Source organism: Mastacembelus armatus, chromosome 17 (genome assembly GCF_900324485.2).
Source record: "Mastacembelus armatus chromosome 17, fMasArm1.2, whole genome shotgun sequence".
Taxonomy (NCBI): domain Eukaryota; kingdom Metazoa; phylum Chordata; class Actinopteri; order Synbranchiformes; family Mastacembelidae; genus Mastacembelus; species Mastacembelus armatus.
The window spans coordinates 332859-477037 of record NC_046649.1 but is presented as its reverse complement, the minus strand read 5'-3'; the positions used below and the strand labels follow the sequence as shown (position 1 = coordinate 477037).

Sequence of the window (144179 nt, the reverse complement as noted above, 5' to 3'; positions counted from 1 at the left end):
CAGAAGCTGGCTGGTGCTTAGTCCCATGTGCAGTCATGATTGTCCGAATTGTAAGACCTGCAACAGGATTTGTACATCGTGATATTCCCATAAACTGCCCTGTGCCATTTGAACACAAACACACTGAATGTGAAATATTTGTAGGTTGCATAGGTACTTCTACAGGGTCAGCTAGAGTAGAATTCAATGGAAATGGTGCAGGCAACATGTGATCACAAAACCAATCTACACATGATAAATAAATAGATTTCTGTTCCTGTGTATGTCCATATGCATATGCGGTTGCACCATACCACATTCGATGGGAATATTTACAGTATTGCCTGCTGTGTTCGCTTACAGATGTATATTTTGTAAAAGACTGTACTAAACTAATAACAGGGTCCAAACAAGGGCAATGCTGTGTTTCTAATTGAAAAAGAGAATGCCAACTTTCTGGAGGACCTTGAATAGCTAGAATGTTAGAATAAGGTCCGTAAAGGTTGTTTTTATGCCACTGAATGTAGGAATATCAACTATTAACATGAACAGAGGGTTGAGATAGCACTTCTTCTGCATCAAACCCCCAAGGTTTCCACTCAGACTGTTCAAACAACTGTCTTTTGCGTCTTTTTAAGAGTTCTTTGTTTGCCTGTAAGACATCATCTTCTGGGAGTCTGGGTGACATGTCTTTGCTTCTTCCTTTCGTGGTTTCGTGTGTTCTGAATGCAGACTGAATTATGGCTGCAGTGGTGATCACTCCAGTGATGAAAACTGCTAACAGCACCCAAAGTCTGTGCATCTTCTCAGCTCCTCGTTGTCGTCTCATCGTTGACACCCTGTGGGAAGGGTTTTCAGTGGGATGCATGAATCCACGTATCCTTCTCTGCAATCCGGACAGCCGTTGGGGTCATCAGTAGCACCTGGTATGGTCCTGTCCAACGGGGCTGGTTCCAATGCTTCCTCCTAAGGTCTTTAACCACTATTCAGTCTCCTGGCTGGATGGCATGGAGTTGTCCTACCACAGGTTCAGGAAGGGCAGCTTTTACCTTAGGGAAAATGAGCTTGAGAGTCTGGTTAAGTGCACAATAGTATGGTAATATCTCATCATCCATTCCTGTTAAAGTTAATTTATTCTGGGGGAAAGGCGTATTTGTCATTCGCATGGGTCGTCCAGTGAGTATCTCATAAGGAGAGAGTCCAGTTGTTTTATGTGGGCGGCCTCTCATAAACATTAGAGCTAAAGGTAAGATTTTTACCCATGACAGTTGTGTTTCAGCCATTAATTTTGTAAGTTTGGTTTTCAGTGTCTAATTAGCTCTTTCAACTGCACCTGGATGGCAGCTGGATGGTATGCACAGTGTCTCTTCAAATTAATCTGAAGACTTACTGATAGACTCTGTATCACATTATTTACAAAATGTGAGCCATTATCGCTACTTAGTTTCGAAGGGAGTCCCCATCGTGGAATGATTTCTTTCAGTAATGTCTTTGCCACTGAAACAGCAGTAGCATTTCTGCATGGAAAACAATCCATTTTGAAAACATGCATGGTCAGGCCCATGAGTCAATTTCACCAGGAAGGGAAATATGGATCTAGGGAGCACTGGGAGTCCAGTAGGGCTAACCCAGATACCCGAGGGACGTTGTGTGCACCCTTTTCTTTTCCAGGCAGTTTGCTCACCCATATCAGCTCCCGTCTGTAATAAGGAGACATCATCAAGGGAGAAAACATTTTCCTGAATAGACAGAGGCATTTGTAGAACTGGGGAGACAGGTGAATTTGCTGCTGACTTAGCTGCTCCATCCGCAGTTGCATTCCCCTGCGAGACGTGATCAGTAGCACCAGTGTGGGCCTGGCATTTGCACACTGAAGTAGGGAGCAATAAGGCATTCAGAAGATTAATAATGAGAATTCTGTGGGCAATAGGTTTGCCTGTTGAGGTGAGGAAACCTCTGTTCTTCCACAAAGCATGGAAGTTGTGACAAACATTAAATGCATATTGAGAGTCAGTGTAGACGGTGATGCGTTTTCCGGTTCCCAAAATGAAAGCTCTGGTTAGGGCAAACAACTCTGCAGCCTGAGCTGATAAGTGAGAAGGCAATCTAGCATCCATCCATCCATCTCCTATACCTGCTTTTTCCTGAAAGCCAGGGTCACTGGGATCTGCTGGAGCCTATCCCAGCTCTCTCTCGGGTGAAAGGCAGGGGTACACCCTGGACAGGTCACCAGTGCATCACAGGGCCACATAGAGACACACAAAGACAGACAACATCACACACTCACACTCACTCCTATGGGCAATTTAGATTCACCAATCAACCTAACATGCATGTTTTTTGACTGTGGGAAGAAACCGGAGTACCTGGAGAAAACCCAGGCAAACTCCACACAGAAAGGCTGGGTTGCGAACCGGCAATCTAGCAATTATATCATATTCAGTACAGACTGTATAAGCAACACATGGTGACCCATTTGATGGATTCCTCATTGAAGACCCATAAAACAAAGAATACAGCTTCAGCATTAACCAAAGGTGTGTCAAATAAATCATTGCGTGGATTAGCTGTAGCTTCTACAAGCTCTAAGCATGAATGAGGCTCTCTGTCTTCAGCTGTAGGGAGCAAGGGTTAAGAACAGTGCAGCATTTGAGAGTAACATGTGACATTGTCAATAAAATATTCTGCCAGTGCATCTGTCTAGCTGGTGTAAGATGAGCTGTTTTTGAGAGAGTGGACTGCATGGGGGACATGTACTGTAAGAGAACTCATGGCAACAATATCAGTTGTAGCTAAGACAGCTTCAGTAGTAGCTGCTACTGCTCTCAAACATGGTACCATACCTCTCTCTGTTATAGAAAGATATTTTGAATAATAACCTATGGGTCGTTGCTTGTCACCATGTTGGGTGAGGACAGCAGACATGAAGCCATTTCGTTCAGATACAAATAAATTAAATGGTTTAGTGTGGTCCGGAAGTCCTAAACAGGGTGTGCTTGACAAGGCCTGTTTTAGTTCTGTGAAAGCAGTCTCTGCAGTCGAAGTCCAAGTCAAATCGTCAGTCATGGCCAGATGTTTTCCCCCATGTGTGATGTCATTAAGGGGTTGGGAAATCTCCGCATAGTTACAAATACATGGACGGCAATAGCCTGCTAATCCTAAAAATGACATCATTTGTTTTTTATTTTGCGGTTTTGGTACATCCAGAATTGCTTGGATGCGTTCAGGACCCAATTTGTGACCTTCCGGAGTTAAAATATGGCCAAGATAGTGCACAGATTGTGAGAGAAGTGGTAATTTGTCTTTTGAAACCTTGTGGCCGTTTTCTGCCAGAAAACTTAGTAGAGACACTGTGTCTGTTTGGCATGCTAGCTTTGTTGGGGAACATATTAACAAATCATCAACATACTGAACTAGTGTGCTACCACGTGGACTCTCCCAATGCGAGAGGTTTTCAGCCACTGCCACTGTAAACAGAGTAGGACTTGAAGAAAACCCTTGGGACATGCGAGTCCATGTGTAGCATTTACCATTGAAAGTGAATGCAAACCAGAACTGTGAGTCAGGATGAACAGGAATGCTAAAATATGCATTTGCTAAATCAATAACAGAATACCAACGAGCATCCACTGGAATTTGGGACACTAGTGTTATTACATTTGGAACTGTAGGAGCCACTTGGTGAACAGCTGCATTCACAGCTCTGAGATCCTGAAGTGGCTTCGAACTACCATTTGGTTTTTTTACAGGAAAGATGGGGGTGTTGCAGGGTGACTGAGGACATTCCACAAAAGCACCTTTATCTATTAGTGACTGAATGATAGGAGCAATGCCTTCAGCAGCTTCAGGACTTAGTGTATACTGTTTTTTACAAGGCCTAAAATTAGACTTTGGCTGTACAACAACAGGAGTTGCACCTTTTATTTCCCCAAAATCAAATTTACTTGTAGCCCACAATTTGCTAGGCACTGTTGAAAGTAATGCTTCCTCGTCAGCCATCAGAGGCATGAGGAGTAACGTTTCTTTATGCTACAACCTATGAACAGATCGTATAACTGGTACTTGGATATGTAAGGAGCAGAATGTAATGTTCAATAATTTGCAATATAATCTACCATCACACTGTGGTTGCCACTCTGTAACCTCTAGGGCTGTTTTAACCCACAAACCTATATCTTCCCAGGACTGATATGATTGCTTTGTCAATGCAATGTGTGGAACAAAACCCCTTTCTGTAAACACAGCTAATTGTGACTTAGAGAGGCTTACTACAGCTGCTGCACAGTTGTGTCCAATTAATACTGAGTTTATTTCCAGTGTGTCTTTGTCAGTTGTAGTCCAAGTTTCTTCATATGTGATATCTCTGTTTTCTGCCGAAACATGAGAAATACATTGTAGGATTGCAGGTGCCTGTGTTATCTGTGGCACCACTGAATACAATTTATCTATGTCAGGGAACTGTATGAGATCCCATGAGTAATAACAGGCAGTTTGTAACAAAGAGAAGGGATATAGACCGGCTGTTGCACAAGTTATGTTAATGCCTGTGGGCTCACATTTAACATCAACCCTTAGTGCACACATGAGGTCTCTGCCCATTAAATTTACAGGACATACATCTGACAAAAGGAACACACTGTCACCTCTGTAATCACACTGTCAGTGGCTCTGATAGTGGTTCAAGACCAGGAATGCCTGATGCTCCTATTGTCTTTAGGTATTGTGTTGTTTTCTGTGCATTTGGGAGCAATTTAGATTGAATGACAGAATCCTCTGCCCCTGAATCTACTAAGAATGTTACATTTACTCCTTGTATCTTAAGAGTTAATCTAGGTAGTGTTTTTGAGTCTGATGTGAGTTATATGTATTGATGGTATGTAACAGCTGGTCTATTAGTGTGTGGCTGTAGAACTGTACATGTGTCTCCGTGTAGTGCGATGTTCTGACCTGCCTCCCCTTTCTCCTATGCTTGAGGAGCCTGGAACCCTGGTGAATGCACAGCAAGTCCCTGGGGCAGAGCATGTGGCCAGGGTTTCTCTTGCACTTCTGTCTCCTGTGAAGTCCTCCTCCTGTTTGTAGGACAGTTACGGGAGATGTGTCCATATCCGTCACAAGTGTAACACCGTACTTCCGTGTTAGGCTGTCCTTTTTGACGCTGATCCTGCAGAAATCTTTGGCCTTTTGGAGTGTGTTGTCATGACCTCAGGCCCCTTCTGAGGGTTTGCGTTCCCTGTTGGTAATACATCAACTGAGCAGTTTAAAGAGTCTTTACCTGGTTCATGTTAGCCTCCACTCGGTTTCTCTCTGCGTGTAAGACATGTGTCCATACATCTGGCAAAGTCTCTGTTTCCCAGCCTACACATGATGTCATCACGCTGCTCCTTAAGCCAGGATAAAGACCATTTACTAATGCAGTTTTCAACAGGTGAGTGTGCAGCGAATACCGTTTCCATGCGGGTGCGATAATCAGCTGCTGACTCCCCCTCTTTTTGTCTGGTATTGTGAATCTCAGGCCAGCAGACTCTCAACGGAAACGCAGCTCGCACAGTGTCATACAGGGTGTCCATCATGGTGGTGAACTGTCGGAACCCTACTGTTGCCGTGGTTGACCATGTTGTGGGTCTGATGTTTGCCCACCGGAGTTTGAAGAACCTGCAGCACACAGCTTCTACTTCCTGTAACGTAGGGTTATACATAGTGAGTAATTGCTGCATTGCTGTTACCCATTTCTCACCGCCAGTTTTTTGGGGGTCCGGTAGTTCATCCGCAACCTCCTTCAGTTCATCTGACTGCCATGGTCTGTAGACGAGCACTTCTGGATTCCAGTTGGCCTGTGCCTGTGCGTCTTGTGGCATAGGCTGAGGGTTAGGGAACGTCATCATGGGCATCTGGTGTATTTCCCCTTTGTTGGTCTGGCTCCTCAGCCAGTAGTCGAACGTAGCTGCTAGGGGAGACTTTGTTCTGCTCAAAGGATCAGGTGAATTTTGAGTTTTTTTCTCAGTCTGGGTTTTCGCTGGTTTAGGGGTTATGTAAAGAGAAGACAGGTCAGGATAGAGTTGCTCAGATTCTGCAGTGGATTTCTTTTCTTTCACCTCTGCCTCCCTTTCCCATTTCTGGAAAGAGTGCCAATTAATTTTCTTCCCTTTTCTTTTCTTTGTCACTTCCGCTTCTCTTTCTTGCAACAATATTTTACAACGCTTCAAACGGTCTGTGCTAAGTGTGCCTTGCAATGGAAACACCCCTTCAGTGATGGCGTGCCATAGTGGAATCTCCTCAACCGCACATTTACCCCATTTCTCTGCCATTATTTTAGCAGGGCCTGTCAGAGGGTCAGACAGGATTTCTAATTTCCCCGGATTATTCCCCATGTTCCTAGACTCACTGGGACTGGTTCTTACACTTTCATTGGGCTTATAACATACACACACAATAAGTTCTCATTCACACTGATCTTCCCATCTCATCGTATGGTCGGATCTTATCAGACAAACGCTAACTTTGGGTAACTTTCTTCAGCCAGGTAGTTTGTATGACACATTCGTTCTGAGCAACGTACCCTTATTGTACACACGTTGTGCATACAAGACACTGAAGGAATCACCACAAAACTTATGAAATTATCATCACATTCACACACCCAATTTATTTTGTGGGATGATTTCTAAGACCAATCTAATAGACAATAATACACTCACTCCTCATAAACAATAATAGCTTACTTCTCATTACTTACTTTTCATTAACAACATTAACAATAGACCAATAGACCAAAAACAGACTAAAAATATAATTCATAACATGGTACTCACTCAGTAACTGAATGGATCATCCACTGTCCGCCACCTGTTCTGACCTCAGGCGGGATTTCCAGGCCCTCCGTTTGTCAGAGCGGAATTTTCCTTTAATCTTTAAATTTTACCACCGGTGGTTCCTTCGGTCCAGAACAGGCGCTGGTCAGTGGCATGTCCATCCCATCCTCGTTGCCAAATTGTGGTAGAAATTTCTTTACGTTTGAGAGTTGCTAATTCTCAGAAACAACCACAAGTATGATGAATCATCTCAGGTTTAATCACGTCGGAGAGGACGTCCTTGCAGATATCCTCTGCCTCTGTGTTACAACACCAGGTTTATATGCAGTACTGTGGACTAATCCTGAACAGACCCCCACATTGTTTGTTCAGGTATCTATGTTCAGTCTTCTTACCATCAAAGAAACAAATTGTTGGCAGTTATTTACAACCCTCTACCCTAAAACACTAAACTAATAAAACAGACAGAACCACATACCATCAAGAGGTCAAGCAAACATTCAAGTCACCCCTTGACATCTTGTAAAACTCCCACAAATACATACATCAGATATATTTGAGTGTCTTTGTGCTAACTTTACATTCATCAAATGCACTCTGTAGAGCACTTCGCACTGCATTATCAAAACCTTCATTGTATTATAAAGTTATCTGAAATTTGATGTATCCCAGTGATAACCTGGGAGCAGACCACAGAATATAGAGAGTACAAGGTCATTGCAGTTTTGGCTTGGAACTGTCAGGATTACTCACCAGAAAAAAGAATTAAGTTTGAACTCAGAAAAGGTGCTGAACTGAGAGGAATGAGTTTTACAATGTTGTATTTTAAAGTACAAAATAAAATAATGAACATGACAGGTCTAGGTTTGAACAAGTAATATTGAATACTAACTCAGGAATCTTCAAGACTGTAAGGCATACAAAAACTAACTTAATTTACTAGGGAGAATCAAAATAGAAATCAACTTAGAACAGAGAACTAAGACAGTAACAGAACCCTATACTACAGTAAACCCTATACTAGACTTCATAACAATGAGAGATCAAGCCAGCAAAATAAATTCCCTTTAGGTCCAGGTTAGAAACTTGAAGATCAAATACTATTTAGTTTCTAGAACCAAAGTATTTCTTAAGGTCATGTCAAGGTATAAAGAGTCAAATGAGCATTACAGGGTACATGTCAGGCAGTCACAGATCAGCTTATTGATACAGAGTCTGATACGCCTTCAGAGTCCAATAAGCTCTTCAGAAGTCCAATAGTTCGCATCAAGCAATCCGGTAACCACCAAGTTCCAGTCCAGATAACAAACTTAGTCCTCAAGGTACACGTGGGAACAGTTGGAATCCAGACAGGCCCTCAGCAATCCAATCAAACCCTCAACAATCCCAAATAGGTCCTTGTGAGACAAATCAGGTTAGGTTCTCATATGACATTAATCCAGTAATCACCAACCTCCGGTCCAGAAAACAAGTTATATCTTCCAGGTTCAAGTTGGAACAATCATGCCCTCAGCAATCCAAATATGTCCATGCAAGTCAAATCAGATTAGGTTGTCATATGACAAATATTGCCTTTTAACAGTTAAGTTCTGCCTTCAAAAGTTCACGTTCTGCCTTTAAGGGTCCTTTGAACTGCCAGGTAACAAGTCTGGCATTCAATAAACCAATAAGGCATTTAAGGATCAAGTTTGGCCTTCCAAAAAACAGACTTGGCCTCCAAGGTTCAGGAATCAAATGTCAAGGTTCAAATAATGCCTTCGAATATCCAAGTCGAGAGTCGAATAATCAAGAGTCAAGTAATACCTTCGAAAGTTCAAGTTACATCTCCAGGAACAAGAAAGGCATTTCCAGGCGCAGGTTAAGTGGGCTCAAGTGTCAAATCATGGTTTAGCAGAAATCAAGTCAGGCAGAGCTGGAGGGTGAGTACCATGTGGCAACATCACAAACTAGCATGCAAGACATGTGGCTGCTGCTCTGCTTTTATGCAGCCAGTCACAGGTGTAGCAGATTCAGGTGATTACAATTCAATTCAATTAAACTAGGGGAGAGAGAGAGCACAAGGTTAGTAAGATTCAATGGTGGAATATACATGAGGTGGGAGGAGAGAAGAGAATGGAGGGGAAGGGGGGGGTTAGGGTAGGAGAGCTCAGTGAACCGATGGTCCTCGGGCAGTCTAGGCCTATAGCAGCATAACTAAGGGATGGTTCAGGGTTGCCTGAAGCCAGCCCTAACTATACGCTTTGTCAAAGAGGAAGGTTTTAAGTCTAGCCTTAAAAGTATAGAGAGTGTCTGCCTCCTGAACCCAGGCTGGGAGCTGGTTCCATAGGAGAGGAGCTTGATAACTAAAGGCTCTGCCTCCCATTCTGCTTTTGGAAACTCTGGGAACCACAAGTAGACCTGCACTCTGAGAGCGAAGTGGTCTATTGGGATAATATGGTACTATGAGGTCTTTGAGGTATGAAGGAGCTTGATTATGAAGGGATTTGTATGTGAGAAGAAGGATTTTAAATTCTATTCTATATTTTACAGGGAGCCAATGAAGAGAAGCCAATATAGGAGAAATATGATCTCTCTTGCAAGTTCCTATCAGGACTCTGGCTCCGGCATTCTGGATTAATTGGAGGCTTTTTATGGAGATATTGGGACATCCAGATAGTAATGAGTTACAGTAATCTAGCCTTGAGGTAACAAATGCATGGACTAGTTTTTCTGCATCATTTTGAGACAGGATGTTCCTAATTTTGGAAATGTTGCGCAGGTGAAAGAATGCAGTTCTAGAGATTTGTTTTATGTGTGAGTTAAAGGACATGTCCTGGTCAAAAATAACTCCAAGGTTTTTTACAGTAGTGCTAGAGGCCGGGGTTATGCCATCTAGAGTAGCTATAATTTGAGAAAAGTTATTTCTGAGATTTTTTGGCCCAAATATAATGACTTCTGTTTTCTCCGAGTTTAAAAGTAAAAAGTTACTGGTCATCCAGGCCTTTATGTCAGTTAGACATGCTTGAAGTCTGGTTAACTGGTTTGTGTTAACAGGTTTAATAGATAGATATAACTGAGTGTCATCTGCATAGCAGTGGTAATTAATAGAGTGCTTCCTAATGACATATCCTAAAGGAAGCATGTACAGGGTGAACAGAATCGGTCCTAGCACAGAGCCTTGTGGAACTCCATAACTAACTTTTGTTCGAGTGGAAGGTTCATCATGGACATGAACAAACTGGAATCTGTCTGATAAATAGGATTGGAACCACTTTAATGCTGTTCCTCTGACACCAATCACATGCTCCAGTCTCTGTAATAAGATGTTGTGGTCAATGGTGTCGAATGCTGCACTAAGGTCTAGGAGGACAAGTATTGAAACAAGTCCATTATCTGAGGCTAAGAGAAGATCGTTGGTGACTTTCAACAGTGCTGTTTCTGTACTATTATGTGCTCCAAATCCTGATTGAAAATCTTCAAATAGTTCATTCCTGTGTAAGTGGTCTGATAGCTGCTTAGCAACAGCTTTTTCTAGGATTTTAGAAATAAATGGCAGGTTGGATATTGGTCTATAATTAGCCAAGACTCCTGGATCAAGACTAGGCTTTTTGAGTAAAGGTTTGATTACTGCAGTCTTAAAGGCCTGTGGTACGTAGCCTGATACTAGAGATAAATTTACCAAGTCCAATAAAGATGAGTTCATTAATGACAGGGTGCCTTTAAGCAGTCTAGTCGGGATGGGGTCTAAGAGACACGTTGATGATTTCGATGAAGCAACTACTGATGTAAATTCAGAGAGATCTATGGGAGAGAAGCAGTCTAAACATAACTGAGGTCCTACAGATGATTCAAGAGCTACTGTAGTAGAAGATTCATTTATTGCAGGTATAGGAAGCATCTGCTGAATTTTATCTCTAATAGTTGTGATTTTATTTGTAAAGAAACTCATAAATTCATCACTGCTGAGAGCTAAGGGAACACTGGGCTCAACAGAGCTGTGACTTTTTGTTAGCCTGGCTACAGTGCTGAAATGAAACCTGGGATTGTTCTTATTTTCCTCTATTAGTGATGAATAGTATGCAGTTCTGGCTTTGCGGAGAGCTTTTTTATATGTTAGTAGACTGTTTTTCCAGGCTAGAAAAATTTCCTCTAAGTTTGTGGAACGCCACTTCCTTTCCAGCCTTCGTGATGCCTGCTTTAAGGTATGAAGATGTAAATTATACCATGGGGCTAGTCTTCTCTGATTCACTAACTTCTTTTTCAGAGGGGCTACAGAATCAAGCATTTCATGCAGTGAGGTTACAGCGCTGTCAACAACATGATCAATTTGGTAGGGAGTGGGATTGAAGCAACTGCCCTCCACTATGTTTATACTTGGCATAGATGTAAATAAAGATGGAATCATTTTCTTAAATTTATTAACAGCGTAGTCAGATGCTGTAGTGGAATTTTCTTCCAAATGCTGCATGATCCATCATCTTACGTTCAAAAGTTATTAAAGAATGATCTGACAAAACAGGATTTGGGGGAAAAACTATTAGATGTTCAATTTCGATGCCATAGGTCAGAACAAGATCAAGGGTGTGATTGAAACAGTGGGTGGGTTTATTAACATTTTGAATGAAACCAATTGAATCTAATATAGAATTAAATGCAATGCTGAGGCCGTTATTTTCAACATCTACATGAATGTTAAAATCTCCCACTATAATGACTTTATCTGATCTAAGCACTAAATCAGACAGAAAGTCAGGGAATTCAGTTAAAAACTCTGAGTAAGGGACAGGTGGACGGTACACAATGACAAGTAGAACTGGTTTTTGTGTTTTCCAGTTTGGATGTGAGAGACTAAGAGTGAGGCTCTCAAATGAGATATAACTGATCTGAGAATTAAAGTTTAATAATAAGTTTGATTGGAAGATTGCAGCTACTCCTCCACCTCTACCTGTGCTTCGAGGAACATGATAATTTTTATGACTGAGGGGGGTTGATTCATTCAGACTGACATATTCATCCTGCTGTAACCAGGTTTCAGTAAGATAAAGTAGGTCAATTTGGTGATCAGTTATCAAATCATTTACTAACAAAGATTTAGATGAAAGGGACCTAATATTTAATAGTCCACATTTGACAGTTCTGTTTTTCTGTTCAATAAGAGGAGTGGTCTTAATTTTTATTAAGTTTTTATGAATAACTCCTCTTCTGTTAACTTCTGATTTATTTGATTTATATGTTCGAGGGGCAGACACAGTCTCTATGTGGTTTGAGGGGGGCGGCGGCTCTAAGGAAACTGCAGAGAGGCGTTTTAGACTGGGTCTCTGCATCCCGGTCCCCACCCTTATTGTCAGGCTTTTTTAAGTAAGGATTTGATTACTGCAGTCTTAAAGGCCTGTGGTACGCAGCCTGATACTAGAGATAAATTTACTAAGTCTAATAAAGATGAGTTACCAGTACCAGTTGAATCTAATATAGAATTAAATGCAGTGCTTAGACTGTTATTTTCAACATCTAAATGAATGTTAAAATCTCCCACTATAATGACTTTATCTGAACTAAGCACTAAATCAGACAGGAAGTCTGGAAATTCAGTTAAAAACTCTGTAAGAGTAAGGGACAGGTCACTATCATCTCTGGTCATCATAGGACAGCCGACAGAAGCTCTTTCCGTCTACAGTGATCTCCTTCGGTCTCTACTGGATCATTACCAACTCTGATTTATGAGCTCCCAATAATGAGACACACCTTGTCTCCTGTTTTTACAAGACCTAGCGGTGTCTGCTGTATTGACTAGGAAAAACAGACATTATAGTGTAACACATGCTGTGCTGCTAAGGCTGCTCAATTATGGAAAAAATCATAATCACGATTATTTTGGACATTATTGAAATCAGGATTATTTTACACGATCACTCATTGACTTTGGAAATAGGTTGCATTTATCGAACAAAACAATGAATTCTCCTTAAAACAAATGATTTAAAATGTATTCAAATGTATAAAAAGTGGCGCCGACACCACTTCACAAATCTTGCACATATGTTTTTGATCCATGTCCGCTTCTTCGAATCAAAACTGTTCTCAAACAACGGAATTGCTTCTTCTTCTTTTGCTGACCAAAGACTTTTGTGGCTGCGCTCTTTCTGGTGTCTTCACCCGCACTGATTTTTAAATGCCATCAGATACCACGTACGTGACTTACTCTGCTGACTGTATAAGCTGAGAGAATTTTGGCTTCCGGAGGGGCAAAAGTGTCGAATAATTGTTTTTTCTTGATTACATAGTTTTTGTGATTGTTGAGACCCGAAATTAAAATCAAAATTCAATTAATTGCACAGCCCTACGTGCTGCCATACAAATGACGTCATGGCGAAAGTGGTAGAGTGGCATTTTGAACAGCTACCACTGCCCTTCATTCAGTACTCTTGCTGCAGACTAGCCCATTATTTAACCATTAGCCAAAGCTTATTTACTTCTTAAGAAATCAGTGGTTAATAATGTGAATCAGGTCAACTGATGTGTGTGTAATTTAATGTGTTCTTCTCAGAGTGGCAGTGTAAGAGTTGCACCATGGTGAATACAGCCAGCAGTATTCTGTGTGAAGTGTGTGAAAGACCTCGTTTGGCCACACGTCCTCTATTAACCCCATCAAACCCACCCATCACCCCTCCCAGACCACCAGCACCAGTACTGGGCATGCCTGGAGACCCTGACAGCCAGGTCAGTTAACTGTATGTGTGTGTGTAATAATAATAAAATCATCATCATCAACAATAATAATAATCATCATAATAATACTTAATACAATAGTAATAAATAAAGTAAAATATGTATAAGCATATGACAATAGAATGTTAGGTCTAAGTTTGATCATAGCTCGAGATGTGCTGCTAGCACAGAAACCTGCAGAAAATTTTCTGATATTTGTATAATTTATGTGTCTCTCTGTGTCTCTGTAAACAGTGGGTCTGTCAGTTCTGTACCTATCTGAACTACTCTCCTGCTACAGTGTGTGAAATGTGTGACCTAGCTCGTCCAGAGCCTGCACCCCTCCCTGTAAAGCTTCATCCTCCATCTCCCGTCAGACGGGTCCCTGCCCTGTCAATGAAACCCAAAGAGCCTTCCCCTGAAGACCTGGAATCATTGAGGCAGAAGTTGATGAAAGAGGAGGGACTGAAGCTGATTCAGCTAATTAGAGCAAGTCAACTTCCTGGCCTGTCATTATCCTGGTATTCTGACTAAATTTAGTGTCTGTATTTTAGTCTATCCTTTATGTCTGTGCCAGGATGGGGAGAAGAAAGGAGTGAGTCCAGAAGAGGTATACACATGCATGAGTGTAGCCAGTGACAGAAGCATTGTGCCCTGCAAGTGGTTAAAGATGGAGCTTCCTCTCCTGTTAGACCAGATCCGGAAGTTGGTGGCAACATCCTCCCTTCAGTCTGTTTCTGATGAGACCACAGCAGATCACACAGTCAGTATGCCTTGTAGAACGGTTTAATCCTAAAAAATTTCACTGTCACTGTCAATGTGACTGACTGTCCTCTCACACAGACCAGGTCCTGTGACGCTTCAGTGAAGGATGGTGAGAAACAGCCGGACCCTGCAGAAACAGAAAGCATGTTCCAGCTGTCCAGAACAGAGACCAAGCAAGCATTGCTAACAGCAGGGGGTGACACTGAGAAAGCTGCCAGACAAGCTCTGAAAGACAGACTTGCCAAGGTGGCCAATATGTCCTATATATCCACCAGTCTTCATTTTGTGTGTATTATGTATGATTTTTTTTAATTCCTCCTGTCAGGTTAAGGAACTGTGTGCACTGGGCTTCAGTGATAAGGCTCGCTGTCATGAGGTTTTAAGGCAGAGTGGTGGGGAGATGAGAGGGGCTCTGACCCTGCTGCAGCGACCCCTTCTGGAGCCCTTCCACAAGCGTATTTGGAGTGACAAGCCTGACCCTCCTGTAGACATCCATCACCCTGATAAACAAGTGAGACCAATACGCTTCCTGTACAAAGAAATGAATCTATCTCAGTGTTTAGGGGAACATTTTGATCTATTCTTCTAAGGGTGTAGTCACACTAGGCGATTTGAACCGTGCCTGAGGTTCATTTGACTAGTGCGAGCGCTGCACTCAGGCGCAGTTCGTTTAGCCGCCCATGGCCCAGTTGGAAGAGGTGGGCCAGAGCACGTTTCGGTTGGGCTCGGGCACGGCATACATGTAGTGTGAGCGCTAACTGTGCCGGAGCACCGAAATGGAGACGTGACGTCACTTAAGCGACTGTTCCATTTTATGGTTTCTTGAAAATCGCAGAGCGACAAAAGCAACAGATCGGTTCAGCAACACATTGTGACAGGGCAGTGTGTCACTGCATCCCAAACGACTCAAGTAATAAACAACGTGAACACGGCAATGGACTCCATTATGCTGAGCGTGAGCGCTTCTCTTCCTGTTTATTTCAAAACAGGCGCATCATATTGACGTAAGTGTGCTCCAGCCCTGAACATAAAGTGCAATGTGAGCGCAGGCCAGCAGGGGAGTAGGGAGGGGGGACAATCGCGCTTGGGCTCGGTCCAAGCCAACTGTGCCTAGTGTGAGTACACCCTAAGAAGAATATTGGAGAATTCAATTCTGAATCTTTATCTTCAATTTAGGGATTCACCGATACATCGGCTTAGTATTGGTATCGGCCGATATGCACAAGATTGACTGACATTGGCCATCGGTAAATTTGGCCCCATGTGCCGATGTCAGTTGGCCGATGTTAATCTGTTGTGTTGTGTCCCTTTAAATTTGCGCTGGGTCTGTCACTTCCCCGCCTTTCTGCTGCTGCTCCTTTAACTCGCTCCATAGCAACGCCTTGTGTGTGCACGTGAAGTGCATCGCAGTTTGCACAAAGAAGAGAAAATGTCAGCTGTATGGGAATATTAAACCATCTCTGAAAAAGAGCAGCGATTTGCAGTTTGCAATATATGTTCAGCCGAGATTTCAAGAGCAGGAACATTACCTAAGACATTTAACACGGCAAATCTAATCACCCGTTTGAAAAAAGACACGACGACAAGAAAATAGAGGTAAATGCTTTATCTTTAATTAGTTTTGTACTTAAATTTATTGTAATTATTATTTTGGTAACACTTTTTAATAACTACACACATGCTGTAAATTCTTAATAGCTATGTAATTAACAATTTAATAAATTAATATTTTATTAATTTACATGAGCTTATCACACCTGAATTAAATAATAAGTTATCTCACTTTCTGTAGAAGACAGAAACTATCAGAGTTTGAAAGCTGCAATTTTGCGGGCATATGAGCTTGTGCCTGAAGCTTATCAGCAGCATTTTCAGGGCCTGAAACCGAGATCAAATCAATTCAGTTCAATTAAATTTATTTGTATAGCACCAAATCACAATGCAAATCATCTTGAGGCACTTTACAAAAACAAAAAACCCAACAAATCCCTTATGAGCAAGCACTGTGACAGTGGAGAGGAAAAACTTCCTTTAACGGAAGAAAAAACCTCCAGCAGAACCGGGCTCAGTTTGGGCGGCCATCTGCCTCGACCGGTTGGGGTGAGTGGATAGAGCAGAGAGAAAAGAACAGCAACAATAAACAACAAATAGACACTGCAGGTTGGTGGAGCCAGTAACTGCAAATCAGCAATGTACAGCTCCAGGACCAGGGACAGCTGCAGAAGGTACAGAGAGAGAGAACAGAGAGAGAGGGAGAGAGCACAAACTAGGGGAGAGAGAGAGCACAAGTTTAGTGACATTCAATGGTGGAATATACATGTGAGGGGGAAGGAGAGGGAGGGAGGGGAGGGGAGCTCAGTGGACCGATGGTCCTCGGGTAGTCTAGTCCTATAGCAGCATAACTAAGGGATGGTTCAGGGTTACCTGAAGCCGTCCCTAACTATACGCTTTGTCAAAGAGGTAGGTTTTAAGTCTAGCCTTAACAGTACAGAGAGTGTCTGCCTGCTGGTTCCACAGGAGAGGAACTTGATAGCTAAAGGCTCTGCCTCCTATTCTGCTTTTGGAAACTCTGGGAACCACAAGTAGACCTGCACTCTGAGAGCGAAGTGGTCTATTGGGATAAGATGATACTATAAGGTCTTTAAGGTATGAAGGAGCTTGATCATGAAGGGATTTATATGTGAGGAGAAGGATAAATGTTCAATTTCGATGCCATAGGTCAGAACAAGATCAAGGGTATGATTGAAACAGGGTGCGTTTGTTAACATTTTGAGTGAAACCAATTGAATCTAATATAGAATTAAATGCAGTGCTGATACTATTATTTTCAACATCTACATGAATGTTAAAATCTCACACTATAATGACTTTATCTGAACTAAGCACTAAATCAGATAAGAAGTCTGGAAATTCACTTAAAAACTCTGAGTAAGGGACAGGTGGACAAGTAGAACTGGTTTTTGCGTTTTCCAGTTTGGATGTGAGAGACTCAGAGTGAGGCTCTCAAATGACTTATAACTGTTCTGAGAATGAAAGTTTAATAATAAGTTTGAGTGGAAGATTGCAGCTACTCCTCCACCTCGACCGGTGCTTCGAGGAACATGACAATTTTTATGACTGAGGGGTGTTGATTCATTCAGACTGACATATTCATCCTGCTGTAGCCAGGTTTCAGTAAGACAGAGTAAGTCAATTTGGTGATCAGTTATCAAATCATTTACTAACAGAGATTTAGATGAAAGGGACCTAATATTTAATAGTCCACATTTGACAGTTCTGTTTTTCTGTTCAATAAGAGGAGTGGTCTTAATTTTTATTAAGTTTTTATGAATAACTCCTCTTCTGTTAACTTCTGATTTATTTCATTTATATGTTCGAGGGGCAGACACAATGTCTACGTTGTTTGAGGGGGGTGACGGCTCTAAGGAAACTGCAGAGAGGCATTTTAGGCTGAGTCTCTGCGTCCCAGTCCCCACTCTGGATTGTCAGGCTTTAGGTTGGCTAATAAACTCGGCCAAATTTCTAGAGATGAGAGGTGCACCATTCAAAGTGGGATGGATGCCGTCCCTTGCTACCAGACCGGGTTTTCCCCAGAAAGTGGCCCAATTGTCTATGAAACCCACATCGTTTGCTGGACACCACCTAGACAGCCAGCGATGGAACGACGACATGCGGCTAAACATGTCATCGCTGGTCAGATTGGGGAGGGGTCCAGAGAAAACTACGGAGTCCGACATTAATTTAGCAAAGTTACACACCGACTCAACATTAATTTTAATGACCTCCGATTGGCGTAATCGGGTGTCATTGCTGCCGACGTGAAAAACAATTTTTCCATATTTATGATTAGCTTTAGCCAGCAGCTTCAAATTTGACTCGATGTCGCCCGCTCTGGCCCCAGGAATACATTTGACTATGGTCGCTTGTGTCTCTAGTTTCACGTTTGTGACTATGGAATCGCCAATTATCAGAGTCGGTTTCTCAGTGGGTGTGTCGCTGAGCGGGGAAAATCTGTTAGAAACGTGAACAGGCAGGTGATGAGCCGAGGGCTTCTGCTTAGGAGTATGTTTCCGTCAGACCGCCACCCAGGCTAATTCCCCAGGCTGCTCCGGAGCTGCCCTCGGACCGCTAACAGATCGTGAGCCTGAGCTCGGTGGCTCCTCACCAGCTAACGGGGCTAGGCTAGCTGGCTTTTGTTCAAAGGTGCAGAGCCACGTTTCCAAATCAGTGATCCTCGCCTCCAAAGATAGCAGAACCTTACACTTATTACAGGTATCGTTATCACTAAAGGAGGCAGAGGAATAACTAAACATGTGGCACACCGAGCAGGAAAAAGAGAGGGAGAAGCCATGTTACTAGCTAGCTAAGCTAACTGGTAGGCTAATGAACGCTAAGTCTGGGAATAGCAATAAATGCTGGTCAAAATAGAAAGGTACTTGACTAGTACCGGAATGTAGCGGTTAATGAATTGTTTAGAGTTTTGTTGGTTTTTAGGTGTGTTAGACTAAGACGTGTCTGTTGTTAATCTGTAGACGCACTATACAACACACACAACACGACACGCTTGCAATAGAAAGTGATTCACTTACCCAGAAATAGAACCGTTTCTGACTACTGGTTGAGGAATGACTACAGACTGTGACCTGCAAACTACACTGTGACCTGCCAAATTAGCAAGAAGAGCATTGTCCTCGGTCAAATGACATAACAATGTTAAATAAAACACGCAATGACAAAACAAAAGTGTCACCAACTCAGCATTTATTTTCATCTCTCCACAGTTTTTTTTAGGACATTTTTGGTTTTCCAGGCCTGCAAACTTAATCATAGCCTTATTTTTACCCCTTTTTCAAATTGTCTTTTCATGTTGTTAGCTGTTTTGTGTGTAAAGTACATTAGTAAAACGGAATTGAATTAAATCCCAACACCACCTGTATTCAGTGGAAAAGCTTCCAAAATTCCACTGTTCATTACATGTTTAGCAGCAAACAGAACCTGTATGAACATAGATGGAGCATCTAGGAGCTGAAGAAACGTTGGTGAAGATAAAATTAGAGTGTAAAGGATTGGACAGAGAAATTATTTCAAACGGTCCTTCAAACAAACATTAAGTCATTCATTCCTTACTGATTCATACATTAAATCAGTAATGGTTCTCTGTCTATGTCAGCAGCAGGGATAAAACTGTTACACCTTTACAAAAACTTTATGGTAATATATTTTTTCGGCTGGCCCAAGTAACCCGTATGCTGGAAAATTACAATGAAACCGAACTTTAAGAGGGCATTTGTAGTACATAAGTTAGGCTGGTATCTCAGGAATAATATGTGACATCTGTTTTCTTCTACTTAATACCTTTCTTTCAGCGGATATGTCGGAGATTACTAGCAGTGTACAATCTTCCAAGCTGGGGCCGCTGTGAGCTGGCGCTGTCACTGCTTCTGGAGCACAGTGCCCCCTACTCACTGGAAGATGTAGTACAGGCAGTTCAAGAGTCTCATGACCGGGAGTTTATCAAACGAGTGCTGTCTAAAGAATGCCCCATCTGCCTCTCTGTTTTCCCCCACAGTAAGGTACTGAGACAGCGAATATTTCAGTGAGTTTTGCATCACTGAAACATATCTTAAGTAACTTTCTACTTTCTCACTCTGTCTTCTTCCTCAGATGCAGTCTTTGACATCATGCCAGTGTTCAGTGTGCAGTAGCTGTTTCCATCAGCACTTCACCATTGCTGTAAGGGACAAACACATCAAAGACATGGTGTGTCCAGTTTGTTGGGAGCCTGACATCAATGACCCTGAACGCCTTAACAGCTACTTCTCCATCCTAGACATCCAGGTAGGACAGCAGATGAACCAAGGAAGGAATGATTGAGAAAGGGAACATTAACAGTGTCAGAATGATGTCAGCTAATACTGGTGCCTGTTCATTTGAGGAATGACATCAAAATGCACTTTTGAGATGTTGTGCTGGGTGCTTGGTGACTGTCCATAAAAAATACAGTGTTAATTGACATAAATATATGTGTACTGCTCTCCCTGAACTGCCACCTTATCATGGCGGAGGAGTTTGAGTGCCTCAATGATCTTAGGTACGTATGTTGTCAGGGGCTATATGCCCCTAGTAGGGTCTCCCAAGGCAAACAGGTCCTAGGTGATGGACCAGACCAAGAGCAGTTCAATGGTCCCCTTATGAAGAAGAATAAAACGAGGACCGGGACATCGCCCGGTACGGTGGAGCCAAGGCCCCACCCTGGAGCCAGGCCTGGGGTTGGGGCACAAAGGCGAGCGCCTGGTGGCTGGGTCTCCCCCCATGGTGTCCAGCCTGGCAAATCCCTGGACGCTGAAACTGGCTCTAGGGGCATGGAATGTCACCTCGCTGGGGGGGAAGGAGCCTGAGGTTGTGCAGGAGGTTGAGTGGTACCGACTAGAGATAGTTAGGCTCACCTCCACGCACAGCCTTGAGAGGGGTTGGACACTCTTTTACCCCAAGAGGCGGCGGACTGGTGTGGGCTTGCTTATAGCTCCCCAGCTCAGCCGCCAGGTGTTGGAGATTTACCCGTTGAATGAAAGGTTCGCTTCCCTGCACCATCGGGTCGGGGACAGGTCTCTCACTGTTGATTCAGCCTATGGGCCGAACAGCAGTGCAGAATACGCAGCCTTTTTGTCATAAGGCGGCCAACGTGTGTACCCTCCTCACCAGGATTTCGGCTGGACCGTCACGAGAACTGTCACGAGAACCCTTCTCCATCCACAGCGATCACTCCTTTTATCCACAGGGTCATCACCGGCACGGAGTCCCGACTCCTGGATACATCTCATCACTCACCATTGCTTATTCCTTATTGTGAATAAAATAAACTTACTTTTCTTGATCTGCATTTGGGCCTTCCTTCCTCAACACGTAACAGAACGAACTGGCCATGATGGACCCAGCGGATCACAAACCTGAAGGTGCTCTCAACATGCCGGATCTTCGGGAGGCCCTTCTCGCCAAGGAGTTCTGCTGGGAGATCATGACCGTGCACTCCGAACCTTCAATTCAATTCAATTCAATTCAATTTTATTTGTATAGCGCCAAATCACAATACAAATCATCTCAAGGCACTTTACAAAAACTAAAACTAAAAACCCAACAATTCCCTTGTGAGCAAGCACTTGGTGACAGTGGAGAGGAAAAACTCCCTTAACGGACACAAACCACCAGGTGCTGTTCCAGGTCTCCCAACTCACAGAACAGATGTGGGTCCTCTCGGCTCGTTTCGCCCCCCTCAGATGCAACCACGCTGCCTCCTCCAGTTCCCAGTACAGTGGCGGTACACGCGCCTCAAGCACAACTGGAGTTTCATGTGCCAGATCCCCCGGCGTGTCAAGGTTTTTTATTAATGTGCACAAATATTTTTAAATCAGGACGAGCATAAGTTAACGTTTTTATTTGGACTACTAAGAGATAAGGCTTTGGCTTGGGCGCAAGCGATTTTTTTCTTCAAGACCATTAGAGGACTTTAAGTTTACATGTGAGGTGGGAGGAGAGTAAAAGGATGGGGGGGGGGGGGGGGGGCATCTGCCTCGACCGGTTGGGGTGAGTGGATAGAGCAGAGAGAAAAGAACAGCAACAATAAACATCAGGAGACACTGATGGTTGGTGGGGCCAGTAACTTAGGGTAGGGGTGCTCAGTGCACCTATGGTCCTCGGGCAGTCTAGGCCTATAGCAGCATCCCTAAGGGATGGTTCAGGGTTGCCTGAAGCCAGCCCTAGCTATACGCTTTGTCAAAGAGGAAGGTTTTAAGTCTAGCCTTAAAAATACAGAGTGTCTGCCTCCTGAACCCAGCTGGGAGCTGGTTCCACAGGAGAGGAGCTTGATAGCTAAGTCAGCTTTTGGAAACTCTGGGAACCACAAGTAGACCTGCATTCTGAGAGCAAAGTGGTCTATTGGGATAATATGGTACTATAAGGTCTTTAAGGACTCTGGCTGTGGCATTCTGGATTAACTGGAGGCGTTTTATTGAGATACTGACATCCAGATAGTAATGAGTTACAGTAATCTAGCCTTGAGATAACAAATGCATGGACTAGTTTTTCTGCATCATTTTGAGACAGGATGTTCCTAATTTTGGCAATGTTGCGCAGGTGAAAGAATGCAGTTCTAGAGATTTGGCTATGCCAGCTAAAGTAGATATAATTTTAGAAAAGTTATTTCTGAGGTTTTTAGGCCCAAATACAATAACTTCTGTTTTCTCTGAATTTAAAAGTAGAAAGTTACTGGTCATCCAGGCCTTTATCTCAGTTAGACACACTGGTTTGTGTTAACAGGTTTCATAGATAGATATAACTGAGTGTCATCGGCATAGCAGTGGTAATTAATAGAGTGCTTCCTAATGACATAGCCTAAAGGAAGCATGTACAGGGTGAACAGAATCGGTCCTAGCACAGAGCCTTGTGGAACTCCATAACTAACTTTTGTTCGAGTGGAAGGTTCCTCATGGACGTGAACAAACTGTCCGATAGATAGGATTGGAACCATTTTAACGCTGTTCCTCTGATACCAGTCACATCCTCCAGTCTCTGTAACAAGATGTTGTGGTCTAGGAGGACAAGTATAGAAACAAGTCTATTATCTGAGGCTAAGAGAAGATCATTGGTGACTTTTAACAGTGCTGAAAAGAAACCTGGGATTGTTCTTATTTTCCTCTATTAGTGATGAATAGTATGCAGTTCTGGCTTTACGGAGAGCTTTTTTATATGTTAATAGAAAAATTTCCTCTAAATTTGTGGAATGCCACTTGCCTTTGTGATGCCTGCTTTAAGGTACGAATATGTAAATTATACCATGGGGCTAATGTCCTCTGATTCACTAACTTCTTTTTCAGAGGGGCCACAGTATCAAGCGTCTCACACAGTGAGGCTGCAGCACTGTCAACAATATGATCAATTTGGTAGGGAGAGGGATTGAGGCAGTTGCCCTCCACTGTGTTCATACTTGGCATAGATGTAAATAAAGATGGAATAATTTTCTTAAATTTATTAACAGCGTAGTCAGATGCTGTAGTGGAATTTTCTTCCAAATGCTGCATGATCCATCATCTTAAGTTCAAAAGTTATTAAAGAATGATCTGACAAAACAGGATTTTGGGCAGAAACTATTAAATGTTCGATTTCGATACCATAGGTCAGAACAAGATCACGGGTGTGATTGAAACAGTGGGTGGGTTTATTAACATTTTGAGTGAAACCAATTGAATCTAATATAGAATTAAATGCAGTGCTGAGACTATTATTTTCAACATCTACATGAATGTTAAAATCTCACACTATAATGACTTTATCTGAACTAAGCACTAAATCAGACAGGAAGTCTGGAAATTCAGTTAAAAACTCTGAATAAGGGACAGGTGGACAGTACACATATCTGACCATGCTCTTCTCCGGTGGGTTCCGGTTTCTTTTTTGTGGCCAAAAAGGACAAGACCCTGAGGCCATGTTTATCCTGCACCTTTGAAACCCTACAGGAGGCTAGGGTTTTCACCAAATTAGACCTGCAAAACGCCTACCACTTAGTTCGGATCCGAGAAGGAGATGAGTGGAAAACGGCATTCAAAACCCCTGCCGTTCAGGCCCTAATAAACGACGTCTTAAGAGACTTCCTCCACCAATTCGTCTTTGTCTACCTGGATGATGTTCTAATCTATTCTTGCAACCTGGACGAACAGACCACTCATATTCGCCAAGTTCTCCAGAGGTTGCTAGAGAATAGGTTGTTCGTTAAGGTAGAAAAATGTGACTTCCATTGTCAACAAATATCCTTTCTAGGATTCTTTATTAAGGCTGGCCAAATTCAGCCAGATCCAGAAAAGGTGCGTGCCATCCTAGAATGGCCACGATCCACGACCTGTATGGGTTTACAACAATTCCTGGGTTTCACTAATTTCTATAGACATTTCATCCGAAACTATAGCAGTGTGGCTCAACTCCTAACTCGTCTCACCTCTATTAAACTCCCCTTCTGCTGCGACGCCCCAGCTGAACAGGCTTTTACGCACCTGAAGCAGCAGTTCACCTCAGGTCCCATCCTCATGCAGCCCAATCCTCAGTTTGTGGTAGAGGTCGATGCTTCAGATATCAGAGTGGGGGCAGTGTTATCGCAGCGTGCAGGTGATGATCACAAGCTCCATCAATGCGCCTTCTTCTCCCGACACCTGTCGGTAGTGGAGGTCAACTATGACGTCAGAAATTGGGAACTGCTGGCTATCAAGCTTGCCTTGGAGGAGTGGCGTCATTGGCTGGAGGGAATGGCACAACCCTTCATAGTATGGACGGACCAGAAGAACCTGGAATACATCAGGACAGCAAAAAGACTGAACTCCCGCCAGACCCGGTGGGCTCTTTTGTTTAGCCACTTTGAATTCGTAGTAACTTAATGCCCAGGGTCCAGGAACATCAAGCCAGACGCCCTTTCCCATCTGGAGTCTCACACAACACTGGACACTCCTTCCGAGCCCATTCTCCCTTCTCATCATGTCGTTGCAACGCTGACGTGGGAAATTGAGGACCAGTTCCGGGCAGCCCAAGGCCAGGAGCCTGATCCAGGGAGGGGGTGGGGGTACAAACACTCTCTTTGTTCCCTGTCCTTATGCGCTCGCAGGTGACCTGGTCCTGGAACATCGTACGATGACGGTTTTGGTGGCCGGCCATGGATGCAGACATTCGAACTTTTGTCTCTGCATGCCCTGTCTGCACCCAGGCAAAATCGTTGCATCGGCCGGTCACCGGGCTACTCCAGCCTTTGCCCGTACCATCCAGATCCTGGTCACACATAGCTCTGGACTTCATCACAGGACTTCTTCCTTCAGAAGGTCAGTCTCACCATCGTGGACTGCTTCTCCAAGTCGGCTCACTTTGTGGCACTGGCGAAGCTTCCCACGGCTATGAAGATGGCCCGATTTCTTACCGAACACGTCTTCCGCCTCCATGGGATTCCTCAGGACATGATGTCCAACCGAGGGTCCCAATTCACTTCACAGGTCTGTAAGGCTTGCATATGCCTGGGAGTAACAGTAAGCCTGTCCTCCGGCTTCCACCCACAGTCCAACAGCCAATGCGACCGGGCTAACCAAGACCTGGAAGCCGTGCTACAGTGCCTTACTGCCGCTAAACCGACTTTATGGAGCTCACAGCTTCCCTGGGCCGAATACACCCATTACACCCAAGTAATTGCAGCCACAGGTTTGACGCCTTTTGAAGCTTCTCTGGGGTACCTGCCGCCGCTGTTTCCAACCCAAGAACAGGAGGTGGCAGTGCCATCCGTCCATCATCATCTGCGTCGTTTCCGACGGATCTGGAATCAGACCAGAGCGGCTCTCAACCGCACCTCGGTGCAGAACAAGCGCCTGGCAGATCGCCACCGCACACCGGCCCCTACATACAAGGTGGGCCAAACAGTGTGGCTTTCCACTAACAACATTCTCCTAAAGATGGGAGTACAAAAAGCTGTCACCTCGCTTCATCTGTCCTTTCCCGATCTGCCACATTGTGAATCTGGTAGCGGTTCGGCTTACCTTACCGACTTCAATGAAGATCCATCCGGTCTTCCACGTGTCCCAGATCAAGCCGGTGGTCATGTCTCCACCACAAAAAAGACAACTACTTACTCTCCTTCTAATCGCAGGTGGCGTACACTCCAGTCATCTCTCTACCTCACTCCTCTGTCTCCTGCCTACCCACTGTCAGCGTCCAACGTGTACCCTCCTCGCCAGGATTTCGGCTGGACTGTCACGAGAACCCTTCTCCATCCACGGTGATCGCTCCTGGTGTCCACGAGGTCATCACCGGCACGGAGTCCCGACTCTTGGATACATCTCATCACTCACCATTGCTTATTCTTTATTGTGAATAAAATACATTTAACTTTCTTGATCTGCATTTGGGCCTTCCTTCCTCAACATATAACACTTTTTGGAGTCTCTGGAAGGGGTGCTGAAAGGTGCTCCAACTGGGGACTCCATCACTCTGCTGGGGTAGTTCAACGCTCACATGGGCGGTGACAGTGAAACCTGGAGGGGCATGATTGGGAGGAACAGCCCTCCCCGTTGACACCAAGTGGTGTTCTGTCATTGGACTTCTGTGCTAGTCACATCTTGTCCATAACGAACACCATGTTCAAGCATAAGGGCACCAGTGCACATAGCACCAGGACACCGAAGGCCGGAGGTCGATGATCGACTTTGTAGTCGTGTCATCTGACTTTTGGCCATATTTCTTGGACACTCGGGTGTAAGAGAGGGGCAGAGCTGTCAACTGATCACCACCTATACTGATTTTCACATCATTTTGAAGCAAACACTCCATATACTACAAGATCCAGTTCTCAAAGGTCTTGTGAACCTGTATGTTCTGTATGTGTTTTATGGCATTTTAGTTTGTTCAAATCAGTCTTCAGCTGCATTACAGTTTGTCTACATTTAAGGTGTGTAGGTAAATAATAGGCAACACAAGATAAAAATATTCATCCATACATTTTTTTATCTGTGGAAAAAGTAAACAGCTGAGAAATTAATGTAGGCTGTGTCTTGCTGTCAGTTCATTCATCTACGCATACATTTATTATGACTCAACTTGTATACTTAAATGTTCTGATTTCTTTGTATGAATTCAATATTTGGCTTGATGGCTACATCTGGTGGAAATTGTGTGTCAATAGCCCACTTAGAAATCCCCTTACTGATAAAAATGCTGATGTCTCAAATACTTATTTCCCTCGCTGTATACCCCCAGTCAGACCTTGTGGAAGAGGGACCTTGTGAAAGCTATAGACAGACTTAAAGGGGCTATTTTTTAGTATTGTAATTTATGTACTATATAATTTATAGTTACTCATTAGTAAACAATTAAAAAAGAAGGTGAAGATGCCAGAATGAAAGTATCAGAATATCCTGATTTTCAGTCCTCAGTATCCAACATTCTATGCTTACTAATGCACTTTGGTAGATCTGTAGATGGCTATACATAAACGTGTCAAACTCCACTTCTCCTCTGTGTAACACAGCCATTCTCTCATAAATACATTTTAAAAAGAGAACTAAGATAGTTATGATGATAAGGCCAGATAGACAACAATTATCTTCCCAGACTGAAATGAGTGGACTGCCCCTGTGAACAATCATGGTTGTGTTTTTTGCATGTCTCAGCCCATTTTCTACAAGCAATGTTTACCTTATTGTGCTGACTGGGTTCTTGCTACCTTTCAGACATTGATTTCTACATTGCATTTGTGTATTATGTGCAACAGCTGCGAGAGTGCCTGGAGCCAGACGTCTATGAGTTGTTTCATAAGAAACTGACAGAGCAAGCTTTAATCAAGGATCCCAAGTTTCTCTGGTGCTGCCATGTGAGTACATGATGGGTCATGCTCATCATTATCAGGATTCTTGGCTGTTCTAACCTGTATGAAAAGCATTTCCATCTATCCATCCTTAGAGTATCCCCTCCTTGGTACAACTTATCATCATGTTCTTCTAATGCATTATGATACACACACTGCTGTATCACAATTCACATTTTAAAAAGAATAAATAAACTGCTTCACCAAATTATTCTTTAGTTATGTATTTCTGTTATCACTGTGCCAAAAACATGCACAATCAACATGTTTGGTGTCAGCACTATGCAGCCAAGCCAACAGTAGAATTTCCTGAAGAATTTCATCTAAAATGCTTGTAGGTGTAAATCTAAGTGTGATTATTTGTCTGTCTCTATGTGTCAGCTCTGTGATGGACTGATGATCTGTTCAGGGTGTATCCTGCCCTCTCACCCAATATCAGCTAGAATTGGTTCCAGTGATAATTGATAATGTAGCTAATGGGTGGATTTCTTTAGTCATTGTCATATTTTACTATAAGTGTCTCAGCTTTTTGAGAGCTATGGCACCGGTGACAGCTAGTGTTTATGAATTATCACACCCTCTGATCTAGATTTACATGCACCCTCTCAAACATGTATCAAAATAGCAGGTGCAATTAGAGATGCCCGCTATTAGAGATACCACTTTGTACTTGTCATTGCACTGTTAAACTATACTGTAAGAGATTCAGTGATATTCATTTGTTATTCTCAGTGTCATTTCATTAGTATGGAATCAGCTTAATAAAGCTCTACATATATCATAATGTTATATGTTCATCTTGACTGTCTTTACACCAGCACCAGTTCACAGAACACAATGAGAAAATTTTCAGGCTTAAAATGTTGACAGTTCAATATTAACCATATTTTGCACATTTAAGTTTTATTTTCTATAATTAATTGCAGTTAAATTACGCCAATAACAATGTTATTTAAAGCCAGCATAGTCAGATGATAATACTCCTTTCTGCTTTCTCCCTCCTGTCCTCAGTGTTCATATGGGTTCATCTATGATGGAGACCAGCTGAAGGTTACCTGTTTTCAGTGTTGCAACAGTTTCTGTGCTCAGTGTAAAAAACCTGTAAGTATTTGTGTCTTTTATACTGGTCTTCTCTCTTCCTAGTTAGTAAAGGTATATCCTAACAAATATTTTAAATGTTGCAAAAATAAAATTGTGCTAGGGAGAACCTGGCCTTTTCCCAGTAATATTTGACTGTCTGATGACAAATGGGACACTTTTGACATATGGAGTATCCACACTGATGAAAGTAGAACACTAAATGAAGCTCCTTGTTAGTCCATTTATTTTACAGTGCAAAGGAAGTAGTGGAACATGCACTGTGTTTATGTTTCTGTGTTGCTCTGCAGTGGGAGTCTCAGCATATAGGTCTATCCTGTGAAAAGTACCAGTCATGGAAGAGAGAGAACGATCCAGAGTATCAGAGACAGGGTCTGGCTGGATACCTCAGAGACAACGGCATCAGTAAGGATACACACACACACACACACACACACACACACACACACACACACTTACACACTTGTCATTCCACAAGCTTAGCCAGACTTGCCTCCTCTGTTTTTTTTAGTGAGGCAAATTGACCTTCCCACAGGAATCACAAGGCTGAAGCACAGTATTATTATTAAACTATCTCTACGAGCGATCTGCTTATCTCCGCACTGGATTAATTTTCCTTAATATAATTGTACTGCCTCTTTCCATCTTCCATTCACATCCTGCCTTTCCTCCTCAGCCTGTCCAAATTGTCGCTTTCAGTATGCATTGTCTAAAGGAGGCTGCATGCATTTCTGCTGCTCACAGTGTCGGTACCAGTTCTGCAGTGGCTGCAACAACCCTTTTCACACTGTAAGTCTGACAAATATGTATGTATGTAGTCCTGGTCGTGGTGTATGGGAAATTGTAATGTAATTGCTCATATATGCCTGTTTAAAATCACTCTGCTTATGGAAAGTACTAATTGCATAAATACATTATCCAATTCGATTCAATTCAATTCAATTTTATTTGTATAGCACAAAATCACAATACAAGTCATCTCAAGGCACTTTACAAAAACTAAAACTAAAAACCCAACAAATCCCAAGCAAGTACTTGGCGACCGGATGGGGTGAATGGATAGAGCAGAGAGAAATTACAGCAACAATAAACAACAAATAGACACTGCAGGTTGGTGGGGCCAGCACATCAGCGATGTACAGCTCCAGGACCAGGGACACCTGCAGAAGGTACAGAGAGAGAGAGAACAGAGACAGAGGGAGAGAGCACAAACTAGGGGAGAGAGAGAGAGCACAAGGTTAGTGACATTCAGAATATACATGTGAGGTGGGAGGAGAGGAGGAGAGGGGAAGGGAAGAGAAGGGGGTGGGGGGCTCAGTGCACCGATGGTCCTCGGGCAGTCTAGGCCTATAGCAGCATAACTAAGGGATGGTTCAGGGTTGCCTGAAGCCAGCCCTAACTATACGCTTGGTTAAAGATGAAGGTCTAGCCTTAAAAGTACAGAGAGTGTCTGCCTCCTGAACCCAGGCTGTGGGAGCTGGTTCCACAGGAGAGGAGCTTGATAGCTAAAGGCTCTGCCCCCTATTCTGCTTTTGGAAACTCTGGGAACCACAAGTATAGACCTGCACTCTGAGAGCGAAGTGGTCTATTGGGATAATATGGTACTATGAGGTCTTTAAGGTATGAAGGAGCTTGATCATGAAGGGATTTGTATGTGAGGAGAAGGATTTTAAATTCTCTTCTGGATTTTACAGGGAGCCAATGAAGAGAAGCTAATATAGGAGAAATATGATCTCTCTTGCTAGTTCCTGTCAGGACTCTGGCTGCGGCATTCTGGATTAACTGGAGACTTTTTATGGAGATACTGGGACATCCAGATAGTAATGAGTTACAGTAATCTAGCCTTGAGGTAACAAGGACTAGTTTTTCTGCATCATTTTGAGACAGGATGTTCCTAATTTTGGAAATGTTGCACAGGTGAAAGAATGCAGTTCTAGAGATTTGTTTTATGTGTAAGTTAAAGGACATGTCCTGGTCAAAAATAACTCCAAGGTTTTTCACAGTAGTGCTGGAGGCCAGGGCTATGCCAGCTAGAGTAGCTATAATTTTAGAAAAGTTATTTCTGAGATTTTTAGGCCTAAATACAATAACTTCTGTTTTGTCTGAATTTAAAAGTAGAAAGTTACTGGTCATCCAGGCCTTTATGTCAGTAAGACACGCTTGAAGTCTGGTTAACTGGTTTGTGTTAACAGGTTTAATAGATAGATACAACTAAGTGTCATCTGCATAGCAGTGGTAATTAATAGAGTATTTCCTAATGACATAGCCTAAAGGAAGCATGTACATACTGAACAGAATCGGGCCTAGCACAGAGCCTTGTGGACCTCCATAACTAACTTTTGTTCGAGTGGAAGGTTCATCATGGACATGAACAAACTGGAATCTGATAAATAGGATTGGAACCATTTTAACGCTGTTCCTCTGATACCAGTCACATGCTCCAGTCTCTGTAATGAGATGCTGTGGTCTAGGAGGACAATTATAGAAACAAGTCTATTATCTGAGGCTAAGAGAAGATCGTTGGCGACTTTTAACAGTGCTGAAAAGAAACCTGGGATTGTTCTTATTTTCCTCTATTAGTGATGAATAGTATGCAGTTCTGACTTTACGGAGAGCTTTTTTATATGTTAATAGACTGTTTTTCCAGGCTGGGAACGCCAGTTTGTGGAACGCCACTTCCTTTCCAGCCTTCGTGATGCCTGCTTTAAGGTACGAATATGTAAATTATACCATGGGGCTAATCTCCTCTGATTCACTAACTTCTTTTTCAGAGGGGCCACAGTATCAAGCGTCCCACGTAGTGAGGCTACAGCACTGTCAACAATATGATCAATATGAATATTGAGGCAGTTGCCCTCCACTGTGTTCGTACTTGGCATAGATGTAAATAAAGATGGAATAATTTTCTTAAATTTAATAACAGCGTAGTCAAATAAACATCTGCTGTAGTGGAATTTTCTTCCAAACGCTGCATGATCCATCATTTTAAATTCAAAAGTTATTAAAGAATGATCTGACAAAATAGGATTTTGGGCAGAAACTATTAAATGTTCAATTTCGATACCATAGGCCAGAACAAGATCAATTCAAAACCAATTTAATCTAATATTGAATTAAATAATGCAGTGCTGAGACTGTTCAACATCTACATGAATGTTAAAATCTCCCACTATAATGACTTTATCTGAACTAAGCACTAAATCAGATAAGAAGTCTGGAAATTCAGTTAAAAACTGTAAGAGTAAGGGACATGGGGATGGTACACAATGAGAAGTAGAACTGGTTTTTGTGTTTTCCAGTTTGGATGTGAGAGACTAAGAGTGAGGCTCTCAAATGAGTTATAACTGTTATGAGGATGAAGGTTTAATAATAAGTTTGAGTGGAAGATTGCAGCTACTCCTCCACCTCAACCTGTGCTTCGAGGAACATGATAATTTTTATGACTGAGGGGGGTTGATTCATTCAGACTGACATATTCATCCTGCTGTAGCCAGGTTTCAGTAGAGAGTAAGTCAATTTGGTGATCAGTTATCAAATCATTTACTAAGAGAGATTTAGATGAAAGAGACCTAATATTTAATAATCCACATCTGACTATTCTGTTTTTCTGTTCAATAAGAGGAGTGGTCTTAATTTTTATTAGGTTTTTATGAATAACTCTTCTTGTGTTAACTGATTTATTTGATTTATATGTTCGAGGGGCAGACACAATCTCTATGTGGTTTGAGGGGCCGACGGCTTTATGAAAACTGCAGAGAGGCGTTTTAGGCTGAGTCTCTGCATCCCGGTCCCCACTCTGGATTGTCAAACTTAAGTTTGGCTAATAAACTCAGCCAGATTTCTAGAGATGAGAGCTGCACCATCCAAAGTGGGATGGATGCCGTCTCTCGCTACCAGACCGGGTTTTCCCCATAAAGTGGCTCAATTGTCTATGAAGCCCACATCGTTTCCTGGACACCACCTAGACAGCCAGCAACGGAACGACGACATGCGGCTAAACATGTCATCGCTGGTCAGATTGGGGAGGGGTCTGACATTAATTTAGCAAAGTTACACACCGACTCAACATTAATATTAGTGACCTCCGATTGGCGTAATCGGGTGCCATTGCTGACGACGTGAAAAACAATTTTTCCATATTTACGATTAGCCTTAGCCAGCAGCTTCAAATTTGATTCAATGTCGCCCGCTCTGGCCCCAGGAATACATTTGACTATGGTCGCTTGTGTCTCTAGCTTCACGTTTGTGACTATGGAATCGCCAATTATCAGAGTCGGTTTCTCAGCGGGTGTGTCGCTGAGCGTGGAAAATCTATTAGAAACATGAACAGGCAGGTGATGAGCCGTGGGCTTCTGCTTAGGAGTATGTCTCCGTCGGACCGTCACCCAGGCTAATTCTCTGGGCTGTTCCGGAGCTGCCCTTGGACCGCTAACAGACCCGGAGCTCGGTGGCTCCTCACCAGCTAACGGGGCTAGGCTAGCTGGCTTTTGTTCAAAGGTGCAGAGCCGCGCTTCCAAATCAGTGATCCTCGCCTCCAAAGCTAGCAGAACCTTACACTTATAGGTACCATTATTGCTAAAGGAGGCAGAGGAATAACTAAACATGTGGCACACCGAGCAGGAAAGAGAGAGAGAGGGAGAAGCCATGTTACTAGCTAGCTAAGCTAACTGGTAGGCTAATGAACGCTAAGTCAGGAAATAGCAATAAATACCGGTCAAAATAGAAAGGTACTTGACTAGTAGCGGAATGTAGTAGTTAATGAATTGTTTAGAGCGTTTAGTTGGTTTTTAGGTGACTATAGCTAATCTGTTGCTAATCTGTAGACAACACACACAACACGACATGCTTGCAATAGGAAGCGATTCACTTACCCAGAAATACTTCCTGTACAGTTCCTGGTGATACAGTAACATGATACAGTTTCTATCTGGATGTCCCAGTATCTCTATAAAAAGCCTCCCATTAATCCAGAATGCTGCAGCCAGCCAGAGTCCTGACAGGAACTTGCAAGAGAGATCATATTTCTCCTATATTAGCTTCTTTTCATTGGCTCCCTGTAAAATACAGAATTGAATTTAAAATCCTTCTCCTCACATACAAATCCCTTCATGATCAAGCTCCTTCATACCTTAAAGACCTTATAGTACCATATTATCCCAATTGACCACTTCGCTCTCAGAGTGCAGGTCTACTTGTGGTTCCCAGAGTTTCCAAAAGCAGAATGGGAGGCAGAGCCTTTAGCTATCAAGCTCCTCTCCTGTGGAACCAGCTCCCAGCCTGGTTTCAGGAGGCAGACACTCTCTGTACTTTTAAGGCTAGACTTAAAACCTTCCTCTTTGACAAAGCGTATAGTTAGGGCCGGCTTTGGGTAAACCTGAACCATCCCTTAGTTATGCTGCTATAGGCCTAGACTGCCCAAGGACCATCGGTGCACTGAGCTCCCCTACCCTACCTACTCCTCTCTGCCTCTCCTCCTCCCTCACATGTATATTCCACCATTGAATGTCACTAACCTTGGGCTCTCTCTCTCTCCTCTAGTTACTGGCCCCACCAACCTGCAGTGTCTATTTGTTGTTTATTGTTGCTGTTCTTTTCTCTCTCCTCTATCCACTCACCCCAACCGGTCGAGGCAGATGGCCGCCCAAACTAAGCCTGGTTCTGCTGGATATTTTTTTTTTCTGTTAAAGGGAATTTTTCCTCTCCACTGTCGCCAAGTGCTTGCTCATAAGGGATTTGTTGGGTTTTTTGTAAAGTTCCTTGAGATGATTTGTATTGTGATTTTGTGCTATACAAATAAAATTGAATTGAATTGAATTGGACAAGTGTGGTCGAATGATAACAAAGAGGTAAGATTGTCAGGACTGAAGGAGTTGAACTTCCAGAAAGCAGCATAGCGGATGTTGAGGAAAGCTACAAGTACCTTGGTATCCCGCAGACAAATGGGAACCAAGAAGCCACAAGGAAAGCCGCCACAGCCAAATACCTACAGAGAATAAGACAAGTCCTAAGAAGTCAGCTAAATGGGAAGAACAAGGTCCAAGCCATTAACGCCTGCCAGTCATCAGATACCCTGCTGGCATAATAAGCTGGCCAAAAGAGGAAGCCACTGATGTCAAGACAAGGAAGCTCCTCACAATGCATGGAGGGTTTCACCCCAAAATCCAGCACCCTGAGACTGTACACTAAGAGGAAGGAAGGAGCCCGGGGACTGGTGAACGTCAGAGCCACCATCCGAGATGAAACAGCAAAGATCCTTCCAAAGATGGAATACTTAGTCAATATCTCAGGCAACAGAAACCTGATGCAGAGGAAGAGGAGCAAGAACCACCATGGCAGGACAAACCACTGCCCAGTATGTACCACAGACAGATAGAAGAAGTGGCTGATATCGAAAAGTCCTACCAGTGGCTGGAAAAAGCTGGACTGAAAGACAGCACAGAGGCACTAATCGTAGCAGCACAAGAACAGGCCCTGAGCATAAGATCAATGGAGGCTGGGGTCTACCACACCAGGTAGGACCCCAGGTGCAGGCTGTGCAAAGATGCCCCTGAGACAATCCATCACATAACAGCAGGTTGTAAAATGCTAGCAGGCAGGGCATACATGGACATACACTGGAGGTCCCAAGGTCAAAATGGGACACATCTCCAAAGGTGGTGGAGAATGACCGAGCAAAGATCCTGTGGGACTTCCAGATACAGACCGACAAACAGGTGATGGCTAACCAACCAGATATAGTAGTGGTGGACAAATAACAGAAGAAAGCTGTTGTGGTAGATGTAGCAATCCCAAATGATAGCAACATCAGAAAGAAGGAACTCGAGAAGCTTGAAAAATACCAGGGGCTGAAAGAACAGTTAGAAAGATGTGGAAGGTGAAGGCAACAGTGGTCCTCGTGGTAATCGGCACCCTTGGGGCTGTGACCCCCAAACTGGGAGAGTGGCTCCAACAGATTCCAGGAACAACATCAGAGCTCTCAGTTAAGAAGAGCACAGTGCTAGGAACAGCTAAGATACTGCAAAGAACCCTCAAACTCCCAGGCCTCTCATAGAGGACCCGAGATTGAGGAAGACACACACACCACCCATAGCGGTGAGAAGGGATTTTATTTTTTATTACATCTTATCACATGTTAATGGTGCAAAAAGCTGGAACAGACAAATAAGTTTGTTTTTGTTAAATAGTACTGAAATAATTCTTCTAAAATTCTTCTCATTTTTAAAATGCGTTTTTAATAAAAAACATTTCTTTATTACTTTGGGTCCCTCATAATGAGAGTCAAAGATCAACAAACACACTGAGCTAAAGGAAAGGAATCATAGTCAGAATGAAATGTTTTAAAAACATTTGAATGCACTTAATTATGGGAGAGGTGAATGACTTTTGACAAATGTGAGAAAATAACACGTCTCCTCTTCTCCTCACTTTACATCAGACCTGTGCAGTGGATGAGTGCAGTGTATCTGGTCTGCATGCCCATCATCCCAGAGACTGCCTATTCTATCTGAGAGACTGGGAACCTTCCAGACTGCAGGTTTTACTGCAGGTACACAGACACAAACACACACATATATACTCATGCTTATATCTTTGTGAATAGTCATTTACATAATGCTTTCCTTGGACCTTAACCCTCTGGGGTCTGAGGGGGTTTTTGGGGCCTGGACAAATTTTGACATGTCCTGACTATTTGTCTCTGTGTGGAATGTAAGGAGCGCCGCTTCACGTGCGTAACGCGCCATCATCCAAACGCGCCGAAAAAGTGAGTAAATTCTATGATGAAGTTTGATATTTTGTGTCATTTCTCGGGGGTGTGCACATATTTACCTGGTTCACCTGAGATTATTTACATGTGAACAGTAGACAGTGTACAAGGTAGGACCGCATTACCTGTAATGAGGTGAGACAGGAAAAAACGGACTTCTCCTTACGTTCATACGGATTAAATAAAAAGTGATGATTTGTTTTTGACTTGAATTGTTTCACTCAAAAGAAAACATTTCAAGCTTTCTAGCGATATAATTCTTATTTTTATGAGCCAAGTATTCGCTGAGATTCTGGTTGTTTTATTTACGCGTCTGTGAAGAGAAATGGCAGAGACAGAAAAGTCCGAGAGCGCACCCTGTCGGCTTTCTTTATTTAAAAAAAGCACAACGTTTTGTTGTTATTATGATGGTATACCACTAAAACTAGACCCTTTCCAGATTTGAATGATATGCTTCTTTTATCTGTACGATCAGAATTGACGGAGTAATTTAAGTTTGTTTCGGCCTTATCAGAAAAAGATGCGTCAAAACGCGCCGGCGCGTGCGTCGACCCCAGAGGGTTAACCCTCTGGGGTCTGAGGGGGTTTTGGGGGCCTGGACAAATTTTGACATGTCCTGACACTTGTGCTTTTTTCAGTGTCTTTTAAACATATTAATGTCTAAAGTCTAATAACACTGTAATCAGCACAAAATTGGCTACAATAATATGTGAGCAGCAAGTTTATACATGATTGTGTTTTTGAGAAAAAAGTGTTTATGCATGGTTAGTGAAAAACTACAATTTTTTACTTACTGAAATAAGACCATAAAACACAAACAGAACATTGGTTCACAAGACTTTGGAGACCTGCATGTTGTAGGCTAAAGTGTTTACTTCACAGTGTTGTGAAAGTCATCTTGTTCACACATTCACAGTAAACAATACACTGATTTAAATTTTCTAAGACACTTTTTGTCCAGAAAGGCCATATGCAAGAGGGTGTGTCTGAGGATGAATAGTCATGTGATTTATCTGAGAAGACAAAAGACGCACTGAACGACCAGACAAAGACGCGCATAATGAGCCTTTTAGTCAATGTAGATGGTAGGGGATTAGTGCAGCACAATACAAAACAATGAGGAGCCAAACGATCATTAAAATCAGTGTTTTTACTCTGAGGACAAGCTAAACTATTTGTCTCTGTGTGGAATATAAGAAGAGCTTCTTCATGTCTGTGACGCGCCATCGTCCAAACGCGCAGAAAAAGTGAGTAAATTCTATGATGAAGTTTGACATTTTATGTCATTTCTCGGCGGTGTGCACATATTTACCTGGTTCACCTGAGATTATTTACATGTGAACAATGAACAGAGTACAAGGCGGGGTCGCATGTAATGAGGAAAAAACGGACTTCTCCTTACGTTCATACGGATTAAATCAAAAGTGATGATTTGTTTTTGACTTGAATTGTTTCACTCAAAAGAAAACATTTCAAGCCAAGTATTCGCTGAGTTTCTGGTTGTTTTATTTACGCGTCTGTGAAGAGAAATGACAGAGACAGAAAAGTCCGAGAGCGCACCCTGTCGGCTTTCTTTATTTAAAAAAAGCACAACGTTTTGTTGTTATTATGATGGTATACCACTAAAACTAGACCCTTTTACAGATTTGAATGATATACTTCTTTTATCTGTACGATCAGAATTGACGGAGTAATTTAAGTTTGTTTTGGCGTTATCAGTCAAAACGCGCCGGCACGTGCGTCGACCCCAGAGGGTTAAGGACAACTCTGTGAATGCTCTAGAGTGGCCCAGCCATAGCCCTGATCTGACGTGTTTATTTGGCTTATGGCTCCCTTCAGCCATAGGAACCATAAGATCAATTATTCATAATACACCAACAGTAGGGTAATTTTGTGGCCTGGATCAGTGGCAAACTTATTATATGGTTGGTTGTCACCATACATTACCTGTCTCATCACTGACTACCTGTGCCCCAGGCTACAGGATGCTCCTGGTTGATTCAAGGCACCGTGAACTGGAATAGCATACTCCTGTGGGCGCTCTTAGCTGGTTCGGTCCTGCTCTCAATACTCCAGCCCACATTATTGTCTCTGCAGTACTGTGCAGCAGAACCTTTCCAGCTCCATCTTCTCCAAGCACCACAATCATTGTTCCAACATCCCGATGTCGCTTGGATTCCGCAGCGAAAATACGTCCACCCGTGATCCAGAAGGAGTTAAAACACTGACATCACAAACCTAATACCATCTCTGTGGTCTTCATACCACTGCCGTCCCTCCAGGAAGCCTCCTTGGGCAGACTGTCCACCTACCTAGCCAAGGTGGCTAGCAGCAGAGCCGGCGAGCATTTCATCTCTGTGGGACAGCTGAACGTCAGATCGCTCAGTAACGAGTAACGTCATCTCGTACATCATCTTCTAACTTACCACAGACTTGATTTCCTTTGTTTATCTGAAACATGGCAGAGCCCCAATGACTACACTAAGCTCAACCAGACTACACCACCCGGGTTTGTTTATGTTTGTCAAGCCTGTGCCACTGGTCACGCTGTGGGTCTCACAATACTCTACAATGAGAGGTACAAATCATCCACAGTCACTATTCCTGCCCACAGCTCATTCGAAACAATGTTATTCAAATCAGAGGTCAAATTCCCACAATCTTAGCTACTGTTTATAGACCACCTAAGCCTAACCTTGATTTTATAAATGAACTGTCTATTTTTCTTGGTACCATATATTCCATGTTTCCAAATGTGATATTGCTGGGTGACTGTGGTGGTTGTCGTCCTAGATGATGCTACGTGCTTTCTGCAGGCATTGTCTGTGATATATATCCTGGATGGACGGGAGCATGCTTCCAGTGATGTACTGTGCCGTTTCCACCACTTTTTGCAGTGCTTTCCGGCTTTGGCTGGAACAGTTCCCATACCACACTGTGATACATCTCGTCAGCAGGCTCTCGATGGTGCACCTGTAGAAGTTTATGAGGGTGCTGGTCTTCATGGCAGTGTCCTCAGGAAATAGAGCCACTGACGAGCTTTCTTTACCACAGTGTCAGTGTGTGTTGTCCAGGAAAGGTCATTTGTAATGTTGACGCCAAGGAATTTGAAGTTGTTCACTCTCTCAACCTCAGCGCCATCGATGTAGATAGGGGAGTGTCCAACCCCCTGCTTCCTATTGTCCACTATCATCATGTTTTTGTGACGTTCCTTGCACCAGCTGGTTATTGCCCTGACCTCTTCTCTGTAGGCAGTCTCTGTCATGATTCTAGGTACAGGATAGGAAGCCTCTGTCAAGATTCTAGGTACAGGATAGGAAGCACAGTTCATTCACACCGGCAGACAGTTTTAATAGTTTGAAGTTATACTTTATTTGAACCAGAGCAATGCTAGGGCATGACCAGGAGGTGGAGCTGATGGTCCTTTCTCTTCTTCTTTCTCTTTAAAGTCCATAAACAAAACTAGAACGAATGACAGAAAGAAGTCCAACAGTATTTGTCCAAGGTCAGGACCAAGTCTCTCAAGTTAAAAAAAAAAAATCAGCCTTTTATTTTCTGGACAATCAGTGTCTTCGGACTCAGGAGCCACAGGCGACAAAGGCAAAGGGCCCCAGGAACTGGGGGTTTAGTTTAGGGGAGTCAGACCGTAGGGGAATATCCTTGGAGGAGAGCCACACTCGTTGGCCGGGTCTATAGTGTGGGGCTGGGCGCCGTTTCCTGTCAGCCTGGGAAGCATAGGAAGTGCCAGAGAGGAGGAGTTGGCGGCGGTCCCGGCGCCAGATCCCGCCGTACGGCCGTTGCTGCGGAGGGTACCGCGGCGTCGACCACCTGGGGTTCGAACAAGGGTGGCTGGAAACCATAGACCACCTGAAATGGGGACAGACCTGTCGCTGCTGAGGGAATGGTGTTGTGTGCATACTCAATCCAGGGTAAGTTGGCGACTCACGTGGTCGGGTCTGTGGAGCAGAGCAGTCGAAGACCGGTCTCCAGGTCCTGGTTCGCCATCTCCGCTTGACCGTTCGACTGAGGGTGGTAGCCGGAGGAGAGGCTGATGGAAATGTCCAATAGACGACAGAACTCTCTCCAAAAATGGGTGACGAACTGTGGGCCCCAATCCGAGACGATGTCTTGAGGCAAGCCATGGAGGCGGAAAACATGTTCCGTTAAGATGCGGGCCATGGTGGGGGCTGACGGCAGCTGTGGTAGGGGAACGAAGTGGGCCATTTTAGAAAAACGGTCCACGATAGTCAGGATTGTGTTCATGCCCTGTGACTGGGGTAATCCGATGACAAAATCTAGAGCTATATGGGACCAGGGTCGATGTGGAACCGGCAAAGGGTGCAGAAGACTGGCAGGTGCCCGATGAGTGGCCTTGGCACGAGCGCAGACTGGGCACGCCGTGACATACTGGGTCACTGCCTCCTTCACCGTAGGCCACCAGAATCGATGGCATAAGATCTGGAGGGACATGAAGACGGGAGTCGTGGCAGAGGTGAAGTACCTTGGATCGAAAACGTGGGGGAACGAAGAGACGCCGAGTGGGGCACGCTGAAGGAGGGGGGTGCCCCAAGGTCCATTGAAGGATCTCTTGTTCCAGGTCGAGCCGGGCGGTCCCCAACCGAGCCGAGCTGGGGAGGATAAACTTGGGCTCCTCGACGACATCTAGTGCGGCATGCAGTCGGGACAGGGCGTCGGCCTTGGCATTTTGGGAGCCGGGGCGGAATGACAGGTTGAAGTGGAATCTTTCAAAAAAAAAATTGCCCACCGGGCTTGGCGGGCATTCCGCCTTTTGGCCGAGCGGAGATACTCAAGATTCTTGTGGTCCATGACAACGGTAAAGGGGTGTTTGGCGCCCTCAAGCCAGTGCCGCCACTCTTCCAGTGCTAATTTAATGGCGAGTAGTTCCTTATTCCCCACATCGTAGTTCCGCTCGGCCGGGGACAGCTTCTTTGAAAAGAAAGCACAGGGGTGGAGTCTCGAGTCGTCGGGGCGCCGCTGGGAGATGATGGCACCAACTCCGGTGTTGGAAGCGTCTACCTCCATGACGAATGGAAGATCTGGATCCAGGAAATGCAGGATAGGGGCCGAAGTGAACAGAGTCTTCAGGGTCTCGAAGGTGCGTGCCGCCTCGAGGGTCCACGCGAACTGCACTTTTGGAGATGTCAACTGGTGGAGAGGTGCCGCCACACTACTATAGTTCTGGATGAATTTCCTGTAAAAGTTAGCAAAACCCAGGAAACTCTGTAACTGTTTTCTAGTGGTGGGCTCCGGCCATTCTCTTACTGCTTGGACCTTCATAGGGTCCATGGTAATGCTCCCTGGGGCTAGTACAAAACCAAGGAAGGTGTTGTTCCGTGTGTGAAACTCACACTTTTCTATTTTTACAAATAGGCGATTCTGCAGAAACCGCCGCAGGACCGCGCAGACATGCTGAACGTGCTCGGTCTCAGATTCGGAGTAAATCAGTATGTCATCTAGATAAACGAAGACAAACTGATTTAACATGTCTCCAAGAACATCATTGACCAAGTTCTGAAACACTGCTGGTGCATTGGTGAGGCCGAAAGGCATAACTAGGTACTCATAATGTCCTGATGGGGTGTTTTCCATTCGTCTCTCTTCCTGATTCGGGCAAGGTGATAAGCACTCCTAAGATCTAGTCTGGTAAAAATGTTGGCATGCTGCAAGAGCTCAAAGGCCGATGTTAGGAGAGGAAGAGGGTAGCGATTCTTATTCTTGACATTATTTAATCCCCTATAGTCTATGCAAGGGCGTAGGCCTCCATCCTTCTTATCCACAAAAAAGAAACCCGCCCCCGCTGGAGACTTGGACGGGCGGATTATTCCGGCAGCTAGGGACTCCCGGATATACTGGTCCATTGCTACCTTTTCAGGTTCCGACAAGGGGAACAGCCGCCCTCTTGGTGGAACCACGCCGGGGTGAAGGTCAATCGCGCTGTCGTATGGATGATGAAGTGGGAGAGATTTGGCCCGGTTTTCACTGAAAACCTCCTAGAGGTAAATCTGTGGGACAGTGGAGAGATCGGGCTGGTGGGACGACTGCGGAGAGGAAGGAGTTGGGGTTAAAGCAGTGTGCAGACAGGTAGTGCAACATAGTTGGCCCCAGCCCAGGATCCTCCTCGTGGACCAGTCTATCTGGGGCGTATGGGTCTGGAGCCAGGTAATCCCCAATACTACAGAGGGATGGGGAGAGTCAATGACATGGAAAGTTAATGACTCCTGGTGATTCTCAATGGACATAAAAACAGGTTTTGTGATAACAGTTACCCTATGTAGCAAGACTTCATTCAGTGCTCTCACCTGAAGGGGTTGGCGGAGTGGCGTTACCTCTAGGCCGAGTTCCTGGACCAGGGAGCTGGAGATGAAATTTGCGTCTGACCTGGAATCGATAAGGGCCTGGCACTGCAGTTGTCGCGGAGGACTGCCAAGGATAATCCTGGTGAGGGGGCGAGTGGCGTTGCTTGTGTGGGAATGGCTCAGCAGGATCCCCTCCGCGCCGGCTGAACCTGACCTTTTCCCGAACAATTAGCTAGTAGATGCTCGGAGGAGCCACAGTAGAAGCATAAATTGTGGGCTCTTTGCCGATCTCTTTCAGCCGTGCTGAGGCGTCTTCGACCTAACTGCATAGGCTCTGCATTAGGTGTCGGCGGTGCTGGCTCGGTGTTGTGTGGTCTAGCGGGACTGTAGGTTGGTTGGGTGTCAGCCCTGCCTTGTTCTGCTTGCCGCTCCTGGAAACGCTGGTCTAGGTGGGTGGTAACCTTGACCAGCCAGGTTGTTCTGTCATGATTCTAGGTACAGCATAGGAAGCCTCTGTCAAGATTCTAGGTACAGGATAGGAAGCACAGTTCATTCACACCAGCAGACAGTTTTAATAGTTTGAAGTTATACTTTATTTGAACCAGAGCAATGCAAGGGCATGACCAGGAGGTGGAGCTGATGGTCCTTTCTCTTCTTCTTTCTCTTTAAAGTCCATAAACAAAACTAGAACGAATGACAGAAAGAAGTCCAACAGTATTTGTCCAAGGTCAGGACCAAGTCTCTCAAGTAAAAAAAAAATCAGCCTTTTATTTTCTGGACAATCAGTGTCTTCGGACTCAAGAGCCACAGGCGACAAAGGCAGAAAAACGCCAGGGAATAAACAAAAAGAATCACCTTCCTGATCGTGAGCGATATGGTAATTCCAGGTCAGGTGAAGACAAGGTAGAACATCACTTTCCTGATCGTGACCGGCGTGGTAATTCCAGGTCAGGTGAAGACAAGGCAGAGAATCACTTTCCTGATCGTGCCCGGTGTGGTAATTTCAGGTCAGGTGAGGACAAGGTAGGCGTTCAAAAGGCATGCGGTGAGGTCCGGTAATAACGACAAACAACCTGGCGGTTTTCCTGGAGCCGACAGTCCCTATTTATCAGATGGAGACAGAACAGAGGACAGGTGAAGACAATTATCTCATTAGGTCAAGGTGTCTGTCGTGGATACGAGTCAGATCCTGCTAGCTCTTCAAATAAGAGACTTCCCGGAAGTCAGAGGGCTCGGGGATCTTACAGTCTCATCTTGATCTGTGATGATACCTAGAATGGTTGTGTCGTCCGCAAACTTGTAGATGTTATTTGAGCTATGTATAACAGTGCAGTCATAAGTGAGCAGAGAGTACAGGAGAATGCTGAGAATGCACCCCTGTGGTGCACCTGTACTGAGGGTTATTGATGGTGAAGTGTGGCTTCTGATTTTTACCACCTGTGACCTGCTGGTCAGAAAGTCAAAGATCCATGGAGATATCCAGACCCAGATCAGCAAGTTTCTTAACCAGTTTGGAGGGTATAATGGTGTTGAATGCAGAACTGTAGTCGATATAGAGCATTCTCATGTACTGTATGTGTTCCCTCTGTCCAGGTGGGTGAGAGCGGTGTGTGTGGCTAAGGCGAGGGCGTCATCTGTGGCCCTCTTTGGTCTGTATGCGAACTGTAGGGGGTCTAGGGTGTCATGTACCATACTCATTTATTATAATACAAAGAAGTAATATCTAATGCCAAATCCTGTTACTTGGCAACACTCATCATGTCTGATACTGGAAAGTCTTGAACCTTATTTTCCACCTTAAACAGTATTCTACAACCATCTGACATATTTACCACTCTAATAAATTCGTTGACTTCTTTAAGTCTAAAATCTTAAACATTCATCACTAGCTGCCTTCCTACTGCAATTTGCAACACTTCATGGGAGTTTGGGAGATTATTTGTCTTCATCAACATGCTGTTTCCAACCTATTTCTAGTCTGGAAATTTGATTCTAATGCATTCTGATGAGATAGGAGTGCATTGGTGTATTTACTTGCAGTAGACAATGGGCAACAGGAGATAAAGTATGATACAAACTAAAGAAGTGCTCTTTTGTTCAAATGCTGTTTGAACTTTTTTTGCTATTGTGATGTTTGCACTTCAGGTATGCACAAAGTGTAAATCAGATTAATGTGAGTAACCAGTGTTGGCTTTTTCTTTGTGACTTAGAATAATGGCGTGGTCTTCAACACTGAACCCCCTCCTGGTACACAGACAGGTGAGCAGGACGGCACATGTTTATATTTCTAAATATGTGCATACTTTCCACTGTTTTTATGAATATCATGAATGTACAAAATATGTCTTATATTTCACTTTTAATCCTTTAAAGTGACATAAGCAGGGAACAAATACACTCCATAGAATGCGTATTAGGTACGCGTACCTAAAACTCATAATCTAATACAATTACTCTACAATAAATTTTATTTTTAGTTTATTATAAAATGTTTTAAGTACTGACTTTTATCTTTAGGAATGTATAAGTACAGTGTTACCTTTATATAACATTTATGTTAAAGAGGCAAAGCTAAACCTACTGAATGATGCAGTCACAGATTAATACATTACCACCTTAAAGAAGAAGGATGTGTTACAGGACTATGGGATTAGACTGACCTAGGTTTAGTGGGTATCTAATAAACTGGCAACAGAGTGCATTTGCTTATCTTAATGTTTGGTAATTACAGCGGGGAAAATAAGTATTTGACACATCAGCATTTTTATCAGTAAGGGGATTTCTAAGTGGGCTATTGACACACAATTTCCACCACAAGTTGAGTCATAATAAATAAAGTGAAATGACACAGGGAATAAGTATTGAACACATGAAGATAAGAAGGTGCAAAATGGCATAGAAAGCCAGGAGATCACCTGAAATCTGTCAGTATTGCGAAAGAAACCCTGCCCCCTATCAGTACTAATTGATATCAGCTGCTTTAGTCCTAATTGATAGGCCTATAAAGGCTTCTCATTACCCAGGAGGCACACAGGAAAGACTTCATGATGGGTAAAAGCAAAGAACTCTCTCAAGATCTTCGTAATCTTATCGTTGAAAAGCATTTTGATGGGAATGGTTATAGGCGCATTTCCAGAATGCTGAATATTCCTGTGAGCACTGTGGGGGCCATTATCCGGAAATGGAAAGAGCATCAGTTCACCATAAACCGGCCATGATCAGGTGCTCCACGTAAGATCCCTGTCCGAGGAGTCCAAAGAATAATCAGGAGAGTTCTCCAAGAACCACTCGGGCAGAACTTCAGGAAGACCTTGCATCAGCAGGTACTGTTGTTTCAAAGAAAACTATAAGCAATGCACTGAACCGCCATGGCATCCATGCACGCTCACCACGTAAGACTCCACTGCTGAACAAAAAGCATGTTGAGGCTCGGTTAAAGTTTGCGAAAGAGCATTTGGAGAAGCCTGTGGATTATTGGGAGACTATAGTATGGTCAGATGAAAGCAAAATTGAACTTTTTGGCAGTCATTCTACACACCATGTTTGGAGAAGAAATGGCACTGCCCACTACCCCAAGAACACCATACCAACAGTTAAGTTTGGGGGTGGAAGCATCATGGTTTGGGGCTGATTTTTAGCAAGGGGTACTGGCAGATTTCATATTATTGAAGGCAGGATGAATGGAGAAATGTACCGGGACATTCTGGATAAAAATCTGCTGCCATCTACCAGAAAGCTGAAAATGAAAAGAGGGTGGACATTTCAGCAAGACAATGATCCCAAACACAAGGCCAAGGAAACAATGAAGTGGTTTCAAAGAAAGAAAATCAAGTTGCTTGAATGGCCCAGTCAATCACCTGACCTAAATCCCATAGAAAATCTGTGGAGAGAACTGAAGATCAAAGTTCATAAAAGAGGCCCAAGGAACCTTCAAGATTTAAAGACCATTTGTGTGGAAGAATGGGCCAGAATCACTCCTGAGCAATGCAGACGACTGGTCTCTCCATACAAGAGGCGTCTAGAAGCTGTGATCACCAACAAAGGCTTTTCTACAAAGTATTAAATAAAGTGTGTTCAATACTTATTCCCTGTGTCATTTCACTTTATTTATTATGACTCAACTTGTATACTTAAATGTTCTGATTTCTTTGTATGAATTCAATATTTGGCTTGATGGCTACATCTGGTGGAAATTGTGTGTCAATAGCCCACTTAGAAATCCCCTTACTGATAAAAATGCTGATGTGTCAAATACTTATTTTCCCCGCTGTAGTTCTGTACAGAATGGCAGCAAAGGAAGTCTTTTTAAGATAAGATAAACTTTATTAATCCCAGGGGGAAATTCTTGACATAATGCTACAGTGATGACTAAGCACTAATGTCTTCATACTGAAATCCAAGCTGAAAAAATAGTTAAGCGCATACTGTGATCATTTATGTGAAGAACTATAAGACACTGGACAGGATTTACTTAGGTTACAAATAATTTTTAAAAGTATATCTATTTTAATATTTCACATGCATCTAATAATTTCCAGGCAATAACATATTCATGTGAAACAAAAGGAGATTAAGAGATATAAAAAGGCAAATCAAAGATTCACCACAACCTGTGAAGAGTAAGAGCGAAAACTGGATAGAACAAGTGGAGGTGGAGACCATCTCAGTATTGCTATTTAAACCGAACGAAACCAAAAACATTTAATTGATCTTAAACCAAAGATAAGAAAGCAATGATTTTCACTTCACTGATGGTTAACTATATATTTTATAAATTGAAACTGACAATATTTATTTGCATAAAAATAAGTAGCGATTTCATAGCATTACAGAAATTTTGGGCATTGGGAACAATTTGCATGATGTTTAAAATACGACATCAGCATCAAAATGAGATATATGTTTAAATACTTGACAGATTTTTCCAATTTAATTATTTATGGCATTTTATTGGCAAGTGGCCATGGTTTCATCAGGATAATATCCTAGATGTTTGTGTGTCCCACGATTGCAGTTGCTCCCACACCCACACATTCTTACAAGCATGGAACAAATTGTTAGGATATTGTCCCTCACATATCCTTTTGAGATACAGAAATTTTACATTTTGTTTCGTTTTTGTCTCAGTTACCTTTTACCTCCCTGCTCTTTCTCTTTTTTTCTTTCTTTCCTAGGTCTCTGTGGAGTAATAGAGCAGAAGGATGAGGGAGGGCAGCAGCCAGATTCAGCCTGTGGAGCTCAAACCCAACCGGGACATGCTGGACTCTGCGAGTATGATGGCTTCATTCACTATCATATTATCTAATCTTCAACCCAAGCAGCACGCTATTCTGCAGTACCTGTGTGTCTCTGTGCTGTAATGGATTTTATTAGACCCTTGAGTCATTAGGACTATCCAAGATGCATCTGTTGATTACCACATTAGCCACATTTTTTGGAAAGCTGAGTTAAATTTCACTTGCCAGACCTGTTGAATCAAGAAATCACCTAAATAGAAACTGTGTGGCATACACCAACAGTGTTTGAGCATAGCTGAGTGATCATGCTAACATGGTGGTCTACTGATATACAGAAAGCACTACCGAGAGTACCTGGTCAGCCTCATCAACAGCCATTCCATCGACCCCGCCCCCCTCTACAGCTCCAGTGAGCTGTTGCTGGCCTGCAGGAGATACAAGGTGGATGACAACTGCAGGGATGGAGAGGACAGCTTTACCTACTACAGCAGACTGCTTGAGGTAAACGTGAGCGTGCGTGTGTGTGTGTGTGTGCATATATGTGCTTCATAAATAATTAATTGTTTTTTAGCTATATTAGCACTATGGCTGTATGAGGGGCTGTGTGGGTCTCTCAGTCAATCAGTCCACCACTTGGTCCAGGTGTACATATCCCATCAATTACTGGATGACATTCCATGGGGTTTGTACACACATGAAATGATCCCCCGAGGGTGAATCCTAATGACTTTGATGATTCTGTGGCTCCACCTCTTGAGGTTGCTGTTTAACATAAAATCTGCTCTTGATGTTCTACACACTTTTTTAGTTTATATTTTGCAGTTTACAGTGACACTAACATCCCTCTATGTATAACTATGCATGTGACAAATAAAGCTTGTCTTATGATCTTATCATATCTTTTTCTCTGCAGAAACTGATGGGTGAAGTACCGCTTGGTGCTAAGGTGCCACGCAAGAAATAATGAATGTCCCACTTCCTGTTTCCTGCAGCTCTGATCATATCAACCATTTAACTAAAAACTTAATTGAATTAGACAAAATGAGAAATATTTTCTTTACGTTTTGCTGTAATGGTAAATACAGGATAGCATGATCTCTGAGTTTTATTTCAACAGTTATTTCACACTCTTACAAATGAGAATCTGCCTGGAACAAAGCAGTTCTGAGAACATACCTAAAAATGTAAGCTAATAAAAGAATATAAAATTTATTACATACAGTAAATGCATTTGCCACTCAAATAAAGCCATCCTGTTTATGTCCCCAGCCTTCAGGTTTTACATTTCCTTTGTTGTTTCAACAGCATTGCAACAAAATGTAATACATTTCATAACAGTTGTAAGTAAACACCCAAAACTAAAGGTGGTGAGTGTCTGTGGACTGAAGCTGCATGACCATGAAGATATTCAAGAGGCAAGATTCATAGCATTTATTGTTATATGTACAGAAGGAAAGCAGGTTTCCCTGTGCAATGAAATATTTTCTTTGCTGTCCACATTGAATGCCAATTACTAAAAAAAAGGTCAATAGGCAGATTTTGTACTCAATCCTCTGACAGACAGGGAGCTAGTGGAGGGACTGGAGGATGGGGCTGGTACGGTCATGTTTACACCTCCTCGTCCAGATCCTGGCAGCACTGTTCTGAATGTACTGGAGCTTAGTTGCTGGGCTGTAGTTGCCCAGGACTTCAGGGTTCAAATTGGGTTTTTTGTAGTGGTGGGCAAGTCAAGACTCATGAAGCACTGAGGCTTTCCTGACAATTGTGCCGAAAAAGATTCAAAGCTTCGAGACTTCAGTGACAGTGACATCTGGTGGACAACTGAAGCCATAGCAACCTCTGAAGAGCACGACTGAAGCACTGGTACTGTTTCAATCCCATGACAGCAATAAAAGTTCAGACCTCTTGAGATCAAAATGAGCCCAAACTTTAGAACGTCGCTTATTGGTGGGACTCGCCGTGAAACTTGCCAAAATACTCTCACTCTCACTCTCCAAATCCTGAAGCAGAATGATGCATCTTATATAGCTGGTATGGCACCAAACCACTCAAATCTGTCAAACCTGTCAAGCTGTCATTGCCTCAGAATGCATTGAAACGCCATGAGCCAATGACACCCACTGAAAGACTATGAGCCAATGAAAAGCTTTGAAACATTTTAAAGCAATGACGCGCGAAGCGAAACAGTGATACGTCATCAGTCATGTGACACTAGTGTTTCGATACAAGCGCCGACACAGCGTTTCGAATCACTCCACTTCAGGAAGAGTGACACAAGCTTCAAAGCCTCGGTATCATTTGCCCATCACTAGTTTTTTGAGGAGTGGTCTGATAAGGGCTGTTTTAAGTACGGGTGGGACGTGGCCAGATTGAATTGAGCAGTTTATGGCGGTGGTTATAAGGGGACCTATGGTGGAGATATAGTAACCTCTGTAGAGAGGGGTCCAGTACATAAGTGGAAGATCTCATCTCTCAGCAAATACTTGCCTCAAAGACATGAGAAATATATGTATACAAAGCTTGAAATGTCTTCTTTTTAATGAAAGAATTCAAGTCGAAAACAAAAAATCTTTATTTATATAATCCGCATAAAAGTAAGGAGCTGTACGGTTTCTCCTGTCTCACTTCATTATAGCTAATGGGATCCTGCCTCACTAAGCGCACCGTTCGTACGTACATAATCTTAGGTGAGCCAGGTAATTATTTATACGCCCCCAAGAAATGACATAAAATGTCAAGCTTCATCATAGAATTTACTTACTTTCTCTACATGTTTGGATGATGGCACGCTACATGGGTGAAGAAGCACAGCACTTCAGATGGATCTGGGCAGTCACAAAGAGTTTACTTTCTCCTTAGACAAAAACGTGACTCAGATGATAAACGTTTGCATATGAAGAGTGACTGGACCCAGAGGAGGATATCATTCCTGACAAGTAATTTCCTCTCAGCCACATTCCTGACTGAAAGGCTCATTATGCAGCTCATTATACGAGTCTTTGTCTTCTCAGGTGAATCACATGATTATTCATGATCATGCACGACTTCTTGCATATGCCATTTCAACAAAAAAACGGCTTTAGGAAATTTTAATCAGTGTATTGTTTTCTGTGAATGCGTGAACAAGATGATTTTCACATCATTTTGAAGCAAACACTCTAGGCTACAAGCTCCAGTTCTCAAAAGTCTTGTGTTAGGGAAATTCTTATCAAAATAGACTCAGAGGACGAACCTCAGAGTTTAGATCAATTTTACTTGCACAAGGAGTAAATTGTCACTAAGCACACTGAATGCAGAGTGAGAGATCACTGGCTAGGCACAGCCAGGCTAGATATTTTATAGCTTATGTGACCAGAATTGCATGTAAAGAAGGAGCACCAGACCAGAACTATGGTCATCCATCTCTAAGACAAGGCACTAAAATGGGGTTAAAATATGGTCAACTGTCCTGTTGTTCTCCAGCCCACAGATGGCAAAAGTTATCTTTCAGACATCTCAGAATTAAGAAACAAATACTTATAGTAAGATAAGTGTAAGTAAGAATATATGTAAACAATTGAACAGACTAAAACATTTTCCTAACATGTTGTGAGCCAATGTTCTGTTAGTGTCTCTTAGGGTCTTATCTCAGTGACTTAAAAATTGTAGTTTTTCACTAACCATGTACAAACACTGTTTTCTCAAAAACACAATCATGTATAAACTTGCTGCTCACATATTATTGTAGCCCAGTTTGCGCTGATTACAGTGTTATCAGACTTTAGCCATTAATATGTTTAAAAGCAACTGAAAAAAGAACAAATGTCAGGGAATGTCAAAACTTGTCCAGGGCCCCAAAACACCCTAAGACCCTAGAGGATTAAGACATTTTGAAAAGTCCCATTAGCTGATAATTCTTAACCTGCCCTACAAGTCCTGATGACTCTCAACAAGTGAAATTCTCAGACTTTACAGAAGAAAAATGTGCAAACTTGTACACATGCCACTATTACTATCCTAATAATTTTTGGCTGATAATTTTTTTTTAAAAAAGTGCAGCAATCTTTGAGGACAACATTGGTGTTTGCTGCAGAGGTTTTATTTCCTTCAAATCAGCAAAATGCCATTTCCCCAGGTTTACCCTGACTTTAATATACTTTAAATACTAACAGCAAGAACAAAGCTAGACACATCAAGGTACCAAACTGAAAATGGGAATCACTTCACACTAAAAGTCACAGACAGGAAATTGGTTTGACAGATAGATATTTAGAGTATTTTATTGTATAATTCTGTTGTTACAATACTAGAGAAAATGAACAAGAAAAATTAAATTTTACCTAAATTTAGGTAAACCTCCAGGTAACTTTAGGGTTAGCTCTCCATCACCTCTCAAAAAATGGAAATGTCTTTTGGCTGGTCCTGGTTCTCCTGAGGTCCCCAACCATCTCCTTGATCTTGACCACATTCATTAGAAGGTGGTTTATCTCACATCACTTTACAAAGTGCTCCACTAAGCCTTTGTATTCTGTCTTCTCTCACCACTGGACAGAATCCACAACTGCAGAGTCATGCAAGAACCTCTGCAGATGATTGAAGTAAAAGGTTTACATGGTGAAGTAGAAAGTTCAATTCAATTCAATTCAATTTTATTTGTATAGCGCCAAATCACAATACAAATCATCTCAAGGCACTTTACAAAAACTAAAACTAAAAACCCAACAATTCCCTTATGAGCAAGCACTTGGCGACAGTGGAGAGGAAAAAACTCCCTTTAACGGAAGAAAAAAACCTCCAGCAGAACCGGGCTCAGTTTGGGCGGCCATCTGCCTCGACCGGTTGGGGTGAGTGGATAGAGCAGAGAGAAAAGAACAGCAACAATAAACAACAAATAGACACTGCAAGTTGGTGGGGCCAGTAACTGCACATCAGCGATAAACAGCTCCAGGACCAGGGACACCTGCAGAAGGTACAGAGAGAGAGAGAGAGAGAGGGAGGGAGAGAGCACAAACTAGGGGAGAGAGAGAGCACAAGGTTAGTAACATTCAATGGTGGAATATACATGAGGTGGGAGAGAAGGGGGGGGGTAGGGTAGGAAAGGTGAGAAGACCATCTGTAGCGGACATAAGGCAGAAATATATTCACATTCCAAGACTTGTACCCTTTTGAGAATTTAAGGCTCTAAAACTGTCACGTCTGGGGGGTTATTATTAGGACCAATAATACGCCCACTCTGGAACTCAAGGTGCAAACAAGGACTTTATTCAAAAACCAAGGAAAACCAGAAACAAGAAAACAGGAAACTAGGGGACATGGGCATATGAACAAAAGGGACAAAGCATGAAAGCCAGGGTCACACACGCACTCCGGGACTCGTCAGACTACAGAGGAAACATGGACATGAGCAAAGGGGAACAAAGCATGAAAGCCTGGGTCACATGCACCAGGGGACACACCAGACCACGGGGAAACAAGGGAACTAAACATGAATGCAAGACATGGTGAGGGGACCTAGAAAAAGCAAACACAAAATCCTCCAGGCAAAATTATCTGCAAACAGAAAACACAAAAGAAAAAGCTACTTAGCTTAGCCTGGGAAACAAAAGCAGTTCATGATCAAAAAATCCAAAGAGAGAAGTCCAGTGTCGTGAGAAATCAAAGACAACAACTTAGAAGGTGGCAGAACAAAACTCTCAATCAGACAAGTCATTTAGTCAGACAGGGAATTGTGGTCAGTTACATTGCGCCAATGGGAGGCCCGCTGACATTTTTTTCATCGCACAGTCACCAAACCTGGCACATCTTTTCTTCAGGTCAGGCCAAGCAAAAAAGCTTATCGTGTCGAGGTCATGTGACCAACAGGAAGTCCACCAGCTGGGAGTTTATCTTGAGGTCATTGAGTTCGTTAATTTTGCTCACCTTGAACTTGAACGAACTACTCCTTGGGTTTTTCACTGAATGAGCTCATTTTTGGTCAGCATCACCTAAACCCATGGGGCTGCAAAAGTTATCCAAATTTCTTGAATAAGTTTTACGGTTTTCCTTTGGCGGGCGCAGCAAGTTGACGCAGGTTTATGCCACTTTCGAGGTGTCGCAGATTGCGCACGCATGGTCGGATTGGAATCAGACCAATTGATGAATTATAGACCCCGGGGGCCTGAATCGAGGTGATTGAACAAAATCACTGTAGGCGCTATAGCGCCCCCTGTATAACAATTTGAAAATTTGCAAAAATTTGAATGGAGAGCCAAAATTTAGTTTGTCAGAAATGGACCAAATTTTGCACACAAATCCTTTAGGGCATTCTGAGAAAAAAAGCCAATGAGAGCCATGCTCTATTTTCCACGCTGTTGCCTTGGAGATGACAGACATCCACCATTCATTTCCTATGGGAGTTTTACACTTTAAAATGCAAATGCTGTAGCAATATCTGCAGCTGCTGTGTTGTCAAATTTTAATCACTTACACTCCCCGTAGGCCTGAACCCACATGACCGATCAAAGTCACAATAGGCGCAGTGGCGCCCCCTTTGTAAGGGCTTTCAAGTTTGAATGGAGAGCCACATTTTAGTTTGTGAAAACTGTACCAGATTTTGCAGACAAATCCTTTAGAGGATCCCAATCAAAAAAGCCAATGAGAGCCATGCTCTATTTTACATGCTATTGCCGTGGTGATGGCAGACAGCCTCCATTGTTTTTCAATGAGAGTTTTAAACTTAAAGGGGATATAACTAAATAAATGTCTAATGCTGCTGCCGTCCTGCATTTCTGTGTGTCTGTATGTGTGTCTGTATGTGCCTGTATCACTGTGGCCGCAGAGACGTGACCTCTGCAGCAATTAAAATCCCACACACCTCACCTTTCCGGGTGCAAATTCTCCTCTCACTTAAAAGGCTCTCAGTGAGGTGACTGGATCCACAGTTTGAACTTGGTATTGAATAAGTCTTGTGTATTCTGAGAGACAATACTCTTTTCACTGTGATGTTGTGACAAATGTGACCTTTTGATCTGTACTGTGGCCTCTGGACTGATTCTGTTAATGTCTTAATATGTGTGTCAGTGTGTTTTTGTGTCTCAGTGCATCTGGAAATGTGTGTTTACAACTGGTGCACTGTGACTGAGTGTTTGTGGAAAACTGTATCAAGCCAAGCTGGGCTCCTGTTTTAGGATTGCCAAAACCATCTGAAATAATGAAGGAAGAAAGCTTGAGCTAGGTTTTACTCTGCTGATCAACAGACTTTTGACTTGAGTGTTGTTTGGGAGCACATCCTCAGTTCTGCCATCAGGTGGCAGTATAGCTCTATTTTCCACACTGTTTCTGTGGCAATGACTGACAATCAGCATTGGATGTTTTAAACTTAAAGGTGCAATGGCTGAAGGCCTGCTGCTGTTGCTCCTGCATTTATGTGTGTCTGTATGTGTGGCTGAATGTGGTCTGAATTCTGCGTCCAGTCAAATGAACATTTACAATGATAAATGTGTAGGTTTGCTGGTCTGCGTGTGTCCGCTGGTGTGTGCAATGGTTTGTGTGGCTGAATATGTTTTTTGATGTCTTAATATGTGTGACTGTCTGTTTTTGTGTCTCGGTACATCTGGAAATGTGCAACTGTGCTTTCAACTGCTGCTGTTGTTACCGTGGAGATGTGAGGTGTTTCGCCGTTTGTCATTAAAATGCACGTTGACCAGGAAAAAAATCTTTCGCCTCAGCTTTCTGGATCAGACTCGTGCCGTCGTTCGAAGGGTTCCCGGTGAGGTGGCCGGTGACGCGGTTCGAGGTCGGCTGCGCGGTTTGAGGTCGGCTTCGGCCGCGGGTCGCTGGCGGGGGCAGTGCGTTGGGGGAGGCGGTTCGCTCGAGGCGAGGGCCGCTTATCGCCGCTTGCGGCTATATTTAAATATTATGTCTCTTTCATCTAAATCTCTGTTAGTAAATGATTTGATAACTGATCAGCAAATTGACTTACTCTGTCTTACAGAAACCTGGCTACAATATGTCAGTCTGAATGAATCAACCCCCCTCAGTCATAAAAATTGTCATGTTGCTTGAAGCACAGGTTGAGGTGGAGGAGTAGCTGCAATCTTACACTCAAACTTAAACTTAAACTTAAACTTTAAACTCTCATTCTCAGAACAGTTATAACTCATTTGAGAGCCTCACTCTGAGCCTACCACATCCAAACTGGAAAACACAAAAACCAGTTCTACTTGCCATTGTGTACCGTCTACCTGTCCCTTACTCAGAGTTTTTAACTGTATTTCCAGACTTCCTGTCTGATTTAGTGCTTAGTTCAGATAAAATCATTATAGTGGGAGATTTTAATATTCATGTAGATGTTGAAAATAACAGTCTCAGCACTGCATTCAATTCTATATTAGATTCAATTGACTTCACTCAAAATGTTAATAAACTGTTTCAATCACACCATTGATCTTGTTCTGAAATTGAACATTTAATAGTTTTTCCCCAAAGGCTATTTTGTCAGATCATTCTTTAATAACTTTTGAATTTAAGATGATGGACCATGCAGCGTTTGGAAGAAAATTCCACTACAGCAGATGTTTATCTGACTACGCTGTTAATAAATTTAAGAAAATGATTCCATCTTTATTTACATCTATGCCAAGTACGAACACAGTAGAGGGCAGCTGCCTCAATCCCACTCCCTACCAAATTGATCATAATGTTGACAGTGCTGTAGCCTCACTGCGTGAAACGCTTGATACTGTGGCCCCTCTGAAAAAGAAGTTAGTGAATCAGAGGAGATTAGCCCCATGGTATAATTTACATATTCATACCTTAAAGCAGGCATCACGAAGGCTGGAAAGGAAGTGGCGTTCCATAGATTTAGAGGAAATTTTTCTAGCCTGGAAAAACAGTCTACTAACATATTAAAAAGCTCTCCGTAAAGCCAGAACTGCATTTGTATAGCGCCAAATCACAATACAAATCATCTCAAGGCACTTTACAAAAACTAAAACTAAAAACCCAACAATTCCCTTATGAGCAAGCACTTGGCGACAGTGGAGAGGAAAAACTCCCTTTAACGGAAGAAAAAAACCTCCAGCAGAACCGGGCTCAGTTTGGGCGGCCATCTGCCTCGACCGGTTGGGGTGAGTGGATAGAGCAGAGAGAAAAGAACAGCAACAATAAACAACAAATAGACACTGCAAGGTGGTGGGGCCAGTAACTGCACATCAGCGATAAACAGCTCCAGGACCAGGGACACCTGCAGAAGGTACAGAGAGAACAGAGAGAGAGGGAGAGAGCACAAACTAGGGGAGAGAGAGAGCACAAGGTTAGTGACATTCAATGGTGGAATATACATGAGGTGGGAGGAGAGAAGAGAGAGGAGGGGAAGGGAAGGGGGGGGGTTAGGGTAGGGGAGCTCAGTGCACCGATGGTCCTCGGGCAGTCTAGGCCTATAGCAGCATAACTAACTAAGGGATGGTTCAGGGTTGCCTGAAGCCAGCCCTAACTATATGCTTTGTCAAAGAGGAAGGTTTTAAGTCTAGCCTTAAAAGTACAGAGAGTGTCTGCCTCCTGAACCCAGGCTGAGAGCTGGTTCCACAGGAGAGGAGCTTGATAGCTAAAGGCTCTGCCTCCCATTCTGCTTTTGAGAACTCTGGGAACCACAAGTAGGCCTGCACTCTGAGAGCGAAGTGGTCTATTGGGATAATATGGTACTATGAGGTCTTTAAGGTATGAAGGAGCTTGATTATGAAGGGAAGGATTTTAAATTCTATTCTATATTTTACAGGGAGCCAATGAAGAGAAGCCAATATAGGAGAAATATGATCTCTCTTGCTAGTTCCTGTCAGGACTCTGGCTGCGGCATTCTGGATTAATTGGAGGCTTTTTATTAAGATATTAGGACATCCAAATAGTAATGAGTTACAGTAATCTAGCCTTGAGGAAACAAATGCATGGACTAGTTTTTCTGCATCATTTTGAGACAGGATGTTCCTAATTTTGGAAATGTTGCGCAGGTGAAAGAATGCAGTTCTAGAAATTTGTTTTATGTGTGAGTTAAAGGACATGTCCTGGTCAAAAATAACTCCAAGGTTTTTTACAGTAGTGCTGGAGGCCAGGGCTATGCCATCTAGAGTAGCTATAATTTTAGAAAAGTTATTTCTGAGATTTTTAGGCCCAAATATAATGACTTCTGTTTTCTCCGAGTTTAAAAGTAAAAAGTTACTGGTCATCCAGGCCTTTATGTCAGTTAGACAGGCTTGAAGTCTGGTTAACTGGTTTGTGTTAACAGGTTTAATAGATAGATATAACTGAGTGTCATCCGCATAGCAGTGGTAATTAATAGAGTGCTTCCTAATGATATATCCTAAAGGAAGCATGTACAGGGTGAACAGAATCGGTCGTAGCACAGAACCTTGTGGAACTCCATAACTAACTTTTGTTCGTGTGGAAGGTTCATCATGGACATGAACAAACTGGAATCTGTCCGATAAATAGGACTGGAACCATTTTAACGCTGTTCCTCTGATACCAATAACATGCTCCAGTCTCTGTAATAAGATGTTGTGGTCAATGGTGTCGAATGCTGCACTAAGGTCTAGGAGGACAAGTATCGAAACAAGGCCATTATCTGAGGCTAAGAGAAGATCGTTGGTAACTTTCAACAGTGCTGTTTCTGTACTATGATGTGCTCTAAATCCTGATTGAAAATCTTCAAATAGTTCATTCCTGTGTAAGTGGTCTGATAGCTGCTTAGCAACAGCTTTTTCTAGGATTTTAGAAATAAATGGCAGGTTGGATATTGGTCTATAATTAGCCAAGACTCCTGGATCAAGACTAGGCTTTTTGAGTAAAGGTTTGATTACTGCAGTCTTAAAGGCCTGTGGTACGTAGCCTGATACTAGAGATAAATTTACCAAGTCCAATAAAGATGAGTTCATTAATGGCAGGGTGCCTTTAAGCAGTCTAGTCGGGATGGGGTCCAAGAGACACGTTGATGATTTCGATGAAGCAACTACTGATGTAAATTCAGAGAAATCTATGGGAGAGAAGCAGTCTAAACATAACTGAGGTCTTACAGATGATACAAGAGCTACTGTAGTAAAAGATTCATTTATTGCAGGTATAGGAAGCATCTGCTGAATTTTATCTCTAATAGTTGTGATTTTATTTGTAAAGAAACTCATAAATTCATCACTGCTGAGAGCTAAGGGAACACTGGGCTCAACGGAGCTGTGACTTTTTGTCAGCCTGGCTACAGTGCTGAAAAGAAACCTGGGATTGTTCTTATTTTCCTCTATTAGTGATGAATAGTATGCAGTTCTGGCTTTACGGAGAGCTTTTTTATATGTTAATAGACTGTTTTTCCAGGCTAGAAAAATTTCCTCTAAGTTTGTGGAACGCCACTTCCTTTCCAGCCTTCGTGATGCCTGCTTTAAGGTACGAACATGTAAATTATACCATGGGGCTAGTCTTCTCTGAATCACTAACTTCTTTTTCAGAGGGGCTACAGAATCAAGCGTTTCACGCAGTGAGGTTACAGCGCTGTCAACAACATGATCAATTTGGTAGGGAGTAGGATTAAGGCAGCTGCCCTCCACTATGTTTATACTTGGCATAGATGCAAATAAAGATGGAATCATTTTCTTAAATTTATTAACAGCGTTGTCGGATAAACATCTGCTGTAGTGGAATTTTCTTCCAGACGCTGCATGATCCATCATTTTAAATTCGAAAGTTATTAAAGAATGATCTGACAAAACAGGATTTGGGGGAAAAATTATTAGATGTTCAATTTCGATGCCATAGGTCAGAACAAGATCAAGGGTGTGATTAAAACAGTGGGTGGGTTTATTAACGTTTTGAATGAAACCAGTTGAATCTAATATAGAATTAAATGCAATGCTGAGGCTGTTATTTTCAATATCTACATGAATGTTAAAATCTCCCACTATAATGACTTTATCTGATCTAAGCACTAAATCAGACAGGAAGTCAGGGAATTCAGTTAAAAACTCTGAGTAAGGAACAGGTGGACGGTACAAAATGACAAGTAGAACTGGTTTTTGTGTTTTCCAGTTTGTATGTGAGAGACTAAGAGTGAGGCTCTCAAATGAGTTATAACTGTTCTGAGGATGAAAGTTTAATAAGTTTGACTGGAAGATTGCAGCTACTCCTCCACCTCGACCTGTGCTTCGAGGAACATGATAATTTTTATGACTGAGGGGCGTTGATTCATTCAGACTGACATATTCATCCTGCTGTAACCACGTTTCAGTAAGATAAAGTAGGTCAATTTGGTGATCAGTTATCAAATCATTTACAAACAGAGATTTAGAAGAAAGGGACCTAATATTTAATAATCCACATTTGACAGTTCTGTTTTTCTGTTCAATAAGAGGAGTGGTCTTAATTTTTATTAAGTTTTTATGAATAACTCCTCTTCTGTTAACTTCTGATTTATTTGATTTATATGTTCGAGGGGCAGACACAGTCTCTATGTGGTTTGAGGGGGGCGGCGGCTCTAAGGAAACTGCAGAGAAGCGTTTTAGACTGAGTCTCTGCATCCCGGTCCCCACCCTGGATTGTCAGGCTTTAGGTCGGCTAAGAAACTCGGCCAAATTCCTAGAGATGAGAGCTGCACCATTCAAAGTGGGATGGATGCCATCTCTCGCTATCAGACCGGGTTTTCCCCAGAAAGTGGCCCAATTGTCTATGAAGCCCACATCGTTTGCTGGACACCTAGACAGCCTAGACAGCCAGCGACGGAACGACGACATGCGGCTAAACATGTCATCGCTGGTCAGATTGGGGAGGGGTCCAGAGAAAACTACGGAGTCCGACATTAATTTAGCAAAGTTACACACCGACTCAACATTAATTTTAGTGACCTCCGATTGGCGTAATCGGGTGTCATTGCTGCCGACGTGAATAACAATTTTCCCATATTTACGATTAGCCTTAGCCAGCAGCTTCAGATTTGACTCGATGTCGCCCGCTCTGGCCCCAGGAATACATTTGACTATGGTCGCTGGTGTCTCTAGCTTCACGTTCCTGACTATGGAATCGCCAATTATCAGAGTCGGTTTCTCAGCGGGTGTGTCGCTGAGCGGGGAAAATCTATTAGAAACGTGAACAGGCAGGTGATGAGCCGTGGGCTTCTGCTTAGGAGTATGTTTCCTTCGGACCGTCACCCAGGCTAATTCTCCGGGCTGCTCCGGAGCTGCCCTTGGACCGCTAACAGACCCTTTGTGAGTATGAAATTCAGGCTGGTAACTACCAACAATAGCAACGGGAGCTATCCATGGTGCTGAAAACCAATTTTTACAATGCTTGAAAGTATGGTATTTACATCCTGATTCACATGAATGTTTTAACTCAATCAGGGATTTTAAAAGAATAGTTGTTGCTGTGACTCAAAGACAAAATTGTATATGAAAAACAAACATTTGAAATTGAAAGATAAATAGTGATCTTGAACCCCCCAAAAAATAATGTAACAAAAATAGTGTATGAGATGTTTCTCAGTTCAAATGTAATTTAAATTCATTTTCAACTACAAAAATGTTTTCAGTTTTAAATCTTTTCATTTTCAGACTTTTGGCTCTCTTCTGGCCCAGGGGTGGGAGTAACAGAGGTGGCCGTGGTCTCATGAATCACAGGAAGTGAAGTAATACAGTCTGTGTCCGAATATCCACCCTGATCCCTAACCCCTCAATCACTATATAGTGCAGCACTATACATAGTAATTTTCACACTACTCCGCCATTTTTTCATTCATGCAATGCATGACGTTCCATTCTGCCCCTCTAGTGACCATCGCTGCTCACTACTTTTTACAATGCATTGTGGGAAATTTGAGGGAACTACTTTTCAGTTACTACCGATTCGGACACCACTAAAAATACCCATAGTGATGTTGCCTGTATGGGAAATTCTGTCTTCTGACTTGGAATTTTCTACACTACACCTGGATATTTAGCAGCGCATGGAGATTCACTCAGCAACACATGGCAGTTGGGTAATTAGCAATAATGAAATGTGTTACATTCTCATGTGTTACAATGTGGCAAACAATATATTATTTGAAAATTATGTTACCTTAGTCCAGGCAGTCGTCCCAGTGGATCAGACACCATGTCCACCATAAGACCGCAATGCTAAGCACCAGTCCCCAGCGTGCAAAACGAATGATGCGTTTACTTATGAGCGTGGAAGAGGAAAGTATGTTGGTTCCATTTTATACACACCAAACACTTGAATAGAGCTTTCACCTTAAAATTTTAGCTTTTGATTTTTTTTTTTTCAGTTTTAGTTTCATAGCTTTCAGTTTCAAATGTCCATTTTTCAGATACAATTTTGTTTTTCTGTTATAGTTGTATTTTGCGAATTAACAAGACATATGGCCCCCATTTGGCTCCATATGAAACAGATCTTAAACGGTTTGCAACCAGCCAGAGACGGGCAGGCAGAGAGAGAGCGGGAGAGAGAGGGGAGGGTGATGTCATAGTTTTTAGTCTATGCTATGAAAAAAGCAAATGGCTGCAGCCTTCACCCCTTTCTCCTGTTTTCTCCATCTCAATTCCCAATATCTGCATTATAATCGGGACTCCTCGAGGGCAAAGAGTGACAAACCGAAAAAGCGGAATTCGTGCAGGTAGGCTGCAGGAATTAAAAGAGGAGCTCCTGTCGGCTGAATGTGGCCGGATCTTTAACCGAAGGAGAGACGTCCAATAAAGACGCGACATGGACCAGAATATCGGAGGAAGTACAGTTGTCCGTTCGGTCCAGTGTTTTGGCTTTATTCTGTATCATGACCAGACAGCATTGGAGAGGAGCTAGTCCTGCCCAAAAAGGAGGAGTAGGAGAGACACGCAGAGGGTGTCGACGGAGAGCGGTAGAGGTAGAAGAGAAGAGGGGGCAAGGAACGGAGGAAAAATAATAGAGTGGTATTACAAGCTCTAATAATGGCGGCTAAATCTGACGGGGTCCTGAAGATGAAGAAGAGTGACGTTGCTTTTACCCCCCTGCAGAACTCAGAGCACTCTGGTTCGGTGCAGGGGCTCCACCCGGGCGGCCAGCCGGATTATGCGGGCACCGGGGACAGGGACTTCGCTAACGGGGAGTCGCGGTGCTGCGGTGGGGGAGGCTCCAACTCGACGTGCCTTCGCGTGGACAGGGAGCAGCAGAAATACACGGTGTGGGACTGCCTGTGGGTCGTAGCCGCAGTGGCCGTGTATCTGGCCGATGTGGGCACCGACGTGTGGCTATCAGTCGACTACTACCTCCGCCGCGATTACTGGTGGTTCGGTCTGACGCTCTTCTTCGTGGTGCTGGGTTCCTTCTCAGTGCAGCTCTTTAGCTTCAGATGGTTCGTCCACGACTTTAGCACCGACGACGGCACAGAATGCGCTGCCGATTGCTCCCACATGGATGGGAATAAGCTGCTGACTGACTCGACCTCTCACGGCGACGTTACTGCTCAGCACCATCCGGCCACGCCACAGAGACAGGCGTCGACCACCAGCAAGAACACCACAACCAATAGCACCGCGAGCACCGCGCTAGGCAGCAGGGGCAGGAAGCGCTCGGCCTATTACTCCTTCTGCGTCTGGTTTGGCCAGTCCGTGGTCCACATCCTCCAGCTGGGCCAGATATGGAGGTAGGATGGAGGCCCAGGAATAGATAATAGGGGTGTTATGTGTAAGCGTTTGTTTGTGTGTTTTTTGTGTAAATTAATGAGTAGGCTACAGCGTTGCTCTGGCATCAGTCATCACTCTAGTGTACTCCATAGTAGCCTCTGAAGGATGACAGCTCCTACAGCAGTGACTACTGCCTGCCATCTTTACCATGCTCACACATGTGATACTGTGGGAGGCTTTCAGGTAAATTTTCATCCATAGCCTTAATGGGCTATAAAAAATAGCACCAGCTGAACAGGTATGATACCATCCATTCTGTATTAGACAGGGAGATGGTCAGGCACTCCTGATGTTAAGCAGGGACTGGTACTGTTGTGGATATTTTCCCTTTTGGTGCCACTTGAAAAGAACTTCTGTGGTTGGCCAAAGAGTTTCTGGATGGAATCATGAATTTTAATTAACCAAATTACAGGCTACACAGAGACAGTAGGACAGCACCCAGTCACAGGCATTTATTAAATCTCTGTAGAAACAAATATCATTGAGCAGAGAGATTATTGAGGTACCATGAGGTCCATTGTGTACAGTAACCAGTAACAGAAAAAATAATAAGCAGAAAAGTTGGTTTACCTAGATGGACTAAAATGATTGATTCTGGTTATACTATCTAATTATTTCTCAACACACGTTTTCAAATGTTAAAAAATGCAAGTGTGCATAAGAGCATTTTATATATATTAGGAAATTTGAATGAATGAAAATCAGCACCAGTTCCATTTGGTAGCTGGCTTTGAGCTTTCAGTCGTATTACATTATTATCGTGATCATCATAATACATGATTATTATCATAATTTGCCTACCTGTCATGGACTAGTATTGTAGGACTTTAAGTTTGTCTTGGTGTTTTGTTCTCTTTTTCCTCTGATTCATACTGGTGCCCATTATACCAGCCATGTAACCCTGGCAGGTTTCCTTCTGAATGTCTTTTAGTCTTTAAATGTTTAGTGAAGGACCATTTTACTCTTTGTAAGTTTAAACCCATTTTGTCCACCTCTTGATGTAAACTTGATACTTGATGAAAACCTCCAAACATCACACACAGACAGAAATGTGAAGCTGTAACACATTTGAAGTGAAATTTTAAGTAATTTATAAAGTTAAATTATGCACTTACACTGTTTATAAATAGTGCTGAAACAGTCACTATCACTCTGCTCAGACATTTTAAAGTTATAAAAAAAAATCAACAAATGAATTCACTTTCCAATAACCCATCAACAAATATCAAATATTCACAATACTTTTGTGGATATCCACACCTAAAGCAGCGCCATCCTCTAGAGCACATAAAATACTTTACAGTCCCAGACCCAGGCAAGTGTTGGTGGTCCCTTAAAATAAGAGTGACACTTGCTGCCCAACAGACCTAGTTTATTTATTTGGAAGTGACCAAAAATTTTTGTTTCTGCAGAAACAAAAATGATTCATGGCCCTGATAAACAATAAACAATATTTCTAAGTAAAATGTAACTGAAATATACAATATCAATTGTTTATTCGTTCATTTAAATAAACATAAAGTAAATATACTTATGTATAAGCAGAATGTAAACAGATCAAATACTTTTTATTTGAATAGATCTAAATAAGGCTGTGCGGTAGGGGGCAGCAACAGGTCAATGTAGCATCTAGTCTGCCTAATCAAATAGAGAAGAAGAAGAGGAATGTTGCGTATGCGCAAAAAATCGAAAGAAAACATCTTTAGCGGGCACTCTCATATAGCTGTCGACTTCTCAAGTGGCAAGTGATAAGTAGTGGTGGGCAAGTGAAGCCTCATGAAGCACTGAGGCTTTCCTGACAATTGTGCCGAAAAAGATTCAAAGCTTCGAGACTTCAGTGACAGTGACATCTGGTGGACAACTGAAGCCATATCTGAAGAGCACGACTGAAGCACTGGCACTGTTTCAATCCCATGACAGCAATAAAAGTTCAGACCTCTTGAGATCAAAATGATCCCAAACTTTAGAACGTCGCTTATTGGTGGGACTCGCCGTGAAACTTGCCAAAATACTCTCACTCTCCAAATCCTGAAGCAGAATGATGCATCTTATATAGCTGGTATGGCACCAAACCACTCAAATCTGTCAAACCTGTCAAGCTGTCATTGCCTCAGAATGCGTTGAAACGCCATGAGCCAATGACACACACTGAAAGACTATGAGCCAATGAAAAGCTTTGAAACATTTTGAAGCAATGAAGCGCGAAGCGAAACAGTGATACGTCATCATTCATGTGACACTGGTGTTTCGATACAAGCTCCGACACAGCGTTTCGAATCACTCCGCTTCAGGAAGAGTGACACAAGCTTCAAAGCCTCGGTATCGTTTGCCCATCACTAGTGATAAGGTAAGTTCAATTGTTTGCTCTCTGTTACCTTAAATTACAGTTTCGGGGTTCACAAAGACGAATATGACTGATGTGGCATCTATGTTTTGAGACGATGAATTTAGGCAAGTGTTAACTAGGTAACTTCGGTTTTGTCTCGTCTTACTGGCACCTGCTATCAGTTTAGCAGGAGCTAACAGCACCACTTCGACCCCGGGCTCATTGTTTATGTATGTTTTTTGGCGACGTAGGTCTGCGGTGGAGAATACTGCTTATGACACTACTTACATAGCTTATCATTAGCTAGCAACTTGACTGGCGTGAGGGCGTGGGGTGGGGCGGGGCGGGGCGGGGCGGCAGTAGGCGGATCACTCGGGGATCGACAGCTGAAAAAATCCACTACACTACAAGTGAATGGTGTAAAAACGTAAATTACATTCTATTATTTGAAGGAAATTATTTTTAAAATTTTGTAAAAATAAAAATGTATGTCATCAAATTTGGTGTAATTTGCAAAACTGTCCAAATATAATGTATTATTGCATGTCTGAGCAAAAGACAGGTTTTAGAATAAAATTGCCTGTAGTGTCGTGCCTTAATGAAAGTTTGTATTAGTTATTTGTTTAGCTCTTGTTTAGCTCTCATATCTCTTTCACTGTTTCTACCATAGATAAACGCAGAATTCATGCGTATAACAACCTTGTCTCTTCAAGCCACGTTCCTGGCCCAACTTGACAAATACACGCCTAACTTAATGTCTTCAGCAAAAGAGGAGGAGCTATTGGAAAGAAGCTGTTGGTTTCCTCATGGATCCAACAGCTAAGGCAAGTGCATGTATAGTTGAATTATTTAGTCTAGTAAAATATTATTTTTCATATATAGACACATTGTCTTACCAGCTGGATGCAGACAAATAGGATCACATTACAATCAGTATATGACTACAAGGCTTTGAAGATATTGGATAAAAAGTCAAATTGGTTAAAAAAAGTCAAATTCATATCATCACTGTCTTAATCTAATATGACCTTGCAAACTGGAAAGAATGTAATACAGTTTGCATGTATATGTATAAAATATTTCATTGTTTGGCACCTCCCTCACTCAAAGAATTCATTAAACAATATCAACTCATCTACCAAGCCTGCTGCCAGAAGGGACAAGATCATGTAGGAAAAGTGCCTTTGGGCAGTCAGCCTTTTCTTATAGAGCAGCACACACCTGAAAAACTATACCTGCTGTATTGAAGAACATCACATCTAAATTGGTGGTTACTGGATAATCAAATGTCATAAATTTAAGGAGTTGCTATGCCACTGTGTTACTGCCTTTATGTGTTGTTGTCTGAGTCTGTGTTTTGTATGTAACTGCCAGGTCTGATCAGGGCCTCAGTTTCTAATTGTGATGTCTGTTGTGTGACTGAGTATTGATAACACACTGAATATATGCAAAAATTAACTAGACTACATTGTGTTTATTTCTATTTTAAAAAACAATGGTGTGCATGGTATCATGAGCATGTGGGCAAGTTATGTTATTGGAGTCTGTCCCAACTTTGCATACCACCCTCTAACTCAAGGCTAATGAGAACTGAGGAACATCACATCTCTCCACTTCATAAAACTCTAAGGAACAATGTCCTGGAAACTGTCTTACACAAAACATTAAGATCCCCTCTTTTGCACAGTGATGACATTGAACTTAAGAGGGACTGCATCCTTAAAAGTCTGTGTGCCTATCTAAATGAGGACAGCAACACTGTCATCAAGGAGTACTTGGTAAGTAGTGACATTTTATTGTGATCTCTCAGGATTTATTCAGTATTGGGATGTTTTATTTTAAAAATGGTCAATTTGTTTTTAACCGTTAGAGTGCTGACTTTGAGGATGCCAACAGTGCAATCACACAGACCACAATGGGTCTTTATGTGATGCTTAAAGAAGAAGCAGATAAAGATGAACAGCCAGAGGATGTTGGAGTGGTGATAGAGGGTGTGGAACTGCTAAACAACCTAAGAAGCATTTCCTGTGAAGTTATCATGCTTTTTGGTTTGATTTATGCACTCAACCTAAGCTACACATCAGAACTTAAATTCACATTTGAGTTCTTCCAGAAGGTGCTGATGAATTTGGATGGCAAAAAAACTGTCTCCGAAGGTTCAAACACTTAAAATAAAGATGCTTCAGTGAGCAGGACAGGGCCGGACAGTTGAGGTGGACTCTTTTTGGTTTTTTGGACATTGTCATTTTGATGACCTTGAATGAAGCCCCCCCTCACTAATTAATGTGCATCTAATGTGTTCCTTTACTTCTAAGAAAATCTCATTCCATTACCATTTTAAATGTTGCAGAGTGACGCTTGGTATATGTCAGCATAAGTCAATCTGGAAACTGTAAAGGATGTTTTTGGACTAATGTCAGCACAGGGAGTGATTTGTGGAATGTTTTTTTTCCTTTTTTCATTCCTGTACAACTCCCTGTTTTGCTACAATAATTTCTAGGGTACTATTAGAGGGTATGGGTGTGCCTAATGAAATGGCTGAGTGTATTGTACCTTAATTTTTGTCTGTGGTATTAACACCTTGGAAAGCTTTTTATTTTTAATGTTTTAGGTACAGTACAAAACCGAGGCCTTTGATTTCCTTGAGTACTGTTGGGTATAATGTACACTGGAAAACCATAGAAGATTTTAATCCAGCTTTTACTCAGGTTTCATGGCAGTGGAATGTCTTGCCGATGCATATTTTTTTTTTTTTGAGTAGCAGATGGAACAAATGTTTAAAATTTTGCAAATTATTTGCCTGTTATGTTTTTAATGTTATGCTGGACTTGGCAATAAAGTTCTCTGAACTGTGCTTTGTATTGCATTTTGATTTACCACAGGATGTCTAATAACCAATTTAACATAAATTGCATTAATGTAAAATACTTGAATAATCACGTTTATGCAGAAGTTCTCCTTAACTATACACAAAGTAATTAAATAATCACATAAGGTTTATGTAGAACATCTCATTACCTTTACATTACATTATCAAATATTTGAACAAACACATAAGGTTTATGTGAAAGTTTGCATTAACTTAATTTAATCCTATCTGACAAAGTTACGTAATTTATTGACATCAACACAACATGAAGGAAAAACATTGCATTGAATGTGACGCCTTACCTTGAATTTATGTTATAAAATTGCATGGAAAATTTACACGTAATTAAATTACATAAAGTCAATGTTTTAGGCTGGATTATTTTTTTGAGTGTGGAATAGCCTCTTGATGTAAAGTATTAGACTCAAGAAAAAAGATTTTTAAAAACTAACATTTGGGCAGAAAGTCTGGATTGTTTTTGAATTTTCTGGGAGTTACCAATCTTTTTTTGGGGCATCACTGACCTTAAGTAGTTATGCATGTAGTGCCCTTTTCTGCATTTGTGAACAAAACTAATATATGGAATTATACATACATGGTGTATAATTGTTACAGGATTTTATTTATAGGGATATCATTGTCCTAGCATATTTACTAAATAATAATACACACATCACTGGTTCTGAGGAATTTGTGGCTCATGAAATGCCACTCTTAAGTAGCCAGTGTTGAGAAGATCGGAGTATACCTTGTTGGAAATAAAGTTGATATTAAAAGCCATGAATATACCAACAAACATATAATGAGACAAGGAGTGGCGATAAAAGGGATAGGAATAGGGATAAAAAGAATTAAAAAAATAATAAAATAAATGAAAAGGTTAAAAGTGTCAGACTATTAGGTGTTAAAAGCCATCCTGAATAAATACGTTTTAAAGGTAACATATTATACACTTATTTGGAAGAAAGAAATAAGGCCCCGTGGTCACTTAAATATGTTTGTTGTATTGTCATGATGAACTACCTTTCAGATCCACTTTTCTATGATATTGGATACTGGAGACGCTCTGTGAGGAAGTGACTGCTACGTAGGTTCCTGCGTCCTCCTGGTTTCTGTGGTGAAGTAGGCGTGGGTGGTTGGGGGGTGGTCTTTATGAGCACAGATTGAATAAACAATGTAACGTGGTTAAAGATAGCTGTGGCAGATATCGCCGAGATTAACGACACGAAAAACTCGCTTAGCTGACCAACTCACAACTCTTTATTAACACACTGTTTAGCATTTCTGTATCACATGACACCCCCCCCCCTTTTCAAGTACAAGTATGATTTGTTTTTTTTCTGAACATACATACTTACTGTACTTATAAAATTTCAGTCCACAACAATTACAACTTAACTAACTAAGGGTGTGGGTAGACTGCCCCGATCCCTTGAGATGGGACAGGGATTATTCTGCCCTGATCGTCCAACATCTCACTAATTAGCATATCTGGGGTTCGGTTTCATAATCCTTCCAGACTTAGTGACCACGAGTCTAGATGGTTTAAGAGAACAAGGAAGTTCAGCTGAAACATCACTCTTGTCGATGTTAATGTCCTGTTCAGCCATCAGACACTGTTCCTGTGGACACTTTTGCTGAGTCTGGTATATCTTACCTGGTGAAGCCACTTCTCTGTCAACCAGTTGGATATGACGGCAATTTCTTCTTGGTGTTTCACCTCGTTTAGTCTCCAATGTGAATGAACGTGGAGTTTCCTCTTTGTTCTGCACTGTCGCCATCGTTGTCCGCTCTTTTTCGCTATCTATTTTCACTCTCACTTTGTCGCCAATGCTAAGAGGTGGAAGAGGTTTGGCAATGTAACTGCGATTGTAGTATTTCTCATAGTTCTGCTTTGCTTTTGCAACGCTTGCTTTAACAATTTGCAGATTAGGCCACACTGCCCGCAAGCTTTCTTCAAGGCAGGGAGTGATTTCTCTACCCATCAGCAACGTGGTTGGACTCTCTTTTGTGGGCTGCGTTGGGGTTGAGCGATAGCTAAGATCGCCAGATGAGGATCGTGTTGTTTTAAGATCCATTTTGCTGTCTTTACTGCCCTTTCTGCCATTCCATTTGATTGTGGGAAGGGAGGACTTGACGTAACGTGTTGGAAATCGTACTCACTTGCAAATTGTTTAAACTGTTCAGCTTTGAACTGCAGACCATTGTCAGTCATTAACTCCTTGGGTGTTCTAAAGCGAGTAAAGATGATTTTCAGCCTTTGTATGACTGTTTCTGCATTTCTTTTTGGCAGGTCCAGGATTTCAAACCATCTTGAACAGTATTCTGTCACCACCAAGTACTGATGACCTTTGTGTTCACACAGATCTGCTGCTGGTTTCTGCCAATGAAGTTCTGGTAAGAGTGTAGTCATCAGTGGTTCTTTGTGTTGATTCAGTCTGTGAATTCTGCAGTGATTACACGACATCACAAGTTTTTTTCACATCCCTTGAACTACCAGGCCACCACACAGCATTTCTATAGCGCTCTCTACATTTAGTGAGACCTTGATGTCCCTCGTGGACCTTTTTGAGTATGTCCACCTTCATGCATCCAGGGATCACAATCTGCTTTCCTCGTAATAATAGTCCATTGGCTTCGCTGAGTAATCCTCTCTCTTTAAAGCACGCTTTTGGCTGAACTCTTGAAATGTTCGGACATATCTGAGAATGCACAGTAGTTCCTCATCTGTTCCAGTCTTGTCTTTGATCTGCTCAATCAACGATTGGCGACAGTGGAGAGGAAAAAACTCCCTTTAACGGAAGAAAAAAACCTCCAGCAGAACCGGGCTCAGTTTGGGCCTTTTGGGTGTCACCAAAGGCTTGTGTCCGGTCAATAGCTTATGGTTCTCTAGACCACACAGGTACTGATAGAACCGTTCAGAGGCCCATACTCCAGCAAGGCACTCTTTCTCAACCTGGGTATACCTCTTTTCCGCATCTGTTAGTGTGCGTGAGCAGAATGCCACAGGCTTCAGTCTTCCAACATGGTCCTGCATAAGCACTCCCCCAAGCCCATAGCTGCTGGCATCCGCACTCACAACTGTTGGCTTCATAGGGTCGAAGAACTCCAAAGCTGTTGCTGATGAAATTAACTGCTTCAATTCTGTGAATGAGCTGCTTTGTGCTGGTCCCCAACACCAATCACGCTCAGACTTAAGCAGTTCATTTAGGGACTGCAACACTGTAGACAAGTTCGGTAAATACTGGCCAATGTAGTTCACCATGCCCAAAAGCCACTTCAATTCACCAACATTTTTGGGTGGATCCATATCTGTTATGGCTTTAACCCTTTCTGGATTTGGAGCAGTGACATCCTTGGTCACCACCTGCCCCAAAAAGTTAAGCTGATTAAGTCGGCATTTGTCTTTGTTGAGCCTCAAACCTGATGTTTGTATGGTTTACATAACCTTCTTCAGCCTCTCATTGTATATTTTTTGTGTTTCCCCAAACACTAAAATATCATCCACGTACACAACTGTTCCCTCATGGCCATGCAACAGCTCAGACATTTTTCTCTGGAATATTTCAGGAGCTGAAGTTATCCTGAAGGGTAAACATTTAAAACAGTATCTTCTCATAGGTGTGATGAAGGTGGTAAGGCGTGCACTATTTTCTTCCAGAGGAAGAATCTGCCAGAATCCACTTTCTGCATCTAAACTGGAGAATGCAGTACTCTTGGCTAGCTTTGGAAGTATATCATCCAGTGTAGGTAAGATAAACTTCTCTCGCCTCACATTCTCATTGAGCCATTTCAGATCCACAGATATTCGTATTTTCCCATTTTTCTTTATTACTGGAACCATTGGCGCACACCATTCAGTTGGGTCTGTTACTTTCTCTATTATTCCCATGAGATTCATCCTTTTCAGCTTGTCCTCCATCTTTGGCAAAAGGGGAATGGGAACTCTCCGTGGTGGTGTTATGCTGGATGGTTGTGCATCATCTTTTAAAGTGATTTTGACTAGATCTCCGTTTAAAGTGCCAATGCTCTCTAACATGCTGACTTCCTCAATGTGCTTAATTAAGCCCAATTTGGTTGCCACTCTGAAGAGTTTTTTTTTTTGACAAAAAAAAACATTATTGTTATTATTCAGATACAGATAAGCAAGCTTCCAATTTCCATTATCGTATGAGAACAAAAAAAGACAAGAAATTTTTTCCAAAGCAAGACATGCAGTCATCCTGTTTATCCAATGAGAAATGCACGGACTCTTTTCCCATTTCCAAGCACCTGCAATCACTCGTTTTGCTTCTAATAAACAGAGGGTAACCGTTAATGTTTCATGTTTAATAAGTGTGAAATTTCCTGGGTAAATGTGCAATAAACATAACTTAGGGTCGAGTGGAAAATTCTTACTTGTCATCTTGCTGAGAGTATTCACAACTCTAACCCAAAAACCATAAACCTTAGTACACTCCCACATACAGTGAAAGAGAGTTCCCTTTTCTTGTTTACATTTATAACAGGTATCAGGAATATTTGGATTAAAATAGTGCAATTTAACTGGAGTGATGTATTGTCTACTAAGCCATTTGTATTGAAGCAATCTTAGATTTGCACTTGTTGTCTGAGTTTGGGCATCTGAGCATGCTGTTCGCCATTCATCTTCTGTTATTTCACATTGTAAATCAGATTGCCATGCCTGAAGTCTATCCGTAAATGTTTCTTTTGAGCTGGCCAAAAAATGTGCATATAGCAAAGAAACTTGTCCTCTACCTTTCAAGCTGTTAATTGTGATCCTTTCCAGAGTGGACAGGGGGGGCTCAGCCAAGCTTTGACTTTGTTTTGACAGAATGAAACTGCATATTTGTAAGTACTTGAAGAAATGCTTTTGCAAAATTCCAAACTTTGCTCTTATTTCTTCAAAGGACATAGGGGCATTCCTTGAGTTGACCAATTTCTAAAACCTTGATCAGCTCTGCCAGGGTGGAAGTTTTCATTGCCAAAAACTGGTGTGAAATGGGACAGTTGTAGTATTTCACCTAAGTGAGAAAGGGCTTCAAACCACACCTGTATAGTGTTTTTAATACATGGGTTCATAGTAGCGTTGATTAATTTCTTTGTGTCAGCTGAGTACAAGTATAGATTTAAAGGAATTAGGACAGAATGAGCTTCTATAAATACTCAAGTTGGGGGTAAGTCTTCCTCAAAATAATACATTGCTGCTCTGATTTGAGCTGCCCAGTAATACCATTTCAGGTTTGGCACATTTAACCCCCCTCTATCATAGGGCAAGCAGAGCAAGGACAGCCTGAGTCTTGGACGCCTGCTATTCCAAATAAAGTTCATAAAACTTCTTTCCATTCAGGCAAAGAAAGAAGATTATGGATTGGAAGAGATATAACAGTTTGGGTAAGATTTACATTTTCAATAAATTAACTCAACCAATAAATGAAATAGGGAGTTTTATCCCCCTATCTAGTAGATTAATGATAGAATCTGAAGCCAAGTTATAATTGGCTGTCACCTCTTCATTAATATTTGGTGTAATTTTGATGCCAAGATAAGTGAAACCCTCTTGTGAAATTGTGGAGGGTGTCTGAACTGGGGGGAGAAGCCTTTCTGATTTATTGAGGAACAGCAACACAAATTTAGAGTGGTTAATTTTATACCCTGAAAATTCACCAAATGCCTCAATCAGGTTGAGTGTTCTTGGAATAGACTGTTTCAAGTTGTAGAAGAATATAATAATGTCATCTCCATACAGTGAGATACGATGATCCCAATTATTATAACTGAAATGTCTGTACTATTGCGAATTGCCATGGCCAGTGGTTCGATTGCTAGTGCAAAAAGTAAGGGAGAATGCGGGCAGCCCTGGCACGTTCCCCTGTGCATTCTGAATGGGGGTGAAATTGTTCCATTGGTAAGTATTTCAGCTGAGGGATTAGCATATAAAATACGAATCCATTTTATAAATTTCTCCTGAAACCCCATCCTTTCCATAACTTCAAAGAGATATTCCCATTCAATTCTATCGAATGCTTTTTCAGCATCGAGTGACAGAAGTGCATTATCGTGAGTATTAGATTTCTCATATACTATATTAAGTACTCTACAAATATTATGCAGGCCTTGCCTCCCCCATACAAAACCATTTTGATCTATATGGATCAGCTGGGGCATATGTTATTCTAATCTCTTAGCTAATACCTTGCAGAGAATCTTATAATCATTGTTCAGAAGAGAAATCGGTCTATATGAAGCACAGTCAGAGGGCGACTTTCCAGGTTTTAATAATAGAGTGATCACTGCTGTGTTAGGAGTGGGAGGCAAAACCCCATTTTCCAATGAGTCTTGATACATTTCCATTGAGGGTAGAATTAACTTGTGATGAAAAATTTTATATATCTCTATTGGTATACCATCCGGCCCTGGTGACTTCCCTCCTTTCATACAAGTGATGCCATCCAGCAGTTCCTCAGATTTCAAGTCATTCTCAAGAGATGACATGAAATCTAGGTCTATACACTTAAAGTCTAAGGTGTCCAAGAATGAATGCTGTCTCTCTGCAGAACCCTCTGAGTATTCTGAGCTATAAAGAGCCTGGTAATAGTTCCTAAAGACCTTATTTATCTCTATTTGATCAAATGTTACCGTGCCCGAATCTATTGTCTGAATGGAGTTTATGGCTCTTTCTGATTGTAGCTGTTTAGTTCGCCAGGCTAGCAATTTCCCCGCCCTCTCCCCACTTTCATAATACGTCTGTTTCAGTCTCATCAAGCTCTTCTGTGCTTGGTTTAATGAGACTTCATTATACTTAGGCTTTAACTTGTGCAATTCTAAAAGAAGGTCAGGAGAGCTATTTTGGAAGTTTTTAGATTCAATTTCTTTTATCTTGGTTTCAAGATTTATAATTTCCACTTGACTATGCCTATATTTATGGCTTGTGAAACTAATGATCCGTCCTCTAATAAAAGCCTTAAATGCCTCCCATCTGATGGAAGCAGATGTTTGGTTTGTGTTTATTTCAAAATAATAATCTATCTGTTTATCAATAAAATCCAGAAATTCAGGGCTTCTCAACCAGGTTGCATGTAAACGCCATCTTGATGGCTTGAGTACAAATTGTGAGAGCTGTAACGTGAATGAAGCTGGGGCATGATCTGAGATTAATATGCTATTTCCTACCTTAGAAATTAAATCAGAAGAAACCAAAAAATAATCAATGTGTGAGAATGTTTTATAAGTACTGGAATAGCATGAAAAGGTCAGTTTATCCGGGTATCTGTTCCTCCACACATCTACTAGGTTGAGATCTTCCATAAATCGTTTCATCACTACTCTTGCTTGTGCATGCAAAAGGTCTGATTTAGTTGATTTATCCAATTCCGGCTGTAAAGTACAATTAAAATCTCCCCCTATAACAAAGAGTCCTGGTATTTGAGTCAGTGTCAAAAAAAGGTTTCTATAAAAAGCAGGATTATCTACATTGGGCCCGTAAATGTTTACTAAATTCAGTTTGACGGAGAAGATCTCTGCTTGAATAACTAAATATCACCCCAATTTGTCACTGATTGTGTTAATTATTCGTAAAGGTATTGATTTATGAACAAGAGTAAGAACTCCTCTAGAGTGTGAATTAAAAGAGGCAAACACCTTTCCTGGCCACCTCATCCTCACCATAACCACTTCTCCTGTATCTAAATAAGATTCCTGAATGAACACGATTTTTGCTTTCATTTGCCTGATCCTATTCAACACTTGCTTTAACTTCACAATTTTGTTCAGGCCTCTTACATTCCAGGTCGAAAACTGGATCTCAGACGTAGATGCCATTTTGCAAACTTTGCTTAACAAAATGTAGGTGGAGAGTTATAATACATGGATAAAGGAAATAAAAATTAGTGTAATAATGAAAGAACATTGAACACTCAAACTGAACAACCTCCAACAAACAGTCCTTCCCTTTCAGAGCCCCCTCCCATACCCCCCTCCCAAAGTCTTGTAAATCCCGATTATGGAATTTTACCGGTCCACCATGAACTTTTCATGGTGAGGAACAGTGCGCATTGATGTAATCTGAGTCTTTCAATACTGTAGTTGTATGGTACCCGCAAAGGGCAATAAAAGTAACCCAAACAGTCAACAATAAAACCGGAGCTTAGACCTGATGCTTCCTGTCATCGATCGAGTCCAGAAGGCAGCGATCACCCCTCCATTTTAGGCAGCTTCCATAAGATCCAGCAGAACATTTGAACATCTGAAGGGTTGTGGAACAGGTGGCATTTCCCTTTGTGTGTGATGCGCAGATTAGCTGGATGCAGAATACCATACCGCAAGCCGGGAATGTTGAGATCACGAAGATCCTTCTTCACAGTGTCAAAACCTTTACGCTTTTTGTGAAGTTCAGCCGAGATGTCAGAAAAAAACATGAGTTTTCTATTATCCAGCAGAACAGTACATTTTGAGGGTACTTTTTTCAGAATACGAACCTTGTCTGCGTAGTTTAGCAACTTCACAATCACTGCTCTTGGGTGCGGATCAGAGCGGTTTACAGAGGACCCGCCAACCCAGTGTGCTCTCTTGATTACTAAAGGTCTGGGGAAATTCTCCGGCCCAAGGATTTCAGGGAGCAGGTCTGTCCCCTCACTTTTCTGTGGAAGACCAAGTACCCTCAGGTTTGAATGGCCACTGCGGTTCTCTAGATCATCCACTTTTAATGAGAGTGAGTCAATAACAGTTTTTAACTTCGCATACTCCTTTAGCAGCTGCGACACGACGTCTTCTTGTGCACTGACCCACTCTTCCGCTTCAGTCACTCGTGTTGTGAGAATTTTGAGGTCAGCCTGCACTCCGTTAATCGCCTGAAGCAAGCCATCCAGCCTGGCAGCAAAATCAGTCCTTAAATAGACAGGTGTGTGCCTTTCATAATCAAGTCCAATCAGTTTAATTAAACACAGCTGGACTCCAATGAATGAGCAGAACCATCTCAAGGAGGATCAGAAGAAATGGACAGCATGTGAGTTAAATATGAGTGTCACTGCAAAGGGTCTGAATACTTATGACCATGTGATATTTCAGTTTTTCTTTTTTAATAAATTTGCAAAAATTTCTACATTTCTGTTTTTTTCTGTCAAGATGGGGTGCTGAGTGTACATTAATGAGAAATAAAGTGAACTTTTTTGATTTTGGCAAATGGCTGCAATGACACAAAGAGTGAAAAATTTAAAGGGGTCTGAATACTTTCCGTGCCCACTGTACCTGTACTGCTTTGCTCTCCTCTGTAAGCGCTGATGCAGTTCGATACCTGGTAAGCCTTTGTTTCCAGTGGGGAAAACTTTGCCATGGCGATGCACACTTCGTCTTCAGCTTCGTCTTATGGTTATTTTAGACTCCTATCATTTAACTTCTGACACGATTTGGAGGTTATCACCGGGATTAACGACACGAAAAACTTGTTTATCTGGAGAACTCACAATTCTTTATTAATGCACTGTTTAGCTCACTCCTGGATTACATATCAAAGGTCAACTGCCCTCTGTGCATATGTAGCAAACATTAAAGTCAGCCCAGCATTTCTGTATCACATGACAATAGCGACAGAATATGCACAGAAGATGGATGATTTTCCAATTTGGCATTGTTAGTTATGCGTTTTAATGCTTTTATTTATCTGTCAGTTGTAAGAAGGTTATTAAAAATGACACAGATACTGGAGGACAAGTGCTACTTAATGTAAGTAGCTAGTTACATTAGCTATTACTGCTGTTTGTTGTTTAAAAACGTGCTGCTTTGTCTAACTGGTAGCTAGCTAAGTAACAACACTGGACTGTTTCAAAGTGTGTAACATGAATACTTGGCACTGTGCACTGAAAAAAGGGAAGAACTGCAGAAATGAAAGTAGTTTGAGTAAAGAATGCCTATATGTGCATTGGTCAAAGGGCTGAAAGGAAAAATTGTGCTGGAAAAGAGAAAATATTAGCATTTCTTAGCTTTTATTTTGAAAAGGCAGCATGCCACAGGAGACTCTTGTGACCTTGAGATAAGACCTGAACTTTAATTCTGAATTATTATACTTTGTAGCACTAGTAACTTCACATAAGTTCATATAAATAACTGTAGACTTTTATTGTGAAAATACAAACATGTCTGGCTGCAAGAAGACCACAGTGCTGAAATGGCTCCAGTGGGCGCCTAAAGATGCATCTTAATAGACAAAGTTGATTTTAAGCTCATATTTGTGTTTCTTGGTTTTTATATTGGAATCATACAATAAAAAGACTTTTATGTTGCAAGACAGTCATATGACCTTCAATTAAAATCTTAACGTTAAGTTTGCATATTTATCATAGTTTAGAAAGGTGCATTAACTTCCTACAAATACCTGTAAACCTTTATTGTGAAAGTCCAAACATGTCCTCATGGTAGATGACAAGATGACATTTTGGCTGAATTTAAAAATGTCCAGAGTTAGTGCCTCAAGCTGTATGTCAATAGCCAAAGTCCATTTTAAGGTCGTGTTGCTGATTCAGGGCTTTTATTTTGAAAGAATGCTATAAAATGTTTTTATTTTGAAAGGATGTGCTGCAGGAGATTCATGGGACCGTAGATTAGAATCTGGACTCTATTTTCAAATATTCATTATACTTTACAAAAGTGCCATTACTTCCTATAACTGTAGACCTTTATTGTGAAAGTCTGACCATGTCATCCTGAAGAAGACACCATGCCTGCCATTTAAAATGGCCTCAGTTGGTACCTGAAGCTGTACACCAATTACAAGACTCCATGTTTCTGGGCTTTTATTTTGAAATAAGCCTATAAAAAGGCTTTTATTTTGAAAGGACAAAGTGGACAAAGACTCACATGACCTTAGATTACAATCATAACTTTGTTTTGAATATTCATTATACTTTACTAAGGTGTAATAACTTCCTAGAAATAACTGTAGACTTTTATTGTCAAAGGCTGGACATGGCCTCCTGAAAGAAGACACCATGGCTGACGTTAAAAACATCACAGGTCAGTGTCTAAAGCTGTATACAAATAGCCAAAGTCTATTGTAAGCTCATTTTATTATTTCTTGGCTGTTATTTTGAAAGAATGCAGAACAAAGGCTTTTATTTTGAAAGTGCACCATGCTGTGGTGCACTCACGTGACCTTCAATTAAAAGCTGAAGTTTAATTTTGAATACTCATTATACATTAGAAAGGTGCAGTCACTCACTCTAAATAACTGAGAATGGTCCCCATGTGTAACAGCAGTGGGCATTAAGCAGCCAGTCAGTCTAATTACCAACCACAGGCAGCTGTAGTCTCTGCTATTGTTTTGTGAGCTGTTTCTATGGTGACCTAAGCCCAGAGTGGGTGGAGGAGTGACAGTGACACACCACTTTACACACGTAGAATGGAGAAGCTGAGAAAACTTCACCTAGAAGCAACCCTCTCAACCCCTCATCGAGTTGAATGGGACAGTGTTTGAATGACGTTTCTATGTCGAACAATGTAGGACTTAGATAGCGACTGAAAAAATGGCAGAATAATAATAATAAAAAGAAATATAGCTGCAAGCGGCGATGAACGGCCCTCGCCGCGAGCAAACCGCGTCCCCCAGCGAACCGCCTCCCCCGTGGAGACCGCACCCCCCCCAAGGTAGACAACCTCCATGAGTGGACCGCCGCCCTCAGATACAATGGGCACTGTGGCAGTTGCAATTAGTAGTATAAAGCTACCATTGTGTCACGTTCTAGGGGTTTAGTTGGAAAGGACCAAAAACACTCTCAGAAACTGATACTCAGTGCAGGCGAGATTTATTAACAGAAATCAATAAACATAGGAACAAAGGCTCCGGTCAAAGGAGAAATAAATGGTTAACACCAGACAAGACAACAACATGGAGCTCAAAATAAAAACACACGAACTCAGAAACTCGGACACCCCGCAAGGGAAGACGAGGAAAGCAGAAAGAGGGTCTGGTCACACACACTCTCGGGGACACAGACTCACTCACAAGACACAGAGGCAAAACAGGGGAAACACAGAAGAGGGTCTGGTCACACACACTCACGGGGACACAGACTCATTCACAGGACACATAAGCAGACAAGGGAATACAGAAGAGGGTCTGGTCACACACACTCACGGGGACACAGATTCACTCACAGGACAGAGAAACAAAACAGGGAATACAGAAGAGGGTCTGGTCACACACACTCACGGGGACACAGACTAGGAGGGACAGGTAGCACACAAGACACAGCGAGAGACTCAAAAAACACATGAGGAGATGACTACTTAACACAATGTAGGCTCCAAAAACAAGGAAAAGTTCAAGCAAGGCTGGAACAGAAAGCTGGGTGTCACTGGCAATCAGTATCTGACTGGGAGGACAAACGACCTGGCAAAGAACTGAGGGAAAAGGAGGGGTATTTCAACTCAGGGAGAAAACAAGCCTCAGGTGAAACAAATCAAGAATGAAAACAAGGTAAAACAAAGACAAAAACTAGATCCCTCACAGTCCTTCAAAATAAAAGTCCCACAAAGGAAGTCCAAGGCAGGATCCTGACACATTGGAAATGAATGGCTGATTTCAGTCATCGCCATGGCAATTCAATTCAATTCAATTCAATTCAATTCAATTCAATTTTATTTGTATAGCGCCAAATCACAATACAAATCATCTCAAGGCACTTTACAAAAACTAAAACTAAAAACCCAACAATTCCCTTATGAGCAAGCACTTAGCGACAGTTTGGGCGGCCATCTGCCTCGACCGGTTGGGGTGAGTAGATAGAGCAGAGAGAAAAGAACAGCAACAATAAACAACAAATAGACACTGCAGGTTGGTCGGACCAGTAGCTGCACATCACATCATCACATACAGCTCCAGGACCAGGGATACCTGCAGAAGGTACAGAGAGAACAGAGAGAGAGGGAGAGAGCACAAACTAGGGGAGAGAGAGAGCACAAGGTTAGTGACATTCAATGGTGGAATATACATGAGGTGGGAGGAGAGGAAAAGAGGGGAGGGGAAGGGAAAGGGGGGGGGTAGAGTTCAGTGCACCGATGGTCCTCGGGCAGTCTAGGCCTATAGCAGCATAACTAAGGGATGGTTCAGGGTTGCCTGAAGCCAGCCCTAACTATATGCTTTGTCAAAGAGGAAGGTTTTAAGTCTAGCCTTAAAAGTACAGAGATTGTCTGCCTCCTGAACCCAGGCTGGGAGCTGGTTCCACAGGAGAGGAGCTTGATAACTAAAGGCTCTGCCTCCCAGTCTGCTTTTGGAAACTCTGGGAACCAGAAGTAGACCTGCACTCTGAGAACGAAGTGGTCTATTGGGATAATATGGTACTATGAGGTCTTTAAGGTATGAAGGAGCTTGATTATGAAGGGATTTGTATGTGAGAAGAAGGATTTTAATTTCTATTCTATATTTTACAGGGAGCCAATGAAGAGAAGCCAATATAGGAGAAATATGATCTCTCTTGCTAGTTCCTGTCAGGACTCTGGCTGCGGCATTCTGGATTAACTGGAGACTTTTTATGGAGATACTGGGACATTCAGATAGTAATGAGTTACAGTAATCTAGCCTTGAGTTAACAAATGCATGGACTAGTTTTTCTGCATCATTTTGAGACAAGATGTTCCTAATTTTGGAAATGTTGTGCAGGTGAAAGAATGCAGTTCTAGAGATTTGTTTTATGTGTGAGTGAAAGAACATGTCCTGGTCAAAAATAACTCCAAGGTTTTTTACAGTAGTGCGGGAGGCCAGGGTTATGCCATCTAGAGTAGCTATAATTTTAGAAAAGTTATTTCTGAGATTTTTTGGGCCAAATATAATTACTTCTGTTTTCTCTGAGTTTAAAAGTAAAAAGTTACTGGTCATCCAGGCCTTTATTTCAGTTAGACACACTTGAAGTCTGGTTAACTGGTTTGTGTTAACAGGTTTAATAGATAGACATAACTGAGTGTCATCTGCATCGCAGTGGTAATTAATGGAGTGCTTCCTAATGACATATCCTAAAGGAAGCATGTACAGGGTGAACAGAATCGGTCCTAGCACAGAGCCTTGTGGAACTCCATAACTAACTAACTTGTTAGTGTAGAAGGTTCATCATGGACATGAACAAACTGGAATCTGTCCGATAAATAGAATTGGAACCATTTTAACGCTGTTCCTCTGATACCAGTCAAATGCTCCAGTCTCTGTAATAAGATGTTGTGGTCAATGGTGTCGAATGCTGCACTAAGGTCTAGGAGGACAAGTATAGAAACAAGTGCATTATCTGAGGTTAAGAGAAGACCGTTGGTAACTTTTAACAGTGCTGTTTCTGTACTATGATGTGCTCTAAATCCTGATTGAAAATCTTCAAATAGTTTATTCCTGTGCAAGTGGTCTGATAGCTGCTTAGCAACAGCTTTTTCTAGGATTTTAGAAATAAATGGCAGGTTGGATATTGGTCTATAATTAGTCAAGACTCCTGGATCAAGACTAGGCTTTTTGAGTAAAGGTTTGATTACTGCAGAGCTTAAAGGCCTGTGGTACGTAGCCTGATACTAGGGATTGTCGTGGAAAAAATACTTGGAGGCAAATCTCAGGTCAAAGGATGGCAAATTTAATAGGCAAGGCAACGGGCAAAGCAGCAGAGTCACAACAGAACAAACGGCCTGCAGGACGGTTCAACACCGATTGACCACGAGCAGAGAAAATGATCAGCTTTTGTATCAGTTGAACAGCATTAATTTACACATCAGTCACTCACATGTAAATCATGCTGGCAGGATGGCATACATAATATAATTAGCATCTGCCTGACTTTCCGTCTGCTTCCTTGTGACTACAAAGCAGTGTTAAAAGTCTTTATTGAATTAACATAGGACACAAAAGGGGAGTAGTAGACATTTGTCTGTCAATGTATAAATTTCCCTCACATATCCCTCCTTTTATCATTCTATGATAACCACAGCTAAAAAGGTTAATAAAAATGGTCAGGATTTCTTAAGGCAGAGCAAAAATCAGGATGTTTTCTCAGGAATGTTAATTCACAAAGACTTTCACAACATTTTGTCACTTATTTTTCCAGGAATATTGCTCAGGGTTAGACACTGATGTCTTCTTCATGAAACAGAACTTCCCAATCAGAGGTGTAAAGAGATACAGGGGAGGCATTGTCATTGAGTAATGTTTGTGTCATACCAATTTGCAATGTAGTCATGTCAAGGCACTTTACAAGAACCAAACAAGAACCCAACAAATCCCTTATGAGCAAGCGCTTGGCGACAGTGGAGAGGAAAACTCCCTTTAACGGAAGAAAAAACCTCCAGCCGAACCGGGCTCAGTTTGGGCAGGCATCTGCCTCGACCGGTTGGGGTGAGTGGATAGAGGAGAGAGAAAAGAACAGCAACAATAAACAACAAATAGACACTGTATGTTGGTGGGGCCAGTAACTGCACATCAGCAATATACAGCTCCAGGACCAGGGACACCTGCAGAAGGTACAGAGAGAGAGAGAGAGAGAGCCCAAATTGTGGGAAGAAACAAGAAAAGCTTTTCATTTTCCAACCACGGCATCAAACCAGCCTCAAGTACTGGTGTCAATGTAGTCAGAATGTCTTCTCAGCTGCTGTTGAGCAAATGTCCAGGTTCAGTCATATTCCTTATCAGTCCTGTATTGGTGGTGAATTTCTGTGTGATCTGCTGATCTTGCCATAATTTGTAACTCATTCACGTGATTGTTGAAATCACAGTGAAGAGAGAAGATGCACTTGTTCTGCATGATTTCTCTATCGTTGGGCACCAGATATCGCCTTTGTCACCTGTCTTGACGTTTTTATTGGAGCTTGAAGTGTGGGCCCTGCCCAATCAGCACTTCTCCCCCCTCACCAAGGTGAACATTTCAGGTGACAAATTTGACTCTCTGTTGATCGCCTTGTTGATCGTCTTCCGTGGCAGCTGTTTCCTTGTCCAGTCGGGTGCATCTGGGTGGGGGTCGTTGTCTGGTGTTGGAATCCTCTTACAGTGACTGGTGTGGACCCACGAAGTATGTCTCTCCTAGTGATGGGCAAATGATACCGAGGCTTCGGGGCTTGTGTTACTCTTCCTGAAGTGGAGTGATTCGAAACACTGTGTCGAGGCTTGTATCAAAACACCAGTGTCACATGACTGATGACGTTCGAAGCTTCGATGCTTCAAAGTGTTTCAAAGCTTTTCATTGGCTCATAGTCTTTCAGTGTGTGTCATTGGCTCATGGCGTTTCAATGCATTCTGAGGCAATGACAGCTTGACAGGTTTGACAGATTTGAGTGGTTTGGTGCCATACCAGCTATATAAGATGCATCATTCTGCTTCAGGATTTGGAGAGTGAGAGTGAGAGTATTTTGGCAAGTTTCACGGCGAGTCCCACCAATAAGCGACGTTGTAAAGTTTGGGATCATTTTGATCTCAAGAGGTCTGAACATTTATTGCTGTCATGGGATTGAAACAGTGCCAGTGCTTCAGTCGTGCTCTTCAGAGGTTGCTATTGCTTCAGTTGTCCACCAGATGTCACCGTCACTGAAGTCTCGAAGCTTTGAATCTTTTTCGGCACAATTGTCAGGAAAGCCTCAGTGCTTCATGAGGCTTCACTTGCCCATCACTAGTCTCTCCACCTTCACTGCTGTGTTCATAGTCAGCAGCATCTGATGTGGTCCAGTGAATCTTCTCTGCTTCTAGTGTTTCCTCCGGTGGGTCTTGATGACAGAGCAGCTTTCACCTGTGGACAAAGGGCTGTTTCTTCACAGCATTTTGTTAGTTTGCTCTTGAGTATGCCATTCTGTCATTCTATCGCACCTGCACTCTGTAGATGATAAGAGCAATGGTATTTGAAATCAAACCCAAAGTAGTCAGACAGATCTTTGACACTTTGTTGGTCTGGGAGTACAGATGGTTTCCCACACCTCAGTGCAGTTATGAGCCTCTCCATCATTTTCTCTGGGTAGAAGAGTTGCAGGGTTTAGCACGTTACACCTTTTGACAGTGATGTTAGGCATTTCAAGCAAAATAGTGTGATATCTTAACCAACGCTGTGTGTGTAGTATGTGTGCAACGGCGTGTGGAACCATCAATGTTAAATCAAAACCGCAAACAAAACACTAGACGCTAGAACGGCTTTCTCTGCTGCAGCGACGGCTCTCAGAGAGGAAGCCCTGTTGCTACTGGATCCAGCTTGATGAGAAATAAGCAACAGGTCGTAGTTTTCTGCTGTCAGGTAACTGTCCTTCTGGTCGACAAACTGAGTGAAGGTTAAGTTAGGATTAGGCAGACCCAGTGTGGGAGCTATGGTGAGTGCTGCCTTTAAATCCAGAAAGGTTTTTTTTTTTTTTTTTCTTCAGGAGTCCACATGATTTTGTCATGTGCAGAGAGTTGTTTACCATGTACCATAGCAGACAGGGGAGCTTCACGCAGCGAATAATTCGGGATCCACTGCCTGCAAAATGATGTCATGCCAAGAAAACTCATCTTTTTCTTTTCTTTTTTTTTATTTTTTCTTTTTTTTGTGTGTTTTTTGTTTTTGTACAAACTGCAGTTTGGAAAGACTTACTTTATGGCCATTTTTTCTGCAAGATGTTTTAGCAGGTGCACTGTATCTATTTTGCATGCTTCTTCAGATGGACTACAAATCAGCAAATCATCTACAGTATATACTGTAGTAATGCTGAGCCGGCAGGTAAATAAAGGCCTTGAAGACTTCTACTGAGAGTAGAAAGTAACTCGGACTTTCAGAGTAACCTTGAGGACATCTGGTCCAGGTGTAAATCTTTCTTTCGAATGAAAAGGCAAACCAGTACTGGCTGTTCCTGTGTACAGGGACAGAAAAGAAAGTATTGGCCAAATCTACTACTGAAAAATGGGTCGAATTTGGTGGTACCACAGACAAGATGGTTTGAGGATTACTTACTTCTGGCGCTTGGGGGTGGATGGCTGCATTCATCGCCTGTAAATCTTGCCTATATCATATTTATGGGCTGCCCAGAGAGATTTTGGAATTTGCTCGAGCTCTGGTGGTAAACTAGTTTCTATGATGGTAAAGGCTGCAGCATTAGCGGTGTTGCAGCTATTAATGAGCTCAACTGTTCTACAATCTTGTACAACTGATGTAAATAGTGCACGATGTACATCACCCTTCTTACTGTACTCTGTCCTAGGATCTGATGCTGTTGGTTGAAACTCCTCGAGGAACAGCAAGCTCTGCAACCAGCGGTTTAGGTCTTTCCAACTCCAGTCAACAGGTTTTGCCAGTGGGATGTGTGGAGTGTTTCCTGTAAAAAAGTTCTTTCTGGGTAGGGGAGAGCAGAACAGAGGCAACAGCAGCAGTCTTTGTCCAATAGACGTGTGCCAACTTTATCACTTCCACTTCCTTATTTTCTACATACCACTGCTTTTCATACTCCTCTTCTAGTCCTACATCTACATGTGCTGTGCAGTGCAATGATTAATGTTGTATCAGGGTACCTGCTTGTGTACAGAGTGTGCAAAGTCTATGAGTTGTTGTGTAACAGGAGTCTCACCTACAACCTGCCATTTATATGCAAATTGTGAGAGGACGTTAACCATCTGAGTGAGCTGAGTTGGATAATCCTCATCTCCTAGTTTTAGGACCTTTATTCCATTAGGTGTTCAGTGTAACACTATGCCGAATTGACACATTAAATCTCTACCTAATAAATTTACGGGACAATTTTGTGACATAATGAATGAGTGTTTGGTGGTCTGTTTCCCCAAAGTGCATTTGAGAGGAACAGAGCAGCTTTCCAAAACAGGTTTTCCACTAGCACCTACTGTGAAACAAGACCTACCACTCATTTTAGGAGTGTATGGTAGTGAATCAGTTTTCAGTACAGAGCTTGTAGCTCCTGAATCAACCAGAAATGTCACTTCATGTTTATCAATAGAAAGACAAAGTTCTGGGAATATCTTATATTTGTCATAATCACAGTACATGGAAAAATTTAGCAGTTTATGCTTTGGCTCTATCTTCTTATGTGTAGATGTGTGGATTGGAGTTACCTCTCTTCTTGTGTATTGCCTTTGGTTGCGATATGGAGGAGGAGGGGGAGCAGAGTCCAGGCCTGGATCCGCCCGGTGTAACTCAGACAGAACAGGATACAGAGATTTAGTGTCAGAACAATCTTTTGGTCTATATATGTTCTGGTTCTGTTTGTTTCTGTTTAGACCTTTTCTCTTTATCTTCATACTGCCTTCTCTTCACCTTGCTTTCCCTAACATGACATTCTTCTTTCCACATGCAATACGCTTTCCAATCAGCTTGGAACACCTTGTGTTTGTTCCTTTCTCTCTTGGACAAAGACTTGTGTTGCTCTGCACTCTTTCTTTCCTTTTCTTCTTTTTAAGTTTATCTTTTAAACAAAGTTAACTGTCGACTACTCAGACTAAACTCCACAGGAAAACCCAGCTCCCACCAGTTGCTTACAACTTGTGTTGTACTTTTTTCTAATTTCTTCATTTAACAGTGACAAATAAGTTGGTAGACTAGACCTTGGGTCAGGCAGGCATTAGCTTCTTTCTTAGTACCCAGTACTAAACCCATTACTCTAGTAGCCGTTCTCCCTTGTTATCTTTCTTCGTGGGACCCAGTCACTTACTGTGTTGCCTACTACAGTAATTACTTACACAACGGTCTCTGTTAAGACAACCACAGGACACAGTCCCTTTTGACTCGTACAGTCTACAACAGTAATTACTTACAAAACGGTCTCTGTTAAGACAACCGCGGGACCCAGTCCCTTTTGACTCGTACAGTCTACAACAGTAATTAATTACATAATGGTCTCTACTTAAGACAACCGCGAACCCAGTCCTTTACTTGTACAGCATACAACAGTATTTGATAACACAACGGTTCTACTAAGACGACGTCTCGTCAACTACTCAATCACGTAGTGAGTCAGCGCTTTTCCTTACCGTAACGTTACCGGTCTGTCTGTTTCTGCCGCTCCGCCGTTGGTCCGTACATTGGTTTCTCAGGGTGGATCGGCGGCCCGGGCTCCTTAGGATGAAAGCTTCTCAACCCGCAGGGAGGAATCGCTATTTAGTGCGCACTGGTAACTTTCCATCCTTCAGAGTCCAGACCGTGCGTCCATCCCACTCCTGACACCAAACTGTCGTGGAAAAAATACTTGGAGGCAAATCTCAGGTCAAAGGATGGCAAATTTAATAGGCAAGGTAACGGGCAAAGCAGCAGAGTCACAACAGAACATACGGCCTGCAGGACGGTTCAACACCGATTGACCATGAGCAGAGAAAATGATCAGCTTTTGTATCAGTTGAACAGCATTAATTTACACATCAGTCACTCACAGCTAAATCATGCCGGCAGGATGGCATACATAATATAATTAGCGTCTCCCTGACTTTCCGTCTGCTTCCTTGTGACTACAAAGCAGTGTTAAAAGTCTTTATTGAATTAACATAGGACACAAAAGGGGAGTAGTAGACATTTGTCTGTCAATGTATAAATTTCCCTCACAGAGATAAATTTACGAAGTCTAATAAAGATGAGTTAATTAATGGCAGGGTGTCTTTAAGCAGTCTAGTCGGGATGGGGTCTAAGAGACACGTTGATGATTTCGATTAAGCAACTACTGATGTAAATTCAGAGAGGTCTATGGGAGAGAAGCAGTCTAAACATAACTGAGGTCCTACAGATGATTTAAGAGCTACTGTAGTAGAAGATTCATTTATTGCAGGTATAGGAAGCATCTGCTGAATTTTATCTCTAATAGTTGTGATTTTATTTGTAAAGTAACTCATAAATTCATCACTGCTGAGAGCTAAGGGAACACTGGGCTCAACAGAGCTGTGACTTTTTGCCAGCCTGGCTACAGTGCTGAAAAGAAACCTGGGATTGTTCTTATTTTCCTCTATTAGTGATGAATAGTATGCAGTTCTGGCTTTAAGGAGAGCTTTTTTATATGTTAGTAGACTGTTTTTCCAGGCTAGAAAAATTTCCTCTAAGTTTGTGGAACGCCACTTCCTTTCCAGCCTTCGTGATGCCTGCTTTAAGGTACGAACATGTAAATTATACCATGGGGCTAGTCTTCTCTGATTCACTAACTTCTTTTTCAGAGGGGCCACAGAATCAAGCGTTTTACGCAGTGAGGTTACAGCGCTGTCAACAATATGATCAATTTGGTAGGGAGTGGGATTGAAGCAGCTGCCATCCACTATGTTTATACTTGGCATAGATGTAAATAAAGATGGAATCATTTTCTTAAATTTATTAACAGCATTGTCGGATAAACATCTGCTGTAGTGGAATTTTCTTCCAAACGCTGCATGATCCATCATTTTAAATTCAAAAGTTATTAAAGAATGATCTGACAAAACAGGATTTGGGGGAAAAACTATTCCGACATTAATTTAGCAAAGTTACACACCGACTCAACATTAATTTTAGTGACCTCCGATTGGCGTAATCGGGTGTCATTGCTGCCGACATGAATAACAATTTTTCCATATTTAGGATTAGCCTTAGCCATCAGCTTCAGATTTGACTCGATGTCGCCTGCTCTGGCCCCAGGAATACATTTGAATATGGTCGCTGGTGTCTCTATTTTCACGTTCCTGACTATGGAATCGCCAATTATCAGAGTTGGTTTCTCAGCGGGTGTGTCGCTGAGCGGGGAAAATCTATTAGAAACGTGAACAGGCAGGTGATGAGCCGTGGGCTTCTGCTTAGGAGTACGTTTCCGTCGGACCGTCACCCAGGCTAATTCTCCGGGCTGCTCTGGAGCTGCCCTTGGACCGCTAACAGATCCTGAGCTCGGTGGCTCCTCACCAGCTAACGGGGCTAGGCTAGCTGGCTTTTGTTCGAAGGTGCGGAGCCGCGTTTCCAAATCAGTGATCCTCGCCTCCAAGGCTAAGAGAACCTTACACTTATTACAGGTATCATTATCACTAAAGGAGGCAGAGGAATAACTAAACATGTGGCACACCGAGCAGGAAAGAGAGAGAGAGGGAGAGGCCATGTTAGCTAAGCTAACTAGCTAGCTAGCTAAGCTAACCGGTAGGCTACCGAGCGCTAAGTCAGGAAATAGCAATAAATACCGGTCAAAATAGAAAGGTACTTGACTAGTACCGGAATGTAGCAGTTAATGAACTGTTTAGAGTTTAGTTGTTTTTTACGTGTGTTAAACTATAGCTAGTCTGTTGCTAGTCTGTAGACGAACTATACAACACACACAACACGACACGCTTGCAAGACAAAAGTGATTCGCTTACCCGGAGAGCAACACCAACAGGGGGAGCCTCCAGTGCCAGTGCTCAACAGGAATGAAAATACGGCATGGGTCTAATTGGCTTTTTTGATTGTTATGCCCTAAAGGAGGTCTGTGCCAAATTTGGTACAGTTCTGACAAAGTAAGTGTAAGTATATAGGGGGCGCTATTGCATCTATTGTGATTTTCTTACATCACATGGGTTCTGGCCGGTGGGGTCTTAATTCAACAGTTGGTCCGATTGAAATCCAACCATGCATGTGAGTGATTTTAAAATCTATTCTTTGACTAACGGGAAACCAGATCTGAGAACTGGTGTGATATGGTCCAGTTTCCTGGTGTTTGTAAGGACTCTGGCAGCAACATTCTGGATTAGCTGCAGCTGCCTGATTGACCTGTAAACAAGCCATTACAATAATCTAACCTACTGAAGATAAATGCATGAACAAATTTTTCTGCATCTTGTTTAGACAGAAAACCTTTTATTCTAGCAATGTTTTTCAGGTGGTAATAGGAAGATTTAGTGATGGATTTTATGTGGTTGTTAAAATTCAGGTCTGACTCAATGATTACACCAAGGTTTCTGGCTTGATTTGTAGCTTTCAATGACATGGAGTCAAGGTGAGCAATGACCTTTCTTTTTTGGGGCCAAAAACAATCACTTCTGTCTTGTCTGCATTGAGCTGGAGAAAATTCTGGCACATCCATTCTTTGACTTGATTAATACACTCACATAATGAAATTAGAGGACTATAATCATGAGATGATACTGATATATAAAGTTCGGTGTCATCTGCATAGGTATGGTAGTCAGTGTTATAGTATTCCATAATCTGAGCAAGGGGCAGCATGTAGATATTGAATAAGAGAGGTCCAAGAATACTTTAGACCCTTGAGGAACCCCACATTTCATTTTTGTTCACTCAGACTCGTAATTACCAAGTGAGACAAAATAGTCTCTATCTTGTAAGTAAGATTTTAACCAATTTAACACTGTGCCAGTAACTCGCACCCACGTTTCTAGTCTATCAAGCAGCACATCATGATCAACTGTGTCAAATGCAGCACTGAGATCCAGTAGTACTAAAACAGAGGTTCTGGATTCATCATTATTAAAATGTAAATCATTTAAAATTTTAATAAGTGCAGTCTCAGTGCTGTGGTGTGCGCGAAATCCAGACTGAAGTGCATTAAAAAGAACCATAAAACTGTGAATTTGTTGAAAAACTACTTTTTCAATTATTTTCCCAGAAATGGAAGATTTGATATTGGCCTGTAGTTACTTACTGCTGAAGCATCTAGATTAGGCTTTTTAAGAAGAGGTTTTATAACAGCAGTTTTTAAGGCCTGGGGAAACTGCCCTGACTGAAGAGAACTATTGACAATCTGCAATACATCTGGAGCTAAGCTGTTAAAAACATTTTTAAAAAAATTTGTTGGTAAAATATCAAGGCAGTATGATGTAGATTTTAATTGTAGAAGTGTTAAAAACATTATTTTCCCCATGTTTTGGGACATACTGTGGTTAGCATAAATTTGCAGAATGCAATGGGTAAATCTTATTTCTCTGTAGATTTACCAAACTTTTTCAGTTACCTATCAAAACTGGGATTGAAACAGCTATTTGCATTCTGCATTCTGGGCCCTGGCTTTTCCTGGAGAGAGCCATGACTAACAGTATTGCAGCCTGGACCCAGCACATATCAGTTAGAGCTTACTGTGCTGTTATCAGGCTGTGGAGACGAATGATTTCGGTGACGGCGTGGAGGAGGGGGTGGTGGATGCTGCAGTTGTGATGATTGCAGCAGAGGTTGCTGAGGAATTGGTGGGGCATGCTGCTTTGAGGGGCTTCTGGGTGTGAAAATGACACTGGGGGAGGAGGTCAGTTTGGACCCAGTAGTGTTGTGTTTCATCAGGTTGGCGAGGTTCTTGGTGATATTGAATAGGATGTCCAGGGAAGATGGTGAACTAGGTAGGGTTTGTAGGAAGTGAATCCTCACAGACAGTCTCTGCCGGTGGAAGGGGTGTGGTCTCCTCATCTTTGCTCTGACTTCTCTCCATGTTAGGGCATTCGGGGGAGAGTGTTGGCTCTGGATGTTTTGGTGTTTCTTCGTTTTGTTTAGATTCCCCTCGTATCTTGTCCTTGGCAGAGGGAAGATTGTGGCGCAGGAAGAAAAATAGGTTGGAGGTGAAAGCTTTTACTCCTGATTTATTTAGGGACAATCCATCTCCCTTAAAAAGATGCCTGCGATCCCAGAAATGGTTAAAATTGTCAATAAAATGTACTGAATGGACATCACATGCAGTTGAAAGCCATGTGTTCAGTGCTAGTAATCTGCTGAATTTCTCAGTTCCTCCTCTGACTGGTGGTAGAGGGCCACTGATAAAGACTTACGACCTTACTGTGTTTAGCAGATTATTAAAGTCCTTTTTGAGGATTTCGGACTGCTGCTTCACAATATCACTTGCCCCTGTGAGGTTTTTTCCAAACAATTGGTCCAATTGAAATCTGACCATGCGTTTGTGAGTTTTTCGTAATTTGAAGTTGGCAAATACATAGGTCAACATCTGGGGTCCGGCAAGGGAAAACCGTGAAAGGTAGCAAAAAAATTTGGATAACTTTAGCTACCCCACATGTCTAGATGATGCGGACCAAGAATCAGCTCATTCGGTCAAAAGCTCTAGGACGAGTTCGTTCAAGTACGAGGTGTGCAAAAACTGTACATTTTGCAAAATTCCCATTAGAAATTAATGGTGAGATTTGGTCATCGCCAAGGCAACAGCGTTGAAAATAGGACATGGGTCTGATTGGCTTTTTTGATGGGCATGCCGTAAAGGATGTGTGTGCCAAATTTGGTACAGTTCTGACAAAATAAATGTTTTGGTTTGAATGGCAATTTTCAAATTGTTATACAGAGGGCGGTCTTGGGGCTATTTTGATTTAGTTTAATCAAATGGGTTCAGGGTTGAAGAAATGTTGGCGAGCCAAAAATCATATGTCGGCTAGATGGCGGCATCAAAAGAAAACCGTGAATGTGAGCAAAAACATTTGAATAACTTTTGCAGTCCAACGTGTCTAGGTGACATTGACCAAAAATGAGCTCATTCAGTCAAAAGCCCTAGGACGAGTTCGAAAGGATACGAGGTGAGCAAAAACGGCGAACTCAATGACCTTTAGATAAAATTCAGGCTGGTGGACTTCCTGTTGTGGATACAATGTTGGCATGAGAAGCTTTTTTTCTTGGCTCAAAAGGAAGAAGAGGCATGCCAAGTTTGCTGACTGTGCGATGAAAAAAATTTCGGTCAGCCTCCTATATCCCAATGCAAGTTTGGCGTTCTTGGGGGTGCTGTAGAGCCATTGTTTTGAGGTCGTTCACAAAAGCTTTAAATAACTTCAATTTCACGTGCTGTTGAAGTGGGGGAAAATTTTCGTGAGTTTTCAAATATGTTCAGGGGGTCAGATTTGAGGTTAGACACGCAGAAAAAAAAGTAATAAGAATATTCCTAACAATTTCCTAGGCCACCTGACCACCTGTCAATCATAATATATACATTTTCAGACAGGTGTCGCGCAGCCCCATGTCATGGTGGGATGTGGGTCAGTCCCCCATGCTACCTGGGGAGTTTTGCACTCCTTGCTCATTGAGCAATTACAACAGGCCCTTGCCCGCACTTTCAGTGGCCTAAAAAACAATGACCGTATCTTGGCCTTGCTGTTTTCACAGCAATCCCAACAATAAAGAAAAAAACGAAGAACATATCTTGGGCTTGATGTTTGCACAGCAATCCCAATAATAAAGATTACGATAACAATAGTGTGAATGCTGATTCAGACTAAAAAAGGTAATTTCGGAAGAAAGTACGTGGGAGAGCTGATATGCTGTTGAAAATACGATGGGTATTTTAAAGTCAAAAAAGTGGATGAAAAAAAAAAGTGGCAAGGAAGCAAAGAAGTTGACAAAGTTGAAGAAGTTGAAAAAAGAAAGCAAAATGAAATTGAAAGGAAATAAAAAAAGGCCAGAAATAAGCATGAGCAGGGGACTGAAGAAAATAACAGGCAAAGAAGAAAGTACAGGATGAATAAGGAAGGGTTAAAAGAAAGAAAGGTGAGGAAAGACAGAACTACGAATATAAAGAAGCTAAACTAATCCAATAAAGGGGGATAAAGGGGGTGAACATGTCCTGCCTAGTCAAGATAGTAAGGGTGACATCAGAAATGTGCTCCAATGGTGCCTAAAGCATTTTGCCAGGAGTCAAGTGTTTGGTAAGGAGTGAAACAAGTATGAAAACAGAATAAAATGATGTGCATTGCTAAAAAGGTTGGAAGGGAAAGAACGTGCTCGAAAAGAGCACGTACTAGTATTTCTTTGCTTTTATTTTGAAGCCATGTCATAAAAAGGCTTTTATTTTGAAAAGGCATTATGCTGCAGGAGACTCATGTAACCTTGAGTTAAGATCTGAAATTTAATTTTAAATATTTATTATACTTTAGAACAGTGCAGTAACTTCCTAAATATAACTGTAGACTTTTATTGTGGAAGTCCAACAATGTCCTCCTGGAAGAAGACATCATGGCTGACATTATAAATGATTTCAGTTGGTGCCTGAACCTGTATTCCAGTAGCCAATGTCCATTTTCAGTTCAATTCAATTTTATTTGTATAGCGCCAAATCACAATACAAATCATCTCAAGGCACTTAACAAAAACTAAAAACCCAACAATTCCCTTATGAGCAAGCACTTGGCGACAGTGGAGAGGAAAAACTCCCTTTAACGGAAGATAAAACCTCCAGCAGAACCGGGCTCAGTTTGGGTGGCCATCTGCCTCGACTGGTTGGGGTGACTGGATAGAGGAGAAAGAAAATCAACAACAAATACAGTGGGTACAGAAAGTATTCAGACCCCTTTACATTTTTCACTCTTTGTGTCATTGCAGCCATTTGCCAAAATCAAAAAAGTTCATTTTATTTCTCATTAATGTACACTCAGCACCCCATCTTGACAGAAAAAAACAGAAATGTAGAAATTTTTGCAAATTTATTAAAAAAGAAAAACTGAAATATCACATGGTCATAAGTATTCAGACCCTGTGCTCAGTATTGAGTAGAAGCACCCTTTTGAGCTAGTACAGCCATGAGTCTTCTTGGGAATGATGCAACAAGTTTTTCACACCTGGATTTGGGTATCCTCTGCCATTCTTCCTTGCAGATCCTCTCCAGTTCTGTCAGGTTGGATGGTGAACGTTGGTGGACAGCCATTTTCAGGTCTCTCCAGAGATGCTCAATTGGGCTTAGGTCAGGGCTCTGGCTGGGCCAGTCAAGAACGGTCACAGAGTTGTTACAAAGCCACTCCTTTGTTATTTTAGCTGTGTGCTTAGGGTCATTGTCCTGTTGAAAGGTGAACCTTCAGCCCAGTCTGAGGTCCTGAGCACTCTGGAAAAGGTTTTCTTCCAGGATATCTCTGTACTTGGCTGCATTCATCTTTCCTTCAATTGCAACCAGTCGTCCTGTCCCTGCAGCTGAAAAACACCCCCACAACATGATGCTCCCACCACCATGTTTCACTGTAGGGATTGTATTGGGCAGGTGATGAGCAGTGCCTGGTTTTCTCCACACATACCGCTTAGAATTAACGCCAAAAAGTTTAATCTTGGTCTCATCAGACCAGAGAATCTTATTTCTCATAGTCTGGGAGTCCTTCATGTGTTTTTTGGCAAACTCTATGCGGGCTTTCATGTGTCTTGCACTGAGGAGAGGCTTCCGTCGGGCCCCTCTGCCATAAATCCCCAACTGGTGGAGGGCTGCAGTGATAGTTGACTTTGTGGAACTTTCTTCCATCTCCCTACTGCATCTCTGGAGCTCAGCCACAGTGATCTTTGGGTTCTTCTTTGGGCTCTCTCACCAAGGCTCTTCTTTCACGATTGCTCAGTTTGGCTGGACGGCCAGGTATTGGAAGAGTTCTGGTCCTCCCAAACTTTTTCCATTTGAGGATTATGGAGGCCACTGTGCTCTTAGGAACCTTGAGTGCTGCAGAAATTCTTTTGTAACCTTGGCCAGATCTGTGCCTTGCCACAATTCTGTCTCTGAGCTCCTTGGGCAGTTCCTTCGACCTCATGATTCTCATTTGCTCTGACATGCACTGTGAGCTGTAAGGTAGACAGGTGTGTGCCTTTCCTAATCAAGTCCAATCAGTTTAATTAAACACAGCTAGACTCCAATGAAGGAGTAGAACCATCTCAAGGAGGATCAGAAGAAATGGACAGCATGTGAGTTAAATATGAGTGTCAGTGCAAAGGGTCTGAATACTTATGACCATGTGATATTTCAGTTTTTCTTTTTTAATAAATTTGCAAAAATTTCTACATTTCTGTTTTTTTCTGTCAAGATGGGGTGCTGAGTGTACATTAATGAGAAATAAAATGAACTTTTTTGATTTTGGCAAATGGCTGCAATGACACAAAGAGTGAAAAATGTAAAGGGGTCTGAATACTTTCCGTACCCACTGTAGACACTGCAGGTTGGTGGGGCCAGTAACTGCACATCAACAATATACAGCTCCATGACCAGGGACACCTGCAGAAGGTACAGAGAGAGAACAGAGAGGGAGGGAGAGAGCACAAGGTTAGAGACTTTCAGTGGTGGAATATACATGTGAAGGGGGAGGAGAGGAAGAGAGGGGAAGGGAAGGGAGGTGCACCGATGGTTCTCGGGCAGTTTGGCCTATAGCAGCATAACTAAGGATGGTTCAGGGTTACCTGAAGTCAGCCCTAACTATACACTTTGTTAAAGAGGAACGTTTTAAGTCTAGCCTTAAAAGTACAGAGAGTGTCTGTCTCCTGAACCCAGACTGGGAGCTGGTTCCACAGGAGATGAGCTTGATAGCTAAAGGCTCTGCCTCCCATTCTGCTTTTGGAAACTCTGGGAACCAGAAGTAGACCTGCACTCTGAGAGCGAAGTGGTCTATTCTGTATGAAGAAGCATGATCATGAAGGGATTTGTATGTGAGGAGAAGGATTTTAATTATATTCTGGATTTTACAGGGAGCCAATGAAAAGAAGCTAATATAGGAGAAATATGTAGAAATATATAGCGGAAAAATACTCTCTCTTGCAAGTTCCTGTCAGAACTCTGGCTGCGGCATTCTGGATTAACTGGAGGCTTTTTATGGAGATACATAGTAATGAGTTACAGTAATCTAGCCTTGAGGTAACAAAGGTATGGACTAGTTTTTCTGCCTCATTTTGAGAGAAGATGTTCCTAATTTTGAAAATGTTCCTTGAAAGAATGCAGTTCTAGAGATTTGTTTTATGTGTGAGTTAAAGGACATGTTCTGGTCAAAAATAACTTCAAGGTTTTTCACAGTAGTGCTGAAAGCCAGGGCTATGCCACCTAAAGTAGCTATAATTTTAGAAAAGCTATTTCTGAGGTTTTTAGGCCCAAATACAATAACTTCTGTTTTCTCTGATTTTAAAAGTAGAAAGTTACTGGTCATCCAGGCCTGTATGTCAGTTAGACACACTTGAAGTCTGGTTAACTGGTTTGTGTTAACAGATTTAATAGATAGATACAACTGAGTGTCATCTGCATCGCAGTGGTAATTAACCCTCTGGGGTCTGAGGGGGTTTTTGGGGCCTGGACAAATTTTGACATGTCCTGACATTTGTGCTTTTTTCAGTGGTTTTTAATTCAATTCAATTCAATTCAATTCAATTTTATTTGTATAGCGCCAAATCACAATACAAATCATCTCAAGGCACTTTACAAAAACTAAAACTAAAAACCCAACAATTCCCTTATGAGCAAGCACTTGGCGACAGTGGAGAGGAAAAAAACTCCCTTTAACGGAAGAAAAAAACCTCCAGCAGAACCGGGCTCAGTTTGGGCGGCCATCTGCCTCGACCGGTTGGGGTGAGTGGATAGAGCAGAGAGAAAAGAACAGCAAAAATAAACAACAAATAGACACTGCAAGTTGGTGGGGCCAGTAACTGCACATCAGCGATAAACAGCTCCAGGACCAGGGACACCTGCAGAAGGTACAGAGAGAGAGAGAGAGAGAGGGAGGGAGAGAGCACAAACTAGGGGAGAGAGAGAGCACAAGGTTAGTAACATTCAATGGTGGAATATACATGAGGTGGGAGAGAAGGGGGGGGGGGGAGGGTAGGGGAGCTCAGTGCACCGATGGTCCTCGGGCAGTCTAGGCCTATAGCAGCATAACTAACTAAGGGATGGTTCAGGGTTGCCTGAAGCCAGCCCTAACTATATGCTTTGTCAAAGAGGAAGGTTTTAAGTCTAGCCTTAAAAGTACAGAGAGTGTCTGCCTCCTGAACCCAGGCTGAGAGCTGGTTCCACAGGAGAGGAGCTTGATAGCTAAAGGCTCTACCTCCCATTCTGCTTTTGAGAACTCTGGGAACCACAAGTAGGCCAGCACTCTGAGAGCGAAGTGGTCTGTTGGGATAATATGGTACTATGAGGTCTTTAAGGTATGAAGGAGCTTGATTATGAAGGGATTTGTATGTGAGAAGAAGGATTTTAAATTCTATTCTATATTTTACAGGGAGCCAATGAAGAGAAGCCAATATAGGAGAAATATGATCTCTCTTGCTAGTTCCTGTCAGGACTCTGGCTGCGGCATTCTGGATTAATTGGAGGCTTTTTATTAAGATATTAGGACATCCAGATAGTAATGAGTTACAGTAATCTAGCCTTGAGGAAACAAACGCATGGACTAGTTTTTCTGCATCATTTTGAGACAGGATGTTCCTAATTTTGGAAATGTTGCGCAGGTGAAAGAATGCAGTTCTAGAAATTTGTTTTATGTGTGAGTTAAAGGACATGTCCTGGTCAAAAATAACTCCAAGGTTTTTTACAGTAGTGCTGGAGGCCAGGGCTATGCCATCTAGAGTAGCTATAATTTTAGAAAAGTTATTTCTGAGATTTTTAGGCCCAAATATAATGACTTCTGTTTTCTCCGAGTTTAAAAGTAAAAAGTTACTGGTCATCCAAGCCTTTATGTCAGTTAGACAGGCTTGAAGTCTGGTTAACTGGTTTGTGTTAACAGGTTTAATAGATAGATATAACTGAGTGTCATCCGCATAGCAGTGGTAATTAATAGAGTGCTTCCTAATGATATATCCTAAAGGAAGCATGTACAGGGTGAACAGAATCGGTCGTAGCACAGAACCTTGTGGAACTCCATAACTAACTTTTGTTCGTGTGGAAGGTTCATCATGGACATGAACAAACTGGAATCTGTCCGATAAATAGGATTGGAACCACTTTAACGCTGTTCCTCTGATACCAATCACATGCTCCAGTCTCTGTAATAAGATGTTGTGGTCAATGGTGTCGAATGCTGCACTAAGGTCTAGGAGGACAAGTATCGAAACAAGTCCATTATCTGAGGCTAAGAGAAGATCGTTGGTAACTTTCAACAGTGCTGTTTCTGTACTATGATGTGCTCTAAATCCTGATTGGAAATCTTCAAATAGTTCATTCCTGTGTAAGTGGTCTGATAGCTGCTTAGCAACAGCTTTTTCTAGGATTTTAGAAATAAATGGCAGGTTGGATATTGGTCTATAATTAGCCAAGACACCTGGATCAAGACTAGGCTTTTTGAGTAAAGGTTTGATTACTGCAGTCTTAAAGGCCTGTGGTACGTAGCCTAATACTAGAGATAAATTTACCAAGTCCAATAAAGATGAGTTCATTAATGGCAGGGTGCCTTTAAGCAGTCTAGTCGGGATGGGGTCCAAGAGACACGTTGATGATTTCGATGAAGCAACTACTGATGTAAATTCAGAGAGATCTATAGGAGAGAAGCAGTCTAAACATAACTGAGGTCCTACAGATGATTCAAGAGCTACTGTAGTAAAAGATTCATTTATTGCAGGTATAGGAAGCATCTGCTGAATTTTATCTCTAATAGTTGTGATTTTATTTGTAAAGAAACTCATAAATTCATCACTGCTGAGAGCTAAGGGAACACTGGGCTCAACGGAGCTGTGACTTTTTGTCAGCCTGGCTACAGTGCTGAAAAGAAACCTGGGATTGTTCTTATTTTCCTCTATTAGTGATGAATAGTATGCAGTTCTGGCTTTACGGAGAGCTTTTTTATATGTTAGTAGACTGTTTTTCCAGGCTAGAAAAATTTCCTCTAAGTTTGTGGAACGCCACTTCCTTTCCAACCTTCGTGATGCCTGCTTTAAGGTACGAACATGTAAATTATACCATGGGGCTAGTCTTCTCTGAATCACTAACTTCTTTTTCAGAGGGGCTACAGAATCAAGCGTTTCACGCAGTGAGGTTACAGCGCTGTCAACAACATGATCAATTTGGTAGGGAGTAGGATTAAGGCAGCTGCCCTCCATTATGTTTATACTTGGCATAGATGCAAATAAAGATGGAATCATTTTCTTAAATTTATTAACAGCGTTGTCGGATAAACATCTGCTGTAGTGGAATTTTCTTCCAGACGCTGCATGATCCATCATTTTAAATTCGAAAGTTATTAAAGAATGATCTGACAAAACAGGATTTGGGGGGAAAATTATTAGATGTTCAATTTCGATGCCATAGGTCAGAACAAGATCAAGGGTGTGATTGAAACAGTGGGTGGGTTTATTAACGTTTTGAATGAAACCAATTGAATCTAATATAGAATTAAATGCAATGCTGAGGCTGTTATTTTCAACATCTACATGAATGTTAAAATCTCCCACTATAATGACTTTATCTGATCTAAGCACTAAATCAGACAGGAAGTCAGGGAATTCAGTTAAAAACTCTGAGTAAGGAACAGGTGGACGGTACAAAATGACAAGTAGAACTGGTTTTTGTGTTTTCCAGTTTGTATGTGAGAGACTAAGAGTGAGGCTCTCAAATGAGTTATAACTGTTCTGAGGATGAAAGTTTAATAATAAGTTTGACTGGAAGATTGCAGCTACTCCTCCACCTCGACCTGTGCTTCGAGGAACATGATAATTTTTATGACTGAGGGGGGTTGATTCATTCAGACTGACATATTCATCCTGCTATAACCAGGTTTCAGTAAGATAAAGTAGGTCAATTTGGTGATCAGTTATCAAATCATTTACTAACAGAGATTTAGAAGAAAGGGACCTAATATTTAATAATCCACATTTGACAGTTCTGTTTTTCTTTTCAATAAGAGGAGTGGTCTTAATTTTTATTAAGTTTTTATGAATAACTCCTCTTCTGTTAACTTCTGATTTGTTTGATTTATATGTTCGAGGGGCAGACACAGTCTCTATGTGGTTTGAAGGGGGCGGCGGCTCTAAGGAAACTGCAGAGAAGCGTTTTAGACTGAGTCTCTGCATCCCGGTCCCCACCCTGGATTGTCAGGCTTTAGGTCGGCTAAGAAACTCGGCCAAATTCCTAGAGATGAGAGCTGCACCATTCAAAGTGGGATGGATGCCATCTCTCGCTATCACACCGGGTTTTCCCCAGAAAGTGGCCCAATTGTCTATGAAGCCCACATCGTTTGCTGGACACCACCAGTTTTTAAACATATTAATGTCTAAAGTCTGATAACACTGTATTCAGCACAAAATTGGCTACAATAATATGTGAGCAGCAAGTTTATACATGATTGTTTTTTTGAGAAAAAAGTGTTTATGCATGGTTAGTGAAAAACTACAATTTTTTACTCACTGAAATAAGACCATTAAACACAAACAGAACATTGGTTCACAAGACTTTGGAGACCAGCATGTTGTAGGCTAAAGTGTTTACTTCAGAGTGCTGTGAATGTCATCTTGTTCACACATTCACAGTAAACAATACACTGATTTAAATTTTCTCTTTTTGTCCAGACAGGCCATATGCAAGAGGGTGTGTCTGAGGATGAATAGTCATGTGATTTACCTGAGAACACAAAAGACGCACTGAACGACCAGACAAAGCCGCGCATAATGAGCCTTTCAGTCAATGTAGATGGGACGGATTAGTGCAGCACAATACAACACAATGAGGAGCCAAACGATCCTCATTTGAGTTAAAATCAGTGTTTTTACTCTGAGGACAAGCTAAACTATTTGTCTCTGTGTGGAATGTAAGGAGCACCACTTCACGTGCGTAACGCACCATCATCCAAACGCGCAGAAAAAGTGAGTAAATTCTATGATGAAGTTTGATGTTTTGTGTCATTTCTCGGGGGTGTGCACATATTTACCTGGATCACCTGAGATTATTTACATGTGAACAATGGACAGTGTACAAGGCGGGGTCGCATTACCTGTAATGAGGTGAGACAGGAAAAAACGGACTTCTCCTTACGTTCATACGGATTAAATAAAAAGTGATGATTTGTTTTCGACTTGAATTGTTTCACTCAAAAGAAAACATGTCAGGCTTTCTAGCCATATAATTCTTATTTTTATGAGGCATGTATTCGCTGAGATTCTGGTTGTTTGATTTACGCGTCTGTGAAGAGAAATGGCAAAGACAGAAAAGTCCGAGAGCGCACCCTGTCGGCTTTCTTTATTTAAAAGAAGCACAACGTTTTGTTGTTATTATGATGGTATACCACTAAAACTAGACCCTTTACAGATTTGAATGATATACTTCTTTTATCTGTACGATCAGAATTGACGGAGTAATTTAAGTTTGTTTTGGCCTTATCAGAAAAAGATGCGTCAAAACGCGCTGGCGCGTTCGTCGACCCCAGAGGGTTAATGGAGTGCTTCCTAATGACATAGCCTAAAGGAAGCATGTACAGGGTGAACAGAATCGGGCCTAGCACAGAACCTTGTGGAACTCCATAACTAACTTTTGTGCGTGTGGAAGGATCATCATGGACATGAACAAACTGGAATCTGTCCGATAAATAGGATTGGAACCATTTTAACGCTGTTCCTCTGATACCAGTCACATGCTCCAGTCTCTGTAATAAGATGTTGTGGTCAATAGTGTCAAATGCAGCACTTAGGTCTAGGAGGACAAGTATAGAAACAAGTCCATTATCTGAGGCTAAGAGAAGATCGTTGGTGACTTTTAACAGTGCTGTTTCTGTACTATGATGTGCTCTAAATCCTGATTAAAAATCTTCAAATAGTTCATTCCTGTGTAAGTGGTCTGATAGCTGCTTAGCAACAGCTTTTTCAAGGATTTTAGAAATAAATGGTAGGTTGGATATTGGTCTATAATTAGCCAAAACTCGAGATGGGGTCTAAGAGACACGTTGATGATTTCGATGAAGCAACTACTGATGTAAATTCAGAGAGATCTATGAGAGAGAAGCAATCTAAACATAACTGACAGTTATCACTGCTGAGAGTTAAGGGAACACTGGGCTCAACAGAGCTGTGACTTTTTGTCAGCCTGGCTACAGTGCTGAAAAGAAACCTGGGTTTGTTCTTATTTTCCTTTATTAGTGATGAATAGTATGCAATTCTGGCTTTACGGAGAGCTTTTAGGTACCCCGCCCCTTTTTTGCACACGGCTAAAAAACACACAGCCAAATTAAACTAGCTGTTGTTTTTACATTTTAAGAGTTATATTGACGACCTTGGTGTCGTTTGAAGCAAAAGCTTCCCAGTTTACTATCGGTGCACTGTAAAATGTGAAACATGACTCCCCTCCCCCTCTAACATCGAGCGCTGCTTGCCCAGCGTCGTCAAGGCTACATTTACAGTAACGGAGGGGGCTATTTAAAGCCCACTGTTGTGTCATCAAACATAACATATCATATACTATTGGAAAGGCCTCATCATTGGCTACAAGATGCGGCAGTCACTATTGACAACCAATGTGACTGGCTGATTCTACTGTCAATCGAAGTTAGTTGTGCCCCCTGAGGATGTGAATTCTATTGGTTTTAGGGTTAGTTACGCGGTGAAACATAACAAACATGTTTGATTGAGATCTCATGTGGTTCACAGAAGCTTGCTATGTCAAACTTTATTGAATAAACGGCGAAATCAACCGTAAAACCAAGCGGATTACAGTTTTTTATGAGGAGGACGATGGATTTATGGATTTGCTGTATAATATTACGTCTTTTGGACTTTGTTCTATGGATTCTAACGAACAAAACGATATGCGACACTCCATGTTTGAGTACACATATGAGGTAACGCGACAGAAAGGTAAGAAGCAGCATATTGTACTGTATTTTTACTGTTGTTAAATATTAAGAAACTGTAGTCGCTGTGATTATTCAAACCTGAATTGCTTTATGACATTTGAATTGTTAGACTTTAAGGTTTTATTAGACATAAAATTTATTAGACTGTATCCAAATTTTTCCGACGATCTTTGGTGAAATATCTGGACATACTTTGGACTAACTTTGGGACCAGATCCGGTCCTGGGGTGCCTATAGACTGTTTTTCCAGGCAAGAAAAATTTCCTCTAAATTTTTGGAACGCCACTTCCTTTCTAGCCTCTGTGATGCCTGCTTTAAGGTACGAATATGTAAATTATACCATGGGGCTAATCTCCTCTGAGTCACTAACTTCTTTTTCTGTTGGGAGTGGGATTGAGGCAGCTGCACTTCACTGTGTTCGTACTTGGCATAGATGTAAATAAAGATGGGATCATTTTCTTAAATTTATTAACAGCATGGTCAGATAAACATCTGCTGTAGTGGAATTTTCTTCCAAATGCTGCATGATCCATCATCTTAAATTCAAAAGTTATTAAAGAATGATATGACAAAATAGGATTTTGGGGAGAAACTATTAAATGTTCAATTTCGATGCCATAGGTCAGAACAAGATTAAGGGTGTGATTGAAACAGTGGGTGGATTTATTAACATTTTGAGTGAAACCAATTGAATCTAATATTGAATTAAATGAAGTGCTAATCTAGGGCACCAATTCTTTAGCTTGGTGCCCTGGATGTAAGGCTAAAGAAACATGTGGAGCGGCCTCATCTGCCATCTCATACCAGATCATCTGCTCAAGAGTAAGTTTGACGCACGCAGCCTCAGGACCCACAAAGAGGTCAGAGCACTCCACTGTCCATGACCGCCCTTCCAAATGATTTAGAAATTCTTCCTGATACCAATCACAGGAGTTTCTGTCATAGAACAACGTTACATGGGGAGGGTCCCCCCTGACCCTTGGTGTATGCCTCCAGGAGAGAGATCCATGGTTTCCACTCCATGCATGTGCTCACAATGCCCTTGAAGGTGGGAGCTTCAGGTTCCAGTATTCCCCAGTAAATGTCTGTTGTTTCATGTTGCCCTGGAAGTGGTTGAATTATCCATTGACCCCCAAGGGATGTGGTGCGGGGGGAACAATCCACCTTTTCTCCATTAGGGAAAGAGACTTGCAGGCCCTCCGGCCCACAGAGTATAGAGGCCCCAATACTAGTCAGAAGGTCTCTGCCCATGAGATCCGCATCTGCCGCATGGGGTCTGCCTGCCCCCTACTGCTGGGATTTATCTGTGGGGTGTGTCAATACTGAGAGGGGTGGTCATTCCAGTCCCCCCCTTCCATCATTGGGAATTGCCCTTGGGGTGCGGCGGATGGGTTTGGCGCCTGATAAGTAGGTGCATTTGGCGCTTGTCGAGTGGGTTTCATTCCCCCTAGAGGGCCCTCCATGGCCCCTTGGTGGTTGTCTAGGGCGGCCTCCCATAGCTGGACATTCTCTGGACCAATGTCCCAGCTGACCGCTGTTATGACCCTAGGTCATTATGTGTGAGGTATATGTGTGTTGTGTGTTGTTGGCCCTCCCCTCCTCGATTGTGTGTGACGGATGCTGGAGTGGGTGTGGATTCGAGGACCGTGGATTGGACTTCCGGGATTGGTCCAACACTTCCCGGAAGGAAGATAAGAAGCCCACGGACTACTGCTCAGGAGAGCTATTATCCCACCTTTGCCACTTCCAAAGATTTTGATAAAGACTTTGTTTTCGCAATTAGTTAGAGATTAGATTTTCGTTTCAATTTTGTAGGTTTAGTATTGATAGGATTTTCGTTATTTAGATTAGAGATACTTAGGCATTTAGGCTACATTTGTGTTTTGTTTTCTCCTGTTTGTTTTAGGAGTTTCCAGGCTAGAGACCTGTGATTTTGTGTTGTTTCTTTTGATTAGCTATTATAGGGCTGTTTAGCGTTTTTGTTATTTGATCTTTTGTTTATTTGATATCATAGGGCTATATTTAGCGTTTTAGTTATTTTCCATTGTTCGTGTAATATCGTAGGGCTCACGGAGCGTTTTTGTTTGAGTAGGGCTAAATTAGCGTTTGTGTTTGTTTTGAACATTCTGTATTGTATTCTGTGTTTTCGACAAAATAAATATTCTCGTTAATTGTAATTAGTATTTCTGTGTTTATTGAGAGTGGAAGAGGTCTGGAGGAAAACTCAACTTCATGTTACGCTCCGGTCAACCCCTAGGCTGGGGCGTAACACCGCACCTAAAGCAAATGTCATCTCCCCAGGGCGGACCATAGAGTCTTCCCCCCCTGCCATATCCTCCCCCTCCCCGAGCTCCCCTGTAAAGCTTATATATTCTCCAGCTGTTCTGGCCCCACCCTCCTCCTTGTGGGGGGTGGGGATCTACCCACGGTGGGATAGGGAAGAGGTCGGCGTGTCCTGGACAGCGGGGTTTGAAGTGGGCTGAGCGACCAGTTGTTTTCCTAGTTTATGGTCTTTCTTGTTATCATTTACCTTTTTTCTGGACTCCCCCAATTGTAATTTAAGCAGCTATGTTTGTAATTCTTTCATATCCTTTTCTCCCTTAGTCTCATCGTCCTTGGCTCTTTGGAGGTGATGCAATAGGTGCCTTTCCCAGACGGAAGACTCACTTCCCGGTAGGTCGGGGTTAGCCATCATGGCGTCTTTAACAGATGGGGGCACTCCTTCCATCACTGCCTGTCTGAACCATTCCTGTTGCAGCCCTCGCTTCCCTGGGTGACACCCAGTGATTTTCTCCCAGGCTTCCTTACAATTATCCAAATCAGATTTCCATGGCTGTTTGGGGACCCCAGCTGAGTTAGGCAATGGGAACTTTTCAAGCATGACTTCACCTATCTCTGTAATCACCCTGACCAGCGGAGTTTCATCTGACTCTCGATCTGTCCCAGCCTGTTCCTCTACTTCCTTAAGGTCCCTGAAAGTCAAACACCTACTAGCCACAGCTCTGAAATCTCCTAAAGCAAGCCTCTGTCCTGCAGTCAGTTTATCCAACTTCTTAAGCCACAGTCCACCTCCTTTGGAGGGAGGGGGCATCTGCTCTACCAGGCTAGTAACATCTCCTAAGGCCAATGGTTTATATCTATCTCTACCTCCGTCTCCTCTAAAGAGAGGGAAATTCCCTGCCGGTGTCGAAGGGCCAGGTCCCGCCGGTCCTTCGGGACTATCTTGGGATCTCAGCTTCATGCGATGTCTACCCCTGGGCGGTACTTCTCGCATGGGGGTGATCTCATCCACCCAGAGTAACTGATCTACGTTCTGAGAAGTATGCCCTGGTTTCTGGCCTGACTGATGGAGGACCTCTCTGTCGTCCTCCTCCTCTTCTTCCCTGTTCTATCCACTCACTCTCTTCCTCCTTCCAATTTCCCTGCAGTTCTGCCCTGGCCAATACCTTACCTTTATATTCCTTTTTTAAAGAGCTCATAGTCTGACCTCTGTTATTTTCCAATCTCATCTGCACTTCTCTAGTCTCTCTTTCCCTTTCTTTTGTCAGCTCTCTCATTTTCCTAGCCTCAAATGCCTCTTGTTCTAGCTGCGCGTCTTTCCCATTGTCCCTTTTTCTTTCTCTCACTCTGTGTCTTCCTACAGCTGCTGCAGGCTCTATATCTAAACTTCCTCCTGTAACTGTCAACACTGGGTAGAGCTTCACTTGGGGGGCGGTGGGTTTCACTTCCTGATATGGCGGTGGAGGAGGTGCAGGCTCGCTTCTATTCTTCCCTTTTGACGTTGGTTTCTGTTCCTGATTATAAGAGTCTGCACATGTGCAACACACCCAGGCATCAAAAAGCTTAGTTCTGTATTCTTCTAAATCTTTTACCTTTTTCTTTAACTTGGACTTGTTCAACATTCCTGCTTCCCCAATATCTTTTTCCAATTTTTCCTTTTCTTCTCTAACCTCCTCTTGTATTTTCCACAAGGTATTTTTCAGCGGCACTCTCATGGACGGGGAGAGTCCTTTCTCCCTCATTACTTCTTGTACCAAAACTCTCATGTCTTCTTTAGCTTTGTCTCTATTTTTCAGATTTTCTCTTCCACTCACCACTTGCATGAGATGGATAATCTGATCACTTACCGGTTTCCATCTCTTCATTCCGGGACCCCACCCATCATCATTTATTTCAAATTCTCTGTCCATTTTTACTTACCTCCTTGAATTTTTCCTGTAAATGAAACCTTTTCTCAATACAAAACAACTTTCCCTATACCACACAAGCCAGTCAGTTTGTATGGAGTACACCCGAGCAACTGACCCAATTGAACACTACTTCTCTTGTGACTTCGTGTTCAGCTTTTTAGTTAACACCGTCAGGTTTCCACAGCTCAACAGGGGCGGCCTTTTGTGTTCAAGACACTTGTGTGGTTTCACACATACAAACAAAACATAAAAAATTCACAACACTATATCATTTCAAACCTTCACTCAATTTGGATAAATGCCCAAACGCAAGGACTTCGGGGGTCCTGAATTCCCCGGGATCCAGCTGTCCCAGCTAAAACAGCCTTCATCAAGTACTGTGGGGTTACCAAACCAAGGACTTCTACCAGTAGACTAACCTGGTAAGGCCTCTAACCTCTACCTTTCACCGGATACGCCGATCCGGTGGGGACTTCAACCCTTTTCCTTATAGGGACTCTAACCCTTTTCTTTAGGGACTCTAACCCTTATAACCTTAATCACTTATGTGCACATTCACTACTGTTTGCTCATGCAATAATTTAGGAACAGGTCAACTCACCCACTGAAATTCTTAATTTAATGTGTCAGCCAATATGCAGAATTCGGTGAAACAGGTTTCTGCTTACCTTTCTATGGCCGGCCAGAATTTTCAGTGGAGTGCATCTGATCTGTCTTTTGATGTCCAATCGCAGATCTCCTCAAATCCCGGACGAGTCCCCAATTTGTTGGGACATGAACTACACCTGTGTTCTGTGACACTATTTCTAATGCATACAGCCATAGAACTGAAAACAAGGAAACACACTGTTGTTATATAGTCTGATTACGCCCTTCTCAACTGAAACTCTGCTGCTCAGCTCGTTCCCATATATGGCCTACATCAGTGTATGCTCAATAATATTTCACCTCCTATATATGGTCTCTACACCAGTATATGCTCAGTAATATTTCACTTCCCATATATGGTCTTTACACCAGTGATTACAATAATTCAATCTTTTATTTTTGACCCCTCACAGTGTCATTGCTGCCGACGTGAATAAAAATTTTTCCATATTTCCGATTAGCCTCGGTTTCTCAGCGGGTGTGTCGCTGAGCGGGGAAAATCTATTAGAAACGTGAACAGGCAGGTGATGAGCCATGGGCTTCTGCTTAGGAGTATGTTTCCGTCGGACCGTCACCCAGGCTAATTCTCTGGGGTGCTCCGGAGCTGCCCTTGGAATGCTAACAGATCCTGAGTCTTAGCTCGGTGGTTCCACACCTGCTAACGGGGCTAAGCTAACTGCTTTTGTTCAAAGGTGCGGAGCCATGCTTCCAAATCAGTGATACTCGCCTCCAAGGCTAACAGAACCTTACACTTATTACAGGTATCATTATCACTAAAGGAGGCAGAGGAATAACTAAACATGTGGCACACCGAGCAGGAAAGAGAGAGAGAGGGAGAAGCCATGTTACTAGCTAGCTAAGCTAACTGGTAGGTTAACGAACGCCTACCAGGAATAACAATAAATACTGGTAAAAATAGAAAGGTACTTCAATTCAATTCAATTCAATTTTATTTGTATAGCGCCAAATCACAATACAAATCATCTCAAGGCACTTTACAAAAACTAAAACTAAAAACCCAACAATTCCCTTATGAGCAAGCACTTGGCGACAGTGGAGAGGAAAAAACTCCCTTTAACGGAAGAAAAAAAAAAAAACCTCCAGCAGAACCGGGCTCAGTTTGGGCGGCCATCTGCCTCGACCGGTTGGGGTGAGTGGATAGAGCAGAGAGAAAAGAACAGCAACAATAAACAACAAATAGACACTGCAAGTTGGTGGGGCCAGTAACTGCACATCAGCGATAAACAGCTCCAGGACCAGGGACACCTGCAGAAGGTACAGAGAGAGAGAGAGAGAGAGGGAGGGAGAGAGCACAAACTAGGGGAGAGAGAGAGCACAAGGTTAGTAACATTCAATGGTGGAATATACATGAGGTGGGAGGAGAGAAGAGAGGGGTGGGGGGTGGGGGTGGGGGTTAGGGTAGGGGAGCTCAGTGCACCGATGGTCCTCGGGCAGTCTAGGCCTATAGCAGCATAACTAACTAAGGGTTAGGGTTGCCTGAAGCCAGCCCTAACTATATGCTTTGTCAAAGAGGAAGGTTTTAAGTCTAGCCTTAAAAGTACAGAAAGTGTCTGCCTCCTGAACCCAGGCTGAGAGCTGGTTCCACAGGAGAGGAGCTTGATAGCTAAAGGCTCTGCCTCCCATTCTGCTTTTGAGAACTCTGGGAACCACAAGTAGGCCTGCACTCTGAGAGCGAAGTGGTCTATTGGGATAATATGGTACTATGAGGTCTTTAAGGTATGAAGGAGCTTGATTATGAAGGGATTTGTATGTGAGAAGAAGGATTTTAAATTCTATTCTATATTTTACAGGGAGCCAATGAAAAGAAGCCAATATAGGAGAAATATGATCTCTCTTGCTAGTTCCTGTCAGGACTCTGGCTGCGGCATTCTGGATTAATTGGAGGCTTTTTATTAAGATATTAGGACATCCAGATAGTAATGAGTTACAGTAATCTAGCCTTGAGGAAACAAATGCATGGACTAGTTTTTCTGCATCATTTTGAGACAGGATGTTCCTAATTTTGGAAATGTTGCGCAGGTGAAAGAATGCAGTTCTAGAAATTTGTTTTATGTGTGAGTTAAAGGACATGTCCTGGTCAAAAATAACTCCAAGGTTTTTTACAGTAGTGCTGGAGGCCAGGGCTATGCCATCTAGAGTAGCTATAATTTTAGAAAAGTTATTTCTGAGATTTTTAGGCCCAAATATAATGACTTCTGTTTTCACCGAGTTTAAAAGTAAAAAGTTACTGGTCATCCAGGCCTTTATGTCAGTTAGACAGGCTTGAAGTCTGGTTAACTGGTTTGTGTTAACAGGTTTAATAGATAGATATAACTGAGTGTCATCCGCATAGCAGTGGTAATTAATAGAGTGCTTCCTAATGATATATCCTAAAGGAAGCATGTACAGGGTGAACAGAATCGGTCCTAGCACAGAACCTTGTGGAGCTCCATAACTAACTTTTGTTCGTGTGGAAGGTTCATCATGGACATGAACAAACTGGAATCTGTCCGATAAATAGGATTGGAACCACTTTAACGCTGTTCCTCTGATACCAATCACATGCTCCAGTCTCTGTAATAAGATGTTGTGGTCAATGGTGTCGAATGCTGCACTAAGGTCTAGGAGGACAAGTATCGAAACAAGTCCATTATCTGAGGCTAAGAGAAGATCGTTGGTAACTTTCAACAGTGCTGTTTCTGTACTATGATGTGCTCTAAATCCTGATTGGAAATCTTCAAATAGTTCATTCCTGTGTAAGTGGTCTGATAGCTGCTTAGCAACAGCTTTTTCAAGGATTTTAGAAATAAATGGCAGGTTGGATATTGGTCTATAATTAGCCAAGACTCCTGGATCAAGACTAGGCTTTTTGAGTAAAGGTTTGATTACTGCAGTCTTAAAGGCCTGTGGTACGTAGCCTGATACTAGAGATAAATTTACCAAGTCCAATAAAGATGAGTTCATTAATGGCAGGGTGTCTTTAAGCAGTCTAGTCGGGATGGGGTCCAAGAGACACGTTGATGATTTCGATGAAGCAACTACTGATGTAAATTCAGAGAGATCTATAGGAGAGAAGCAGTCTAAACATAACTGAGGTCCTACAGATGATTCAAGAGCTATTGTAGTAAAAGATTCATTTATTGCAGGTATAGGAAGCATCTGCTGAATTTTATCTCTAATAGTTGTGATTTTATTTGTAAAGAAACTCATAAATTCATCACTGCTGAGAGCTAAGGGAACACTGGGCTCAACGGAGCTGTGACTTTTTGTCAGCCTGGCTACAGTGCTGAAAAGAAACCTGGGATTGTTCTTATTTTCCTCTATTAGTGATGAATAGTATGCAGTTCTGGCTTTACGGAGAGCTTTTTTATATGTTAGTAGACTGTTTTTCCAGGCTAGAAAAATTTCCTCTAAGTTTGTGGAACGCCACTTCCTTTCCAGCCTTCGTGATGCCTGCTTTAAGGTACGAACATGTAAATTATACCATGGGGCTAGTCTTCTCTGAATCACTAACTTCTTTTTCAGAGGGGCTACAGAATCAAGCGTTTCACGCAGTGAGGTTACAGCACTGTCAACAACATGATCAATTTGGTAGGGAGTAGGATTAAGGCAGCTGCCCTCCACTATGTTTATACTTGGCATAGATGCAAATAAAGATGGAATCATTTTCTTAAATTTATTAACAGCGTTGTCGGATAAACATCTGCTGTAGTGGAATTTTCTTCCAGACGCTGCATGATCCATCATTTTAAATTCGAAAGTTATTAAAGAATGATCTGACAAAACAGGATTTGGGGGAAAAATTATTAGATGTTCAATTTCGATGCCATAGGTCAGAACAAGATCAAGGGTGTGATTAAAACAGTGGGTGGGTTTATTAACGTTTTGAATGAAACCAATTGAATCTAATATAGAATTAAATGCAATGCTGAGGCTGTTATTTTCAACATCTACATGAATGTTAAAATCTCCCACTATAATGACTTTATCTGATCTAAGCACTAAATCAGACAGGAAGTCAGGGAATTCAGTTAAAAACTCTGAGTAAGGAACAGGTGGACGGTACAAAATGACAAGTAGAACTGGTTTTTGTGTTTTCCAGTTTGTATGTGAGAGACTAAGAGTGAGGCTCTCAAATGAGTTATAACTGTTCTGAGGATGAAAGTTTAATAATAAGTTTGACTGGAAGATTGCAGCTACTCCTCCACCTTGACCTGTGCTTCGAGGAACATGATCATTTTTATGACTGAGGGGCGTTGATTCATTCAGACTGACATATTCATCCTGCTGTAACCACGTTTCAGTAAGATAAAGTAGGTCAATTTGGTGATCAGTTATCAAATCATTTACTAACAGAGATTTAGAAGAAAGGGACCTAATATTTAATAATCCACATTTGACAGTTCTGTTTTTCTGTTCAATAAGAGGAGTGGTCTTAATTTTTATTAAGTTTTTATGAATAACTCCTCTTCTGTTAACTTCTGATTTATTTGATTTATATGTTCGAGGGGCAGACACAGTCTCTATGTGGTTTGAAGGGGGCGGCGGCTCTAAGGAAACTGCAGAGAAGCGTTTTAGACTGAGTCTCTGCATCCCTGGTACTTGACTAGTACCAGAATGTAATTCAGTTCAATTACATTTTATTTGTATAGCGCCAAATCACAATACAATCATCTCAAGGCTCTTTAAGAAAAACAAAAAAGCCCAACAAATCCCTTATGAGCAAGCACTTGTGACAGTGGACAGTGGAGAGGAAAAAACTCCCTTTAACGGAAGAAAAAACCTCCAGCAGAACCGGGCTCAGTGTGGGCGGCCATCTGCCTCGACCGGTTGGGGTGAGTGGATAGAGGAGAGAGAAAAGAACAGCAACAATAAACAACAAATAGACACTGCAGGAGAGCTATTCTCCCACCTTTGCCATTCCCAGCTATTTTGCTACAGATTTCGATTTCAAGTTAGTTAGTTAGAGATTAGGTTTTGTTTCGTGTTGTAGGTTTAGTATTGATAGTATTTTTCGTTGTTTAGATTAGAAATATTTAGATTCTTAGGAGAAAACAAAACACAAACGTAGCCTGTTTGTTTTAGGAGTTTCCAGGCTAGCGACCTGTGATTTTGTGTTGTTTCTTTTGATTGATATCGTAGGGCTATATTTAGCGTTTTTGTTATTTGCCATTTGTTCGTTTGATACCATAGGGCTAAATCTAGCGTTTTTGTTTGAGTAAGGCTACATTAGCGTTTGTGTTTGTTTTCCATTATTATTTAATATCGTAGGGCTCACGGAGTGTTTTGTGTTTGTTTTGAACATTCTCTTTTGTATTCTGTGTTTTCAACGGAATAAATATTCTTGTTAATTGTACTTCGTATTTTTCCGTGTTTGAGAGTGGAAGAGGTTTGGAGGAAAACTCCACAATCGTGTTACGATCCGGTTAACCCCTAGGCTGGGGCGTAACAGTTCCACAGCTGGTTCCACAGGAGAGGAGCTTGATAGCTAAAGGCTCTGCCTATCATTCTGCTTTTGGAAACTCTGGGAACCACAAGTAGACCTGCACTCTGAGAGCGAAGTGGTCTATTGGGATAATATGATACTATGAGTTCTTTAAGGTATGAAGGAGCTTGATCATGAAGGGATTTGTATGTGAGAAGAAGGATTTTAAATTCTATTCTGTATTTTACACAGAGCCAATGAAGAGAAGCTAATATCGGAGAAATATGATCTCTCTTGCTAGTTCCTGTCAGGACTCTGGCTGCACACTGGTGGATTTCCTGTTGGTTGTACGCTGCTGATACAGGCACATACAGACACACACACACAGAAATGGAAGACGGCAGCAGCAGAAGGCATTTCTACAGCAATTTTGGCTCTAGGTCAGTGTGGAAAATAGAGCATGGGTCCAGTTGGGTTTTTTGATCAGGATGACCTAAACTGTCAAATTTGGTACAGTTCTGACAAACTAAATGTTTGTCTCTCCATGCAAATTTGCAAGTCATTACAGAGGAGGTGCCACTGCGCCTCTTGTGACTTCATTTGATCATGCTGGTTCAGGCTCGTGGGGAGTATAAGTGATTTAAAATTTGACAACAGCAGTATCAGATATTTCTACAGCATTTGTATCTTTAAGTGTAAAACTCCCATAAGAAAACAATTGTGACTCTCAGTCACCCCCACGGCAACAGCATAGAAAATAGAGCATGGTTCCAATTGCCTTTTTTGATTAGGATGCCCTAATGGATTTTTAAGCCAAGTTTGGTACAGTTCTAACAAACTAAATTTTGGCTTTCCATGCAAAATCATCCTTTAGTACAGATCTCATATTGCAAAACAATGGTAGGTGTCTGTCATCTCTAAAGCAACAGCGTGGAAAATACAGCATGGGTCCAATTGGCTTTTTCGATCGGGACACCCTAAAGGATTTTTCTGCCAGATTTGGTAAAGTTCTGACAAACTAAATGTTTGGCCCCCCATTCAAATTTTCAAAACATTATATACGGCGCGCTATTCTGCCTATTGTGATTTTGTTCAATCACCTGTATTCAGCCCTAGGACGAGTTTGTTCAAGTTCGAGTTGAGCAAAAACAATGATCTCAAGAAAAACTCCAAACTGGTGGACTTCCTGTTGGTCGTATGACCTGGACATGAAAAATAAACATGCCGAGTTTGGTGACTGTGTTATTAAAAAAATGTCAGCCGGGCTCCCATTGGCGCAATGTTTTTGTCGGGGACGCTGAAGAGCCATTCTTTTGAGGCATTTATGACACCTATAAAATATAAATGTTTTTCACAATCCTGAATTTTAAGCAAGTTTTGGTGAGTTTTTTCACATATGATCAGGAGGTCAAATTTGCGTTCTTTCGCACGTGAAGAAGAAATATACAGTGGGTATGGAAAGTATTCAGACCCCTTTAAATTTTTCACTCTTTGTGTCATTGCAGCCATTTGCCAAAATCAAAAAAGTTCATTTTATTTCTCATTAATGTACACTCAGCACCCCATCTTGACAGAAAAAAACAGAAATGTAGAAATTTTTGCAAATTTATTAAAAAAGAAAAACTGAAATATCACATGGTCATAAGTATTCAGACCCTGTGCTCAGTGTTGAGTAGAAGCACCCTTTTGAGCTAGTACAGCCATGAGTCTTCTTGGAAATGATGCAACAAGTTTTTCACACCTGGATTTGAGGATCCTCTGCCATTCTTCCTTGTAGATCCTCTCCAGTTCTGTCAGGTTGGATGGTGAACGTTGGTGGACAGCCATTTTCAGGTCTCTCCAGAGATGCTCAATTGGGTTTAGGTCAGGGCTCTGGCGGGGCCAGTCAAGAACGGTCACAGAGTTGTTCCGAAGCCACTCCTTTGTTATTTTAGCTGTGTGCTTAGGGTCATTGTCCTGTTGAAAGGTGAATCTTCGGCCCAGTCTGAGGTCCTGAGCACTCTGGAAGAGGTTTTCTTCCAGGATATCTCTGTACTTAGCCGCATTCATCTTTCCTTCAATTGCAACCAGTCGTCCTGTCCCTGCAGCTGAAAAACACCCCCACAACATGATGCTCCCACCACCATGTTTCACTGTAGGGATTGTATTGGGCAGGTGCTGAGCAGTGCCTGGTTTTCTCCACACATACCGCTTAGAATTAACGCCAAAAAGTTCACTCTTGATCTCATCAGACCAGAGAATCATATTTCTCATGGTCTGGGAGTCCTTCATGTGTTTTTTGGCAAACTCTATGTGGGCTTTCATGTGTCTTGCACTGAGGAGAGGCTTCCATCGGGCCACTCTGCCATAAAGCCCCGACTGGTAGAGGGCTGCAGTGAAAGTTGACTATGTGGAACTTTCTCCCATCTCCCTACTGTATCTCTGGAGCTCAACCACAGTGATCTTTGGGTTCTTCTTTACCTCTCTCACCAAGGCTCTTCTTTCACGATTGCTCAGTTTGGCTGGACGGCCAGGTCTAGGAAGAGTTCTGGTCGTCCCAAACTTTTTCCATTTGAGGATTATGGATGCCACTGGGCTCTTAGGAACCTTGAGTGCTGCAGAAATTCTTTTGTAACCTTGGCCAGATCTGTGCCTTGCCACAGTTCTGTCTCTGAGCTCCTTTGGCAGTTCCTTTGACCTCATGATTCTCATTTGCTCTGACATGCACTGTGAGCTGTAAGGTCTTATATAGACAGGTGTGTGCCTGTCCAAATCAAGTCCAATCAGTTTAATTAAACACAGCTGGACTCCAATGAAGGAGCAGAACCATCTCAAGGAGGATCAGAAGAAATGGACAGCATGTGAGTTAAATATGAGTGTCACTGCAAAGGGTCTGAATACTTATGACCATGTGATATTTCAGTTTTTCTTTTTTAATAAATTTGCAAAAATTTCTACATTTCTGTTTTTTTCTGTCAAGATGAGTGTACATTAATGAGAAATAAAATGAACTTTTTTGATTTTGGCAAATGGCTGTAATGACACAAAAAGTGAAAAATTTAAGGGGGTCTGAATACTTTCCGTACCCACTGTAGCTGCAAGCGGCGATGAACAGCCCTTACCTGGAGGGAACTGGCTCCCCCAGCGCACCGCCTCCACCATCGAACCGCCTTTGCGCTGATGTCGAACTGCGTTGCCAACTGCTTCACCGGGAGCCTTTCAAATGAGAGCAGGATTTGGAGCCGGCAAGTTGAGGTGGGGGATTTTTTTCAGGTTAAAGTTTGTCTTACAGACAGACACTCCACTCCACTTTACATCTCCATGGTAACCAGAGCAGCAGTTGTAAACACAGACGTACATTTCCAGATGCAGAAAAACACACAGACACACATATTAAGACATTAACAAATAATTGCACACACCCGTGGACACATACAGACCAGCAAACCTACACATTTATTGTACTAAATTTTAATAGGCCCTTCACTTTCAGTGGGCTTGGGCCTAATTATATTTTCATATATAAATGCAACCAGAAGGGGGCACAATCCAGGGGAGTTGTGTCAGGAAGGGCATCCAACGTAAAATTTAAGCCAAATCAAACATGTGAATATGACTCTGGTGGTCAGGAAGATGAAGAGGACAAGGGCAGAGCAGAGGACCAAGTGGTGGAAGTTGAAAAAGGAAGAGTGGCTTTCAGGGAGGAGCTGAAACAGGCCTTGGGAGGTCAGGGGGTTCTTCCAGATGACTGGACAGCTACAGCAAAGGCAAAGGCAAATTTATTTATATAGCACCTTTCATACACTACACAATTCAAAGTGCTTTACAAGGCATATAATTACATTAAAAGCATTGAAAAGAGCATTTAAAAATAAAGACATTTAACATAAAATAAATTTAAATCAAGTAAAGTAAATTAAAATAAAACATAAAAGCACATTAAGAAAACAAGGATGAACAATTATTTGAAGACAGCAGTAAACAACAGAGTTTTCAGTCCTGATTTGAATGAGCTGACAGTTTGAGCAGACCTCAGGTGTTCAGGAAGTTTGTTCCACAAGTGAGGAGCATAGTGACTGAATGCTGTTTCACTTTGTTTGGTTCTGGTTCTGGGAACACACAGTAGACCTTTCCCAGATGACCTGAGGGGTCTGGAAACCTCATAGGGAACCAATATATCTTGGATATATTTTGGTCCACAACCATTTAGTGCTTTATAAACTAGCAATAAGATTTTAAAATCTATCCTTTGACTAACAGGAAGTCAGTGTAGTGATCTAAGAACTGGTGTGATGGTCCAGTTTCTTGGTGTTTGTAAGGACTCTGGCAGCAGCATTCTGGATTAGCTGCAGCTGCCTGATTGATTTTTTGCTAAGACCTGTGAACAAGCTATTACAATAATCTAATCTACTGAAAATAAATGCATGAACAAGTTTTTCTGCATCTTGTTTAGACAGAAAACCTTTTATTCTAGCAATGTTTTTCAGGTGGTAATAGGAAGATTTAGTGATGGATTTTATGTGGTTGTTAAAATTCAGGTCTGACTCAATGATTACACCAAGGTTTCTGGCTTGATTTGTAGCTTTCAATGACATGGAGTCAAGGTGAGCAATGACCTTTGACCTTTCATTTTTGGGGCCAAAAACAATCACTTCTGCCTTGTCTGTATTGAGCTGGAGAAAATTCTGGCGCATCCATTCTTTGACTTGATTAATACACTCACATAATGAAATTAGAGGACTATAATCATGAGATGATACTGATATATAAAGTTGGGTGTCATCTGCATAGGTATGGTAGTCAATGTTGTGGTATTCCATAATCTGAGCAAGGGGCAGCATGTAGATATTGAATAAGAGAGGACCAAGAATACTTTAGACCCTTGAGGAACCCCACATTTCATTTTTGTTCGCTCAGACTCATAGTTACTAAGTGAGACAAAATAGTCTCTATCTTGTAAGTAAGATTTTAGCCAATTTAACACTGAGCCAGTAACTCCCACCCACACTTCTAGTCTATCAAGCAGCACATCATGATCAACTGTGTCAAATGCAGCACTGAGATCCAGTAGTACTAAAACAGAGGTTCTGGATTCATCATTATTTAAATGTAAATCATTTAAAATTTTAATAAGTGCGGTCTCGGTGCTGTGGTGTGCGCGAAATCCAGACTGAAGTGCATTAAAAAGATTGTTTTGCACCATAAATCTGTGAATTTGTTGAGAAACTACTTTTTCAATTATTTTCCCAGAAATGGAAGATTTGATATTGGCCTGTAGTTACTTACTGCTGAAGCATCTAGATTAGGCTTTTTAAGAAGAGGTTTTATAACAGCAGTTTTTAAGGTCTGGGGAAACTGCCCTGACTGAAGAGAACTATTGACAATCTGCAATACATCTGGAGCTAAGCTGTTAAAAACATATTTTAAAAAATTTGTTGGTAAAATATCAAGGCAGCATGATGTAGACTTTAATTGTAGAAGCGTTTCTGCCAGAGCTCTGTGATCAAGGAGATCAAAATGTTCTTGATTCACTGGAGAACAAGGAGGCACAGGTGATATTGTCATGTTCCTAGGACTGCAGCTAGAAATAGTTTGTCTTATCTTTGATATTTTGTCTGTGAAAAAGGCTGCAAAATCATTGCATGACTTTTTGGACAGCAGTTCAGAAGGAAGAGAGGGTGCTGGGTTTGTGAGTCTGTCTACAACAGAAAACAGCTAAAGTGATCGGGGGACAGGTAGGAGGGTACTTGGTGTGTCATCAAGGTGGTGGAATGAGGAAGTTCAGGAGTGTGTTAAGAGGAAAAGGTTAGCTAAGAAGAAGTGGGACACTGAGAGGACAGAAGAGAACAGACAGGAGTACAGGGAGATGCAGCGTAAAGTGAAGGTAGAGGTGCCAAAGGGCATATGAGGATTTGTATTATAGGTTGGACAATAAGGAGGGAGTGGTAGATTTGTACAGGTTGTCAAGGCAGAGAGACAGCGATGGGAAGGATGTGCAGCAGGTTAGGGTTATTAAGGACAGGGATGGAAATGTGCTGACAGGTGCCACAAGTGAGATGGAAAGATCGAAGGAATACTTTGAAGAGTTGATGAATGAGGAAAATGTTAGCGAGAGCAGTAAGGATGAAGTGAGGAAGGCGTTGAAGAGGATGAAGAGTGGAAAGGCCGTTGGTCCTGACGACATACCTGTGGAGGTATGGAAGTGTTTAGGAGAGGTGGCAGTAGAGTTTTTGACTGGGCTACTTAAGATTTTGGCGAGTGAGAGAATTGTGGTAGAAATTTCTTTAAGTTTGAGAGTTGCTAATTCTCAGAAAACAACCACAAGTGTGATGAATCATCTCAGTTTAATCACGGGCCTGGAGAGGACGTCCTTGCAGAAGTCCCCTCCCGTCTGTGTTAAAAGACCAGTTTATATACATTTTGACAAGAAAGGGGTGGACTAATCTTGAACAGACTCCACGTTTGTTCAGGTACTATCTTCAGTCTTCTTACCATCAAAGAAACAAATTGTTGGCAGTTATTTGCAACCTTCTACCCTAAAACACTAAACCAATAAAACAGACAGAACCACATACCATGAAAGGGTCAAGCAAACATTCAGCCCCCACATTGGTTTAAGTTGGTGACCATTTGCTCTGTTGTAAAATCCTCACAGGATACCTGAGGAATGGAGGAGAAGTGTACTGGTGCCCATCTTTAAGAACAAGGGAGACATGCAGAGTTGTGGAAACTACAGAGGAATAAAGCTGATTAGTCACACAATGAAGTTATAGGAAAGGGTAGTGGCGGATAGGCTGAGGTCAGAGTGTGAGTATTTGTGAGCAGCAGTATGGTTTCATGCCAAGAAAAAGTACCACAGATGCAATATTTGCTTTGAGAATGCTGATGGAGAAGTACAGAGAAGGCCAGAAGGAGCTGCATTGTGTCTTTGGAAATTTGGAAAAAGCGTATGAGACTGGGGGAGGTACTCAAGTAGAACTGTGAGGTTACAGGGAGTAGAGGTGAAGAAGGTGGAGAAATTTAAGTACCTAGGGTCAACAGTCCAGAGCAACGGAGAGTGTGGAAAATAAGTGAAGAGACGTGTACAAGCAGGTTGGAATGGGTGGAGGAAAGTGTCAGGTGTGATGTGTGTGTGTAACAAAAGAGTGTCAGCAAGAATGAAAGGAAAGGTGGACAAGACAGTGGTGAGACCAGCAATGTTGTATGGTTTAGAGACAGTGGCACTGAGAAAAAGACAGGAGGCAGAGCTGGCGGTCGCAGAGCTGATGTTGAGGTTCTCTCTGGGAGTGACGAGGATGAATAGGATGAGGAATGAGTACATCAGAGGGACAGCTCATGTTAGATGTTGCATCAGGAAGGGCATGTGGTGTAAAAAGTACTAAATCAATCATGCAGATCAGTTGATCCGCTGTGGCAACTCCTAATGGGAGCAGCCGAAGAGAAAAGAAAAAAGTGAACCATTGCAGTAGCAGTGCAATGATTTAAGTAAAGGTAAAGGTACTCTCTAGTTAGTACAACTGTACTAACCAAGCAGTGAAGCAGCTGCTAGTCAACAAAGTGGTTAGTACATACAAATAAGTTTTTGCCCAAGGACTTTACCATCAAGCCATAGAGCTTTGCTTCTTTGTAGTCCGAGGGTCGATGTAGTGATTTGTATTGATTTGTGTTTTGCAGCTGACAACATTACAACTCCTTTCCTCCCTTAGCTGTTGTACTAACTACTTCAGAAATGTGTTGCTACACAGCGCTTAGCTTAAACTTGGGACACACTAGTCAATTTTATGCCCGATTTTCCTACGGTGGCCGACAAGGGCAAACGCGCTGCAAAACAGAAACGCTGCAAAACAGAAACGCTGCAAAAGAGAAACGCTGCAAAACAGAAACGCTGCAAAAGAGAAACGCTGCAAAACAGAAACGCTGCAAAAGAGAAACGCTGCAAAACAGAAACGCTGCAAAACAAAAACGCTGCAAAAGAGAAACGCTGCAAAACAAAAACGCTGCAAAAGAGAAACGCTGCAAAACAGAAACGCTGCAAAAGAGAAACGCTGCAAAAGAGAAACGCTGCAAAACAGAAACGCTGCAAAACAGAAACGCTGCAAAACAGAAACGCTGCAAAACAGAAACGCTGCAAAAGAGAGAACACAACGGAAGTGCGCCAGGCCGCTAGGGGGACCCCGAACTGAGGGGTGCAATGAACAAAGAACTTTTACAGAGGCGAGAGAGACACATGTAGTGACATAAGTCACGTCTCATTTTGGAGGCTGCATAATGACGCAGGTTATAGTGTTGAATTGCAAAAGAATTGAATGAGCGACCTCTGATGATTGTTCTCATGTGCTAATATGTGCTAACAATGTTCTGTTACATTTGTTTACTTGATCAAAATGTCATACAACGTCGGGAGACGTGGCGGGGGGCGGGGTGTGTTGCAGGGTGGGAGATCTGAAGGTGCTGTAATGACTATAGGTTGTTGTCTTGTTCAGGGTGTTCTTTGGGGAGTCGGTAGGGTGAGCTAGAGGGAGATGGGTCAGGGAGGAGGGAAGAAGTGTGTGTGGAGGGAAGAGAGGGAGGGTGAGAGAGAGCTGTTCGGTGAGGGGAGTTAGCGTTACTGATGGGCGATACAACAGAATTTGGTATCGATCCGATACCAAGTAACTACAGGGTCAGTATCGACGATACCGATACCTTCTGCACCTTAAAGGAAAATCATTATTGCACAGTGTTGATTAATATCTTTATTGCAATGGCAACATGAATAATGCTCATGAACATAAATACTTGTTTAAATGCTAATAATAAAATGATAATAAATAAATAGCATTTCCCTTCGTAGTGGGTGAAAAATAGCACCACACAATGCTTCTTTTTCTATCTCTCTCCATGCTGCCGTGCCTCTCAGCACTGAGACGGAGGAGGTCCCTCCACGCTGCAGAGTGGAGAGAGTAATACTTCCTTCTGCAGTGCATGACTGGCTCTGGAAAGCTCTGACATCTGATTGGCTGCCATCATCATGTGATACGGAAGACCATTTAAAATACGCTTGGGCTGGTTTTCACACATCCAAAACTCTCAGAAGTGAAAACTAATTGCACGTTTTTTATTAGGAGTGGTATTGAGCGATACTTAAGAAAGTACCGACTCCAAAGTATGGAAGTATCGATTCCAGAGAGTCGATATTCCCATCCCTAGTTAGCGTGGCTACGGCTGAAACAGCCTGTTACCTGTTCTGACTAAAAACTACAGCAAAATACAGCAAAGTGACAAAAGAACGTCTGCTGGCTGTGAATTTAGCGGGCATTAGAGTACGTTTTACATTTATTATTTTTTAAACACTTGGCCGTCATGTTTTACAGTATTATAAAAGTACAATGTTGTAAAAGATGACGGCCAAGTGTTAAGTAACAAATGGAAAACACACCTTCAGATCTCCCAACCCCCCCACGTTGTATGACATTTTGATCAAGTAAACAAATGTAACAGAACATTGTTAGCACATATTAGCACATGAGAACAATCATCAGAGGTCACTCATTCAATTCTTTTGCAATTCAACACTATAACCTGCGTCATTACGCAGCCTCCAAAATGAGACGTGACTTATGTCACTACGTGTCTATCTCGCCTCTGTAAAAGTTCTTTGTTCATTGCACCCCTCAGTTCGGGGTCCCCCTATCGGCCTGGCGCACTTCCGTTGTGTTCTCTCTTTTGCAGCGTTTCTCTTTTGCAGCATTTCTGTTTTGCAGCGTTTCTGTTTTGCAGCGTTTCTCTTTTGCAGCGTTTCTCTTTTGCAGCGTTTCTCTTTTGCAGCGTTTCTCTTTTGCAGCATTTTTGTTTTGCAGCGTTTCTCTTTTGCAGCGTTTTTGTTTTGCAGCGTTTCTGTTTTGCAGCGTTTTTGTTTTGCAGCGTTTCTGTTTTGCAGCGTTTCTGTTTTGCAGCGTTTCTGTTTTGCAGCGTTTCTCTTTTGCAGCGTTTTTGTTTTGCAGCGCGTTTGCCCTTGTCGGCCACCGTATTTTCCCCCTCCATGCCTCCAGTGTTTGGTGTTAGGGGCTATTTTAATGAGCCCTGATACTATGTAACATTGGGACCAAATCAGAAAAGAGTTGTTCTGTCAGCTTCTGACAAAGCCGGCCTACAGGAACAACACTGAATGGTCAGCCAAGACAATCCGGTGATCGCAAGACACAGGAAATACTCAAATATACATGAAAAAAAAAGTAAAAGTTGGTTTTGCGTCTTATGTCCCCTTTAAACAGACAGAGCTGTGAGACATGACTTTTCAGGCTGCTGTGTGCAAGCACCATATGCCTTTATTAGATAGATGACTGCAGAGAGAGTAGAAAATGTTTGTTTTTTGTAAAGTGCCTTGAGATTATTGTATTGGGATTTGGTGCTATACAAATAAAACTGAACTGAATTGAATTGAAACAGGATAAAATAACTTTCTTTGTCCAACCTGTCTGTTAAATTGCATTTACACTGGTGTGTGCATACAAGCAAATATTGTGCATTAAGTACTACTGCTGTGGCTCAGGAAATAAAGCAGGTTGACCATGAGTCAAGGGTTGGTGGTTTGATCCTTGGCTTTCCTGGTCCACATGTTAAAGTCTCCTTGGGCAAAACACTGAACCCCAAGCTGCCCCCAGTAGTGCTCCACTGGTGTAGAGTGTGTGAGAAAATAGTGAGTAAACTTGAGTGTAGAAATGCACTATAGGTATACAAGTATAAGACCATTTACCAAGTACTAGCATTAGCAGTGCAGTCAAAGTCTTGGATGTTCCCATTGCCCTTTTCTGGTATTTCCCAAAGAAAAAAAGTGAAATAGAAAATTTGAGAAGAGTTAATTTGGGAAGGCTTCATTGTGTTGCTCTTTTCTCCTTATTCATATACAGTTATATGTAATATTTTATCCTACCAGGTTGATGTTTAATCACAATATGTTTTTCTTATCAGGTATTTCCATACTATCTACCTGGGCATTCGGAGTCGTCAGAGCACTGAGACAGAACGCTGGCGTTACTACTGGAGGATGGTCTATGAGTTTGCAGATGTGAGCATGCTGCATCTACTTGCCACCTTTTTGGAGAGTGCTCCACAACTGGTGCTGCAGCTGTGCATCATCATACAGACACACAAGCTCCAGGCTGTGCAAGGTAACACACACATACCTAATCCAATCTTCAATGTGCAATAAACTTCACATTCCACACTCTGAAACTGAAGCAGCTACATTTATTAGATAGCTTTTAACTGACATTTTTCAGATTCCTGTGTAGACTATTTTTATATCTACTTAAATGTAGCCCTGTCAGCCCACTTCAAGGCCATATTATAATAATTTATACATATGAATAATTATTCACATTAAATAAATAAGTATTGTTTGCTAATACCAGGTTTGAGTAGTGGTAAATGTGTATATTATGAAATTATCTAACTTCTCTGCAACACTTTCACAAGCCACTAGCTTGGCCAGCCAGACCAACTCCTTTCTTAGCAAAGAATGTGGGTCTGGATCCCCTGCCATAGAAAGTCTTTTCCTCTGGGTTCAAATGAGCCTTAGTCTTTTTTTTAATAAATTAGTAATTACTAGCTGTGTGTATCTCTCTTCATTACACAATTCAATTGGTATCTTGATAGATGTTCTGAGATTTGACACAAAAATCATAAAGCAAATTTTTTGTGTGCATGCTAAATGTGATTTGATTCACTTAAAATTCCATTTTAATGTACTTTGGTTTGACAGACTATACATAAATAACACTAGACAATTAAAAAGTTCATGTTTCCTCAAAGCAGCTTTCAAGCACAAAAAACCAAATGCATAGAACACGAAGTTTCCAATTTTCAGCAACATTATTCTGTGGCCACTTAGCAGGTTCTCACAGTGCAAAAGTTTACTGTGCTTATGTCCACTTTATCACACAGTGCACAGTGCTGGCATTAAATTTTTCATGGAAATGCAGATTTGCTGTTTACCTCAGCTCCATTGTCATCATTTGTCTAAATCTCACATTTGGACTGTGGCAGGAAGCTGGAGAAGCTAGAGAAAACCCACACAGGATGGGTGCAAACTCCTCAAACAAAGAACCTGCTTGTTGTGAAGCAACAGTGCTAACCAGTACTAGAATGTTATGTTTGCAAAAGTGCAAAGTGGTGATTATTGTAATTTTTTTAAAGCTTTTTGAAGCCAGCCACTGCCATCAAGCCTACTGATATTATAAATCAATTTATACATAAATTTAAGCACTAATCATTGTAACTTGATTTACCATTTATTTTGTTCATTTTTAACTAGTTATTAAATTGCAGTTAATCACTGATGTGACTACAACCTGGTGGCAACTATATTTTATTGGTCTCAAACGTGAGTCTTAGATGTAATCACTATGGCACCAATAATGACATATCAAGTTTGAAAATGTGTGGCAAGGTTCATTGTGAATCATATAAGCACCATTGGCTCCATGTTCCTGACACACGGCACAGGTTCAAAGTCAAGTCTAAACAACATGGGCAAAAGGCGTTATGGATGTATCCAACTTACAACTTAGAGTTATGTATAGGTACTCATATTGTGTGTGCCACACTGAGGTGTTCTATCATTTCATGTCTGTGAAAACAGTATTATTATACTAAACTTAGAGGTAATATACATCAGATTGCTCTAAAGGTAACATGAAATACCCGTTTTAGCACAAGAAAATCTGTTTTGTGATGTCCTAAGAAGATTTCTGTGACATGCTTGTGATGTTTCTGGGTGCCATTACGTTTTTGAACTGCACGTAACAATGCCAGTCTTTTCATGCCATTAGCCGGAAGTCACAAAAAACATTTACCTCAAAATTTCTACTGAACTGCAGCATAACTTTTCTGTTAACTCCGAAAAAAATAAGCATATTAAAAATAAGCATATTTCCCTCTGTAAGTATAGAGGGAAATATGCTTATTTTTTTTCTTCATTACATGCTTAAATATAACATATTATCCACTAAATTAGGTTTTATCACAGACAGTAGACAAACTGTTTAAAATCATATACTGAGTATTTTTGTATAGATTTTTATGTTTAGCGAACAGCTGGTCTACTTTGACCATCTGTAACAGTGGACTACAGTGTTACAATACTGTGTACTACCACGGGTTTGAGAAGGTGTCTGATATTCTGTCTACCCCACTATGACATATATTTATTTGTAAATAGGTTTTTACATATTTTGTTTCTGTTTGTAACCTCTAGCTAGTGTCTGACACATAGCATATGACATTTGATAACCTATGAAGTTTTATTAGTAATATAAGGCTTACAAAAGCAGCACTTGAAATGTAGTGATTTTGATCTTTGATGAAAACCATATTCGAGCAAGTGTTGGTGGATTTGGCAACATATATGGAGAAGATCCTGAGGAAACCTGTCTCACCACCCCTCTGTGCAGACTGACTAGCAAAACAAATATTAGATTTAATCAACCAGTGGTCGAAATCCAGCATAGCTGCCTTGTGCATAAGCAAACCCCAAGTGTATGTGCAGAACCACACAGGCAGAAATGACCACTCGGATCTTTCATCCTATGAATCCCCAGGACCAGCTTACAAGGCTTCTGTAGGCCTGTAATATCTTCCAAAAGTCATCCAGATCCACTATTAGATATTTTATCAAGTCGCTGAGCCATGTCAGAATTAGTTATGAAGAAAACTGTCAGGTTTACGCTACACTGACATGGTTCTTTTCCCTGAAGGCAATGAAGCACACGATAACTTTGTACCGAGTATATGCCTGCAAGTGAAAAAGGCCTCAGTTGCAGACGGAGAGAGAAGAGACTTTCTTCTCTCCCCCATGCGACCTTGACTCTCCTTTGCCTCCTTTCACTGAGCAGTCCTTTTTTTTTATAGTGAGGAACAAACAAGGCACATGATGTGTGGGTGCAGTTAGAAGTTTCAGCTCATCATTTACACAGGTCAAAAGGTTATGTGGTTTATCTGGTAAGATAGACACCTGCTAAAACATCTTACACAAACATGGTATTGTCTTCAAATCATGTTACACAATGACAACAATTGTACTTTTGACCTCATGACCCCAACAGAAACTTGTGCAAAATATTTCTTTGCATATTTAAGTTTTTTCCCATCTTGATGTACACTGACCAAAATTATAAACGCAACACTTTTGTTTTTGCCCCCATTTTTCATGAGCTGAACTCAAAGATCTAAGACTTTTTCAATGTACACAAAAGGCCTATTTCTCTCAAATATTGTTCACAAATCAGTTTAAATCTGTGTTAGTGAGCACTTCTCCTTTACCGAGATAATTCAATTCAATTCAATTCAATTTTATTTGTATAGTGCCGAATCACAATACAAATCATCTCAAGGCACTTTACAAAAACTAAAACTAAAAACCCAACAATTCCCTTATGAGCAAGCACTTGGCGACAGTGGAGAGGAAAAAAACTCCCTTTAACGGAAGAAAAAAACCTCCAGCAGAACCGGGCTCAGTTTGGGCGGCCATCTGCCTCGACCGGTTGGGGTGAGTGGATAGAGCAGAGAGAAAAGAACAGCAACAATAAACAACAAATAGACACTGCAAGTTGGTGGGGCCAGTAACTGCACATCAGCGATAAACAGCTCCAGGACCAGGGACACCTGCAGAAGGTACAGAGAGAGAGAGAGAGAGAGAGAGAGGGAGGGAGAGAGCACAAACTAGGGGAGAGAGAGAGCACAAGGTTAGTAACATTCAATGGTGGAATATACATGAGGTGGGAGAGAAGGGGGGGGGTTAGGGTAGGGGAGCTCAGTGCACCGATGGTCCTCGGGCAGTCTAGGCCTATAGCAGCATAACTAACTAAGGGATGGTTCAGGGTTGCCTGAAGCCAGCCCTAACTATATGCTTTGTCAAAGAGGAAGGTTTTAAGTCTAGCCTTAAAAGTACAGAGAGTGTCTGCCTCCTGAACCCAGGCTGAGAGCTGGTTCCACAGGAGAGGAGCTTGATAGCTAAAGGCTCTGCCTCCCATTCTGCTTTTGAGAACTCTGGGAACCACAAGTAGGCCTGCACTCTGAGAGCGAAGTGGTCTATTGGGATAATATGGTACTATGAGGTCTTTAAGGTATGAAGGAGCTTGATTATGAAGGGATTTGTATGTGAGAAGAAGGATTTTAAATTCTATTCTATATTTTACAGGGAGCCAATGAAGAGAAGCCAATATAGGAGAAATATGATCTCTCTTGCTAGTTCCTGTCAGGACTCTGGCTGCGGCTTTCTGGATTAATTGGAGGCTTTTTATTAAGATATTAGGACATCCAGATAGTAATGAGTTACAGTAATCTAGCCTTGAGGAAACAAATGCATGGACTAGTTTTTCTGCATCATTTTGAGACAGGATGTTCCTAATTTTGGCAATGTTGCGCAGGTGAAAGAATGCAGTTCTAGAAATTTGTTTTATGTGTGAGTTAAAGGACATGTCCTGGTCAAAAATAACTCCAAGGTTTTTTACAGTAGTGCTGGAGGCCAGGGCTATGCCATCTAGAGTAGCTATAATTTTAGAAAAGTTATTTCTGAGATTTTTAGGCCCAAATATAATGACTTCTGTTTTCTCCGAGTTTAAAAGTAAAAAGTTACTGGTCATCCAAGCCTTTATGTCAGTTAGACAGGCTTGAAGTCTGGTTAACTGGTTTGTGCTAACAGGTTTAATAGATAGATATAACTGAGTGTCATCCGCATAGCAATGGTAATTAATAGAGTGCTTCCTAATGATATATCCTAAAGGAAGCATGTACAGGGTGAACAGAATCGGTCCTAGCACAGAACCTTGTGGAACTCCATAACTAACTTTTGTTCGTGTGGAAGGTTCATCATGGACATGAACAAACTGGAATCTGTCCGATAAATAGGATTGGAACCACTTTAACGCTGTTCCTCTGATACCAATCACATGCTCCAGTCTCTGTAATAAGATGTTGTGGTCAATGGTGTCGAATGCTGCACTAAGGTCTAGGAGGACAAGTATCGAAACAAGTCCATTATCTGAGGCTAAGAGAAGATCGTTGGTAACTTTCAACAGTGCTGTTTCTGTACTATGATGTGCTCTAAATCCTGATTGGAAATCTTCAAATAGTTCATTCCTGTGTAAGTGGTCTGATAGCTGCTTAGCTTATAACAGATTTTTCTAGGATTTTAGAAATAAATGGCAGGTTGGATATTGGTCTATAATTAGCCAAGACTCCTGGATCAAGACTAGGCTTTTTGAGTAAAGGTTTGATTACTGCAGTCTTAAAGGCCTGTGGTACGTAGCCTGATACTAGAGATACATTTACCAAGTCCAATAAAGATGAGTTCATTAATGGCAGGGTGCCTTTAAGCAGTCTAGTCGGGATGGGGTCCAAGAGACACGTTGATGATTTCGATGAAGCAACTACTGATGTAAATTCAGAGAGATCTATAGGAGAGAAGCAGTCTAAACATAACTGAGGTCCTACAGATGATTCAAGAGCTATTGTAGTAAAAGATTCATTTATTGCAGGTATAGGAAGCATCTGCTGAATTTTATCTCTAATAGTTTTATTTGTAAAGAAACTCATAAATTCATCACTGCTGAGAGCTAAGGGAACACTGGGCTCAACGGAGCTGTGACTAATCCATCCACCTCACAGGTGTGGCATAGCAAGATGCTGATTAGACAGCATGATTATTGCTCAGGTGTTCCTTAGGCTGGCCACAATAAATCAATCTTTTACAATCTTTGACAAAACATATATTTAGGGCTGGTTCAGGCAACCCTGAACCATCCCTTAGTAATGCTGCTATAGGCCTAGACTGCCCGAGGACCATCTGTGCACTGAGCTTTGTCAAAGAGGAAGGTTTTAAGTCTAGCCTTAAAAGTACAGCGAGTGTCTGCCTCCTGAACCCAGACTGGGAGCTGGTTCCACAGGAGAGGAGCTTGATAGCTAAAGGCTCTGCCTCCCATTCTGCTTTTGGAAACTCTAGGAACCAAAAGTAGACCTGCACCCTGAAAGTGAAGTGCTTTATTGGGATAATATAGTACTATGAGGTCTTTAAGGTATGAAGGAGCTTGATCATGAAAGATATAGCTTAACATTTTATAAATGTCATTCATGAATTTCTAAAACATTAATTTCAGTCAAACAGTTTTCAAAGTACTGGTAATAACAGCCTGTCAGACTTTTTGATTTAATCCTCTTAGACACATGGAGTCATAGTCAGCCTGATAAACATAGTCACCAGATGGCATTCAAAAAAGAAAAACATGTTCCAGCCCAATGTGACACCATGATGGTAGGTTTGGAAGCTGTCTTGCTAAAAATTAGACAAAGCAGCATGTTTTAAACAAATACCTGACATGACATTTCCCAAAGTTAAAACTGTTGCACATACTATTGACTAATTTGTTCTCCAGTATCTGTGCAATAATAATCTCTTTACAACTGACAGATTAATAAATGCAGTCAAACTACTGTAACTACCAATACCAAATTGGAAAATTCTCCATCTTCTGTGCATATTGTGTGTTTGCCCTTGACCAACACCCGCTATTATGTTATGTTGTTTATTCAATATGTGCTCATCTTTATGAGCACAAAAGATAAACTACCGGTTACTGTCTAATAATGCCCTAGTCTCATTTTTATTCACGAAATTTTTATTCATTCATGAAATAATATCAAACACTGTACAACAAAGTGTTAACTAACTATTCCGACATGTCTTGTTGCATTCAGGACTTCAAACCTCCTCTAGTGGCAGCAACGATTATTTATCATTGACTCCGTTCTCAGAGACACTTCCACCAACACTTCCGCCAACACCACTCTCTCACCATGGAAACCAGAAGGAGCCTGGACCTACGTAGCAGACACTTCCTTAAAGAGACGTGGGGGCCACAAGCTTATTCTTTTAAGGCCACAAGCTCCTAAAACCAAGCCATTTTTAAGTACTGTGCTTGCGACACATTTTCAGATCTGCCAGAAACTATGATCTGAAAGGTATTTAATCATGAATATTTTACAGACGTGTTTTGGGAACATTCAGGGCCTATTTTTAAATTTCCAAAAAAGTGTATAATAGGACCCTTTTAAATGTTTTCTCTCTATAGAATGCATTTAATAGCTATACAGCTATAAAGCCCCTTGTGTTTTTGGGGAATAGAGGAGTAATTATTTCCTAGATTATTATTTTTCAATTTATTATACATGCTTTTGGAAATGCCCCAGACAAATTAGTGATGAAATCTAGCATTGCTAATTCAAAGTTTAGGTCATATCAATTAATAGACTATATATTATATATATTAATAGACTGTATATCACTATTCTTATGCCACCCCTTTGCCAAACAATGGAAGAATTTGTAGATCTGCCCCTGACCACGAGAAACTGTGTGCAGGTCGAACCAAAGAGAACTGCTGCTGATTTAAATCAAAAGGGAGTGCTGCAAATACTGATTAGATTTAGGTTTTGTTCCATTCACTGGACTTTGTATAAAATTAACTGATACATGAAAAACTATGTAATTTATATTAAAAGTATCCCCTGTGTATTTTTACTGCCCAAAACTTATGCACTGTACTGTAAATGTTATTTACTATTATAACTGGTACTTGCTATTGTTTTTATGATAATAAAATTTTCTGTTTTTCCATTTTCATACAGTACGTATTTGATGTCGAAATTTCAATACAGGCTGGTAAAACTTACTGACGGTCTATGAAATTCATTCTAAACTAACACATTTAAAAGTACATAGGCAAGAATCAAAATAAGAAACAGCAAATAGTGAAATTAAAATTAAAGAAAACTGGGTGCAGATAAATCACTGTCAGTTGTCATATGTTATATGTCATATGTTATATGCCACACTAAAAAGAAAGGTTTTTAGCTTGGACTTAAACATTGCCACAGATGAGGCTTGTCTAACATCATCAGGAAGACTATTCCAGATTTGAGCTGCATAAAACTGAAACGCTGCTTCTCCCTGTTTAGTCCTGACTCTGGGCACGAGCAGAAGGCCTGTCCCTGATGTTCTCAGAGTCCGAGATGGTTCATATGGCATCAATATGTCAGAGATGTAACGTGCTGCTGAGCCATGAAGAGACTTATACACAAGCAGTGCTATTTTAAAGTCTATTCTCTGAGGGACAGGAAGCCAGTGCAGAGATCTGAGAACAGGAGTAATGTGGTTGTACTTCCTGGTTCTAGTCAGGACCCGAGCAGCAGCGTTCTGAATGTACTGTAGCTGCCTTACAGCTCGTTTTGAGAGCCCCGTGAACAGGCCGTTACAGTAATCTAACCTGCTAGAGATAAATGCATGGATGGGTCTTGGAGAGTCTTTAATAAGAAGCTGCTCTGTCAGTGACTGACAAAACCTAAAGGAAGAACAGCTGGTGGTCAGCTGAGACACTTTTGGGGCAGAGAGATTACCCAAATACAAGTGAAAAAACATTACAAAGTTGTTTTTGAATCTTAAAACCCTTCTAATTTTGAAATTCAGTATGCGTTACACTGAGGTTCTTTTCTTTCATGATGTAAAATGAAAATATAAACTTTCCTTTTATTTTTAATGAAAACATACAGGTAATATGATATTTCATATTTTAGAAGGCTTTAATTTTGCAATTCAACATCAGACCTGATATATTGTGTCACTCTAAGGTGATCAATTATTCTCGCAGTAAGTGTTTTTTGTTTGTTTCATTTAATTAGTTTTTTGTTTGTTTCATTTAATGTTTTTGTTTGTTTTTAATATTTATTAATTGTATTTAATATAAATTTGTCTTTTAGTTCATTAATCAATATTTTCTTTCTCTTTGTTTATTTACCCTTTAATTTATTATTGACTGACTGAGTTATTGAATGTGAAAACACAGTAAGAGGGGGTGCAATGGACAGCACAGATTTAACAGGGGGGATCTCGATGGAGAAACAGATTTTGACACAACACCAGCAGGCAATGGTACATTACAAGCACACAAACACCAGAGGCTGGTGCACAAAGACAAATAGCAAGTAACTTATGTTAATGCATTTTAAATGAAATTTGTTTTGAATCTGTGGTTTTGAATCAATGTTTGATTGATGTGCCAAGCTAGGCTAAACATATCCTGGTCAGTCTGTGTAGTGAATACAAACAGATATTCATCTTTCATTTGATTGTGAGTGACAAATGAAGCATGTTTTTCAAAATACCAGGGTGTTTCTGGACTGTTCCCTTGATGTGGCGCTGAGATCAAACCCACTTTGTCTATGTGTCCCTGTCTTAGGTATGACAGCGGCAGCCTCTCTCGTCTCTCTGGCCTGGGCTCTAGCATCCTACCAAAAGGCTTTGCGAGAGTCTCGGGATGACAAGAAACCAATCAGTTACCTGGCTGTCATTATTCAGTTTTGTTGGCACTTCTTCACTATCGCAGCCAGGGTCATCACTTTCGCTTTATTTGCCTCTGTGTTTCAACTCTACTTTGGCATCTTCATTGTCCTGCACTGGTGCATCATGACCTTCTGGATTGTCCATTGTGAGACAGACTTCTGCATAAGCAAGTGGGAAGAGATTGTGTTTGACATGGTGGTGGGCATAATCTATATCTTTTCCTGGTTCAATGTCAAGGAGGGAAGGACAAGGTAAACATGCAGCAAGGGATGTGAAATTTTACTCTGTTCGTGTATAGTGTCATTCACTAAAAAACATTGAGCAAAAAAATCTGAATTCAATAAATTCATTATGTCAAATGTGCTAGTGCTGTAACTAACAGGATGAAGTAAACAAGAAGACAGGTTAACACTTCAAGCACAAGGGGTCTTAGTATACCTAAAACCACCAACAGGATCAAATTTACCTATGCACCTGCCTACTGCATTGATCATGCCAAAAATGTATACACCTATTGGTGTCACAAAGAAATGGGTATGTATGAGCATCACGTTTTGGTGTTTTATAGCCTATTTAAAAAAAACTACATCAAAGATGACAGTGTTCAACTATTGAAAGGAAACGTACATATTTGGGTAATATAACTACAATAATGTAATTCACCACATATTGCAATAATTTGGATTATTTAGACTACTTCAATTCCCTAAATAGACAATAATGAACAATAGTAAAAACTGTAAACAACTGCTGTACTCACCATTTTAATCATTATAAATTGCAATTGCAGGTGCATTCGGAATTATTGATAATAGAGCTAACGGGTAAACTATTCTAAATGTCAATAAAATTAAATGAACAGCTCACTGTGAAAATACAATATAAACATTTGCCTCTTTTGCTAAAACTAGAGAAAGCAGCTTCATTTAGTTTCATGCTCTCTGGCTGATTTTTTTTTAAATCACGTTTCATGTCTTTGTGCAGGTGTAGACTTTTCATCTATTACCTGGTGATCTTGGTGGAAAATGCTGCTCTCAGTGCGTTGTGGTATCTCTACCGGTTGCCTCACACCACCGACGCCTTTGCAGTGCCAGCACTCTGCGTCATCTTCAGCAGCTTCCTCACCGGAGTGGTTTTCATGCTCATGTACTATGCCTTTTTTCATCCTAATGGGCCGCGCTTTGGGCGATCACCGAGCAGCCAGGGCCTTGACCTGGACCCTATTTCTCAGTTCTCCACTCTACCATCTGAAGGTGCCACCAACTCACTGCGCTCTAACCGTGGCGCCACCACAACTCTGGAGCGTGAGATTGGGAAGTATTCTGAGCGGGACGGCTGCATGCCAGTTTTTCAGGTCCGACCTACAGTGCCATCCACACCATCGTCACGTGCTCCCCGCTTTGAAGAGACTGTCATCAAGATTGACCTTTGTAGGAACCGCTACCCAGCCTGGGAGCGCCATGTCCTTGACCGCAGTATACGCAGGGCAATCCTGGCCATAGACTGCTCCCTGTCACCCCCAAGGCTGCAGTACAAAGATGACGCTTTGGTACAGGAGAGGCTGGAATATGAGACCACATTATAGTTCTTCAGAGTTTTTAGAGGGGTGCAACAAATATGACATGAACAGCAACAGGGACTGTGGCAATAATCACTTGTTAGTACAGTAATCTCACTTTTCATTTTTGATTCCCACTTTTCTTTCTGTTCCTTGGCATAAGTGCCTACCCAGGAGCATTTCGTCCTCTTAGTAGATTTGGCACAACTTCAGTCTATGTCACTGGTTGTGTTTGGCTTCTTTGTAGGGTTGTTTTTATTATAGAGTGTTTCAATACTCTGGAAGAGGCTGATGCAGTTCTGATTATGTGATCCCTTTGCTGCCACAACTGGGTGGGCACTTCAGTCAATATCTTATCGCTCCTGTCCTCTCAGTGCCAAAAAAACTTCCTTGGAAACATCTCATTTTTGAGGATGTGAAAAAATTTTGACATGGCTGGTTAGTCCAAAACATTCTTCTCTGGCATTGACACTTCATTCCTTTGGTTAATTGTGGTCCACAGTGGGAAAAGGTCAGGCAGAAAATAAACTCCCTGCAGACAATGGTCAAAGTAGCATCTATAGCCAATCATTGTTTGGAAGTTTGGCTAAAATCAAAGGAACCTATGTGGAAGGAAGGACAGGATGCAAGAAAGAAAAGGTGAATGTTGGGCAGGCAGAAGCTCTGATATTTCTCTCATAACGAAAAAAGTCAAACTCACGCAATGCCGTCTTCACCCAACTACTTGCAGTCCACCCACACAAACCTGGCTGTCCGGTGATGCGGGTCTTTTTTGTCTGTGGAGGAAAATGTGGAGGGCAGAGCAGAAAAATGAGCAAAGCACCAGCCAGCAATGAATAGGAGACGACATGATGACGCAGGAAAAGAAAATGAGTTGAGGATGGAGAAGTGGATACAAGACGACACAGCCATCTCAGCCAAAAAAAAAAAAAAAAAACACTAGGATGTACTCTGTACTCTGTACAGTACACTGATACTAAATGCAGCATTTTTTACTTTGTGTATGATGTAGAGGGTACTGAAATCATTGTAACTCTGTGTTTTTGTGGTTGCGTGTGTATGTGTGTGATGTAGGTGGTGTGTGTGCGTCTAAACAAGAAAAGCAGCTCAGGAGGGCATGCGCTTGGATGCCTGAATGGATTCTGTGCTGTCATCAGTGAAGGTACACCTTGATATTCTGACTTTATGTCTGCTTGTTCTTTGGCTTTAATTAGAAATGATAACCAAGTGATTTTTGGTAAACTGAACTGTGACTATAAAAGTTTGATCCAAGATTGACATACCACATATGATAGTCTGGGAAGAGTGACTGATACAGGAAGATGATACAAACAATTTATGTGGGTGCCACAGAAATCAGGCTTTCAACAGACAAAATTGAAGCCCCTGAAGATGTGTAAAATAAGAAATGTTTGTCATGTTTTTTGCCACTTTGTATCTATGAGAATGCCAAACCTTGAGTGTTTCTCATAAACAGTTGTTAATTAGTACAGCAAAGGGAAAGAAATTAAGTGAACAGAAATTTTGTATGTGGGGTTGAAGGCAACACAGATAATAAACTCTACATAGAGAGACCAAACTTAGATTGCTCAGATTGAAGTGATAGCTCATTCATAGCGCCAACTTACTTCTTAGTAATTTTCAGAGTTTTCATTATGATGTCAGTGCCATATTCTAGTCATAAGTAACACATAAACGTTCTTAGCGTAGTGACTGAAATTTCCATCAGATGATATTAAGCATCCAGCAGTGCAGTGTGCATGTCCTGGATCAGGGCAAGACAGTAACTGACGGCAAAACAAGATTATAGGTCTAAACGTGTTTGAGGACATGACCCACATACTGAAAATGAAGTTATTCTAGTGGTTCGGAAAAATTTTACCCTGATACATGAAAAGAAGGATTAGGGCCTCACATTTAGGATTCATGCTGACTAGATGTTCAAATTAAAATCAAATTCTATTGCAACCCAGACATTTTGAGGATACTGCTTCATGATAGTCAAAGGACAATTACGTGACTGAATGGTGGCATTAAAGCATCACCATCTTCTATGATCCATGAATCCATGAATACCAAGATTGTCCATCAATGCTATCCTCAGGCCCCTTCAACATACTGTACATGTCTAAAAAGCAAACCCATGATCATCCCCAGCAATCTGAATAGCCCAGTGCAAAGAGGTTGATGACTAAATAGAAAGCTGAACCATCAACACAACACCTTGCCTCTGACACTCCCAACCCAAACAGCTTGATTTCAGGGAATGCTGGGAAGCCAGAGGCAATAACTTCATCACAGACAGTAGATGAGCTGTCACTCAAACAAACCATTTACAGGAAATTACAGCTCTCGAACAAAGATAGAGTAAGCATCTATTAAAATGCAAAATGTTAGGATACAAGAAAGTTATCTTTTGCATTTTCTTACATCACAAGTGCAATGTATTTTTTCTAAGGATAGCAAGAGGAGTGAAAAGCACAAAACAAGTCAGTGGGATAATCATGGCATAAGACTGCAAACCTTTTCATCCTGCTTAACCAAACCAGCCCCAGGTGTACTGAATTCCTATGACCTATGACTATGGTCTTATCATTTTGTGTATGAAGTTTGAATGTTGCTGTGTGTTATTACAGTGGATGTACAGGACTTGACATACTGGCATATTCCAGCTGTGATTTGATTTGATCTGTTGCTTTGTTTAGAGACTTGAATGTACTTTTGCTACTGCAACAAGATGCCACTCAACTGCAATATTATAGAAAAATAATTGTAAGTTGTGTAATCAATTGAACATCATTGATATTAATTACTGTCAAGATTATGATATTGTAAAGTAATACAGTGCAGACTTATCAAGCTCTTAATTAAATTACTTAAATTTCACACTATGCAGAAATGAATGAAAACCAGTGGGCATCCAAACATCTACCAATATACAACCTACAAATTTGAAAATGTATATATAAAGTCTTGTTAAAGCTAAAATGTACACACACATTGGAATAGTTATGGTTCCTTAGTTTTATCAAGGTTTTATCAGTTAAAGCTGATTTTACAAGTTCAGGTGTCTTATTTTTTCATTTTACATGATTCATGAAACAGCTTGTATATTCTAGTATAAGTCATACAACTGATTTTAGATTTTATGTTTATTTATTCGTCTTGTTGACACCACATAACTGTGTGTGTAGTGCTTTTCTGCACTGAAAAGTTTGTGGAGAGCATTTTGATTGATGGCAGCATTTGCTGTTTTTAATTTTGCTTAATTTTAAGCTTTTGATTTTCCAGGCATCTCTGTGTGATGGAGAGTACCACTGCATATTTTACATCAGCAGTGTAAAGCCTTTCATGTCTCCATTGGGAGTTGTGTGAAGTCTGATAAATTGCCTCAAGTGATGTAATTTGAGTTACTGTTGGTTTGGTCTGAAGGTTTGGAAAGAAAAATACTCTGACCATCACACCTCTGTAGCTGCTCCTCATCTCTGCCTCAGCTTCCAGCATAACACACTCCAATTACTGACTGATGTGTTGTTGGTCAAGCTGCATTGTAAATATTGTTTTGTTTGTTTTTGCCCAAGAAAAAGCACAGGTTTCAGAATGGCATATCCTGTACAGGGCTGCATTTAGACAGCAGGCTAAATCAGCTTAAACTTCATTTTTGCCTGTTCATGGGACCACTTATCCAATTGCAGTCCTCAAGGTCCACTGTCCTGCTTGTTTTCCAACTATCCCTGCCCTACCCACTGCTGATTACCTGGATCAGGTGTGTTCAGCCAATGACAAACTGCAAGAACAGTGATAGTTGGAAAACAAGGAGGACAGTGGACCTCGAGGACTGCAGTTGGAGACCCCTGCAGTAGAGGGTTGCAATATGGCTGGAGCCAATCCCAGCTGACACTGTGCAAGAGGCAGGGTACAAACATTCACAATCACATCAACATCGACAATTTAGAGTCACTAATCAACCTAACCTGCGTGTACCTGGACCTTTGGAGGAAGCTGGAGTACCTGGAGAAAACACAGGGTGAACATGTAAATACCACATAAAAATATGACACCACTGTACCTGAAGGGATCACCAAACATGCAAAATCTTTTCATTTTTAAAAAATTCATTATTTGATTCATTTTGGAATGTGATTGTCACAATCTACGGGTGGACCCGAATGCAGAGATGAGGGACAGATCGTAGATTAGGATAAATGAAGATTTATTTACGGAAAGTAAACGTGTAGCAAACAATCCAGCCGGTAACTAGTACCACTCCTCTCCTAGACACAGTTGTCTGGATGAACATAACTAAGGCGACACTGAAACAACTTGTAGCCTCTTCTCTTTGGCTTTCTTTGTATGTTCCAGATGAACACAGGTGCAAGAGTGAATACTCCAATGGCTTGTAGGTGGAGATTCTGTGATATACAGTGGGTACGGAAAGTATTCAGACCCCTTTAAATATTTCACTCTTTGTGTCATTGCAGCCATTTGCCAAAATCAAAAAAGTTCATTTTATTTCTCATTAATGTACACTCAGCACCCCATCTTGACAGAAAAAAACAGAAATGTAGAAATTTTTGCAAATTTATTAAAAAAGAAAAACTGAAATATCACATGGTCATAAGTATTCAGACCCTTTGCAGTGACACTCATATTTAACTCACATGCTGTCCATTTCTTCTGATCCTCCTTGAGATGGTTCTGCTCCTTCATTGGAGTCCAGCTGTGTTTAATTAAACTGATTGGACTTGATTTGGACAGGCACACACCTGTCTATATGAGACTTTACAGCTCACAGTGCATGTCAGAGCAAATGAGAATCATGAGGTCGAAGGAACTGTTCAAGGAGCTCAGAGACAGAATTGTGGCAAGGCACAGATCTGGCCAAGGTTACAAAATAATTTCTGCAGCACTCAAGGTTCCTAAGAGCACAGTGGCCTCCATAATCCTCAAATGGAAAACGTTTGGGACGACCAGAACTCTTCCTAGACCTGGCCGTCCAGCCAAACTGAGCAATCGTGGGAGAAGAGCCTTGGTGAGAGAGGTAAAGAAGAACCCAAAGATCACTGTGGCTGAGCTCCAGAGATGCAGTAGGGAGATGGGAGAAAGTTCCACAAAGTCAACTATCACTGCAGCCCTCCACCAGTCGGGGCTTTATGGCAGAGGGGCCCGACGGAAGCCTCTCCTTGGTGCAAGACACATGAAAGCCCACATAGAGTTTGCCAAAAGACACATGAAGGACTCCCAGACTATGAGAAATATGATTCTCTGGTTTGATGAGACCAAGATTGAACTTTTTGGCGTTAATTCTAAGCGGTATGTGTGGAGAAAACCAGGCACTGCTCATCCCCTGCCCAATACAATCCCTACAGTGAAACATGGTGGTGGGAGCATCATGTTGTGGGGGTGTTTTTCAGCTGCAGGGACAGGACGACTGGTTGCAATTGAAGGAAACATGAATGTGGCCAAGTACAGAGATATCCTGGAAGAAAACCTCTTCCACAGTGCTCAGGACCTCAGACTGGGCCGAAGGTTCACCTTTCAACAGGACAATGACCCTAAGCACACAGCTAAAATAACAAAGCAGTGGTTTCGGAACAACTCTGTGACCGTTCTTGACTGGCCCAGCCAGATCCCTGACCTAAACCCAATTGAGCATCTCTGGAGAGACCTGAAAATGGCTGTCCACCAACGTTCACCATCCAACCTGACAGAACTGGAGAGGATCTGCAAGGAAGAATGGCAGAGGATCCCCAAATCCAGGTGTGAAAAATTTGTTGCATCATTCCCAAGAAGACTCATGGCTGTACTAGCTCAAAAGGGTGCTTCTACTCAACACTGAGCACAGGGTCTGAATACTTATGACCATGTGATATTTCAGTTTTTCTTTTTTAATAAATTTGCAAAAATTTCTACATTTCTGTTTTTTTTCTGTCAAGATGGGGTGCTGAGTGTACATTAATGAGAAATAAAATGAACTTTTTTGATTTTGGCAAATGACTGCAATGACAAAGAGTGAAAAATTTAAAGGGGTCTGAATACTTTCCGTACCCACTGTATGTAGTGCTGGTTGATTTCCTGATCCAACCCAGCTGTATCTCCTCAGCCACCACAGCCACGCCCCTTGCCAAGTTGCAGGAGCTAGGGGAAAAGAGATGGGACAAAAAAGGGGAAAAGGGAAAATGGGAAAAACGCATACAAACCCCATATCCTGACAGTTATACTGTATATGCTATAGATAATGGGGGACTTTTGCTAATACAATGACCACACCTAGTAGCAGATCTTTCTCCCTAAGTCACCAGCAGTGGGTTTATCTACTAACGCAAGAAGTAAGAAAGTTTATGAAGTAAATACATATTTACAGTCAAACAAGGTTTTATTTTGCCACCTAAACAGAAATATGATAGGAATGGTTGAAAAGTAGTTTTCTTTGTAGCACATTGTGTAAATGCAGCCTATATTATTGGACCAATTTATGTATGTCTTTGCAATGGCTCCCAAATCCAGTGCATCCTTTGTTTACTCATCACCATCTCATGAACATCAACCCTTTTATGATGTACACTGAACATAAATCTACCTCAGTTTGATTCATGGATCCTCCACCCTTTTGTTGGCAATATATGTTGTAGAGGGATAACACAGGAATCCTTCTTTCTGTTAGGAATTCAGAATGAAAATACAGAACTTCCCAAAATTAACTTGTAATTTCCTTTAACAAACAATATTGGAATGTAATGGAATGACAAACAGACTACTCATTTTTAAAT

The 144179-nt window shown here is 41.8% G+C and overlaps 2 protein-coding genes across 4 annotated transcripts in view; both read left to right on the top strand.

The window, feature by feature from the left end:
• rnf31 (ring finger protein 31) overlaps positions 1-49177 on the top strand; it is a 64439-nt gene extending 15262 nt beyond the window's left edge. The window contains exons 8-23 of the mRNA XM_026312589.1: positions 13312-13484; positions 13728-13961; positions 14050-14235; positions 14316-14483; positions 14563-14748; positions 19604-19810; positions 19902-20075; positions 27523-27621; positions 28627-28716; positions 29004-29118; positions 29390-29502; positions 36149-36259; positions 45006-45054; positions 47970-48066; positions 48368-48533; positions 48946-49177. Coding sequence (XP_026168374.1) covers positions 13312-13484; positions 13728-13961; positions 14050-14235; positions 14316-14483; positions 14563-14748; positions 19604-19810; positions 19902-20075; positions 27523-27621; positions 28627-28716; positions 29004-29118; positions 29390-29502; positions 36149-36259; positions 45006-45054; positions 47970-48066; positions 48368-48533; positions 48946-48996 — 2219 coding nt within the window. The 3' untranslated portion in view covers positions 48997-49177. The remainder of the gene's footprint in view (positions 1-13311; positions 13485-13727; positions 13962-14049; positions 14236-14315; positions 14484-14562; positions 14749-19603; positions 19811-19901; positions 20076-27522; positions 27622-28626; positions 28717-29003; positions 29119-29389; positions 29503-36148; positions 36260-45005; positions 45055-47969; positions 48067-48367; positions 48534-48945) is intronic.
• A 13333-nt stretch (positions 49178-62510) lies between these two features.
• Positions 62511-141825, top strand: xkr4 (XK related 4). 3 transcript variants are annotated; one of them, XR_004463277.1, is made up of 5 exons: positions 62511-63639; positions 126428-126627; positions 135748-136102; positions 136836-138048; positions 138140-141825. XR_004463277.1 is itself a non-coding variant. In XM_026313303.2 (4 exons), the coding sequence occupies exons 1-4, from the start codon at positions 62945-62947 to the stop codon at positions 137434-137436; spliced, it is 1851 nt and encodes a 616-aa protein (XP_026169088.1). In that variant the 5' UTR covers positions 62511-62944; the 3' UTR covers positions 137437-141825. The 3 variants fall into 3 exon arrangements, 1 of the variants encoding a protein (XP_026169088.1); XR_004463276.1 differs by having other exon boundaries at positions 136836-138571; positions 139514-141825; XM_026313303.2 differs by having other exon boundaries at positions 136836-141825.
• The last annotated feature ends 2354 nt before the right edge of the window (positions 141826-144179 follow it).

Bases quoted from the DNA above. Each gene is read 5' to 3' on its own strand.
- xkr4 (XM_026313303.2), top strand. From the start codon at position 62,945: ATGGCGGCTAAATCTGACGGGGTCCTGAAGATGAAGAAGAGTGACGTT. The intron at 63,640-126,427 runs GTAGGATGGAGG...TTTTCTTATCAG, and splicing joins CAGCTGGGCCAGATATGGAG to GTATTTCCATACTATCTACC. The intron at 136,103-136,835 runs GTAAACATGCAG...GTCTTTGTGCAG, and splicing joins GTCAAGGAGGGAAGGACAAG to GTGTAGACTTTTCATCTATT.